The following is a 121,707-nucleotide window of genomic DNA, read 5'->3' as shown; positions in this document are numbered from 1 at the left end:
CCAATAGTACTGCTGGTCAGCTCATTAACATAAAATAAGAATGACTAGAGTTCCAGCACTGTCATCTGGTGCAAGTCAGAAGTTATTCTTACTTGGGTTGATGAGTCTCCATCCAAAATTTCATACTTCATTTATCTAGTGCATCACTTTATCAAATGATTGAATGTTCTTACAGTTTTTTTTCTTTTTTTAAACTCATGGGCCAGAGTTCAGCAGACATTATTGTGGAAGCGCCTCCCTGCCAACAGGCAGGTAATAAATTTCTTGATTCCCTTTTAGTGCTTGACCCATGTTTGCTTGAACTAACAGTGCTGACCTATGGAATGTGCTGACACACACTTCCTATTTCCACATCTGTCAAAGGGTCTTAACTAACTCTCCCAACCAGTGTGAGTGGTGTTGACAAAATGGAAATGGGGTGAGAGGATAGAGGCAAGTGAAAGAAGAAACTTTCTATACTGTCCAAACACTCTTTGGTTGCTCCAGCACTAGTAAAGGATGTAATATTTACACATATGCCTATTGTTTGACACTTTATCTCCATTGTAAAACTTCTTCTCCCATAACCTTAACAAATAGTATAGTGAGAGGAGCCCTCTTCTATTCTTATTACAGTGGTTTGCAGAGTATATATGTAGACATATTGCAGTCTTTGTGATAGTGATTTACACTCAAATTTTGTTGATTTACATTTATTTAAGTGCTGAACTTTCTTTTCTTTCAGAAAAGAAAATCTGACGATGGCGATGGTGACTCATCAGAGTCTCCTAGAAAACGAAGACGAAGTGATAACGCAGGTAAGCTGTTTACATGCTACTGCAATGTCCATGTTATGATAATTCTGTGAAATGTGATCTTCCATACTCAGCAAATGGGAAGTGATTCTCCATTACATAAGTGGCACTTCTCACCCACTTGGTAATTCATATTCCTGTCCCAGGAAAAAGCAAACAAAAGTGTTGTTCATGGTTCATGTTGGGAATTTCTTTTAGAGCTGTCTGCATTCCTGAAATCAGGTCATTAGAAGTGAAAATAAATTTCTGAATTTTCTAGAATGTAAGAATTCACTTTCATGTTTGGCATTTATTCATTACTTCATTTACCTCAAGCCACCTGTGTTAGACTATATATTTGCTGGTGGTTACTTGACACCATGCTGTTTGTGGATCTGCCCATCTAATAACATTATCTACTCTCTACATCTACACTCGGCAAACAACTATATAGTTCATAACAGGAGGTACACCTCACTGCCAGTTATTAGGACTTCTTCCCCTGTTCCATTCGTGTATGGGGTGCAAGAAGAATAATTGTTTTAATGTCTCCACACAAGCTGTAATTAATCTAACCACCTCCTCAGAATTCCTGTGGAAGTGGTATATATGGGGTTGTAATATGTTCTGAGTGGCATAATTTGTATCCAGTTCCTAATACTTTGTCAGCAGGCTTTCTTGGAATAATTCATGTCCATCTTAAAGAGTGTGCTAGCTCATTTTTTTAGCTGTTCTGTCATGCTCTCCCATGGATCAAACAAACCTGTGACCATTTGTGCAACCCTTCTCTGTATTTGTTCAGTATCACCTGTTGGGTCCTATTTGATATGGGTCCCATACACTTCAGCAGTATTTTAGGATGGGTGATTTACAAGCAATCTCCTTTGTAGACTGACTGGATTTCCCTAGTATACTACCAATAAATTGAAGTCGGCTGCGAGCTTTAACCTGACAGAACTTCAACATCTTTATATGATAATATTGTATTACTAAGTTTTTCATTTTGTGAAGTGCACAGTTTTTAATTTCTCAACATTTAAAACAAGGTGCCATTCTTTGCACCAGTTTTAAATCTTATCAGGCTGTAACTGAACATTGATGTCACTTGTCACACTGTACATCTTTACACTGAGGTGACGAGAGTTGTGGGGTAGCGATAAGCACATATAAAAATGGCAGTAGTTTTGCATATGCAAGGTATAAAAGGCCTGTACATTGGTGGAGCTGTCATTTGTACAAAAGTAATTCGTGTGAAGTGGTATCAAGCATGATTCTGGCAACGTGATGGGAATTAAGACTTTGAACACGGAAGGGTAGTTAGAATTTGATGTATGGAGCACCCATTTCTGAAATTAATAAGGAATTGAATGTTAAAATACCAACAGTGTCAAGAGCATGCCAAAATAGCAAATTTAAGGCATCCTCTCTCACCACAGACAATGCAGTGGCGAATGGGCTTCACTCAACAACACAGCAGCGGTGTTTGTGTAGAGTTGTCAGTACTAATAGACAAGCAATACTGCATGAAATAACCACATAAATCTATTTGGGATCTATGACAAATGCACCTGTTAAGACAGTGCCTTGAAATTGAAATTGGGCGTTATTGGACTATGCAAGCAGATGACTGACAAGAGTGACTTTGCTAACAGCACGGCAATGCCTGCAGCACCTCTCCTGCACTTGTGACTATGTCACTTGGACAGAATATGACCGGAAAACTGTCTAGAATTCTTTTGGTAAGATCACATGATAGGATTAGTGTGTGGCATGGACCCGACAAAGCCATGGACCCAAGTTCTCAACAAGGCACTGTGTAACCTGTTGGTGGCTCCATAATGGTGTGGACGCTGTCAACATATAGCGGACTGGGTTCTGTGGTCCAACTGAACTGATCATGAACTGGAAATGGTTTTGTTCGGCTAGTTTGAGATTACTGGCAGCCATTCATGGACTTCATGTTTCCAAACAACGTAAGAATTTTTATGGATGACACTGTGCCATGTCAGAACATTCTGGGCAATTTCAATGAAGGATTTTTCTACCCACATTGCCTGATGTGAACCCCACTGAACATTTATGGGACATAATTGAGAGGTCAGTTTGTTCACAAAATCCTGTGGTGGCAACACTTCTGCAGTTATGGATGGCTGTAGAAGCAGCATGGTGCAGTATTTCTGCAGGGGATTTCCGGTGACTTGTCAAATCCATACCATGCTGAGACGTTGTACTGTGCCACACAAAAGGTGGTCTGATGCAGCATTAGGAGGTATCCCGTGACTCTTGTCACCTCAGTGTATAGCTAAATCAATCACCTGAAAAAGATGTTATGACACTAGTAATAATGTTTGCAAGGTAATTCATATAAGATCTGAACAGCAACATCCGCAATTAACTTCTCTGTGGCACACCCAAATTTACCTCGACATCTGTTGACTCTTACCATGTCCTTCCATAAAATACGTAGTGAATCCAGTCAAATTTTTTGCTTGATGCTCCCTAACAATCATACTTTTGATAACAAGTGTAAATGTGGTATTAACAGAAATTCATTTTGGAAATTAAAAAATACTGCCGTTACTTCATTGGCTCCATCCAAAGCTTCCAGTATGTCATGCGAAAAATGAGTTGATTTTCAAATGAGCATTGCTATCAGAATACATGTGGCTGGCATGGATATTATTCTGCTAGGGCTATCTCATTATGTCTGAGCTGAGAATGTGTTTCAATGTTCTACAACAAATACTATGGTGTGGGGACTGGGATGGGTTGGCAGCAGGGCTGGGGCACCATCATGTGTCACTTACCACAATATCCCTCATGTTCTTCAATTTCCCTACCATCTCAGCATTTTTTCCATCTCTTTCTTTGCGTGTTTTCATTTAGCATTCCTGTGTCATTTGTGTTGTTTTCTGTAACCCAAACAGACCTTCCCTGAGGTTGGATTCTAACAGCTTTTCCATTCTTCTGCTAAGAATTAGTGTTAGTATTTTGCAGCCATGAGGTACTCTCACCTGTCAGTACCTGCTTTCTTTGAAAATGGAATCATTACACTCTTCTTGTAGTCTGAGGGTGTTTCTCCTGTCTCATACACTGTGCTCATCAGATGGAATAGTTTTATTTTGTCGAGGCTGCTCTCCCATGGCTATCAGTAGTTCTGATTGGATGTTGTGTACTCCAGGGACGTTGTTTTGACTTGGGTCCTTCATTGCTCTGTCAGATTCCTCCTGCTGTATCATATCTCCCATCCCAACTTCATCTATATAGTCTTCTGATTCCATAAAATTGCTTACAGCTTCACCTCCTATGTATAGACCCTCTATTATACTCCTTGCAGTATTACCTTCTTTACTTACTTGTTTCTGTCTATTTCAGTTCTTGATATTCATACAGCTGCTTCTGTTACTTCCAAAGACCTCTTAGATTTTCTTGTTGGCAGTGCCAATCTTTTGCCTTGTGACATATGCTTCTAAATCCTTAAATTTGAACTCTAGCCTTTCTCCTTAGCAATTTTGTACTGCCTGTCACATCATTTGTAGATGTGTGTGTTCACTTTTACATGCTTCATTTGCTGCCTTTTTATATTTCCTTTCTTTTATCAATTAAATTATGTTCTCTTCTGTTTTCCAAAGATTTCTACTAAGCCTTGTCGTGTTACATAACTGATCTTCTGCTGCCTTCACCATTTTATATCCCAAAGCTACCCATTCATCTGCTACTGCAGAGATGGGCAATATCTCTGGCTTGGAGGCCATTCTTATATAGGCAGAGGTTAGCAGAAGGCCACACCTTGTAAAATGATGGCATGCAGTAGTTCACCTTGCATTTCAGAAAACACACACACACACACACACACACACACACACACACACACACACACACAAAATTGTGCCTGTCTGCAGCTCAACATGTCATCTTTATGGTGGATAGCAATCTATCTTCTTCAGAATGTTGTTAATATTCCAACTTGTCTTTTCTACTGTTTAATTAGTGCCATTTTATTCCATGATGAGACATCCTTAGTTTGTCTTTTACTTGTCATATATTTGTGCCTAAATTTTGACAGTAACTCAAAAATATTTTTTTTCCATGGCGATCAGGAGCCCAACAACCAGCCAGAGAGGAGACTGGTGGTGACAGAGGAGAGGAAGAAGAAAGAGAAGAATTAGGAGAAAAAGAAGCAGTAATTGTGAGTTTTGTCAGTAGCATATGGTTAGCCCCACAATCATTCTTGTTTTCCTTTCAGGGCACTCACAGTTTTCATGTGCATGGAGCTCCAAGTGATTACAATAGGCCTTCCTTTTGTGTGCTGGTATACCTTTCTCTAACTATTTTTTTAATCGGAGACTAAATGTTCCCCTGCAGAAGTGTATTATTTCTGGTAACAGCCACAATATATGTCATCAATTAATTTCCTTTCTACATGCCCCACCCACCTACTGAACTAATAGTGGTGTTCAGTAAGTGTTTTTGTACATTGGTAACTACAAACTACAGTCCCTGCCAAATATATGCAGCACATTTACTTTGGAGCCAACAGAACCAATGACAATTAGAAGTTCCTGTCTTGGTGTGGCTCATTGTGCTACCTTCAAGTTATTAGCCAGCACTACCCCATTTTGACATTTGCCTGCTTTATGTCTTCTTTGATAGTTCTTGGAGTCAAAGTATTGCGTTGTTATACGCGCTGAAAAATTGGGGATGGAAGTTCAACACTGACTACTGTAAATGATGTAGCTGACAGTTGCACAGTTGCATTTCACAGTTCACTCACAACCCCCCAATATTACACAGTTAATATGGCCAGTTTGCTATTGGTTAACTTTTGATAATCCTCATTAGTAGTTTGCAGGCAGACATCAGCATACTGCTACAATAGTTTACCACTGAACGTCTATGAGCAGTTAAACCCCAACCACACAGTTCTTGCAGAATAATATGGTATGTGTGACACTATTGAACAGACACTATCATTATTTTAACACATGCTTATTTGTGTTGCACTAATTTCATGATCAAGTTGATGCATTGTTGTTGATCAAAGCAATATATGTGTCTCGTTTGAAAATTGGCAATGGTCTGATTGTCTCAGGACTAATAATCAGGTCTTTATATATCCTCACAATAATAGATACTGTAAGTATACTTTGTTTGATGTTTGTTATAGAAATGACATTTAAAACCTAACTCATTCAATTAACTGAATCTATTGAAAAATTCCATCTTTTTTAACAGTTTCTTCTATCAGAAAAGTCAGATCAAATTATTTTTTAAATAATGAAATTAACACAAATAATTATAGAAACAATACTTTTGACAAACCTGGCAATTGCTTGGGAAATAATTAAGGGCTGGCTTTGCTAATATGTTATCGAATGGTGACTGAGGCACATCAGTATACCAGGAATGAGTTCACTGACCAACTTACTGAGGAAATGGGTAAGAGTGAATTAATAGATGTCAGGATAGTTGGTACTGACTTAAGAAACAAGGAAAGCTTGTAATTCTGAAGGTTTGGGATAGGGATTGCTAAACTTCTACTGCCCTTGATAGTTTGAGAATGGATGCAAAAACCACTACCAACCATTGTGGAAAATATATTATCACTTTATGCAGATTGGAATGCCCATACTGGGTTCGCTCTTGATTTTATCTTACAGTGAGAGAACACTCCTCACACTGGCTCATACATTGACAAGTTAGTGTATTGTGGCAGACCCGAGGAGACACACCACAATATGTCCTTGTGGGTTCTCTGTCTGGAACTTCCCTACACAGCAGACACCCACAAACAGTATCCCAGTTTCATAAAAAATTAACTTTTGTTTAAGGAAACATAAATCAAGAGAGCATGTTAAATATCAGGATATTTGTACCTACTTGATATTAGTCAGTTAATGAATTACAGTAATTTTGTTGTGCATGTTGCTACCTGAATCAAATCTGAAAAAGTCTCATGTAGGGATTTTGTACTGTTTGATGTTCAATGGTTGATTTGACCACTGTTTTCTTCCAAGACCCCAATTCCAGCTGTCCTCAGGTACAGAGTCAGTCAACCTGTTGCCCACTCTCTATGGACTATGATTTCTCAGTCAGCATGTGAGCCCCATAGCCATTGATTTGGGCACCACTTGAAACAGTATCCTCAACAACAGAGTTCTTAAAATAATTATTATTTTCTTCTGTTGTAAGAGGAAAGTAACCCTGGCAAAGTTTTCCAGTTTTGTGATAATTCTTCCTCTCTATTCTTCATTAATATAGAATTCCAAAGGAAAATGTTGCACCTCAGAAGATATCAAATCCAGCAGTGGAAACCCATAAAAATGTTATTGCCAAGTTACTACTGTTTGTAATATTCCACAGATGCTGCCAATGCTCAGTTGTTTTAAATTGCTTTTTCACTGTATTTACTTTCACTTCCATCAATGAAATCTGTGTATACACACTCAGCAATACCTCCATGAAGGGCACTATCTACTAAAAGAAGCACTTTGTTCAATATTTATCACATTAGAAACTTTTATCTCAGATGGACATTATCTTTTACACTTGAAAATACTGGAAAAATTACTTTTTAACAAATTAACCATGTACTGGTAACTAAGTTGTCACTCACCTGCAGTTATCATTGTCCAGTCCCCAAAACTGTTTCACCTTAACTTCAGCTATTCTTTCATATCAAATGTTTTTTGAACACTTAAATTCTGATACTAATACTGCTGATTTTGAGGTGACAGGAAAATGTACAGTAAGAAAGAAAAATGCAACAGTAATGGCAGGTTGCCCAGTTATGTTCAGAGATTTCTTTTAAATCACTGATTTTGTTTGTTGTGACCTAACTGCCTCTCACATAACTGACAAAACTTTGAGGACTCTCACTACTCTCCCTGTCACTTCAGTGGACATTGGGCTGAGTCTTGCTGCACTGTGGTGGTTTTCTCATCCAAATTTGTAATATTTTAAGTTTAGGGTCAGTTGTAAAGTGAAAGTTCTAAAGGAGGTATGTGTCATAACACTGGTTTTTATTTATTTAGGGAGAACATAACAGGTTTTCCAGTGTTTTCCTAATGGTAGTATATTTCTTAAGTTTTGTGCATCTTCTTCTATTTAAGAGGTTTAAGCTCATGTTTTTAACTGTAAATAATAATTCAGACCGTCTTTAGTGCTGTTTTCATCTCTTCTCAACAGCCAGGTACACAGCTCAGTAAGCCATGTGTAGATTGGTGAAATGTTGGGGGGAGGTAGCAAGTTACATTTTAGATTTTTCAGTTGTTACCGTTAACATCTGCAGTTAGTCTTGCTAGTAGGATGGGTAGGATGGGTGCATACTGTGTGTGGATGCAGGTGGAGCTGGCCACAGCTAGCAAACAGCTGAATACATGTATGTCTATGGTCAGCCACTTTCAGACTGCTGCCTCAGGTTGTAGCAGTAGCAGGCAATCTGGTGTATCGCATGGGACACCTTGGGTGTCACCTGTTTCACTCTGCTTCTGATGCACCTCATTGCTTAACAAAATGGAATCTGCCCATGTAGCAGTGTGTAAAACAGTCAAGAAGGCCAGTGGAGAAATGGCAGTTAAGCAGCTGTTAGTATATCACTTGGCAGTGAATTGAAATCGCTTATTTCCATTATGATGGTTATAGAGGTATTACAAGTGAAGTTTAAGCAGATTGCTAGTTGTGCTCTGGAGAAATAGGTGCCTATTAAGTGAATTAAGTTTGGGAAAGACCTACTGGGTCAGGAAAATACTGAAGCAAAGGTAAGTGGAAAGATTCATGCATCTATGAAAAGATATGTGTGTGAAGTGTACAGTTACTACCAGTTACTGTCGCAAAAAAGATGTCAGGAGATCTAAGAAAATACTGGTTCTATGTAAAATCAGTGTCTACGGTTAAAGCTTCTTGGCAGTCATTTATTGACCAGTTCAGTGTGGCAGTTTAAAATAGAAAAATTAAAGCTGAAATTTTGAATTTTTTGTTGAAGAAAGCATTCATGCAGGAGAATTAATTGTACAAACCCACCATTGCTTGATCATCACACAATGTCCCATATGGATAACATAGTAGTAAGCATCCCAAGAGTAGAGAAACAACTGAAAGGGTTGGAAACAAAGAAGTCATCAGGTCGAGGTTGAATCCCAATTTGGTTTTACAAAGAGTATATTATGGAATTGGCACTTTGCTTAGCTTAGCTTTGATTTGTCGTGAATTTTTCACTTAGTGCAAAGTCCCAAGTGACGTAAACAGCACAGGTGACTCTTGTATATATACAGGGTGAAAGAATGGATCCAAAAATTACAGACCAATAACCTTATCAGTTTGATGCAGAATTCATGGACATATTCTAAACTCAAATATCATGAACTTTCTTGAGACTGAGAAGCTTATGTCCACAAATCAGCATGATATTTAGAAAGCATTGCTCATTTGAAATTTCACAGTATATTGTGTGAGAAAAGGAAACATGAAGTAGGGATGATAAAGGCCAGCAAACAGTTGACAAATTAATATTGTTCTCCTGAAAAATTAATGATTTTAATTTCAACTTTCATTATTTACATATGTAGCTCATGGCAGATACTTAATATAACAATGAACACAATTCATTTGCAAAGTTTGACACAAAAATGCTCGGTGTGTTAACAGTGGAAACATTTTGTCTCTGTTATTCAGTGTTGTAACATTATGACTGATCTTGATATCCACTCAAAATTCACATTGTGGCACTGCACTAATGACAGTGCCTGTATCATTGAACTCTTTTTATCTTCAAAGAATTAATATCATCTTCAATAATACTAAGCTCAAGTACCACTGATCCAGTCACAAGAGTGTTTCCTGCTTCACTGCACAAATTTATCTCTGATGCTAGAAAGTCAAAATGTGTAACATCACAACTGTTGGATGAGATGGTTGTTTGTTGTCGTGGTCTTCAGTCCTGAGGCTGGTTTGATGTAGCTTTCCATGCTACTCTGTCCTGTGCAAGCTGCTTCATCTCCCAGTACATACTCCAGCTTACGTCCTTCTGAATCTGCTTAGTGTATTCATCTCTTGGTCTCCCTCTACTATTTTTACCCTCCACGCTGCCCTCCAATGCTAAACTTGTGATCCCTTGATGCCTTGGAACATGTCCTACCAACTGATCCTTTCTTCTGGTCAAGTTGTGCCACAAACTCCTCTTCTCCCCTATTCTATTCAATACTTCATTATTAGTTACGTGATCTACCCATCTAATCTTCAGCATTCTTCTGTAGCACCACATTTCGAAAGCTTCTATTCTCTTCTTGTCCAAACTATTTATTGTCCATGTTTCATTTCCATACATGGCTACACTCCATACAAATACTTTCAGAAATGACTTCCTGACACTTAAATCTATACTCAATGTTAACAAATTTCTCTTCTTCAGAAACGCTTTCCTTGCCATTGCCAGTCTACATTTTATATCCTCTCTACTTTGACCATCATCAGTTATTTTGCTCCCCAAATAGCAAGACTCCTTCACTACTATACGTTTCTCATTTCCTAATCTAATTCCCTCAGCATCACCCAATTTAATTTGACTACATTCCATTGTCCTCGATTTGCTTTTGTTGATGTTCATCTTATACCCTCCTTTCATGACACTGTCCATTCCGTTCAACTGCTCTTCCAAGTTCTCTGCTGTCTCTGACAGAATTACAATGCCATCGTCGAACCTCAAAGTTTTTATTTCTTCTCCATGGATTTTAATACCTACTCCAAATTTTTCTTTTGTTTCCTTTACTGCTTGATTAATATATAGATTGAATAACATTGGGGAGAGCCTAAACCCTGTCTCACTCCCTTCCCAACCACTGCTTCCCTTTCATGTCCCTCGACTCTTATAACTGCCACGTGGTTTCTGCACAAATTGTAAATAGCCTTTCACTCCCTGTATTTTATCCCTACCACCTTTAGAATCTAATAACTGATATCTAATAACAATATTGTCACCAATTGAGAGGGGCTAAGTAATAAGTTTAATGATTACTTCATACACATTGCAGAATCTGACTTCTGTACTGCAGATAAAGTAAATGTTGGAAATCGCACCGAGGCGAGGCCCACGAGAAAGAGGCCATGGCACGTAGATCCCGACGGTAGGCCAAGCTCGCTCAACTCAGCACACAAACTGCATTCATACACCTATTAACTAGTAACTAGACGTGTATGTATAAACAAGAATTGTATCTTCTACTGGGAGTCACTACTATGAAGTCTCACTGTTACTAGTCCTACAGTGATAGTAAGTCCACAAGGTTACTGATAATTTGTTATGGCGGTACTGTGGTATAATAAAATTAAAATCATGCCTAAATTACTATCTGTTGCATAAGGCTCTACATCTTGCATGAAATGAGGACTCTTAATCAGAAGAGACTAAATGCTATAAACAAACCATTGTGCTGTTTGATGAGAACTGATCTTGTTTCATTGTATGACTAGTAATAAGTGAGACCTCATAATAGCAGATTCCAGTAGAAAATGCAATTCTTGTTAGTACACATACACCCAGTTGAGAGCTAACAGGTCTAAAAACACAGTTTGTATGCTGAGTTACGTGAGTGAGTGCACTCAAGCCTACATTAGTGACCTCTGCGCCGCGGCCTGTCTTTCTCATGGGCCTCAGCTGAGGTCAACTCAGTTATTCTCTTCGCTGATGATACAAGTATAGTAATCACACCTGACAAACAAGAATTAACTGATGAAATTGTCAATAATGTCTTTCAGAAAATTACTAAGTGGTTCCTTGTAAACGAACTCTCACTGAATTTTGATAAGACAGAGTACATACAGTTCTGTACAGTAAATGGTATGATGCCATTAATAAATATAGACCTTAATCAGAAGCATATAGCTAAGGTAGAATATTCCAAATTTTTAGGTGTGTCCATTGATGAGAGATTAAATTGGAAGAAACACATTGATGATCTGCTGCATGTTTGAGTTCAGCTACTTATGCAATAAGGGTCATTGCAAATTTTGGTGACAAACATCTTAGTAAATTATCTTACTACGCCTATTTTCACTTATTGCTTGCATATGGCATCATATTTTGGGGTAATTCATCACTGAGGAATAAAGTATTTATTGCACGAAAGCGTGTAATCAGAATAATACCATAAGTCCACCCAAGATCATCCTGCAGACATTTATTTAAGGATCTAGGGATATTCACAGTAGCTTCTCAGTATATATACTCTCTTATGAAATTTGTTATTAACAACAAAACCAAATTCAAAAGTATTAGCAGTGTGCATAACTGCAATACTAGGAGAAAGGATGATTTTCACTATTAAAGATTAAATCTAACTTTGGCACAGAAAGGGGTGAATTATACTGCCACTAAAGTCTTTGGTCACTTACCAAATAGTATCAAAAGTCTGACAGATAACCAACAAGTATTTAAGAAGAAATTAAAAGAATTTCTGAATGACAGCTCCTTCTACTCCATAGAGGAATTTTTAGATATAAATTAAGGAAAAAGAAAAAAAAACGAAAAAATTATAAAAATTAAAAAATATATAAAAAAGTTGTTATATCAACTTAATTATGTTGTTAAATTAACTTAATTGTGTCATGTATTGGAAAATTTGACTCGTTCCACATCATTACGAAATATCATATTAATGATCCATGGAACTAGTATTAATCTAATCTAATGTAATCTAATCTAAACCTGATCAACTCCATGAACTTGAACTCAAGGACACTTTGCAGCTCATCAGAGAATGTAAAAACATAAAATCTGCTGGCTGGGATGAAATTTCTCCATTTTTACTTACAAAGTGCCAATATAATCTAGCATATCATTTGATGGCTCTGTTAAATAGCATCTTAAAAGGAGGAGTGGTCTGTGATAGACTAAAATTACCCACCATTAAACCTCCCTAGAGAAAAGGTGATAAACAGTTAGTAGAAAATTACAGACCACTCACTTCAGCTTCTGTTTTTAGTAAGTCAATCAACAAAATCATTCTGAAATGTGTTAGAGTAGTATAATATGCACAAACTCCTGAGAGATTTTCAGCAGGGCTTTGCAAGTGGTTGAAGGGCCATGACAGCAGCACTACAATTTGTGCTGAAATTTCTTGAGAAAATCAATGAAGGCATGCAAGGAGCTTGAGTTTTCCTAGATCTATCACAGACTTTTGATAGGGTTGATAAAGAGGTACTCTGGTCAAAACTGGCCAGAGATGGCATCAGTGGAAAACTTTTGCACCTTCATATGTCATATTAGAAAACAGAAGACAGTTTACCAAAATCCCACACAATAATGGAGAAATATTAAAAAGCTACACATCAAGGGCCAGGAATATTAAATACTGTGATCATGAGGGATTGATAATTGATGCCCTCCTTTATGTACGCTATGCCAGTGAGTTCCCAAATAAATTCAAAACTGGTACCTTCATTAAAATGTATGCAGATGACGGTTCAGAATTTATTGGGGAAATTGTATGTTTAATCTTGTCATGAAGGTAAAAAATTTTATACATACGGCAAAGTCAGAGTTTGAAAATAACATTTTAAGTCAACTCACAAAAAAGAAGTATAATTTCGTTCAATGTTGGGGACTTGGAAAATTGTACTGGTTAGACACTGGACTCGCATTCGGGAGGACGATGGTTCAATCCCGCGTCCGGCCATCCTGATTTAGGTTTTCCGTGATTTCCCTAAATCGTTCCAGGCAAATTCCAGGATGGTTCCTTTGAAAGGGCACGGCCGACTTCCTTCCCCATCCTTCCCTAATCCAATGAGACCGACGACCTCGCTGTCTGGTCTCCTTCCCGAAACAACCCAAACCAAAATTGTACCAATAGTCAAGATATAATGTGTTAGGGAAAATCTGCAGTGAGTGTAAGTTTGTAGGTATATGTGTAGACAGAAAATGGTTATGGACACAAGAAGTTGGCAATGTGTGTTTGTTAGACTAATATCCAGCTTACATGTTTCAAGAAGAATAGCTCCATATGTCAACACCCAACAATGAGGGTAGGCCTAATGCATTTCAGTTTAATGCAGCCCTTTCTTCCATATGCTTCAGTATTGTTGTGTGGGGCTTCAATACCTCATTTGGACAGAGTTTTTAAGCTGCAGAAATGAGCTTTGAGAATATTAGGTAAGAAAGATGCAAGAACATCTTTCAGGGATTAATAGATTTTAAAATAATGACTATCTGTTCAATGTATGTATTTGAAGCAATAGTACTGGCTATAGAAGACAAGAAATATACATGTCATAAAACAGAAATTCATGAACATAACTCTGTACAAGTAGAAAATTACCATGTGGCAGACAGAGACTGAAAAAGAATTGCAAATTGTCCATACACTAAAGGAGCAAAATATTTCAATGCCCAGCTGTTAATTACTCAAAAATTCTAAATGCATTGAAAATCATAGCTCACTGAGCAATGCTACTAGAGCCTACCATAAACACTAAAATTTAACATATTATTATGCAAAACAATTTAGTGTATACTTCAGTACCTTTTATAACATAGATTGTATAATGCTGTGTTTGTTGTACTACGAAATGCAATGCATGTGATCAGATGTTTCACACAAATAAATTACAAATTTTCCAGCAATGGAACATCAGCTGTATTAAAATGTACTACGTTTTTTCCCAGGCATATCAGTTTTATCTTCAACATCCACTAGTGCATCATCAAAGTTTTCAAAACTGCATCTCTTATCTTGCTACTGTGTCATTACAGAAATTATTTTCTACTGAGACATGATGTTGAACTGATATACCTCATCTTACTTCATTTAAGAAAGTCTGAAGGATATTTGATGTCCCTCACCCAACACTACTCTAACTCAGCCATCCATAAATGATACTTTTATCTTTAGTTTCACTTACTGTGATACACAACAGTTCCCACATTATGTACATTATGAATCGCTTTGTCCCAAGAGGATTTAAACTTCTCCAAAGTTACAGTTTTCATTGTGTTGACATTGTCTGTGGTATGTAATTCTTCACTGTGTCCACATAATATTTGACTTTGTATGAAGATTGAACTTCAGATGTTTCAGTATGGTGGATGGTTGTGTGTTTTTGTTAGTAATTTCTCCAAATTGCACAAAGAAACTCAATACCCTCAGATTTTTCAGAATCACTACCTGGAGCCCCCACTGCACAGCTCTCCTACAATTTTGCAGAGCTTTGGTTTTATCCCACCTGATCAATGGATGTGTTGCTTGTGAGTCAATACCACATCAATACTGAGTTTGTTAGACCTTACCGGTATCCACTTCAATGGTGTGCAGTTGGCAGCTGGTGCTTTCTGTGAAGAGTCCCATACACAAAATACTGCTGGGAGTTGGTATCCCACTATTGAGGCTCAAGTGCCAGCAGCTCTTGGTGAAGAATTCAATCTAAATTTGCCACATGCCTAAACATCTATATTAGTCAACTCTGTTTCACAACTAACTGTTCATATTCATTCTGAATCCTCCAAAAATGGTTAAACTAGTTTAGATAACATTGGAAACTGTATGCGAGGACCGGGCCCCACTTGTCTGTTTACATAACTCCTTGTCAGCATCTCCTGTGATATGCCTCCAGCCTTATGATTAAAGTAGATCTCTTTTGTGGCCATAAGAAAAATGCAGATCAACCACCCTCAGGTAACTAGTGTTCAGTTCCCCACAACTACCCTAATTCGACGAGCATGTACATGGACAGACTGAAAGTTAATGGCAGGTTTGGTTGTGGTTTTTCACATGCAGAATGCATTTCCTACCTCACGCATACAGTGTACACACTGGAGAGTTGGTCATCATGGCCAGGCTCTGCAGTTTATTGAAAAAATCACCACAAAGGACAACTGGTTTCTAGGGACTACGTGAACTGCTTACAAAGGACATATCACCTCATGTACATTTCAGAAGTGAACATCCAAGTCTTAGTAGATGACCTTCACAAGTAAAGAGTACTAACATTCATCTGGACACAGAGCAATGTGGGTTTTCTGTGAAATGACCTGACAAATCGGCTAAAGAGGCAACCACAAGAGGCAAGCTTGAATATGTGTACTGGAGAGAGAGAGACCTAAGATCTCAGCTGCAACATAACATTTTGAAAGCCTAGGATATGAATGGCAGGCTACAACAACCCTCAGCGAGATGAGAGTAACTGATTGGACCACTGTGGTATATGTCACTCCCGGCCACTCAGAAAGAAGCAATTTTACTGTCCACTGCATAGTGACCACTACACAGTTTCCCACAGGTTCCTTTTTAATAGAGGACACCCCTCGATGCAACTGTGCTGATCATCTTATGCCAACTCATATTTCTGTAGAATGTGCCCTGCTACTTGATGTGAGATGAGCCATCAACTTGTCTACCACACTACCCCAAATACATGGGATTATGAGATAGTAGCTAAGAAAGCAATTCATTTCCTGAAGGAAGATGGATTTTACAGTACACACTTTACATATGATGTATATTCTAGATGCATTTTAATTTTTCATTATTTAATTATTTCCTTGTTGGGGGTGCCAGTGTACCCCCTAGTTCCCTGGTTGCCTCAGTCCCATTGTGCCCTGCACACCATAGTGATTTGCGTGGACAAAATGTGAAGAAGCCTTAAAATTGTACAGAGCAACTGATCTAGCAGTTTCCGTATTACATGCTTTAATGTGCCAACAATAGAGAATTCATCCATTGATGGTGGCTCTGTTGAGATGCACTCTTACACATTAACTTTGAGCCCTCAGTTTTGATGTCACGTTTCCCTTTCTATATTCTGCAAACCAATGTGAGGTGCACGGCAGAGGGTACACCCCATTTTACCCATTATTAAGGTATCTTCCTGTTCCATCCATGTATGGGATGTGAGAAGAAAGACTGTGTGAATGCCTCTGAGCATGTGATAATTATGGTCATCTTATCCTCACAATCCCTGTTCGAACAGTACATAGATGTTTGTAAGTATATTCCTAGAGTAACCATTTAAAGCTGGTTCTCAAAACTTTGTTAATAGTCTATCTCAGCGTAGTTTGTCTTCAAAAGTCTGCCATTTCAGTTCCTTCAGTATCTGACTGAATATTTATGCAGCTTCTCTCAGATAGTGTTTCATTATAGATAACTGCATCTTATGGGAAAAAGCCAGGTTTTACTATTAATATTGCCTGTGAGGTCATTAATATACAGCAAGAACAGCCAGGGTCCCAACACACTACCCTGGGGCACACCCCAAGTTACTTCTACATCTGATGAGTCTCCATCCAAGGTGACATCCTGTGCCATTCCTACCAAAAACTCCTCAATACAGTCACAAATTTAACTTTGTACCCCATATGATCATACTTTTGAAAATAAGCATAGGTGAGTCAAATTCTTCTTGAAAATCAAGAAACATGGCATCTAAATGATTGACTTGATCTCCCCCCCCCCCCCCCCCCCACACGCCCAGGGGGTCCACAAATCTTTTGTGGATACGTACCTAGCGAGCACGGGCCCCTGAGCTAATGTGGCCCTCCTTCCTTTCTGGGCTGCATACCTTCCTTTTCCGCATCCTTCCCTCTCCCCCATCTTCGCCCCTCCCCCCCTCACCTCTGGCTCTTTCCATCCCTTTCTCACCCTCTGGGAGTATGGTTTGTGCCTACGTTCGGAGGTGGATTCTCGTAAATGTACCGCATTCTTCGCCTTCTCTGCTTGTATGTCTTCATCCTTCCTTGGTCCTTCTCTTTTCCTTACCTCTTCTCTTTACCCTTTTCTCCGCTGTGGCGTTTGAGAACTCTCCTCTTTCCTTTCTCTTTCTTTGTTTTTCCCTTTCTCTTTCTTCCTCCCTGTGCGTGTCTGAAGGCCAACCTACACATTTTTGTGCGTAGCCGGTGACGGGGTAACGTGTAATTCCCTGCCCTGGGTGGACAGGTAGGACATGTACGTACCCCCTGGTAACAGCCAGGCCCAGGGAGGGGTGATTACCCGAGCTGATACCTTCTCAAAGTGCCGATTGGTCCCTCCATCCGTTTGTCGGGAGGTGTGACCTGAGGTGTGAACAATCACCTGAGGTGGGAGTGCCCTCAGAGAGGGCCCCCACAAGGGAGGAGCGTGCATTCGGAGACGCTGGTAATCATGGGGGATTCATCCGCAATGGTTTCCTCCCCTTCCACTATGTCTGCTCACAAGCGTAAGTTCAGTGAGTCTCAGCCACAGACAGTTCTCCCATCGTTGCCACAGTTCCTTGTTGTTTCTCGGTCTGACGAAGGTCATGACTTCTCCACGGTCAACCCTTTCATTATTCAGAAAGGTGTCGATGCAGTTGCAGGTCCTGTAAAGTCTTGTTCCAGATTACGGAATGGCACCTTGTTGTTAGAAACAGTCAGTGCCCTCCAGGCACAAAAATTGCTGCGTACTTCACTGCTCCACACCTTCTCTGTCCAGGTTGAAGCGCACCGCACTTTAAATTCCTCTTGTGGAGTCGTTTATACATGCTCCCTCAATGGGTTTGTCTGACGATGAAATTCAGCACTACCTGTCTGACCAGGGCGTAACGGCTGTTCAAAGAGTTATGAAAAGGGTTGACATCAACATCAGTCCAACCCATACTATCTTCTTGGCATTTGACAAAGTTCAACTCCCATCGAAAATAAAAGTAGGCTATGAGATAATTTCCGTTCGCCCTTACGCCCCAAACCCTACACGTTGCTATCGGTGTCAGCGGTTCAATCACACCAGCCAGTCCTGTTCCAATCCAGCCAAATGTGTTATGTGTGGCAAGGATGCCCTTGAGGATGCTTGTCCACCTCCATCCCCTCGCTCCATCAACTGTGTGGGTGACCACGCTGCTTCCTCTCGAGATTGCCCCACTTTTAAGGACGAAAAGCTCATCCAGGAAATCAGAGTGAAGGAAAAGGCGTCAACCTTTGCTGCTCGAAAATTATTCACCAGTCGACAGCCCACCATGCCTCAGACAGGAATATACAGCACTGTCCTTGCTTCTCCTCGGCCAACAAAGGAGGCGGCCATGCAGACTTGCGACCTCACCTTTAGTGCCATGGTTGTCAGATCGGCCAGCACAAAGATCGCCCGTTCAACGTCACCACTTTCGCCTGCCCACTCTCTGGCTCAACATTCGTCGGGTTCTGCTAAATCTCGAGCCCAAAAATCAGACACCAAGACTTCGAAGAAAGAACATACTCGTGAAGATTTTTTACGTACCCCAACTTCACAACCATCGGTTCTTCCTCCTTCTAAACATCATATTTCCAAGAAGGCTACAAAGAAACCCAGTTCCTCTCTTCTCCGCCAAGGCGTGTCCCATCTACAGCACCACCTGGCAGAAATCGCCCTCTGCCACCTTCTGTGTCGCTGAGGCGCACTCCTGGTGGCCGATCAACCGGCCGATTGCTGGTGGCAGGAGCTGTTCCTGAACAACCCATGGATCAGGATCTTCTGCCTTCGGCTGAATGCCATTCCATGCTGTCGGTCGCAAGCTCTGAGCAGTCATTGAGTTGACAGCAACCTTGGTCACATTCCTCCATTTTCTGTTCACCCTATGTCCATTATCCACTGGAATATCCGCGGCATTCGAGCCAATTGGGATGAGTTGTCGATCCTCTTAAGATCCTACTCGCTGGTCATCTTCTGTCTCCAGGAAACAAAGCTGCGTCCCCATGACCGCTTTGTTCTCCCTCATTTTCAGTCTGTCCGATATGATCCCCCTCTGTTGAAGGCACTCCAGCCCATGGAGGACTCATGATTCTTCTCCATGATACTCTCCATTATCACACAATCCAATTAAAAACTTCCTTCCAAGCTGTCACCGTCCGTCTTTCCCTTTCTGGATACACGTTCTCTCTTTTTACTTTATACATTCCATCGTCCACACCAATGGCACGAGCTGATCTCCTTCATCTTCTTGGTCAGCTTCCGCCCCCCCTATTTGTTGGTTGGGGACTTCATTGCCCACCACCTGCTTTGGGGATCTCCACATCCTTGTCCACGTGGCTCACTATTGCTAGATGTCTTCCACCAAACGGATCTAGTTTGCCTCAACACAGGGGTCCCTACATTCTTGTCTGCCTCTACGACAAATTTATCTCATTTGGACCTTGCGGTCGGTACTGTTCCGCTAGCTCGGCGCTTCGAATGGTTTGCCCTTGATGATACACACTCGAGTGACCACTTTCCATGTGTCCTTAGACTGCAGCCTCAACTGAACTATATGTGCCCGCGATGCTGGAAGTTTGCCCAAGCCGATTGGACACTTTTCTCGTCTCTAGCGACATTCGATGACCGTCACTTTCCCAGCGTCGACGATGAGGTCACACATATTACCGACGTTATTCTTACAGCTGCGGAACGTTCAATACCATGCACCTCCGAATTGTCCCGGCGCCCCCCAGTTCCTTGTTGGAACGAGGCATGCCGTGATGCAATACGTGAGCGGCGACATGCTCTTCGTGTTTTCCGCCACCATCCTACTTTGGCAAACTGTATCCGCTATAAGCAGTTCCATACGCGATGCCATCTTGTCATCCGTGATAGCAAGAAGGCAAGCTGGAAATTCTTTATTAGCTCATTTAAGACCTTCACTCCCTCCTCGGAAGTTTGGAGTCGGCTTCGACAGTTCTCAGGCGCGCCTAGTTTCTCCCCAGTCTCTGGGCTCACTGTCGTGCATGATACATTAGTGGACTCCGTCGCAATTTGTAACTCATTGGGTCAGCACTTTGCTGAGATTTCGAGCTCTTCAAATTACCCACCAGCGTTTCTCCCGAAGAAACGTGCAGCGGAAGCGTGACATCTTTCTTTCTCCTCTCAAAATCGCGAAAGCTATAATACTGTTTTCTCCATGCGGGAACTCCAACATGCACTCTCTTCTTCTCGCTCCTCCGCCCCAGGACCGGATGGTATCCACGTCCAAATGTTGCTGCATTTATCAACCCATAGTCTGCGTTACCTCCTTCGCCTTTATAACCGAATTTGGACCGACAGAACTTTTCCCAGACAATGGCGGGAAGCTATCGTTGTTCATGTTCCGAACCCTGGATAGGACAAACATCTCCCCTCTAGCTATCTCCCCATTTCTCTCACGAGTAGTGTCTGTAAGGTTTTGGAGCATATGGTGAATTACCATTTGGCTTGGTGGCTGGAATCCCGCAGTCTTTTAACACCTGCCCATTGCGGATTCCGAAAGCATCGTTCTGCCGTTGACCATCTTGTTGCTCTCTCCACTTATATCATGAACAATTTTCTCCGGAAACGCCAAACAGTAGCAATATTGTTTGATCTGGAGAGAGCATACGATACTTGTTGGAGGACAGGCATCCTCCGCACACTGTTCTCTTGGGACTTTTGTGGTCGGCTGCCCCTTTTTCTTCGCGAATTTATGGCAGAGCGCACATTTAGGGTGCGGGTGAACATTACTCTCTCCTGTACTTTCTCCCAAGAAAACGGGGTACCCCAGGGCTCCGTGCTTTGTACTGTTTGCCATTGCCATAAATCCAATTATGGATTGTCTCCTTCCTGATGTCTCGGGCTCCCTCTTTGTGGACGAATTTGCGATCTTCTACAGCTCTGAACAGACCAGCCTTCTTGAACGACGCCTTCAAGGATGTCTCAATCGCCTCCACTCTTGGAGCATCGAAGCCGGCTTCCGTTTTTCTCCCAGTAAGACTGTTTGTGTTAATTTTTGGCGACGTAAGGAGTTTCTTCCACCCTCCTTACATCTAGGACCTGTCAACCTTCCATTTTCAGACGTCGCTAAATTCTTAGGTCTTATGTTTGACAGAAAACTGTGCTGGTTCTCCCACATTTCCTATCTTTTGGCTCGCTGTCTGCGATTCCTCAACACCCTCCGTGTCCTGAATGGTACCTCCTGGGGAGCGGTCCGAGTGGTCCTTCTCCGCCTCTATCGCGCCTTAGTGCTCTTGAAATTGGACTATGGAAGCATAGTCTACTCCTCTGCTCGGCCGTCTATTCTTCGGCATATTCTTCGGCGTCTCAACTCTATCCACCACTGTGGATTACGTTTAGTGTCTGGAGCTTTTTACACCAGCCCTGTGGAAAGCCTTTATCTGAGACTGCTGAACCTCTGCTGTCCAGTCGGCGAGCAGTCCTTCTGAGTCGTTATGCTAGCCATCTGTCTTCCATGCCTGCTAATCCAGCCCATGAAATTTTTTTCAACGCCTCCTTTGATGTAGGGTATGCAGGCCGCCCTTCCTCCCTACTACCACTGAGAGTCCGCTTCCGTCAACTGCTCCATTCTCTTTCCTTCCGCTTTCCTAAAACCTTCTCGACAACTTGGGGTACAGCACCATCTTGGCTCCGTCCCCGGATCTGCCTGCTCAGTGACCTTTGTCGATTTCCCAAGGATGGTACCCCTTCACTTGTTTATTGTCTGGCATTTGCTGCTCTATGTGCACAAATGACAGAAGCCACATTTATTTACATCGATGACTCGAAAACATCGTTAAGTGTAGGGAGTGCCTATATCGCTGGCGACACCCCAAATCACTTTCGGCTTCCCGACCAGTGTTCGGTTTATACTGTGGAGCTTTACGCTGTTCTCCAGGCTGTCCATTACATCCGCCGCCATCAGCGGATACAGTACGTTATCTGCTCAGATTCTCTCAGCTCTCTCCTCAGTCTCCAACCTCTTTACGCTGTGCACCCTCTGGTCCACCGGATTCAGGACTGTCTGCGCTTGCTCCACCTGGGGGGTCTCGGTGGCGTTCCTCTGGCTCCCGGGACACGCTGGTATCTGTGGAAATGAGGCGGCCGATATAGCAGCCAAGGCTGCAGTCTCTCTTCTTCGGCCAGCTATTCAGTCGATTCCCTTCACCAATCTAAGGAGCTTTTTATGTTGTCGTGTTGTTTTTTATGGCACGCACATTGGTCGACACTACCCCATAATAAATTACGGGATGTGAAAACTTTTCCTTGTGCTTGGACCTCTTCCTCCTGAACGCATCGTTGGGAGGATGGAATTTTAACTAGACTCTGGATAGGGCACTGTCTTTTTAGCCATCGACATCTTTTAAGCGGCGATCCTCCCCCACTCTGTCCCCACTGCTCTCAGCTGTGGACGGTAAGACACCTTTTAATTGAGTGCCCCTATTTTAATCCATTATGCGCCTGTCTACAGCTGTCGCCTGATATATCGTCAATTTTAGCACATGACACGCGCTCGGCCGATCACGTTCTCGAGTTTATTAGTGCCAGTGAAATGACGTCGGTCATTTGAAGCTTCTTTTGGGGACAACCAACCCCTTTCTGTAGTGGATTTTTAAGCCTTCCTTCTGCTTTTAGTTTTTCCAATTTTATGACTTTCGTTCCCATTGCTGCTGGTTTCCATTTTCGGTTTTTTACTGTTTCCTAAGTCACGGACCGGGTGCTAATGACCATAGCAGCTTTGCGCCCTAAAACAAAAAAAAAAGTTGACTTGATCCAAAGCTTTCAGTATGTCATGTGAGCAAAGTGTGAGTTGGTTTACACATGATCAGTGTTTTCGAAAACAGAGCTGGTTGGCATTGAGGAGGTTTTTCTGTTCGAGGTACATTATCATGTTTGAGGTCAGAGTATGTTCTATGGGTCTACATCAAATTAACATCAAGGATGTTGGATGGTAGTTCAATGGGTCATGTCTACTACCCTTCTCATAGACAGGTGTGACCTGTGTCATTCTCCAATTAGTGGGCATGATTTTTTGCTCGGGGCAGATATGATAGTGTAGTGAGAATAGGGGCTAACTCAGCTGCAAATTCTATATAGAATATGGTGGGGATTCCATCAGGCTTGAAGTACTGTTCATTTAATTCATCTTTTCAATGGTACAAGGATTAGATTGGGGCAATTCTCCTGGGTTTTGGAAATAGAGTTAAGCATTTCAGCTTTTGCTTTGCTACCATGAGTTTCAGATCCCATCTCATTCTCTAGGGAATGGATCTGAACTTCAGTGCCACTTACAGCCTTTACATATGAGCAGAATTACTTTGGGTTTTTTAAATGTCATTTGACAATATTATGCTATAGTAGTCATTGAAGGTAATATGCATTGCTCTCTTGAGAGCCAAATGTGTTCATTCAGCATCTCTCTGTCTATACTCCAGTGTTTTGTTTTACACCTATTCTGCAGCAGTCTGTTTCTTTAGAAGTTTCTTTACAGTTGCTGCATACCATGGAGAGTCCTCCCACTATGAACTGAACTGTTCTACTAGGTAAATATCTATACAGTGCATGGTCAATTATTCTTTTGAACTTGTGCCATAGTTCCTCTAGATGCTCCTGACCCATGCTGAAAGCTAAAAGTTCCTCCTGAGATATGACACTACTGATGTTTATCTAATTTACTCAACATATCTTTCTGCTCATTGTAGTGGTCCTTTGTACTTTGGAAATCATTGTTGCTACAACCACATCAGTTCACTGACATAAGTTTCTTTGTCAACATCCTCAGAGAGATCAGGTCTGTTTGCTGTCAGCAGATCCAATGTATTTCCATCGTGGGTGGGTTCCTAACTATCTGTTCTAGGTAGTTTTCAGAGAAGGCATTTAGTGAAGTTTTGCAGTATGTCTTATCATGCCCACCATTTACAAAATTGTAATTTTTGCAGTTAATAATTGGACCATTAAAGTCTCCACCAATGATTACAGTGTGATTAAGGAACTTGCATACAAGTGAATTGAGGTATTCTGTGGAGTTTTCAGTTGCACCAGCAGATAAGTCTGGTGGGTGATAGAAGGATCCTATTATCATTTTATGCCCATCGCTGATACTGAGCATTGCCCAAACAATCCCACGTGCAGCTTCACAGTTTGTCTTGGTGGATTTGATTGTTTTTGTCTGTTGTGACATATACACCACCTCCTCCTCCTCCACCTCCTCCTCCTCCTCCTGGGGCTCAACATTTTGGTTGCTGGGAAAAAGCTTGACAGTCCTGAGTTCCTGAGCTGGGGACTGGTGAGTGCCATCAGTCCTCTGTTACTGTAAGTTTTGGGCATGCTTCAGTGACAACGCTGCATTTCAGCTCTGGAATGTTGTGTGTTTTGGAGAATGGGGGCCTTGGCTTCACCACCTGGACTGCCAGGAAGGTACACACCTCTATAAATGGTGTGCTATGTGCTGGTGAGGTGAATGACTGTTGAGGAACACAGTCTCCAATGGGCAACCTATTGGGTGCCTGCTGCCCAGCAGTTGTATAATGCTTTCTCAGGCATGCAGGGCTCTGCCTGGGTTGACGGTTGTTTCTCTAGCATCTGCTGGGATCCCTATGGAACAGGTGTACCATCAGATAGTACCTATGCCCACTCATCAGAGAGAGCTTAGTTGGCCAGTCCTCCCAAAAAGAAGTCTGAATCATAGTAACAGGGCATTAGTGTGCACTAACACTTTCATTGTAATCAGGAGAACAGGAGGAACCTTTGAGAAGGCCTTCCCTTTCAATATTCTCAAGGCAAGGAAAGGTATTGCTTGGTCCCAAAAAAAAGAGTCAAATAACTATGTAAAGAAACACTTCTAGTTGAAACTGCTAATTCAACCTAGGTATCTAAGCTTTCGGGATGTAAGGCCTTAGATGAATACCCACTAGAGGCCTTAACTTTAGTGAGGGTGTTGTTACTTGCTTCAATATAATGAAGGCAGAGCCCACCGAGCTACACAAAGAACAGAAAATTATGGGCATTATGGAAGTGCAGAACCATGTGAGCTGAGTCAATGGCAAGTTGGAAAAATCTGCAAAATTTATCCTAGCATTTAGTACTCCAGAATTACCTGAACATAGCCATGCAGGCTATATCTGTCTCGAGGTTTGTCCATTTGTTCCTAACCCAGAGCGATGCTAAAAATTGGAAGAATTTGGCTGTACCTCAATTGGATGTAATGGGAGTGCTACATGTGGCCATTGCTGAGGCTCAGCTCACAAAACAGGCAATTATTGTATACTTCTTGCAAAATATGTGAACTGCTCCAAGGATCACCCAGTGTGGAGCAAGAAGTGCAAGGTTTTACAACAGGGAATGGAAAATTCAGGAGTTGAAAGTCAATGGATGCATACCCTATGGTGAAGCTATAAAAGCTTTCAAAGCTACACAACCTCATGTTCTTGCTACTTCTTTCACATGAGCCCTTAAGACGCTAATCACTGAGTGTGATGCCTCTACACAATCTTGAACCACAGATTAAAGTATGAGCTCATGCACTTATTGGAGAACCTGTGGGGGAAACACTCCAGTTGAAACTAAAGTCTTCGAAAGCCATCAGCAGTGGGCGTCACCACCTAAGGCACATACCACTACCCACCATCAGAAGCGAACTAAGCCATACCTCAAACCCATCTGTAAAGAAAAAAGTCATTCAAAAAGTAATTCAAAGTCCAAGAAAGTGGTAGGTAAACCTTCAGATTGGTGATCTCTCTCCCTCTCTGGTGGGAACTAAGCTTTGGAAGATATGGCCTTCCAGTCACAGGAACCAGAGAGCTGAGAACTGGCTAACATTCCCCCTGATCTCTCCAGAAAACCACCTCTGAAGGAGAAAGAAAATACCAACCATCACTAAACAATGGCTGCCGGAGGGTCTTCTGCATTGCAGTTGTATTTAAATCGATACCGCTCACATTTGGAAGAATGACAGCTCCTGGTCCAGGAGAAACACTTCTGCATCTGCTTACAAGATACTCATTTTGAAGTCGCAGACACATCAGCATTATGAGGTTACCACCCCTACAGGAAAGATGATGATACTGGAGGCAGAGCTAAAGGTGGAGTGGTTGTTCTCGTTCATAACAGATACCCCTCCTCTCCTATCCCTCTTACCATGACCATGGCAGTAATTGCTGAGAAAGTTCTCACACCTTCTAATATCACAGCGTGTTCTTTGTGCCTTCCTCCTAATGATGATTTGGTTGCAAACATACTGACGGAAGTCTTCAGGCACTCCCACACCCATTCCTCATGGGGGACTTAAGTGCACACATAGTGTTGTAGGGCTCACCTATCAACTGCTCCAGGGGTCAGATGATCTAGCGATTCATCCGTTATGAGAATATCTGCTTTCTGAACTTGGGTCAGATGACGCACTTTTCCACAGCTCCAATGTCTTTTTCAGCCATTGACCTTTGTTATTGTTCCCCAGCTGTTGCAGACTGAGTTCAGTGGGAAGTGGCTACAGATTCACATTCCAGTGACCTCTTCCCAGTGTGGATCTGTCTGCTGACAGTGGCTGACAGGAGACCACGCAGATGGATGATAGAAAGGACAAATTGGTTGCAATATAGTTGATAGGCTATTTTTGAACAAAAGGATTGTGCACAGGACACAGTGGCCCATATCAGTTGTGAGATACAATCAGCTGCTGCAGAGTCCATCCCCCAGTCTAGTAGCCACCACAGATGATGGCCTGAGCCTTGGTGGAATTAAGACTAGACTGGCAATCAGGGCCAAATGAACAGCTCCGCAGAACTTCAAACACCATCCAAGTACAGGAAACCTTCATGCCTACAGATCTGTGAGAGCACATGCGGGGTGAGTGATAAAAGAACAGGTCTTCCTGGAAGGACTTCTCGACTTCCATTAATTGGTCCACTTCCACTCTGCAAGTTTGGGACTCAGTAAAGTGGATTTCGGGCAAGCGCAGTCCCCTTACGGGCTTGTCAAGGAATTTGGTGTTGATCGACATGACAAACCATGGCTCAGGTTTTAGCTGAAAACATTTTTAGTGTCACCAAGTCATCCAGACAAGCTCCTGTTTTTCAGGTGTTCCATAGGATTGCAGAGATGAGGAAATTCAATTTCTTGTCACGTAATGAGGAAGTCCATAACCTTCTGTTCTCCATGTGGCAACTGGAATTAGCTTTGTCTGTAGCCAGAGACACAGCTCCAGGACGTGATAAGATCCACTATGCCAGGCTTTGTCATCGGTGCTCTGAACTGAAAGGATGTCTCCTTTGTTGTTTTAGTCAGATCTGGTTTCGTGGACACTACTCCATGAATTTGAAGGAGGCAATATTAATTCCATTCTGGAAACCAGGCAAAGACCTTAGTGTCCCTAACAGTTACTGGCGTGTTGCCCTTACAAGTGGTATGGGTAAGACTCTTGAACGCATGGTCAACTGCCGCCTCCTCTGGTTGCTTGTGTCGTGAGGTCACCTGATCCCCTACTGCTGTGATTTCATGCACTACAATTCCACTCTTGACAATCCAAATTTACTGGAGACAGCAATACAGGAATCCTTCTTATGCTGAAACCATTTGGTTTGAGACTTTTTAAACCTCCAGAAAGTATGAAACTTTTTGCAGGCACAACATCCTTTGCCAACTTCATGAATGGGGACTACATGGACATCTGCCACTTCTTATCCAGTTCTTTCTTGAGGACTGGCATTTTTTATACCACATTGCAAATGCCTCAGCTGACTAATATGTTAAAGATAATTGTCATGCTAGGCAGTATACTCAGTGAAATTTCCTGGCAGATTAAAACTGTGTGTCGGACCGAGACTTGAACTCGAGACCTTTTCCTTTCGCGTGCAAGTGCTCTACCATCTGAGCTACGCAAGCATGACTTACGCACACTCTGCTGCAGAGTGAAAATCTCATCCAGTGTACTCATTGTCACACCGTTCACCATCACTGTCAGTGGCATTTCCTCCACAGTCAGGAGAACTGTCAAATAATCTTTGTTTGTGGATGACTTTGCAATCTTCTACTCTTCCTCTGGTCTTACAACAGTGATGATGCAGCTGAAAACCTGAACCAGGACTACTGGTTTTTGATTATCACCAGAGAAGACTAAACATGCCTATTTAACTGTCCTTAAAGTTTTAACCAACCTGTATTCACAATGAGGGACAATATTTTACGTTTTCAAGAAACTGAGCGCTTTTTGGGTTTATTATTTGACTCAAAATTAACTTGAAAGACATATGAACAAAGGGATTCCAGTCATTGAATACTTCAAAATGCCTTAGCATACAAATATGGGCGGCTTGACAGATCCTCCCTCTTGCAGTTTTATACGGCATTTGTTCAATCACTTTTAGTTTACGGCAGCATGGTCTATAGATCAGTCCTTATTTCCTATCTCAAGGTGTTAGATGCTGTCCACCACGAGGATAATCTGATATTGACTGGAGCCTTTTGGACCAGTCCATTTCAGTCTCTCTGGATTTGGCTTGACAGGTGCTGAAAATCTGTGTCCCAACTTTGGTTTCATCCATTTTAAGCACATACCACAGTTTTATCATTGTTTATACAGATGGATCACAGCAAAAGAATGTCTTCAGTTGTTTTGCTGTTTTCCCTCAATGGGTTTTCAAAGTGTGTCTTCCAGAATAATTCACAAATTATGATGCAGAGTTAAATGATATTCTGATGGCACTGAAGAGGATACAGACATCACCGTACAAGGTTTCTTGTCTGTTTCGACTTGCTTAGTTTACTACAAGCACTTCACCAAATGTATCTGGAAATCATGAAGACCAGTTGATTCAACACATCCATGACTCACTATAGTGATGCCAACACTGTGGCAAGGAAGTGATAATTTGCTGGGTACCTGGCCACATTATGATACAAGGAAACTACATGGTCAACAAAAGCCACTGAGGATTCATGTTAGAATGCTGCTGTTCATCAGTGTCCCATTTGTTGCATGCCATAATCTCATTTTCTGACAAATGCATCATGTGTTAGTAGGAGACTAAATGGTTGCATGTGACACAAAACAAACTTTTTTTTTTTTGGTCATCTGTCTTCTGACTGGTTTTATGAAGCCCATCGCAAATTCCTCCTGTGTGCCTATCCCTTCATCTCAAAGTAGCACTTGCAAGCTATGTCCTCAATTATTTGTTGGATGTATTCCAATCTCTGTCTTCCTCTACAGGTTTGTCCTCTACAGCTTTCTCTAGTACTATGGAAGTCATTCCCTGATGTCTTAACAGATGTCTTATTATCCTGTCCCTTCTCCTTTTAGTGTTTCCCGTGTATTCCTTTCCCCTCCATTTCTAAGCATAACCTCTTCATTCCTTACCTTATCACTCCACATAATTTTCAACATTCGTCTGCAGCACCATATCTCAAATGCTTGATTCCCTTCTGTTATGGTTTTCCCACAGTCCGTGTTTTCACTGACATACAACACTGTTTCAGATGTACATTCTGAAAAATTTCCTCCTCATATTAAGGCCTATGTTTGATACTAGTAGACTTCTGTTACCCACAAATGCCCTTTATGACAGGTCTAGTCTGCTTTTGATTTCCTCCTTGCTCCCCTGGTAATTGGTTATTTTGCCGTCTAGGTAGCAGAATTCCTTAACTTCATTTACTTCATGCCCATCAGTCTTGATGTTAAGTTTTTCACTCTTCTCATTTCTGCTACTTTTCATTACTTTCATCTTTCTTTGATTTACTCTCAATCCATATTATGTACTCATTACATTATTCATTCCATTCAGCTTATCATGCAATTCATCTTCAATTTCACTCAGAATAACAATGTCATCAGTGAATCTTATCATTGATATCCTTTTGCCTTGAATTTTGATTTCATTCCCGAAGCATTCTTTTATTTCTATCATTGCTTCTTTGATGTACAGATTGAACAGTAGGGAGGAAAGTCTACATCTTGTCTTTCGCTCTTTTTAATCTGAGAACTTCATTTTTGGTCGTCCTCTCTTATTATTCTTTCTTGGCTCTTGTATATATTGTATATTAACCTCTGTCCCTGTGGCTTACCCCTATTTTTCTCAGAATTTCGAACATCTTGACCAGTTTACATTGTCGAATGCTTTTTGCACGTCAACAAATTCTATGAGTGTGTCTTGATTTTTGCTTGGTCTTCCTTCCATTATCAACTGCAATGTCAAGATTGCCTCTCTCTGCTGCCTTTACCTTTTGTAAAGATAAACTGATCGTCATCTAGCACATCCCCAATTTTATTTTCAACTCTTCTGTGTATAATTGTTGTCAGAAACATGGGTGCCTGAGCTGCTAAGCTGATTGTGTGATAATTCTTGCACTTGTCAACTCTTGCAGTCTTCTGAATTGAGTGGATGATATTTTCCTGAAAGTCAGATGGTATGTCCCCAGACTCATACATTCTAGACACCAATGTGAACAGTCAATTTGTTGCCACTTCTCCCAATGATTTTAGAAATTCTGATGGAATGTTATCTGTCCCTTATGCCTTACTTAATCTCAAGTCTTCCGAAGCCATCTTAAATTCTGATTCTATTAGTAGATCCCCTATCTCTTCTAAATTGACTCGTGGTTCTTCTTCTATCACATCTGAAAAATCTTTCCCCTCATAGAGGCCTTCAATGTACCCTTTCCACCTATTTGCTCTCACCTCTGCATTTAACAGTGGAATTCCCATTGCATTCTTCATATTACCACCCTTGTTTTTTGTGTCACCAAAGGTTGTTGTGACTTTCCTGTATGCTGAACTAGCCCTTCCAACAATCATTTCTGCTGGCAGTTGTGGGCAAGCGGTTCTAGGCACTTCAGTTCAGAACCGTGCTGCTGCTATGGTTGCAGGTTCAAATCCTGCCTCTGGCATGGATGTGTGTGATGTCCTTAGGTTAGTTAGGTTTAAATAGCTCCAAGTCTAGGCAACTGATGACAATCATTTCTTTTTTGATTTATTCAGAATTTCCATGCAGCCTTTTTGTCTTGGCTCCCTGTGGTTCCTATTTATTTCCTTCCTCAATGACTTGTACCTCTATATTCCTGTTTCCCTGAACATTTTTGTACTTCTTCCATTCATCGATCAGCTAAAGTATTTCTTCCGTACTCATGGTTTCTTCGCAGTTACCTTCTTTGTACCTCTGTTTTTCTTTCCAACTTCTGTGATTGCCCTTTTAAGAGATGTTCAACCCTCTTCAGCTGTATTGCCTACTGAGCTACTGCTCGCTGTGCTATCTATAGCCTTATAGAACTTAAAATTACATCTCATCATCCCTTAGTATATCTGTATCCCACTTCTTTGAGTATTGATTCTTCCTGACTAATCTCTTGAACTTCAGACTACTCTTAGTCACTATTTCAATACACTGTGATCAGTCTGTATCTGTTCCTGGGTATGCCTTACAGTCCAGTATCCAATTTCCGAATCTCTGGATGGCCATGATGTAATCTACCTGAGATCTTTCCTTATCTGCATGCCTTTTCCAAGTAGACCTCCACTTCTTGTGATTCTTGAACAGAGTATTTGCTATTACTAGCTGAAATTTATTACAGAACTCAATTAGTCTTTCTCCTCTTACTTTCCTTGTCCCAGGCCCATATTCTCCTGTAACCTTTTCTTCTACTCCATCCCCTAAAACTTCATTCCAGTCCCCAATGACTATTTTATTTTCATCCCCCTTAATGTACTGTATTCCCCTTTCAACATTTTCACGCACTTTGTTTGTATTTTCATCTTCAGGTTGTGGCATCAGTACATATACCAGAACTATTGTTGCTAGTGTCAATTTGCTGTCGATTATGACAAGAACAAACCTATCACTGAACTGTTCACTATTACACACTCTCTGACATACCGTCCTATTCATAATGAATCCTACACCTGTTACACAATTCTCTGCCACTGTTTATATTACCTTATACTCATCTGACCAGAAATCCTTGTCTTTCCATTTAATTTCGCTGACCACTACTATATGTAGATTGAGCCTTTGCATTTTCCTTTTCAGATTTTCTAGCTTCCCTACCACATTCAAGCTTCTTACATTCCATGCCCTGGGATGCAGGATGTTATGTTTTCGTTGATCATTCAGTCTTTTTCTCATGGTCACCTCCCCCTTGACAGTCCCATTCTGGAGATCCGAATGGGGGACTAGTCCAGAATATTTTGGCATTGGAGAGATCATGACACTATGTCAATTACAGGCCACATGTTCTGTGAATACACACTTTGTGTATTTAATACAGAGGTTTACATTGTCTTCTGCATCCTCATGACATTGATCATTGCTGATTCTTTCACCTTTAGGAGCAGCTTTGTACCCAAGGACAAGAGTGTTCTGAAAATCTGATGACTCCTCCGCCCTCTTCAACAAGGCTGAGACAGCATCTATGACGACTGGTCATACAAGGAACGTCAAGAAAAGTAGGAAGATATTTTTCCTCAGCAAGGCAGACAGGATACAAATTCAAGATACTTGGCAGTCTGCAACAAATATTCGGCGATGAGGATGAAGAGATGGAGATCAAATAGAAAAAATTCAAAGGCATCATTCAATATGCCCTAGGCAAGTATGTTCTGAGCTAGGTTTTAAGGGATGGGAAAGATCTACCATGGTTTAATAGCCATGTTAGAAAAGTGCTATGTAAACAAACAGCACTTCATCTCAGATTCAAGAGAAGTAAAAACCTAGCTGACAAACAAACGCTGAACAAAGCAAAAATTAGCGTAAGGAGAGCAATGAGAGAAGTGTTCAATGATTTCAAAAGTAAGATGTTGTCAACCAACCTGAGTAAAAACCATAAGAGATTTTGGTCATGTGTAAAATCAGTAAGTGGGTCAAAATCATCTGCTATTCTCTGTGCTCACACTAGCACCAAAACGGAAGATAACAGAGAGAAGGCCAAAATACTGAATTTGGTCTTCCAAAGTTGTTTCACCATGGAAGATCATAACACTGTCCCTCCTTTCAATCATTGTGCGAACGTCGAAATGGCAGATATTGAGATAATCGATAGCGATATTGAAAAGTGGCTAAAATTGCTTAGTAGTGGAAAGGTTGTAGGACCAGATGAGATACCTATGAGATTCTATAAAGATTATGCGAAAGAACTTTCTCCCTTCCTAGCAGTAATTCATCATAGATCATTTGAACAATGAAAAGTACCAAACAAATGAAAAAAAGTGCATCTCATTCCCATTTTTAAGAAAGGCTGTAATACAGATCCACATACCTATAGACCTATATCATTGATGTCAATCTGTTGTAGAATTATGGAACATGTTTTATGCTAAAAAATTATGACTTCTTGGAAGAAAATCAACATGGATTCCACAAACACAGAACATGCAAAACTCGGCTGGCTCTGTTCCTCCACGAGATCCACAGCGCAGTGGACAATGGCGCTCAGGCTGATGCTATGTTCTTTGACTTCAGTAAGGCATTTGACAGCATGCCGCATTGCCATTTAATGAAGGGGGAGGGGAAAAAAATTAGAGCTTATGGAGTATCAGAACAGATATGGCCCCGCTGTGGGTCCGGGGGTTAGCATAGGCCCAATGTATTCCTGCCTGTCATACGAGGTGACTAAAAGGAGTTTCACTCATTTCAGCCTCTATGCGATGGTCCCTTGTAGGGTTTGACCTCCATTCTTCAAAATTTTTTCAAAGAGCGAGTCAACTGGGGAAGGGCGCCTTACAAGGAGTATCTTGTCCATCATGCATTGACATTTTCAGCACACTTTCTCGTCATCGCATTGTAGTCCTGCCCATTCTCCATCTCGTGGGTGAGGACACCTTCCTGGGTGCATTTTCCACAATTCACTATGCACCGTTGATTTCTGTGTCAATGATGAACATGGACTTCTTTGCACCTGATATCCAGCACGGTAGCCAGTCCGTAGTGGTGGGGCCGTCAGTATCCTGTTGGTTGTAACCCCTTGACCACTGAGGGATTGCTCTGCTGATGCCTACACTGTTAACTCCCCACGTATACCAAGGGGTAGATTCCCAGCCCCCTGGGGCACCAGGACTCCCAATAATGCCCACCCTGACAGGTGGCCTTTGCTGCAGCTACGTGGTGCCCATGGGGAGGGCCCCTGGTCAGAGTGGGTGGCATCAGGGCAGATGACATGCGATGAAGTGTAGTCCATCATCTCTGGCTGGTCTCTAAGCAATGACAAACTCGATTCAATGCACAGAAGTATGACCCCAAATCATTCTCCTCCCTGGCCACACCATGGGAGGAACATCAGGCTAAGGATGGCAGCAGATCTTATTCGCCCCGGTACCTTGTATGTTCAAGAGCTGATGAGGAATATTTCATGACGATGAAGCCTCAGTTTTTTGTTGAGCGTTTAGAGGACAAATTCAGGGAGGTGGAGGGCTTGTTGAAAATGAGATCTGTGTCAGTCTTGATCAAAACAGTCCTCTGCCCCGTCATGGGAGTTACTCGCTTCTGACATGCTGGTGTATGTTTCTGTAAATATGGTCCAGGGTATCAGAGAGACCTTTTACAGTCCGACGATGAGCTGCATGCCAATTTAGAGCAGTGAGGTGTATATTTCATCTGGCGTGCCCACTGGGGTTGGAAGGGTAATCAGGTTGCCACCAGTGCCTTTGAGGGTGATACGTTGCTCGAGAAGGTCAAGGTGATGGTGTACCGGTGTGATGTAAAGCCCTATATCCCTCACCCAATGTGGTGCTTTAAGTGCTGTAAGTTTGGCCATGTGTCTTCCTGCTGTACTTCCAGCATCACATGCCAAGATTGCGGACGCCCATCACATCCCAATACTCCATGTGCCCCGCCTCCCATCTGTGTCAGCTGCAGAGAATACCATTCGCCTTGCTCCCCTGACTGCAGGATTCTTCAGAAAGAAAGGAAAATCATGGAATACAATACCCTGGACTGACTGAACTACACTGAGGCTAATAGAAAATTTGAACATCTGCATCCTGTGCCTATGACATCTTAGGCAACTGCTACAACAGTTTTGGCACCATCAGCTTCGCCAACCCAGGTCACCTCTCAGAGCCAGAAGAGTACACTTGCCCCCTTGACGGTGGGGGGCATTTCCGTCCCTGTTGCTCCTGCACCACCTACTTTAGGAGCAACACCCTCTCAATCATCAGGGACCTCCATCCCCATTTCTAATCTGGAGAAGCGTTAAGTCTTCTTTGGGTTCTATCACTAGGAGGGGTCCCTTGGGACACTCCATTCCCAGGTTTCTTCTACTGGGAAAGATGACACCCGCCAGTGTCCGAAGAGCCCAAAAGCAGCTGGTTGTAGGGCTTCACGCTCACCCTCAGTCCCGGACACTGAGCCAGTGAAGTCCTCCCAGCCAGGGAAACCCAAGGACCAGCGAGAGAAATCCGAAAGGAAAACCCCCAAGTCCAAGGAAACTGTGGTGGCACCCAAACCACCACTACCTACAAGCTCTGTAGCTGAGGATGGGGTGTAGGTTCTGGTGTCTGCTGAGAACCTAGATCTCGCCAGAACCTCAGACACAATGGGTATAGACTGCTTAGGCAATAAATCGGTGGCAGCACGTGACTGAGGTGTAAACTGCCTCATTGAATGTTCCATGCCTTCCCAGTCTCAAGATATCATCCTCCAGTGGAGGCAGAGCTATGGCAACTGTTACATTTTACACCTGATAACTGCATTGCTCTCCAGGAAACCTGGTTCCCAGAAATGCAAATCCCTGTCTTCCACAGCTATAAGGGGTATTATACAAACCATAGTGACTACAATCGAGTATCAGGTGGAGTTGGCATTTATGTCCTAAACTCGGTCTGTAGCTGAAGCTGTGGTTGTCAGAATAAGGAAGACAGGAAATAACTGTCCGCAATGTATACCTCCCTCTAGATGGTACAGTACCCCTGAATGTATTAGTTGCACGGATTGATCAACTCCCTAAACTTCTCCTACTTCTGGGAGATTTTAATGCCCATAACCCCTTGTGGGGTGGTACCAAACATATTGGCCAAGGCATAGACGTCGAAACTTCACTGTCACAATTCGACCTCTGGAATGTGTGGCGGTCCCAGTACTCAAGAGGCAGTGTGGCTCATGGTAGTTACTCTGCCATTGATTTATCAATTTGCAGCCCAGGACTTCTCCCATCTATCCACTGGAAAGCACATGACGACCTGTTTGGTAGTGAACACTTCCCGATCTTCCTGTCACTGCTCCATCATCAGGCACATGGACGCCTGCCCAGATGGGCTTTGAACAAGGCGGACTGCGGAACTTCACCTCTGCTGTCACCGCTGAATCTTCCCCACATGGTAACATCGATGTAATGGTTGAGCAGGTGACTAGCACAATTGTTTCTGTGGCAGAAAACGTGATCCCTCACTCTTTAGGGTGCCTGAGGTGTGAGGTAGTCCCTTGTTGGTCACCGGAAGTCACTGAAGCAATTAAGGAGTGTTATCGAGCTCTGCAGCAGCATTAGTGACACCCTTCCCTGGAGCACCTCATAGCCTTTAACGGGTTCTGTGCCTGTGTTCGCTACCATAACAAACAATGGGAGAAGGAGTGTTGGGAGCGATTTGTCTCCATTGGGTGGCACATGTCACCTTCCAAAGTCTGGGGAAAGATCAAATGTCTTTTCAGGTAGCAGGCTGTCCCTGGGTTACCATAAATTGCAAGTTCTGTACAGACGCAAATGCGTTTGCCGAGGGCTTTACCTGAGCCTCTGCGTCAGAGAATTACCCCCCAGCCTTTCACATACTCAAGCGGCTGCAGGAAGAGAATGTTCTCTCATTCACTACACGCCACAATGAATCCTATACGCCCCAATGACAGAGTGGGAACTCCTCAGTGCCCTTTCAAATTGCCCTGACACAACTCCTATGCCTGATCGTATCCACAGCCAGATGTTCAAACATCTCTCATCTGACTACAAGCAACATCTTCTCGTCATCTTAAATATCTCTGGTGTGATGGTGTCTTTCCACAGCAATGGTGGGAGAGCGCCATCATTCTGGTGCTCAAATCGAGTAAAAACCCTCTTGATGTGGGTAACTATAAGACAATCACCCTCACCAACGTTCTTCCTAAGCTGCTGGAACGTATGGTATGTTAGCAGTTGGGCTGCATCCTGGAGTCACGTGGCTTGCTGGCTCCATGTCATGGTGGCTTCCGCCAGGGTCGCTCTACCACTGATAATCTTGTGTCCATTGAGTCTGCCATCCGAGCAGTCTTCTCCAGAAGACAACACCTGACTGCTGTCTTTTTTGACTTGCGTAAAGCATACGACACGACTCAGTGACATCACATCCTTGCCACATTGCATGAGTGGGGTCTCCGGGGACCACTCCAGACTTTTATCCCAAACTTCCTCTCACTCCATACTTTCCGTGTCCAAGTTGGTGACTCCCATAGTTCCATCCATATCCACGAGAATGGAATCGCACAGGGCTCTGTATTAAGTGTCTTTCTATTTTTAGTGGCCATTAACATTCTTGCAGCAGCTCTCAGACCCTCCATCTCACCTACTCTGTATGCATATGACTTCGGCATTTTGTACTGCTGCTCCAGCACTGTTGTTGCTGAGCAGCCCCTCCAGGGAGCGATCCACAAAGTGCAGTCATGGGCTCTATCCCACGGCTTCATTTCCTGCTGCAAAGTCGTGTGTCATGCACTTCTGTTGGCATTGTACCCCATCTGGAACACTCAATTTACCTTAATGACAATCCACTCACTGTAGCGGAGACATATCAATTTCTAGGACTGGTTGTCGATGATCGATTACTTGGCTGCCTCATCTTCATCAGCTTAAGCAGAACTGCTGGCAGCACCTCAATGCCCTCCATTGCCTGATCATCGCAATTTGGTTGCAGATCGCTGTACGCCGCTGCAGTTCTACAGAGCCCTTGTCCAATCCCAAATTGACTATGGGAGTGTGGTTTATGGTTTGGTAGCGCCTTCAGCATTGCATTTACTCGACCCTGTGCACCACTGTGGGGTTAATTTAGCGACAGCAGCTTTTAGGACCTTTTAGGACTAGTCCTGTGACCAGTGTACTGGTGGAGGCTGGTGTCCCTCCACTGCAGATCAGACGTGCGCAACTGCCCCTCAGTTACACAGCACACATTCATAGTTCACCTGAGCATCCAGATTAACATCTCCTTTTACCACCTGTGGCAGTCCAACTCCCACATCGGCGGCCCAGATTGGGCCTAAAGATTGTGGTTCACGTGTGGTCCCTTCTCTCTGAACTGGAGTCCTTCCCTTCACCACCTCTACTTGAGGTCTATTCACATGCACCTCCAGGGTGTATGCCTCGGACACAGCTTTGTCTGGACCTGTTGCATGGTGCTAAGTACTCCGTTAACCCTGCCACTCTCTGCTGTCACTTCCTCTCGATTCTTGATGTGTTCCAAGACTCTGAAGTGGTTTACATTGACAACTCAATGGCTGATGGTCACGTAGGCTTCGCATATTTTCATGGAGGGCAAGTTGAGCACCACTCCTTGCCAGTTGGTTGCAGTGTTTTCACTGCAGAGCTGGTGGCCATATCTCGTGCTCTTGAGTACATCCGCCCATGCCCTGGAGAGTAATTTCTCCTGTGTACTGACTCATTGAGCAGCCTACAAGCTATCCATCAGTGCTACCCACTCCACTCTCTGGTAGCGTCCATTCGGGCAATTATTAATAGGAATTTTAAGTACACCGGATATTTCATAATTTCAAATATTTCTAAAAAAAAAAAGGTAATTTTAACTGTACATTGTAACAACAAAAATAATTTCTTTTTATACATTTTAGCCTGAAATATAATGTATCATGTACAAAATCAGATATAACCCTTTTTCTTCTTTAAAAAAAAAGTGAGATAATATTAACCTTCTTACAAATTTGTAAATATCTTTTGGTATCACCTACTTCTCTTGAGGAAAAGTAATGCTAGAGGAGGGTGTCCCTTTATACTGTCCATGACGCATATCAGTAGAAAACTGAAAGAGTGGCAATTTGGAGCCCTCTAAGTCCAGCTAAATTTTTGAACAGCAGACACTGCAGCGAGCCAATAAGTCCTTTGAAATGGTATCAGTATGTGGATAACACTTTCGGGTGATGGTGGTGATGGTGATGGTGATGGTGATGGTGATGGTGATGGTGATGGTGATGGTGATGGTGATGGTGATGGTGATGGTGATGGTGATGGTGATGGTGATGGTGATGGTGATGGTGATGGTGATGGTGATGGTGATGGTGATGGTGATGGTGATGGTGATGGTGATGGTGATGGTGATGGTGATGGTGATGGTGATGGTGATGGTGATGGTGATGGTGATGGTGATGGTGATGGTGATAGTGATTGGTTTGTGTGGCACTCAGCTGCATGGTAATCAGTGCCCATAGAAAGTCCCAGTCTTTATGGAGCCCAATCTAGCCGCTGTCGATGATGATAGATGATACACACTCAGCCCCATTTTGTGTCATGTAATCAGGGTGAAGTGAATTGTTTCTTGGTGCATTTAAATAGTATTAATCCAAAGATGCAATTTACTGTGGAGACAGAAAGTAATGGACAGCTTAATTTTTGGGATGCTTTAATAACTAAATAGGCAAATAGGACTTCAGGTCATAAAGTATAAAGGAAATAAAGTATAAAGGAAAGATACATGTACCAATCGTTAGTTCCATAAGGATTCGGACCGTCATCCCAGGCCGAAGAGAGGTGTCATTAAAACATTGGGTGAACAGAGCTGACAAAATCTGAGAGCCAGTTTATTTGCGAGAGGAACTAAATCATTTGTCAACAGCTTTTAAGAAAAACAAATACACTGATAAGAGAGATCGAGCACTCCATCATAGAAGAAAGGTGTTCAAAAACATCCAACAACCACCACCATTGGGTGGGAAAGTTTTCTTCCATTTATTTACAACATTATGGAGCATATTGGGAAAGTTCTGGCCACTCTTCAGACCCACCAAGCAGATTAGTGAATGTTTAACATCTGCGAAAGATGCACAGCACCCTATTGCAACACCTGGGGTGTATAAAATTGTGTGTTGTTGTGAAAGGTTTATATTGGAACAACAAAAGGAAGTGTTAATTTGCTCTTAACAGAACACAAACTAACAAATCAGCTTTACCAGAACATGGTTCTTCAAGATGGCGATCACAAAATAAAATTTAGTGAAATGAGTGTGTTAACTAAGACATAACATTATTATGCATGTATGTACAGAAAAAGCCATAGAGATTTATAAACACCACAATAATTTTAGCGAAAATGAAGGCTTAAAGTTGGATAAGGTATGGTGTTGGCTTTGTACCGATGATGTGACAATAGATTATCTTTGATTGAGAGTAATGTTGTTAGAGTGAGTTTTACTGCAAAAGCATACACTGAGTAGAGGCATCCTCTATCTATAAACTGGACCTCCAAACCCATGTAGACAGACATGGCTCAGCTCAGATGATGTTGCGTGCAGTTGGCAATGAAACATCAGGAGGAAGAATTTCTACTGTTCAACCATGGCCTCTTAGCCTGGAAGTTTAATTAATGACCCATAATACTTTACCATTATATCATATAACATCCCACTCTCTACTCTGCTTACATCTTCACAATTGAATGTGTAAATCTGACTTAGGTTTTTGCACAGCATGTTAACAATATTCACAGGATTAACCCTCAACTCATTAGGTGTGGTCTCTCAGAGCGAAAGGAAATTTTGAACTCTCTCAAAGGCCAGTTGTGGTGGAATGCTTCTATACTCCACCTAACCTCCTTAAATTACCAAGCCTATGATGTTTTGTTGTCGATTGCATTATCGCCTTCTGTGTTTATTGTTGACATGTGTTACTGCTTGGCATTGGAGTCTCCTGGACCATGCCTCATGAACTACATGCCATATAGCCCAAAATGTGTTGGTGTGATTGTGTCATTTTTAACTTTCCCGAATTTGATGAAATTGTTAGTTGGTCTATGGAGGAACATGTCAGTGATACAGATCAAGAAATAAATGAAGACAGTGATTTTACATAAGCCAGTGACCACAGTTCTGCTATTAAACTAGAGTATCATTCGGAGGAAGAACTTCCGGAAAGCTGCGATGAGGATGTCTGTTTCTTCAAGGAAATACTTAATCTGTTAAAATAAAATGTGTTCGGAGTGGTGATAAGAAAAAATTGTTCCTAGCAATTAATCTCAATTTGAAAAAGTTTTTTTTGTCCCTATCAGGTGGACTTTTTATGTGCAATTTTAAACCCTGCACATTAGTTTTATTTGTAAATTTATTTGCTAGAGAGATTGTAGAATTTTACAGCATGTAAAATTCAGTACTCTAACAGTCTGTTTATGTGTACTATTTGAAAGAATCACACAAAATTATGTGCTTTTGTGTGATGAATAGTCAAATGCTGCAGGCTTTGTTTAGTGCAGTAAAATAAACTAGAAGCATTTAGACAACACTTAAATAATTGTAAAAATAAATGTTATATAGCATAAATTAAAAATTTCAAATCAATTTTGCCTTGATCCCAGTTTAAACATCGGGCTCCAAGAGACCCCTCCTTGTGGCATGAAATGGAAAAAAAATTCCCACGCTTCATGACAGAGCATAAGGGAACAATGCAGGAGACCATACTAGGCAGAGTCCTAATGGAGGTGGTTTGCTATTGCCTTCCTCCAACTGTAATGGGGATGGATGATGATGATGATGATGATGATGGGGACACAACAACAACCAGTCATCTCGGGGCAGGTGAAAAATCCCTGACCCCGACGGGAATCGAACCTGGGACCCAATGCTCGGGAAGCGAGAACGCTGCCGCGAGACCATGAGCTGTGGAGCTCGTGGCATATGTTACAGAAAAGTCACCTCTTGAGATATGGGTTAAATGACTTCCATCTGTTGATACACTACCAAATACAGCAGTGGCCTCGTTTGTACTGTGTGTACAGTTACAATGCAGTGAGGCCAGTACACTGATGCTAGCAGTCCCATATGTGTTGTTATGGGTGAATACTGTAGATAGCCACTTGGAGGGGTACATCACCATGTTTTAAGAATGTTTGTAGTTGGTTGTAGGTGTATGAACTTGCAATAGTTCCCATGTCAGTAGTGAGATGTTGGCTGTCATCAGTATGCACTGACGACTGTTTGTGCCCTCTGGGACGCTCTTCATAACTGTATTAAGCTATAAAAAATCATTTACACACATCTTTGTCAAATTACTTTTAAAAAATTACTTCACTACAGTCTTGACACTATCGTATAACATTTCATTGTAGTTTCTTTGGAAAGGATGTTGAGTAGTTAACTGTCTACTCAGCAGAAATTAATGTAATGCTGGTGGTGAGCATTGCTTGAAAACTGAGAAACCAAAATGAAAGAGAGTTCAGGCCTAGATAGCAACAAGCTCAGTGTACTGACCAGAATTTGCTTAGTGAGCTACAGTGCGAGAACAGAAAGATTAGGGAATGGTTCAAGAATGGACAAACCAACATTTCAATTTGTCTTTGTGACAGTAATGTCACATTTTCGTTGGTAAGTAGTGTGGGATAGGGTAAGGATGACCTGCAAACATGGAAAACACTAAGGAACGCTCAGCCACATAGTTTGTCGATTGCAAACATAACTTGATATCTAGTAGGGTTATACAATGTGATGTCCAGTCAGAGCTGTGTGCCTGCCGCACCTCCCCTCCCCCCCCACGTTTGAATCTCCCACTGAAACCTGGTCAAATGAGTTACTTATGGTAGGGATGCTCAAATGTGATACTGCCCGCTGCATCCTTCCACTGTATCAATTGCAATTTTGACCGTGCTGTCTCCTCCAGAGATTGTCCCATGTATCTTAATGAGTGGACCATCCATGAGATCAGGATCAAGGAAAAAGTGCCTTACCCTGTCACTCACATGTTCTTGGCTAGTCAACAGGCCTGCATTTTACCATCTGGAACTTACAGTACCATTCCTGGTATACCTTGCTCCACAAAGGACATGGGCATGCAGACTTGCAACATTAAGTTCATCACCATGGTTTATCCCCATCTCTTTCTCCTCCATCTGTGCAAAAAGCCATTAAATTTTCACCTCCAGCAATAACATCACCTGCTACATAACCAGCAAGCCAGAAAGGATAAAAGGAATACTCATACGAAGACTTCTATGTCCCTCCAGCCAACAAACATCGAACTCCTCATCTGTCAGCTGCAAAGGATCCAAGAAACCAAACAAAGGCAAATGGCCACCACCAACTGTGTTTATGCCCTGGAATCTGCAGGTAGAGCAAGGGAGAATGCTGACACCCCTGTGGAGCTCGTGAAGGAGAATCCTTCAGCCCCTGTGCCGTGTAGCAGTAATTCTTCAAAGTCTGGCACTTGGCAGCCGTCTGGGTGACCCCCCCTTCATTTTTTCCCTCCTGCTCTTACCCTGACATGACTTTCCTCCAATGAGGAGGAATTATGGCTGCTCTTTAATTGCAGTGCCAATTTGTTCTCTGCCTCTAGGAAACAAAATTGCATTCCTTTGGCCACTTCCAGTTTTTACAGTCCACTTTGATCTTCCTGGCCAAGGATGGCATTCTACCTCATGGGGAGTCATGCTGCTCATGCGGGGTGATGTTCATAGTCACACCATCTCTCTGAACACCCGGGTGCAAGCTGTTGCAGCCTGCATTTTCCTTCCTTGCTTCACCTTTTCTCTTTGTACCATCTACATCTCTCCATCACTTAGTGTCACCTGGGCAGCCTTCCTCCAGCTTATTTGGCAACTCCCCCATCCCTTTTTGTGCTCAGTGACATTGTCACCATCCCCTTTGGAGCTCTCACAGGACCTGTCAGATAGGTGCCCTTTGAGCTGATCACCTCAATCTACTCAACAGCATCTACTTTAACACTGGGGCACTCATGTTCCTTCCAGAATCCACACACACCTTCCCACTTGGACTTCACATTTGGCACTGTCCAGCTTGCCAGTCTTCTCGACTGGTGTGTTCTCTTTGACACATACTCAAGTTACCATTTCCATTTGTGGACTCCTACCCCATCTACATGTAAACACAAATGGCAGGTTTTTAAGGCTTTCAGGAGGCTTTACTCCTCCCCGGTGCCCTTAGATAAACATGATTTCCTCAGTTGTCATGACCAGGTAGAGTACCCTACCCACATTATTCTTACTGCTGCAGAACATTGCTGTCCTCACATCTCATCTCTTCCATGCTGTGTCCTGGTCCTTTGGTGGACTGAGGCATGCTGTGATGCAATTCGCCCCTGGAGACATGCTCTCCACATTTTTAACAATCATCCAGTGATGGGAAGCTACTCTCTTCATAAACAGTTGCATACACAGTGTCGTTGCATTTTTCGGGAAAGCAGAAGAGCTAGGTGCATTTGCCTTACTAGTCCTTTTAACAGTTTTATTTCATCTTCCACTGTGTGGGCCACTCTGCAGTGGCTCTGTGGGAGCAAGATCCATTCTTAAATTTCCTGCCTGACTACAGCAGATGATATCATAATGGACCTTATTGCTATCTCCAACATGTTGGGCGACTATTTTGTGAGGATTTCAAGCTCCACGCACTTTTCACCCCGCCTTCTCCATTGGAGTGGAGGCGGCTTGCGTAATACCATTCTTTTCTCAGAATTGTGAATGCTAAAATGACACTTTTACTATGGGGGAGCTAGATCATGCTCTTAATTCCTCCTGATACCTGCCTCAAGACCAGACAATGTTAATGTTCTGATGGTGCAGCACTCTTCTCTTGCGGGCAAGCACTTTCTCCGTCATGTATACAGACGCATCTGGACAGATGGCACGTTTCCCAGACATTGGTGTAAAGCCACTGTCATACCCACACCTAAGCCCTTGTAAGGACAAGCACCTTCCTTCTAGTTCTAGCCCCATTTCTCACCATCCGTGTTCGCAAGGTGTTGGTACATGTGATTCAGGTCTCGAAATCTACTAACCACTGCACAATGTGAATTTCCAACACACCATCCTGCAGTTGACCATCTCATAACCTTGTCAACCCGTGTCATTTCTGTGGAAATAACACTGTACCTGCATTTTTTGACCTGGAGAAAATGTAAAATTCATGCTGGAGGACTGGTATACTCCATACTCTCTACACATGGGGCTTCTAAGGCCGCCTGCACCATTCCTTTCAGGAATTTTTAAAAGACACCTTTCAAGGTACATAAGGGTTTTGGCTTGTCAAACCCATTTATCCAGGAAAATGCTGTACCTCAGGGATCCATCCTGAGTGTTGTCCTTGCTGTCACCTTCGATACTGTTATGGCCTGTATGTCGCAGGGCAAATCCGGCTCCCTTTTCATTGATGATTTTTCGATCTATTGCATTTTCCCACAGACTGGTCTCATTGAGCAGCGTCTTCAGTGATGTCTTGATTGTCTTTACTCATGGAGCATTGACAAAGGCTTTTGCTTTTCCACTGTCAAAACTGTTTCTATGAATTTCTGGCAGTGCAATGGGTTTCTTCCACTGTCTTTACATCTTGAGCCTGTTGTGCTTCTGTTTGCTGAAACTGTGAAATTCCTGGGGCTCATGCTTGATAGGAAATTTTCTTAGTCCTCCCACATCTTACTTGGCTGCCTGCTATACCCTGTCCCTCAATGTCCCATCAACAGCACTTCCTGGGGAGTGGATTGGACCTTCCTCCTCAAGTTCCACAGATCCCTTGTCCATTCAAAACTAGGCTATCAGTGTTCTTTTTATGCATCCATCTTACACCATCATCACATCTGTTTGGCTACTGAAGCATTTTATGCTAGCCCAATTGAGAGTATGAATGCAGAAGCTGCTGAATTACCACAGTCAGACTGGTGTGATGTTCTCCTCAACAGGTGCACATGGTGTTTGTTTGCCAGGCCTGGCTACCCATCCTCTGCCCTCTTTTTTGATGATTATTTTCACCATCAGTGTTAGGTGCATCCTTCTTCTGTTACTTCCCATTTTGGCTATTGCTCCAGCTGCTTAAATACATGCTACCTGACACTTTACCAACCTCGGCTTCTTGTGGCAGCCTGTGTTCACTCCAGACTTCATAAGAACACTAATCCAGATTTGATCTATTGCATAAGTTTCTCAACCTTTGCATGGAACATAGCAATAGTACATTTGTGTACACTGATGGCCGTCAGACTGATTGTGGTGTCACGGGTGCCTTTGTCATTTGTGTTGACAAATTTCGGTACCAGCTTCCAGAACACAGCTAAGTATTTACAGCAGAGCTTTTTGTTCTGTATCAAGCCACACATTACATTTGGCAATGCAGGCTTTTCAATTGTCATCTGCTCCAGTTCTCTCGTATCCCTTCAGATCCTCTGTGTGCTGCACAAGGTCCATCCCTTAGTGCAACTGGTTGAAGAAAGCTTCCACTTGCTCACTCTTTATGGAGCTACTGTGATGTTTATGTGGGTACCTGGTCATCTCGGTCTGATCAGAAATGCAGCTTCTCTTGTTGCTGCCAAGGCAACAGACTACCTCAGCCTGCTAGTTCTTCCATACCGTCTGATGATCTCTGTGTTGCCATCAGTCCACAGGTGGTACCCTTGGGCATCACCACTGGTCCCCCCTTCATGGGAACAAGCTCCTGGAAAGTCCAGCTGCTTGTCATCAGCCTTTGACAGTTTGGCATTTCCTGACAGAATCCCCTTTTTTCAACCACTTATCTTCTCATTTATGTTTGCTGCCTGAGTTATTACCCATTTTTGCGAAAGCTGCACAGGCAGTTGACCCTGTCTTACCTTTCATCTATCGTAGCAATACAGCAAATGACATTTAATATTTAGTTCTGGATCTCTGTTGTCTCTATGGGAAATTTTATGCAACTTTCTCCCCAAGGAATTTTTCAGTTTTAACTGTCTCTCGTCTGTAGATTCAACTTAACGAGCACTTACTTTTAACTCCTTTTTGTCTTAGTTTTCAGATGCTCTGACATGGGCACATATGACCTTAGTTGTTCTTGTGCCCTAGAATAAAACAAATAAAACAATCAAAGTGTTAAGAATATACTTGATGGGGTTTCTAAAAACAAATTCAAATTCAAATTGAATTTCATTAAGATTTCAGATGTGGAACCCTTTTGCAGCTTTGACTGGACTCCCTTTATGAGTGCTGACAGGAAATGCACAATTGGGTTCTTTAGAAGTGAAGCAGTGTTTCTTCATGTATAAGGAACTATTGAACTCAGTGTGTCCATGACTTAGTGTGAAAAACTGAAGTGATTTGTGTAATCTGATATAACAGAACCCTGGAAATGGGGCAAAAATAGTTAATGTAGCTGATGTAAATCAAATAAAGTAATTCCATTGGCACCTTTTGATCTGTATTTTGAGAACCTTCTTGCTCCTTTGTGGCCATAACTTATGGCTTACAATCCTTTTACTTTCACCATTTTTTAGGGGAAGAATAAAAGAAAAATATGTGAAAGATGTACTTGGCTAAATGACATACTTAGATAATTTAAAAGTAAAATAGTTGATAAACTGCAATAACATATTTGTTCTATTACATTGTAGTGGTAAAATTGAGCAAATTGGGTTATATTTTGCAATAAATATTTATCAGTCCTTTGCCTTTTTACAATGACAGTATTGCTGAACAGCCTTGAATTCTCTGCATAACAGTTCCTCTTGACACATGCACTGACGACTAAGATTATAAATCAGCATTGTACTGTAAGAGACAATTGAATGGCATTAGATTGTTAGCCATCTGCCTCTGGGCCACCCCTCTTACAGACTTTCAGGAAAACCAAGCAGATCTATGCTGATCTATCTTACTTCATCACAGTTGGACTTGTAGCAATATAACTGATTTTAATTCTGAATATTGTCTTTTTAATGAATAATAAAAGATGACCTGAATTACTAGCACATTAGTAAATCCACAAACCATTAATTCTTACTGCAAAAATGCGTTTAGTTTGTATAAGTTGTTAAACTTGGATATATTCATTCAATGGTGTCTTGTTTCTCTAACTATGACTCAAGAAATTGAAATTCCTTTTCAAACTTGGTGAAGAGGTGGGACATTGAAAGACAGTAAGTACCATCATATAAAATCAGTGTCGTTGACAGGGTTTAGATCTTGTTTTCCTGTCAGATCCCTCACACTACCAGTTTGTTGTTTTTACTCCTCCATTTGGCCTCCTGTCTCTCTTCTGCATTCTGATTCTCATCTGAGATCATGAAAACTTTGTACTGCCTGTCCCAATTTGTCATTGGCATTGACTGAATTTTTAAAGATGATTTCAATATTTCATTTATATTTACTGATTTAGCCTATATGACAACTGCAGGGTTGTCTTACTGACGTCCAAAGTGGGAGACAGTTCCACTTTCTTCCAAGGTTGTCTTCAGTGTGGCTATTGTGTGAGGATGAACACTGTCAGCAGCAACATACCTTCCAGCAGCAGGTCAAACATGTTCTTTTATGCAGTTCATATTGATGCTCAAGCTGACTATGTGCTAGATTGCCATGTGAAATGTAATTTAAGTGATGAGCCTCATATGGTTGAATTTTGTTGCAAGGAGAATGAAATAGTCACCTACTGCTCAAGTGTAAACTTGGAGGTGGACTGTGTTGTGTCTTCCAAAATGTGGAGTTTCAATGGAGTAATTAAAACACAGTAGGATAGAAAAGCTCGTGTCAAAGAATTTGATAAGTAGTTCAATGTGACTTTTCATATTAGAGCACAGCATTGCACATACACCTAAAATTAAGTAGATTGTCTCCAAGTTGCCCTGGAAAGGAAAGTTGCTACTCACCATATAACAGAGATGCTGAGTTGGAGATGGCACAACAAAAAGACTGTCACAAATATAACTGGTTATAGTAGTTACAGGTACTCCTTTTAGGGTATGCAGTACTGTAGTCCAGTGTAACACAAATGAATATTGACAAATACTTAACACAGGCTTGTGTTTGCTTTTACTTCCAGTTCCAAGAACATCTACCAGCCAGGGAAAGTAGCTGTTTTCTATGCCATGAACTGGTGGGAATTACAGGGACTCCCATGACTGCCCTCACCAGTACCAGCAGAATCAGCCTCAGCCAGAAGCTGGGTGAAATTATACACATGTGGAATATAGAAATTGACAGAAGAGGAATGCTCTGTGAAAGATGCTGTTCACAAATTAATGAGATAGATGAGAAGGAAACGCGAGTGAAGCAGCTGAAAAAAATAATTATACTCCGTGTGCTCCCCAGGGACCCTGATTATGGTAAGCACTGCAGATGTTCCACAAATGAGTCACATTATCTGATTTTTAGTGTTTATGTTAATTTTGTCTTGAAACAAATTATTGTGATTTCAGCACATGGAAAAGTGTGGGGAGGGGAATGGTGTGATCATTATAGTTGAGAGTGGTTTATGGCTGTTATGGAACACTGAGAACGCTGCTATTTTGGTGGAACACCTAGCTTATTTTGAAGGTTAATAAATGTAAAAGACTCATAATCCTGTTTTATTCAGTGATTACTTCAATTTTAAATTATAACAAACAACATAGAGATCAGAACAAAGCAAAAAATCCTTTTGTGTTTTTCCAAAAAGCTTTACTGTTCTGGTATCCTGGTTAGAGACAGTAAGAAAATTATGAAACATGTCCAGTGAAATGTTCTAAACAGCATTACTCTCCTTTGATTTTCATAACATTTACTCATGTGCTCCTAAATCCAGAAATTTAGGTGTAAAGAAAACCAAGTTCACAAGAGATGGCATGCAGTATGGCATCTGAACTACAGAATTCTTTATACTGTGCACCTAAATGTGTTAATCATTGGCCTAGTTCTTTGCAACCTTCATCAGAAACAGCTTTATGAGGTCTCGTGTCTTTGGCACACATTGCAACACACTTCTGTGTTATACTATTGTTTATTACTTCTACTATCCTTGAAGGAGCTGTGTCAGTGTGGGTTTTATCACAAATGTGTTACTTTAAATGAGTGATTCCTGACTGGGAACACAATAATGCAAAGCTGTATATGTGGAATACGTACCTACTAGACTTGATGTTTCCATGCCTAACCAATCAAAATGTACTCTATACTTCACTGATTAGATCCCCACTATTTACTTCCTCAATGTGTATGCATTGATTCCAGTCTTAGTCCTCACTGCATTGGCTGTCTCATGTTGCAAGATTATTTACACATAAAATGAGAAGACATTGCTGGATGTAGCCAAGCATTATAGACATATTGAATGTCTTTGGAGTGAAACATTATCGAGGCGTGATGAAATAAATTTGACTTCTACTGCAATATCACATTGGAACAACTGAATAGTGACAGATGAAAATTTCTTTTGCACTCTGGGTATCAGTCTGTTTCCTTCCTAACCCAAATCTCCACAGTAGTGTACCCTATATATTACTCTTCTTTGCTTGCAGGTCTACTGTACTCCTGTGGGATATCTGACATTGCAGTGCATTTGGACTGACAGGCCAATATTACATCAGGCATGAATATTTATAAAAGTGTGGTGTCTGTTCCTTTGGATGTCTGTTCCTTTGGATGTCTGTTCCTTTGGATGTCTGTTCCTTTGGATGTCTGTTCCTTTGGATGTCTGTTCCTTTGGATGTCTGTTCCTTTGGATGTCTGTTCCTTTGGATGTCTGTTCCTTTGGATGTCTGTTCCTTTGGATGTCTGTTCCTTTGGATGTCTGTTCCTTTGGATGTCTGTTCCTTTGGATGTCTGTTCCTTTGGATGTCTGTTCCTTTGGATGTCTGTTCCTTTGGATGTCTGTTCCTTTGGATGTCTGTTCCTTTGGATGTCTGTTCCTTTGGATGTCTGTTCCTTTGGATGTCTGTTCCTTTGGATGTCTGTTCCTTTGGATGTCTGTTCCTTTGGATGTCTGTTCCTTTGGATGTCTGTTCCTTTGGATGTCTGTTCCTTTGGATGTCTGTTCCTTTGGATGTCTGTTCCTTTGGATGTCTGTTCCTTTGGATGTCTGTTCCTTTGGATGTCTGTTCCTTTGGATGTCTGTTCCTTTGGATGTCTGTTCCTTTGGATGTCTGTTCCTTTGGATGTCTGTTCCTTTGGATGTCTGTTCCTTTGGATGTCTGTTCCTTTGGATGTCTGTTCCTTTGGATGTCTGTTCCTTTGGATGTCTGTTCCTTTGGATGTCTGTTCCTTTGGATGTCTGTTCCTTTGGATGTCTGTTCCTTTGGATGTCTGTTCCTTTGGATGTCTGTTCCTTTGGATGTCTGTTCCTTTGGATGTCTGTTCCTTTGGATGTCTGTTCCTTTGGATGTCTGTTCCTTTGGATGTCTGTTCCTTTGGATGTCTGTTCCTTTGGATGTCTGTTCCTTTGGATGTCTGTTCCTTTGGATGTCTGTTCCTTTGGATGTCTGTTCCTTTGGATGTCTGTTCCTTTGGATGTCTGTTCCTTTGGATGTCTGTTCCTTTGGATGTCTGTTCCTTTGGATGTCTGTTCCTTTGGATGTCTGTTCCTTTGGATGTCTGTTCCTTTGGATGTCTGTTCCTTTGGATGTCTGTTCCTTTGGATGTCTGTTCCTTTGGATGTCTGTTCCTTTGGATGTCTGTTCCTTTGGATGTCTGTTCCTTTGGATGTCTGTTCCTTTGGATGTCTGTTCCCTGTTCCTTTGGATGTCTGTTTATTTATTTATTTATTTATTTATTTATTTATGTAGCATCCAATATATCACACATGTGATATAGGATTTGTCATTTGAATACATGTAACACCTAACAACACATACACATAATAAATGGACAAACACATACAAACAGCAAAACAAATTACATACACACAGTACATAAATAGTGTACAAGAACTTATTACACAAAAACAAAAGTATGTGCTCATGATAAACAATTATAGATCATGAACTACGCCTTATACACAAAACATATTATGGATGTTTAACAGATTTTCTGTAAGTACCATAATTCTGAATTTGAAAACCTAATTAAATTAGTTTAAATTTTTTAAAAATAAGTACAGGTTTCAATCCACAGTCTGAGACAGATATTCATTTACTCGGTAGTAGCATTTTTCCATCAAGCATTTTTTTTTATTTCATGCGTGAAATTATTTTTGCCTTTCAATTCTTTAATTTGAGATGAAAGTGCATTTAAAAGCTTTATTCCTAAGTGGCTAACATGTTTCTGACTTCTAGTTTTTGCTACACAGGGAATGTGGAAGTCTTTACAATGCCTTGTATTGTGATCATAGTAGCTTGAGTTTGGTTTGGAGATTGCAGTTATTTTTACTGATCATTTCCAGGCATTTAAAAATATATATCAATGGTATTGTCAGTATCTTTAGTTGTCTGAATATGGGTCTACAGTGAGTTTGTGGTGGGCTGTGTGTCATGATAAGAATAGCTCTTTTTTGCATAATAAAAATTTCATTTAGTCTTGACCTGGTTTTTCCCCAAAAGCGTATGCCATAGCTTGCAACTGATTGGAAATAACTAAAGTACACCACTCTAATACATTCCTTGCTACATACCTTGGATATTATTCTTGAGGCAAAACATGCTTAGCTAAGTTTCTGAGTAAGACATACACTGTGTTCATTCCAGTTTAAATCTTGGTTAATTCACATTCCCAGAAACTATGTGGTGCACACTTTTTTATTTGTTTGCTATCCAGCATAAGGCACATATTGTCCCCTTGACACTTGCTTCCACACTGTATAAAGTTTGTTTTCTTTGTATTTAATTTCAGCTTATTTCAATAAAACCATTACTGTATGTATGAGAGCATTTTTTCTGCTGTAGTACACAGTGATTCTTTTTATCACTAATTATGATACTTGTCATCTGCAAATAGTAGAATTTTGGCTGAGCTGTCTGGAGCCTGTATGTCATTGATATAAATTAGAAATAACAATGGGTCCAGAATGCTGCCCTGTGGAACACCTATTTCAATTTGTTTTGGTTCAGATATGAGTTTAAAATTGTGAACATTGCTGGATGACCTCAGCTCAACAACTTGTGACCTGTTTTGCAGATAAGATTCAAACCATTTTTTAACAGTACCCCTGATGCCTATTGCTTAAAAGTTTCCCTAGTAATATTGCATGGTTCACAGTATCGAAGGCTTTGGATAAATCTAGATTAATTCCAACAACCTGTTTATTTGACTCCAAATTTCTTACTTTTTCTGTTGTGTAGTCCAATATGGCTGTTTCTGTACTGTGCCCTGCTCGAAAACCATGTTGACTCTTATTTATTAGTTTGTTTTTCTAGATATTTTGTAACCCTGATTTTCATTAATTCCTCAAGTACTTTGGAGAGGGCTGGGAGGACAGATATGGGTTGGTAATTTTCTATTTTATGTCTGTCACCATTTTTGTATAGAGGTATCACTTTAGAGATTTTAAGTCTATCCAGAAATATCCCTTCAGTAAGGGACAAGTTTGCTATGTGCACTATAGGTTTGACAACACATGGAGCAATTTCCTTAATTATTGATACAGGTATATCATCCAACCCAGAGGACATTTTGGATTTCAAGCACTTAATGACTTTTAGAACTTCATGCTCATCTGTTGTGATTGCCATCATGCTGGTATTTACCATTGGAGTCATCACTATTGGTTGTTGCTCAAATTTACTACTTAAAGTAAGGGGAATATTTACAAAATAATTGTTTGCTTTGTTTGCCATGGCATCTTTTTCTATGGAGATATTTTCATTATTTTTAAGATTGATTTCCTGTTCTTTAGTTTGACCCCCATTTTTTTTTTACCATTTTCCATATCATTGTGGACTTGTTCCTAGCCTGCCTTATTAATCAATCATTACTTAATAATTTAGCTTTCACTATTACTTTGCAGTAAGGGCTTTTGTATGTCCTCACATACTCAACAAACTGCTGAACATGACATGTTTTTAATTTTAAACGCCAGCCGGAGTGGCCGTGCAGTTCTACGTGCTACATTCTGGAACTGAGCGACCGCTACAGTCACAGGTTCGAATCCTGCCTCGGGCATGGATGTGTGTGATGTCCTTAGGTTAGTTAGGTTTAATTGGTTCTAAGTTCTAGGTGACTGATGACCTCAGAAGTTAAGTCGCATAGTGCTCAGAGCAATTTAATCCATTTTAACTTTAAACTTAGTAATTTCATGGTTTCACTTGACTTTTTAATTCCGGGTGTAATCCAGGTCCCTTTGGATCCAGATCCCCCCTACGGGTCCGGGGATTAGAATAGGCCCGAGGTATTCCTGCCTGTCGTAAGAGGCGACTAAAAGGAGTCCATCCCCCTCACGGGGGTAGTTAGCGCCTGCGTCCGGAGACGGACGGTTCCACGACCTATAATCGTGGTCTTTTTGGTTTTTCACTTCTCGTTTCTTCCTTCCTTTTGTTGGTTCCTTTCTTTGCTCTTCTCCACCTCACTGTTTTCCTTACTCTTTCCCTTGACTTCTCCTTGCCTTCTCATTGCCTTTTTCTCCTTGCCTTCTCATTGCCTTTTTCTCCTTGCCTTCTCATTGCCTTTTTCTCCTTGCCTTCTCATTGCCTTTTTCTCCTTGCCTTCTCATTGCCTTTTTCTCCTTGCCTTCTCATTGCCTTTTTCTCCTTGCCTTCTCATTGCCTTTTTCTCCTTGCCTTCTCATTGCCTTTTTCTCCTTGCCTTCTCATTGCCTTTTTCTCCTTGCCTTCTCATTGCCTTTTTCTCCTTGCCTTCTCATTGCCTTTTTCTCCTTGCCTTCTCATTGCCTTTTTCTCCTTGCCTTCTCATTGCCTTTTTCTCCTTGCCTTCTCATTGCCTTTTTCTCCTTGCCTTCTCATTGCCTTCTTCTCCTTGCTTTCTCATTGCCTTCTTCTCCTTGCCTTCTCTGGTCTCCGGCTCGGCGTTTGAGGCAGTTGTCCTCTTTCTCCCTCTCTCTCTTCTTTTTCCTCTTCTTCCTTCCTCCCTGTGCGTGCCTGAAGGCCGACCCACGCGTTCACACGCGTAGCCGGTGACGGGGTAACGCGTAAGTCCCCGCCCTGGGTAGACATGTAAGGCACGCGCGTACCCCCTGGTAAAGGCCAGGCGCGGGGAGGGGTGATTTCCTGAGCTGATACCTTCTGACCATGCCGATTGGTCCCTCCGTCTGTTTCTCGGGAGGTGTGACCTGAGGTGTAAACATTCACCTAAGGCGGCAGTGCCCTCTGAGAGGGTCCCCACAAGGAAAAGCGCGCCATCGGAGACGCTGGCAATCATGGGGGATTCCTCCGCAATGGATTCTACTCCATCTCTTTCGACTTCGACCCAAAAACGAAAACGTGACCAGTCAACAGTGACAAAAGTACTACCGCCTGCCCCACAGTTCCTCGTAGTTTCTCTATCTGAGGACTGAAAGGATTTTTCCTCTGTCAACCCTTTCGTTATTCAGAAGGGCGTAGATGCCATAGCGGAATCTGTCAAATCTTGTACCAGGTTGCGTAACGGCACCTTATTACTAGAAACTGAAAGTGCCTTTCAGGCACAAAAACTGCTTCGGGCCACCCTCCTGTACACGTTCCCTGTCTGGGTGGAGGCCCACTGAACTTTGAATTCGTCTCGTGGTGTAGTCTATACTAGCTCCCTCGACGGATTGACTGACGAGGAGCTTCAATCTTTCCTCGCTGAGCAGGGCGTGACGGCTGTCCATAGGGTAATGAAAAAGGTCAACAATGACCTTGTACCGACCCGGACACTTTTCTTGACCTTCGATAGTGTTAAGCTGCCATCGCGCATCAAGGCGGGCTACGAGGTTATTTCTGTTCGCCCCTATGTCCCGACACCTACTCGCTGCTACCAGTGTCAGCATTTCAATCACACTCGACAGTCTTGTTCCAATGCGGCTAAATGTGTCACTTGTGGCAGGGACGCCCATGAGGGTGACTGTCCACCTCCGTCTCCTCGTTGTGTGAACTGTCAGGGTGACCATGCCGCATCCTCCCGCGACTCCCCTGTCTATAAGGAAGAACGCTGTATCCAAGAAATTCGGGTCAAAGAGAAAGTGTCCACCTCGGCTGCTCGCAAGCTATTGGCTAGTAGGAAGCCCACGCTGCTCCCAGCGGGGAAATACAGTACTGTCCTCGCCTCTCCTCGGACTACCCGGGAGGTAGCAACCCAGACATGCGATCTGACCTTCAGCACCACGGTCGTCCGTTCGGCCAGTGCTAAGATCGCGCGGTCGACGTCTCCTCTTCCTCCCATCACCCCACAGACACCAGCCCCTTCCTCAGCTTCTGCTAAGACGAAGACCCCGAAGTCAGATGCACGGGCCTTCAAGAAGGAACCATCCCGTGCAGACTTCCTCCGTACCTCGACCTCCCAGCCTTCGACCGGTACTTCCACCAAACGTCCTTCCAAAAAGGCGCATAGGAAGCACAGTTCTCCTTCTCTGCCACGGCGCATTTCTTCTCCTGCGCCACCCAGCGGTTGCCGCCCCAGGCCATCATCCGTTTCACCTGGCCGCACCGCTGGTAGCCGTACATCTGGCCGTTCACCGGCGGAGGAAGCTCCCCCTCCCGGCCATCCTCCCGAGATGGCCGATGACCCTATAGACCCCATGGATGATGACTGTCTGCCTACTGATAGCGGCGGCAGTGCTCGCTCGAAGCCAGGCCCTAAGCGGCCTTAGAGGTGACCCCTTCTCTCATCTTCCTTTTGTTACGATGGCACTTATTCACTGGAATATTCGCAGCATTCGCTCCAACCGAGAGGACTTGAAGTTGCTGCTCCGCTTGCACCGTCCGCTCGTCGTAGCCCTCCAGGAAACGAAGCTATGCCCATGCGATCAAATTGCCTTGGCACACTACACCTCTGTGCGTTTTGACCTACGCCCTGTGGCAGGTATCCCAGCTCATGGAGGGGTTATGTTGCTGGTCCGGGATGATATTTACTACGATCCCATCACGTTGCACATCGGCCTGCAGGCAGTTGCCATCCGCATTACTCTCCCCACTTTTACGTTTTCCTTTTGTACCGTTTACACTCCATCGTCATCTGCCGTTACCAGGGCAGACATGATGCAACTTATTGCTCAGCTACCTGCACCATTTTTGTTAACTGGAGACTTCAATGCCCACCATCCCCTTTGGGGCTCTCCAGAATCCTGCCCGAGGGGCTCCTTGTTAGCAGACCTTTTCAACCAGCTCAATCTTGTCTGCCTCAATACTGGCGCCCCTACTTTTCTTTCGGACACATCTCACACCTATTCCCATTTAGACCTCTCTATATGTACTCCCCAACTTGCACGCCGGTTTGAGTGGTATGCACATGCTGATAAATATTCGAGCGACCACTTCCTGTGTGTTATCCATCTCCTGCAGCATACTCCCTCTCCGTGCTCCTCTAGTTGGACCATCTCCAAGGCAGACTGGGGGCTCTTCTCTTCCAGGGCGACCTTTCAGGATCAAACCTTCCCAAGCTGCGATCATCAGGTCGCACACCTCATGGAAGTCATTCTCGCTGCTGCTGAATATTCCATCCCTCACTCTACTTCTTCTCCACGTCGTGTACCGGTCCCCTGGTGGACCGCAGCATGTAGAGACGCTTTACGTGCTCGTCGACGTGCTTTACGCACCTACAAACGCCACCCTACAGTGGCGAATTGTATTAATTATAAACGATTATGTGCTCAGTGTCATCGTATTATTAAAGAAAGCAAGAAAGCCAGCTGGGCTGCTTTCACAAGCACCTTCAACAGTTTTACTCCTTCGTCTGTTGTCTGGGGTAGCCTGCGCCGGCTATCTGGCACTAAGGTCCACTCACCAGTTTCTGGCTTGAAGGTCGCGAATGAAGTCCTTGTGGCCCCTGAGGCTGTCTCCAATGCCTTCGGCCGCTTTTTCGCAGAGGTTTCGAGCTCCGCTCATTACCACCCTGCCTTCCTCCCCCGCAAACAGGCAGAGGAGGCTAGGCCACCTGACTTCCGCTCCTCGAATTGTGAAAGTTATAATGCCCCATTCACCATGCGGGAACTCGAAACCGCACTTGGCCGATCACGGTCCTCCGCTCCAGGGCCTGATTCTATTCATATTCAGATGCTGAAGAACCTTTCTCCTGCGGGTAAAGGTTTTCTTCTTCGTACATACAATCGCATCTGGATTGAGGGACATGTTCCCGCATGCTGGCGCGAGTCTATTGTTGTCCCGATTCCTAAGCCGGGGAAGGACAAGCACTTGCCTTCCAGTTATCGACCTATCTCACTTACCAGCTGTGTCTGTAAAGTGATGGAGCGAATGGTTAACTCTCGATTGGTTTGGCTGCTCGAGTCTCGACGCCTACTTACCAATGTACAATGTGGATTTCGTAGGCGCCGCTCTGCTGTTGACCATCTGGTTACATTGTCGACCTTCATTATGAATAACTTCTTGCGGAAGTGCCCGACCGCGGCTGTATTCTTTGATTTGGAGAAGGCTTACAACACCTGTTGGAGGGCGGGCATTCTCTGCACCATGCATACATGGGGCCTTCGCGGTCGCCTCCCTCTTTTTATTCGCTCCTTTTTAATGGATCGACAGTTCAGGGTACGTGTGGGTTCTGTCCTGTCCGACACCTTTCGCCAGGAGAATGGGGTGCCACAGGGCTGAGTTTTGAGCGTCGCTCTCTTCGCCATCACGATCAATCCAATAATGGATTGCCTCCCAGCTGATGTATCAGGCTCCCTTTTTGTGGATGATTTTACCATCTATTGCAGTGCGCAGTGTACACGTGTCCTGGAGCACTGTCTTCAGCGTTCACTTGACCGTCTTTACTCCTGGAGTGTCGCCAATGGCTTCCGTTTTTCTGCCGAGAAGACGGTCTGTATTAACTTCTGGCGCTACAAAGAGTTTCTCCCACCGTCCTTACGACTCGGTCCCGTTGCTCTCCCAATCGTGGAGACAACCAAATTTTTAGGCCTTACCTTTGACAGGAAACTTAGCAGGTCTCCACATGTGTCATATTTGGCCGCCCGTTGTACCCGTTCTTTAAATGTCCTCCGTGTTCTCAGTGGTATGTCGTGGGGAGCGGATCGAACTGTCCTACTTCGTCTATATCGGTCGTTCGTCCGCTCCAAGCTGGATTATGGGAGCTTCGTATACTCCTCTGCACGGCCATCCATCTTACGCCGCCTCAACTCCATACAACATCGGGGTTTACGACTTGCGATCGGAGCATTTTATACTAGTCCCGTAGAGAGTCTTCATGCTGACGCTGGCGAATTGCCACTCACCTACCGGCGCGATATACTGCTTTGTCGGTATGCCTGTCGGCTACTGTCAATGCCCGACCATCCGTCTTATCGTTCCTTTTTCGACGACTCTCTCGACTGTCAATACGGGTTGTATGTCTCTGCCCTGCTACCCCCTGGAGTTCGCTTTCGTCGCCTCCTTCAACACCTTAATTTTTCACTCCCTGCAACCTTTCGAGTGGGCGAGAGCCACACGCCACCTTGGCTCCAGGCTCAGGTCCGCGTTCGCCTTGACCTCAGCTTGCTCCCAAAAGAGGTTACCCCCGGTTCGGTCTACCACTCCCGTTTTTTGGAACTTCGTTCGAAGTTCATCAACATGACTTTCATTTATACAGATGGCTCTAAGACCAATGACGGGGTCGGGTGTTCCTTTATTGTCGGGGCACAAAGATTCAAATACCGGCTCCATGGCCTTTGTTCGGTCTTCACAGCTGAGCTCTTTGCCCTCTACCAGGCTGTTCTTTACATCTGCCGCCACCGACATTCTGCTTATGTCATCTGCTCCGACTCCCTGAGCGCCATCCAGAGCCTCAGTGATCCGTACCCGGTTCACCCTTTCGTACACCGGATCCAATGCTCTCTTCAGCAGCTGGTGGACGTCGGTTCTCTGGTTAGCTTTATGTGGGTTCCTGGCCATGTCGGTATCCCTGGGAACGAAGCTGCAGATGCCGCGGCCAAGGCTGCGGTCCTCCAGCCTCGGACAGCTTCTTGTTGTGTCCCTTCGTTCGATTTTAGCAGGGTCATTTGTCGGCGCATCTTATCGCTGTGGCATGCCGATTGGGCTGCACTTACAGACAACAAGCTTTGGGCCTTAAAACCTCTTCCCGTGGCTTGGACGTCCTCCTCATGCCCTTCTCGGTGAGAGGAGGTCGTTTTAGCCCGGTTAAGAATTGGGCACTGCCGGTTCAGCCATCGCCATTTGCTGACGGCTGCGCCGGCGCCGTTCTGCCCATGTGGGCACTTGCTGACGGTTAGACACATTTTAATGTCCTGTCCAGATCTTAACACACTGCACCTCGATCTTAACCTGCCTAATACTTTCGATGCCATTTTAGGGGTGACCCACGAGCAGCTGCTCGTGTTCTTCATTTTATCAATTTGACAAACCTCGCTAAGGACATTTGATGATGCTGTTTTTTAATCCTATGCCTGTCAGTCTGTCTTTTATCGTGTTTTCCCTTTTAGTTGTTGTTGTCAACTTGTGCCTCGCGGTGCATTCTTACAGTAGTCAGGGCGCTAATGACCATTGAAGTTGTGCGCCCTAAAACCCCAAAAAAAAAAAAAAGGATCCAGATGATCTATAACTTAAAAGCCTTTTTGGGAAACACATTTCAAAGTATGTCATAGAAGTGGAAGCAAATGTATTGTAAGCATCATTTGTGTTTGTTTGTGCCAAGACCTCTGACCAAACTGCATTTTTTAAATTATTTTTGAACTGATTACAATTTTCAGTAGAGATAAATCGTTTGTACTCCTTTTTATTTTCCTCCTCCTTGGGCATTGCAGTGAGATTAAAGGTTAGTGCATTATGATCTGATAATCCTATATTCACATTTGTAACTGCAACTTCATGTGTGACCATATTTGAGAAGATGTTATGTATTAGGCTTTCACTGAAATCTGATGTTCTAGTGGGAACTGATATGTGGGGGAACATGTTGAAGCTTTTTAGCATGTCTAAAAACTTGTTTTTTACTGAACTATGGACCGATAGATTAATATTAGTCACCACAAAGAATTTTGGTTGAGTTCTCATTTGAGAAAGTGTTCAGCATTTCTTCCAAATTCTTAAGAAAGACTTCAGTATCTCCAGATGGTGATCTGTAAATTATTTTCTTCTTTAAACTATATAACTGAATGGTGACTGCTTCAAAATCCTTTTCTATTATTAATGGGTCAGCCTCGTATCTTAACTTATATTTAAGCTTGGGATTTAGATAAATGCATACACCACCACCTTTGGCATTTTGCCTACTGTACTGACTGGTAAGTTTATATTATTTGTGACCAAAAGGATTTAAACTATATCTGTAAATTATATAAGGCTCAGTCACAACTTCTGTGCATGGCTATGACAGGTGGCGTGGGCAGCCTATCACGTTAGGCTGCGGTCTCCTGATCTCACATTTTGTGCCCCCTTACTCAGTTGTGCAGGGCTCTGACACTTGTCTCACTCCTCTGTCAACACAGCTTCCCTTTCATGTCATTTGTCACCTAACACTGCAGTCAGGTGTCATGAGGTGTAACTATTTAATACAATGATATATTATATTCTGTACCTTATCTTCTATACTTCTTCTCAAACTCTGTTATAATTACTTTAAAAATAAAAATTGATGTCTTTGATGCATTACATTTTTATAAATAACTTACTATGCCACTTTTGACTCAACAAATTATTTATTCCCTTCATCATCACACTCGTGAACTACACTAAAATATCACCTTCATTCAGTAAAAAAACTCACAATAACTTTGAAGGTACCTCTTCTGTGTCTCACAACATACATCAGTTGTTGAACTAACTCTCCTTTGGCAGCCTATGCCATTACAGGACAGTGTGGTGACACCACAGAATACTTATTTCCACAGCATATAGTTTCTCACCCAAAGCTGCTGCGATATCTGTACAGTGCTGAATGTGCATATTGTCCCCCGATGTAAGTCACCACACACAAAATAGAAATAACACTAATGAACAATATCTGTACATTTATGTTCGACATGTTGTTTTCTGTTACTCTTTTCATAATATGTACATAACACATCTTTAAAAATGGCATTCATTGATCAGAGGTCATTGATATGTGCATCTCTCCTCTGGAGTAGTACGTACAAGGACAGTCTGTGAACATGGTGTCCCAGTGAACGCAGTCAAGTTATTTTAAATTTTTTTTCCATCTGCCATGAATGTGGATTTCTTTTCATAACTACGGCTTATGAGATTGGTTATATCCTCAGTACAGCATTTTCCATGAAAAAATACGCAAATTTACCTTTAATTGCAGCCATATTTTAAGAGCATGTCACTAAAGCAGTACATAAAGTACTTAAGATGTTTTCCTCTCTGCATGTTCAATAGTAGGCAGTGCAGAGCCACAACGGGTAAGGACACCAGAGGCTGGACCCAGTACTGGGCCTGGGGACATACCTGCAGCAAAGTCACCTGGTGAGTAAGAGTAAATTTGCCCATAATTGCAGCCATAATTTAAGAGCATGTCACTAAAGCAGTACATAAAGTACTTAAGATGTTTTCCTCCCTGCATGTTCAATAGTAGGCAGTGCAGAGCAACAACGGGTAAGGACACCAGAGGCTGGACCCAGTACTGGGCCTGGGGACATACCTGCAGCAAAGTCACCTGGTGAGTAAGAGTAAATTTGCCCATAATTGCAGCCATATTTTAAGAGCATGTCACTAAAGCAGTACATAAAGTACTTAAGATGTTTTCCTCCCTGCATGTTCAATAGTAGGCAGTGCAGAGCCACAACGGGTGACACCAGAGGCTGGACCCAGTACTGGGCCTGGGGACATACCTGCAGCAAAGTCACCTGGTGCGTAATAGTAAGAGCCCACTGTGCGAGGCTTACATTCCTTCTCTGTATACTAGTGAATCAAATGTACCTGGACACCTATTATTGGACATTAAGATTGTGTGTTCTCCTTTATGAGGATTTTAAACTCTTCTGGGGATACTCTGACATTTTGAAATCTCTGTGGGTGGATGCCAGCCCATTCTTTCTTGATAGCTGATACCAGAGAAGGTAGAAATATTGGAAACAGGGTATGGAGTGAAGATGCCATTATAACTAATTCCTAATTTGATCCATTGCTTTCAGGTTGGAACATTGGTAGGCAAGCATTCTTCAGGAATGCCACTGGTTATAAGCCTTTGCCTAGCAATGCTGATTCATGAGAGGCACCATTGTTGAGCTTATCAAATCAGTCATTATCTGTGAACTGTTCCTCTGCTGTGTATAGTACACAATACTGTCAAATATGTACTTACCCTTCTGCATTTATCATATCCTGAAGTGCAATAAGGGGAGAACAAGTTAAGGAGGAGAAATTGCATATTGTTACAATGCCTGCTCTGCACTGCATTGTTGGCAGTAGAGAAAATGGCAGATAATGTTCACTTAGTAGTCACCACATCCAAATTCTTCCATCAGATAGCCACGGAGTATAGCACTGTTTGTCACCCCAAATCTTGTTGCCACTCATCCACTCCCCAGTAGTCATAGATTTGTATGCTATACTCAGTGTGGTTTTATGTTGAACAGAAATATGTTGTTTCCAGAAGCTGCTCAGCCAATGTAACCAGTTTTTCTAACTCCCTGTACACAGCCATTTCCTTAGGGGGCTCCTAGCTGCACTTCAAAACTGAAGAGTGACTGCAGCAGCTAATATCAAGCTGGTTTTTACTATTTCTTACCGCAATGCAAGAAGCACTTGTCCATCAGCATACTGTATGTGCCAGGACTTCATTTGGCATTGGCTGTTCCTTCACATTTCCACTAAACTGTCACATCACTGACAGCTGACTTTTGCAAGTTTGGAAGGGCTGAAATGCATCCCTGTATTAATTATTCAGGTGGAATGCAAAGACAAGTCCATGTTCAGTGTACTCAGATCCCTGACTGATGAATTCTGCTTACAGTATTACCTGCCACTTCCTATAATGGTAGTTCCACCTCTCATTGAAGTAAAGTGCTCAGTTCCTTGTTACATAAGGGTGCCCAGGTATTTTGAGTGGATAGTGTGTTGATAGATAAGAACTGTGTTATTTCTGCAACCCCTTAGTCAGTCCACCATACACAATTGAATTAGAATCCAGAAATCACAATATATTTTACTATAATTAAGTCTTTGAATATAGAGAACTTTGATTTGGGGCAGGTAGTTACTGACTTACAGAAATACAAAGTTTGCTTATATAGCAGTGGAAATACATGTGCTGAAAATTACTGGGAGGGAAAAGGAAACAGACAAATGGACAGGGAACAGGCAGGAGTTGGAGACATAGTGGGAAGGTAGTGGAGATGAGTGATACATGTAGTGAGTGAGGGAGTGAGTGACAGATAGGATGAGACAATTACATGCTCCTATCCTAGAGAGGTGAGTGGGAGGAACATCGAGGTGACAGTCTGGTGTGAGGCATTGAGTGGATATCAGGCTACATGGACTACAAGCAACAATGCCTGTAGCTTGAGACCAGAATACCGGGAGAAGCCAGGGAAGAGGCTTAATCAAACAGTGGGACTCCAAGGAATGATGATGTGAGGAGAAGCGGCTGAGGATGATTTGTATTTCAAAACTGAACATTTATGTACACCCTATTAGGGTAGTAACTTAAATGATATATTGGGGTGTGAATCTAGTTTATAAATGGCCATAGCTGATGCGTTCAGCACTACCATATGAGTTACTTGATACTAACATTTTCAGCGGCTTCCTTAATCTTTCTGTGATCAATCAGACATAAAGGTCCTGCCAAAATGTTTGTTTCAGAGTCTGCACAAACATAGGAATTTCCCATTTCATTGCATACTGTGATCTGTTGTTCAGTTTATGTAAAATTTGAACACAGAAGCTGACAGGTGATGCTAGAATGTGCTTTTTCTTTGTTGGTACAGAAGTGAGTATAGTATGTTTTGTAGAAGGAGCTTCCTATCTTTTGCTTAACTGTGGGTGGAAAAGACAGTGTAGATACTATTTATTTTTGTTACATTATTTGCTAGGTACATACTATTTGACATATATTTTCACTGATAACTTATTCTTGAAGAAAACTGATGTCTGTGTCTTGTAACTAAAATTAATGCATGTCTTTATTAATGAAAACCATATCAAAATCGTGACTGTAGTTGGATATCTGCCACCACAAATGTACAGATACTGTTCTTTTGATGTATTGTTTTTCTTCTTTTTCATGAGATAGTGTACTGGAGACATTTGTTTTCTTTTCCTTATTTTGTCTTGGATGTTTCAGTAGTTTTTTTGGAATAAATTGTTTACAATTATTTATGGAGCTGTCTTTTGAATTAAGGGTAGGGTGGTTATGAAGAATCCAGTCAGCAGAAATAAGGTTTCTGTGATCTACTTTATAAAAAATAAAAGCTGATCACCTCTGAAATGAAGATGATGGGAGTACATTGTAGAGTGGAAACAACTGAAGCACGTGCGACAAATGTGTCAATACATGTGGAGAGAATGGCTGACAATACAGTATCATTTTCTGTTCACTAGATTTGTCTCTGGTGCCAGTACCTTTGTTCATAAAATATTTCCCATCAAGAGTTTCACTACAGTTTGATCCCAGACCAATCTGTTTGTCTTTCTGCCTCACCTCTCTACAGGGAGTCCAGCAGGGAGCTGCCTTGCCCCATCTGCCACCCACACTCGTGGTCATATGTCCCACCTAATGTGGATGATCCATGCACAAGGAGAGAAATGTGCTCGGGTAGCCATGAACGTTAAAACTTCATTGCAACACAGAAGGCACAGGATTATGTTGGGCAAGTGAAACAGCTTCATAGTGCAAGCAACATAAAAATAGTCCTGATGTGCTGTAAGGTTGTCACTAATATGAGCTAAGCTGAGCACTGCAAGCTGCTCTGGCAACGTCCTAGATTCCCATGTTCTTGTGCTCAGTTCTGACTGTAACAGCAGCCAAAAGTATGAACTGTCATCCCCATGGATGAGATGGCAGTGCCATCCGTGAGGCGCACACCTGGAAGCAAAATACAGAAATGAGGCCATGACATCAGTAACGAGGGACGATGTTGGGGAATGGTGCAGGCAGAAAGACACCAGGATAAAGGAATGAAGTGGCATAAGACATTTTAACATGGAGCAAAACCATTCAAACACTATGCAGAAGCACTTGAACACAGAGATGAAGGCTACCTAATAGATCGCAAGAAACTGGTAAAAAGTTTCCAGATACAAAAAGTAATGAGAAAAGCACAAGAAGAGAGATGTTCCTGAGTAGAGAAGAGGAATAGAGTTTCATTGCAGCACAGATTGTACATGCCAACATGCAGCAAATGAAACAATGTTTTGGTGAAGGCAAGGTAGAGAATGCCCTGATGCACGAAAAGATTGCCACTAATATGAAAAATATTCTTGAAGCTTCCAGTTGAGCACTCTGTCTGTAACAACTGACAAACACTGCTGTAGGCACCTTCAGTGTAGGTTGTACCTGCAATGCCAATATTGTCGGCTGTATTCTTATTAATATAGTCATGGCACTCTGAAGTAGATAGTTGATGTCAAGTCTAGAACTTTGGTTGGCTGGTGAGCCACTGAAATTCTCCTACAAAGGCTGTGCAGTGGAAAAATACTGTTAAGTTGTCAAGTGTCACATGTCTCCAGTGTGGAAACCATGCAGTGGCTGTCACTAGTGAGATCAGCTCCACTGAGGACGAGTTTGTTTCAGGCCTGTTAACACACCAGCAACTGACATACCTCTGTTGTGTGGCATAAGGCAGGATTGTAAAGCACCAGCCAAGCCAGATGCTACACCACCCACTTCCACCTCATTCCTATTATGTCTCCTAATCCATCCTGTTCCTATACCCATCAGATTTTCTTTCTATCTCACCTGATTCTCCTCAGTACTTGTACCCATCCATAAGTAAAGAAAGGAGTGTTACATTGAATGTGTTCGAGGTGGCATTTTTACTACACAAACAGCAAAAATGTGGTAAGTGATAAACATTTTTGCTATTACTTTCTGTGGGGTATCCGTGAGAAAAATTCATGATAATTTGAAATTATTGGTGAAATTTTCTGCAAAACACTAAGTGCTCTCATTGTCATACTGGATGAATATAATGTCGGTATATGCCTGCAATGAGTGAAGCTGCATACACAGGCATACACACAGTTCCTAACTGTTAAACTTGCCACAGAGTGTTAACTGTGTAACATAAGACTGTATGGTTTACTAAGTAGATTACTACAGGATTTTAAATTTTAAAATATGATCAATAATTATCTGAAATGATGGCAATAAACATTTATTTCTCCCTGATAGTCTTCAGATAGTCAGCCTTCAACTGGAATAAAGTTCTGGCTTTCTGGGAGCCAGTAATATTAATTGTCATAGATAATTGAGTAGATTAGATGCTCAATTATTCACTAATCCATAGGCTCTCTAAAAGAGAGAAACAATTGATTCTGTTCTTTGTCATTTCATGTTGAACCACTCGTAGTTTATCACTAGTTTGCTTTACTTGTGCAGATAAAGTAGTTTTTATATTAACACGCAAATTCTTTTTTGTCAATCAGGCCCTGTTGAGGAGGAAGGCACACGTCCTATCGCTCAGGTGAGTGAAAGTAGCAGCAGCATGTATGAGACTGGCAGAGCAAGTGTGATTTTCACCAGTAGCAAATAGTTTGGTTATGGCCTCCTTCCAGGGTGAGGACATATTTAATCAGCTCAGGGCTTTGAGCCATTACAATACTTCCTCCTCTTCTGTGCTACTCTGCACACTACCCACTTACTTAATCAAATAAACTCCTTTATTCATATCCTATTCATCTCCATTCCAGTCACATTGTATTTCCCATGGCAGTCATTTTCCTGACTTCACAAACTTTGCAAATTCTTTTGCACTAGTAACTGAAATGGTATCTGAAGTCTAAATTACCTGCTAAATGATCCAAAACATTTCTCAAAGACCAATCATATACTGGTGCTTAATTTAAAACAAGAAACTCTCTTCCCCCAGGGGGTCCACAACTCTTTTTGTGGATACGTGCGTAGCAAGCACAGGACCCCGAGCTAATGTGGCCTTTCTTCCTTTCCGGGCTGCATACCTTCCCTTTCCACATCCTTCCCCATCCCCCATCTTCACCCTCTTTCCTCACCTCTGCCTCTTTCCTTCCCTTTCTCCCCCTCTGGGAGTATGTTTTTTGCCTACGTCCGGAGACGGACGCTCAAAACTTTACCACAGTCTCTCTTCTTCACTTTCTCTGCTGGCAAGTCTTTGCCCCTCCTTTGCCCCTCCTTTGCCCCTCCTTTGCCCCTCCTTTGCCCCTCCTTTGCCCCTCCTTTGCCCCTCCTTTGCCCCTCCTTTGCCCCTCCTTTGCCCCTCCTTTGCCCCTCCTTTGCCCCTCCTTTGCCCCTCCTTTGCCCCTCCTTTGCCCCTCCTTTGCCCCTCCTTTGCCCCTCCTTTGCCCCTCCTTTGCCCCTCCTTTGCCCCTCCTTTGCCCCTCCTTTGCCCCTCCTTTGCCCCTCCTTTGCCCCTCCTTTGCCCCTCCTTTGCCCCTCCTTTGCCCCTCCTTTGCCCCTCCTTTGCCCCTCCTTTGCCCCTCCTTTGCCCCTCCTTTGCCCCTCCTTTGCCCCTCCTTTGCCCCTCCTTTGCCCCTCCTTTGCCCCTCCTTTGCCCCTCCTTTGCCCCTCCTTTGCCCCTCCTTTGCCCCTCCTTTGCCCCTCCTTTGCCCCTCCTTTGCCCCTCCTTTGCCCCTCCTTTGCCCCTCCTTTGCCCCTCCTTTGCCCCTCCTTTGCCCCTCCTTTGCCCCTCCTTTGCCCCTCCTTTGCCCCTCCTTTGCCCCTCCTTTGCCCCTCCTTTGCCCCTCCTTTGCCCCTCCTTTGCCCCTCCTTTGCCCCTCCTTTGCCCCTCCTTTGCCCCTCCTTTGCCCCTCCTTTGCCCCTCCTTTGCCCCTCCTTTGCCCCTCCTTTGCCCCTCCTTTGCCCCTCCTTTGCCCCTCCTTTGCCCCTCCTTTGCCCCTCCTTTGCCCCTCCTTTGCCCCTCCTTTGCCCCTCCTTTGCCCCTCCTTTGCCCCTCCTTTGCCCCTCCTTTGCCCCTCCTTTGCCCCTCCTTTGCCCCTCCTTTGCCCCTCCTTTGCCCCTCCTTTGCCCCTCCTTTGCCCCTCCTTTGCCCCTCCTTTGCCCCTCCTTTGCCCCTCCTTTGCCCCTCCTTTGCCCCTCCTTTGCCCCTCCTTTGCCCCTCCTTTGCCCCTCCTTTGCCCCTCCTTTGCCCCTCCTTTGCCCCTCCTTTGCCCCTCCTTTGCCCCTCCTTTGCCCCTCCTTTGCCCCTCCTTTGCCCCTCCTTTGCCCCTCCTTTGCCCCTCCTTTGCCCCTCCTTTGCCCCTCCTTTGCCCCTCCTTTGCCCCTCCTTTGCCCCTCCTTTGCCCCTCCTTTGCCCCTCCTTTGCCCCTCCTTTGCCCCTCCTTTGCCCCTCCTTTGCCCCTCCTTTGCCCCTCCTTTGCCCCTCCTTTGCCCCTCCTTTGCCCCTCCTTTGCCCCTCCTTTGCCCCTCCTTTGCCCCTCCTTGCCCCTCCTTTGCCCCTCCTTTGCCCCTCCTTTGCCCCTCCTTTGCCCCTCCTTTGCCCCTCCTTTGCCCCTCCGTTGCCCCTCCTTTGCCCCTCCGTTGCCCCTCCTTTGCCCCTCCTTTGCCCCTCCTTTGCCCCTCCTTTGCCCCTCCTTTGCCCCTCCTTTGCCCCTCCTTTGCCCCTCCTTTGCCCCTCCGTTGCCCCTCCTTTGCCCCTCCTTTGCCCTCCTTTGCCCCTCCTTTGCCCCTCCTTTGCCCCTCCTTTGCCCCTCCTTTGCCCCTCCTTTGCCCCTCCTTTGCCCCTCCTTTGCCCCTCCTTTGCCCCTCCTTTGCCCCTCCTTTGCCCCTCCTTTGCCCCTCCTTTGCCCCTCCTTTGCCCCTCCTTTGCCCCTCCTTTGCCCCTCCTTTGCCCCTCCTTTGCCCCTCCTTTGCCCCTCCTTTGCCCCTCCTTTGCCCCTCCTTTGCCCCTCCTTTGCCCCTCCTTTGCCCCTCCTTTGCCCCTCCTTTGCCCCTCCTTTGCCCCTCCTTTGCCCCTCCTTTGCCCCTCCTTTGCCCCTCCTTTGCCCCTCCTTTGCCCCTCCTTTGCCCCTCCTTTGCCCTTCTCTCTTCTCTCTTCTCTCTTCTCTCTTCTCTCTTCTCTCTTCTCTCTTCTCTCTTCTCTCTTCTCTCTTCTCTCTTCTCTCTTCTCTCTTCTCTCTTCTCTCTTCTCTCTTCTCTCTTCTCTCTTCTCTCTTCTCTCTTCTCTCTTCTCTCTTCTCTCTTCTCTCTTCTCTCTTCTCTCTTCTCTCTTCTCTCTTCTCTCTTCTCTCTTCTCTCTTCTCTCTTCTCTCTTCTCTCTTCTCTCTTCTCTCTTCTCTCTTCTCTCTTCTCTCTTCTCTCTTATCTCTTATCTCTTATCTCTTATCTCTTATCTCTTATCTCTTATCTCTTATCTCTTATCTCTTATCTCTTATCTCTTATCTCTTCTCTCTTCTCTCTTCTCTCTTCTCTCTTCTCTCTTATCTCTTATCTCTTATCTCTTATCTCTTATCTCTTATCTCTTATCTCTTATCTCTTATCTCTTATCTCTTATCTCTTATCTCTTATCTCTTATCTCTTATCTCTTATCTCTTATCTCTTATCTCTTATCTCTTATCTCTTATCTCTTATCTCTTATCTCTTATCTCTTATCTCTTATCTCTTATCTCTTATCTCTTATCTCTTATCTCTACCCTTATCTCTTATCTCTTATCTCTTATCTCTACCCTTATCTCTTATCTCTTATCTCTTATCTCTACCCTTATCTCTTATCTCTTATCTCTTATCTCTACCCTTATCTCTTATCTCTTATCTCTTATCTCTACCCTTATCTCTTATCTCTTATCTCTTATCTCTACCCTTATCTCTTCTCTTCTTCGCTCTTCTCTTCTTCTCTACCCTTATCTCTTCTCTTCTCTCTACCCTTATCTCCGCTGTGGCGTTTGAGACCTCTCTTCTTTCCTTTCCCTTTCTTTATTTTTCCCTTTCTTTATTTTTCCCTTTCTTTATTTTTCCCTTTCTTTATTTTTCCCTTTCTTTATTTTTCCCTTTCTTTATTTTTCCTCCCTGTGTGTGTCTGAAGGATGACCCATGCATTTCCATGCTTAACCAGTGACGGGGTAACGCGTAATGCCCTGCCCTGGGTAGACAGGTAGGACACGTACGTACCCCCTGGTAACTGCCAGGCCCAGGTAGGGGTGATTACCTGAGCTGATACCTTCCGAAAGTGCCGATTGGTCCCTCTGTCCATTTCTCAGGCGGTCTGACCTGAGGTGTGAACTATCACCTAAGGCGGGAGTGCCCTCAGAGAGGGCCCCCACAAGGAAGGAGCGCGCCATCGGAGACGCCGGTAATCATGGGGGATACTTTCACAATGGTTTTCTCATCTTCTACTATGTCTGCTCACAATCATAAGGTCAATGAGTCTCGGCCACAGACAGTCCTTCCATTGTTGCCACAGTTCCTTGTTGTTTCTCGGTCTGACGAAGGTCACGACTTCTCCACGGTCAACCCTTTCATTATTCAGAAAGGTGTCGACGCAGTAGCAGGTCCTGTAAAGTCTTCTTCCAGATTAAGAAATGGCACCTTGTTGTTAGAAACAGTCAGTGCCCTCCAGGCACAAAAATTGCTGCGTACTTCACTGCTACACACCTTCCCTGTCAGAGTGGAAGCGGACCGCACTTTAAATTCATCATGTGGGGTTGTTTATACATGCTCCCTTGACGGATTGTCCGATGAGGAAATTCAACACTACCTGTCCAACCAGGGTGTAACGGCTGTTCATAGTCTTGAAAAGGGTTGACACGAACATCATTCCAACACGTACTGTCTTCTTGACATTTGACAAAGATCAACTCCCATCGACCATAAAAGCAAGCTATGAGATAATTTCCGTTCGCCCGTACATCCCAAACCCTACGCGTTGCTATCGGTGTCAGTGGTTCAATCACACCAGCCAGTCCTGTTCCAATCCGGCCAAATGTGTTACATGTGGCAAGGGTGCCCATGAGGGTGCTTGTCCACCTCCTTCCCCTCATTGCATAAACTGGGTGACCACACTGCTTCTCTCGTGATTGCCCCATTTTTAAAGGCGAAAAGCTCATTCAGGAAATCAGAGTGAAGGAAAAGGTGTCAACCTTTGCTGCTCGAAAATTATTCGCCAGTCAAAATCCCACTGTGCCTCTGACAGGAAAATACAGCACTGTCCTTGCCTCTCCTCGGCCAACAACAGAGGCGGCCATGCAGACTTGTGATATCACCTTTAGTGCCACAGTTGTCAGATCAGCAAGTGTAAAGATCACCCGTTCAACCTCCCCACTTTCGCCTGCCCACTACATGGCTGACCCTTCATCGGGTTCTGCTAAATCTCGATCCCAAAAGTCAGACACTAAGACTTTGTAAAAAGAGCATACTCGTGAAGATATTTTACGTACCCCAACTTCACAACCATCAGTTCCTCCTTCATCTAAACATCATGTTTCCAAGAAGGCTAATGAGAAACCCAGTTCCTCTCCTTCTCTGCCAGGGTGTGTCTCATCTACAGCACCACCTGGCGGTAACCGCCCTCGGCCGTCTTCTGTGTCACCGAGGCACACTGCTGGCAGTCGATCAACCGGCTGATCGCTGGTGGCAGGAGCAGCTCCTGAACAACCTATGGTTCAGGATCTTCTGCCTTGGGCTGAATGCCGTTCCGTGCTGTCAGTCGCAAACTCTGAGCAGTCGTTGAGTTGACGGCAACCTTGGTCACATTCCTCCATTTTCTGTTCACCCTATGTCCATTATCCACTGGAATAGCTGCGGCATTTGAGCCACTCGGGTTAAATTGTTGATCCTCTTATGATCCTACTCGCCGGTCATCTTCTGTCTTAAGGAAACAAATCTGCGTCCCCACGACCGCTTTGTTCTCCCTCATTTTCAGTCCTTCCGATTTGATCTCCCCTCTGTTGAAGGCACTCCAGCACATGGAGGACTTACAATTCTTCTCCATGATACTCTCCATTATCACCCAATCCCCTTAAACACTTCCTTCCAAGCTGTCTTAATGACAGCTCAACTTCATCTTCATTCTCCTGATGTAATGGCAGTCGTCATGGTGCTGACAGTTCCAGGGGGAAGGCACATTGCTGAACAAGAATGACGCAGCAAGGAATAAACCTGTGGACTGGGTGTTTGTGTTGCCATCATCATTTGTGAAAGTGGCATGACTGGGCCATGTAAAATTTGGGAATTTGTGTGGATGGTGATAACCATGCCATAGAGTTCCCCCTACCCAGGTATGATCATCATCATCATCATCATCATCATCATCATCATGGAATAAAACACTGAAATCATCATGAACTGTGAAGAACGATAAAGTAATTATCGTTATCCCACCCTGCAGAAATGCTGCATCAATCTGCACTAGATTTTATGCACAAGAGAAAGTGTATAAAAGTTTAAAGCCACCATTTGAACTAAAAAAGACTTTGTGATGGTGACCATTATTCATTGGTACTATAGACATTGTGACACTTACACCTTTACCAAAGCGATGGGTTACACCATAGTTGTTACTCACTATACATGACAATAAATATTCCTTAAAACTGACAATTACCACTTACTGTTGTCCATATTACTTACTGATTGCAGTTGGGAACTGAGATGTCCACATTTTTGAGCAAATATCACAAACACAAATGACAGGTACTCAAAATAGCAAACACGCATCAAAGTACCTTTCTAGAATGACTCATTCTCCTTCATACATTCATGGCCTGACAAACTTCCCAAAGTCTTCTGAAAATACTTTCCTGGTTGTGAAATAAGTACCAAGTGAACTACTTCGAGAGGTCTACTTGTCATAGTGGTTGTTATGTTTGACATGTGTTGACCAGTAATTCGATAAGACTACCTTAGTGTACTTCAGAACATGCATCAAAAATTGTGCAGTGTGATGTAAACATAACTTTTGTCTTTTGGGATTTGCTTTCAGTAATATTAATATAGGTCTCTGGTACATGAAACAGAATCAAATGATCATTCTTGTGGTGTACTTTCAGATCTTGCATTGACTTATTTGCCAGCTGCCATGACCATGGCAAACAGTCCTTTATCCAGTAAGAGGTTTCCTTTTCATACATCTTGTTCTGTAGGACCAAAATGTGGCATGAATCTTAAAGGTCATGGAATGTGTCAGATAAAATAAAATGTTTGAGAAACCAAAAAAGAGGAGCCATAAGTTAATGTAAATGCAATCAAAAATGTAACTCAGATATCAGCTTAATTTTTCAAGTAAATCCTCAACAGAATAGGTAACTCTTCAATTTTGATTTGAAACCACATGGATTACTGCTAAGATGTTAGAATTCCTGTGGTAGCTTAATGGAAATGGATGCCACAGTATACTGCATGAATTTCTGCACAAGATTCAAGAAAGTGTGCCCCCAAAGGCAGAATGGATTTCTGCCTAGTGTTAACTGAGTGAAAGCTGCTAATTCTTTGGAATAAGCTGATACTGTTAACAAGAAGTGACAGCAAATAATGTATATTTCTTGAGAGGCCTATGTCAGATTACCCAGACTAATTAACAGGGGTCGACAGGAATTACATGAGCTTCTACAAGTTACTGCCTGAACCTCCCCTTTCTGAGCTGAAACATCCTTTGGGAAATGGAAATGGAAGAATTACTCCAAAATATACCACCATATATCACAAGTGAATGAAAATAAGCAAAGTAGACTAATTTTTGGGTCAAACTATGATATACTTCATATACCATTCAAATAGTAATAATGACAGCATTAAGTCTATGAACAAGATTCTGAATGAGTTTTCCACAACAGTTCTCTATCTAGCTGAACATGTAGAAATCTGAACTGTTACATTTCACTAATCTTATGGCCATTCTGTAAAATTAAAATAGCAGGTTTTGTTGAATTGTTTGTTAGAAATTGTAAAAACTGATTCTTGCTTTGATTTAGCATTAGTTTATTATCTACAAGCGATGAACCAGTGTTCGAACTGCAATACTTGAAACAATGCCAACGTTTCCAAGGGCAGCTATATTACAGAAAAACCACACCATTCTGTCATGGTATATAGGCCTCGATGAATGTGTTTTGTGACAGCTGAATACGCTGCCAAAGATACCATGTATATTAACACACAGCCGTAAACTCTGTTCATTAAATGTTACACTAGTTCAGACAGTAGTTTGGCATTGGTGATTCATCAGCAGGAGGATGATCTGTGAGAATTTGAAAAGTACCTTGTCTGATATGGTTACATATTCCTTCCAGTGAGTGGAAGCTCAGTGGTGCACTACATTTTCTCACATGTTGAGAGTATCTGAAAAATCCCAACAATTACAGTAAAATATGCATTTATAAAGTTTTTAACCTTGTATGTTGAGAAGGGGATGCCCTCTCCCAGGAGTTGAATAAGGTTAGGCTTCAAACATATCAAGGGTCCTCATCCTCAGGACAATGGAATGTGTAAACTATTCAAAGGGAAAGGGACTTCTTAAATTCTATGGATATTTATACCAGTACCAGTTCGGCTTTAGGCTGTATATGGATGCAGACAAAGTAAGCTCTTGGTAACTAATGAAATGCCTCAAGGTTGGCAGCAGAAAAAGCGGATCCAGTTTGTCTTCATAAAAGTGTGTTCCATGACCTTCTGTGGATTCTAAAATAGGCATCATTACTTATTTAAGACATAGATTTCCAAGTTCCTATTTTTATTACAGGGGAAGTTAGGTAAATTCTAAGAACGTTGATAAAGTATCATCCCTTTGTTCAGTTAGGTGATGATAGTGAGAGCTGTGTAGGTCAAATAGAGGTAAGGCCAAAAATGTCTTAAATTCCATAGTCATTGTGATGTTTTAAATCACTTTATCAAATCAGCAGTTTCCCTGGACTTTAAGTTTGACACAGTGATAAATTTCTTCTCAGCTATAATCTTCTTACTTTTATCACTTTTTGACTTTCTGAAATACACACAGGACATATTGCGCCTGAAATAGGTTATTTGAAATAAAAAGAAAACAGTGACTGACAAACAGAAAAAGCCTTTTTTTTATTTTTATTTTCACCTGTGAATAGGCTATCTGAGGACCACATCCCAATTTCCGGTCCTCACTGTTTGTTGTTTCCTTTTTTTCCATTATGGTTTCATCTGTTCACTACATTTCTTCTGTCATTCTTCAGACCATTTTGAACCAGTCTTTCTAGTTACCCTGCTGTGGAATCTTCATGTTTAATACTTCTTTCTGAAATATCACTCTGTTGTTAAGATCTTCTGTTTTTATTTTGTTTCTTTCTAAATGCTTTTTTTTACTTCGTTGACCAAGCATGTTTCGTATTGCTTACCCCACAACTATTAGAAAATGTTACTTCTTAGCCTACTGCCTTGTGTTCAAAATAAATTTTCTGTATTTTGTAAATTTCAGCATAACTTTGTAAATTATAACCTTCTGCTTTATGTTTCCATTTTAATTTGTTTTATTTCCTTTGTTTTGAGTGCCATTGGGACCCTAGTTGTTGGGCTGCCCCAGTCCTATTATGTTCCTGCTCAAGTCACTACTCGACAAAAATTCTTATTTGCAGTTTCCTGTTTATTGGGTGTGTTGACATTAGTCACATTGTGTTGCTGCTGTCATAATATCAGCTTCCATCACTGTTAGCCACGACCACAGAGATACATATGGCCAAAATACAAAGACACTTCAAAATTGTCCACATCAAGTGCTCTTAGCAGCTTCCCAATTAAATGCTTGATTGTACCAAAATGGAATAAAGAGGCACTGCCTGTAGTTTTATCAAAATGAGCTGTTACAGATTACTTTCAAGACTTCAGTTTTGACATTTCCTTTCCCCTTCAAGTGATGTAGGACTTGTCTTTTGCATGCCTGATGTTAAGTCATCTGTACTGAGTAACACACTTGTTGATGATAGTTTTGTTGGTTAAGCAGTGTATACACATTGACATATAGTTCGTTTAGTTGCTGGATATAAAATTTTGGAAGTGTTGGAACTCCCATACCTTTATGCTGATTCTTCACACAGTCACTGTTGCTCTCTGCAGTGTTACTATGAATATGTGCTAAGCTGTTACAGTATTTGTGATTTATGATGACATGTATCATTGCTACCAATGTCACATAGTACACTTCAAGACACCTACACTATCTTCTTTGTAAATTAGATATACTTTTCTGCATATCACCTTAACACTGTCCACAGCATAAAGTGGCTTCTGCCTATTCATTCACTATGAAACACAACAGTCTCACTTGTTCTGAGTGTACAGCTACAATGCAGTGAGGCTGATACACAGATGCCAGTAGCCACTGATGCATTTTTACAGGAGAATGCCATCAATAGCTATTTGGATGCCTAGAGTGCTATATTTCAATCACATTGTAGTCTGCTGTGAACAATAATAGCTACTGACTGTAGTTTGGGGGCTAACTGAGCATGTGCTAATAAAAAAAAAATACATAATTCACATAGAAAATAACTATCCTAACCCTAACCAACAATGTACCTTGAAAAAAAAACTGCTTGCATCAGTAAGAAGCTGCCTAACAGGGTTGTTTGACTCGATTGAAATGAAAACTTACGTGCTGCCCCTGCATGTTAAGTATTTGTGGGCAAATCCTCAACACATTAAACTTCCTTACCTCAGGGGCAGCTATTAGCATGTTGGAATCCAAAATATGAACTCTGATGAAGAATTATTCTAACACAGCAACCCTCTAGAACAGGTTAATACACCCCTAAATAGACAAAGCTCATAAAATTATAATGTATTGTTGAGGCCAGTGTCCTCCAGCTTTGTAGGTATGCAGTCATTACAGTACTTGCAGATAGTTTAAATTGTTTCGATAAGGATTCCTGGTAATCATGTGACCTTTATGGCTTCCTATCAACATGACACTACTAATACAGAAGAAAGTGAGTCACATATGAATTTAAAGTTCTGCCACAACTCTTCTACACTACATGGCATGTCATTTGCAACATCTGCCACATGATTTGCTGTTGCTCAATGCTTTGTGATCTGCTGGTTCTCAGTAACTTGAAATCCGTTGGAGACACTATCAGAATTACACGTGACATAATTTCTGTATCTCCTAACTGTGACAGTCTGTAATTTTATAATGGTCTGTTAGTCCTTTCACCTTTCATGAGGGGTATTCATTCCAGCAAACTAAGCTGTACTTTTATTTCAGTCACTGGCAGTATCCTTACAGCAGCCTTCAAACACCTAGCAGCTGTGGTCTCACTTCCACAATGCTGACTTGAATTTTGTGGGCACCTTTTTCCTTCTTTATGACAGTAGCTGTATATGGCAGCTGTAGTGATGGAGATTAGTAATTGGGTGGAGTGACAAGTAGATACATGTGAAATTTTATTAAAGTGAGATTGATGAAAACTGCATAATGATCCAAGTGAAAATCCAGGTAGTGAAGGGAGATGAAAATTTAATAGTCATGGGTGACTGGAATTCAAGGGCAGGAAAAGGGAGAGAAAGAAACATAGTAGGTGAATATGGATTAGGGCTAAGAAATGTAAGAGGAAGCTGCCTGGTAGAATTTTGCGTAGAGCATAACTTAATCATAGCTAACACTTGGTTTAAGAATCATGAAAGGAGGTTGTATACACGGAAGAATCCTAGAGATACCAAAAGGTATCAGATGTGGAACTTGACCACATGCTATTGGTTATGAACTGTAGATTAAAACTGAAAAAACTGCAAAATGGTGGTAATTTAAGGAGATGGGACCTGGATAAACTGAAAGAACCAGAGGTTGTACAGAGTTTCAGGGAGAGCATAAGGGAACAATTGACAGGAATGGGGGAACGAAATACAGTAAAAGAAGAATGCGTAGCTTTGAGTGTTGAAACAGTGAAGGCAGCAGAGGATCAAGTAGGTAAAAAGACGAGGGTTACTAGAAATCCTTGGGTAACAGAAGAAACACTGAATTTAATGGATGAAAGGAGAAAATATAAAAATGCAGTAAATAAAGCAGGCAAAAAGGAATACAAACCTCTCAAAAATGATATCGACAGGAAGTGCAAAATGGCTAAGCAGGGATGGCTAGAGGACAAATGTAAGGATGTAGAGGCTTATCTCACTAGGGGTAAGATAGATACTGCCTACAGGAAAATTAAAGAGACCTTTGGAGAAAGGAGAACCACTTGCATGAATATCAAGAGCTTTGATGGAAACCCAGTTTTAAGCAAAGAAGGGAAAGCAGAAAGGTGGAAGGAGTATATAGAGGGCCTATACAAGGGCGATGTACTTGAAGACAATATTATGGAAATGGAAGAGGATGAAGATGAAGATGAAATGGGAGATATGATACTGCATGAAGAGTTTGACAGAGCACTGAAAGACCTGAGGTGAAACGAGGCCCCCGAAGTAGACAACATTCCATTAGAACTACTGACGGCCTTGGGAGAGCCAGTCTTGACGAAACTCTACCATCTGGTGAACAAGATGTATGATACAGGTGAAATACACTCAGACTTCAAGAAGAATATAATAATTCCAGTCTCAAAGAAAGCAGGTGTTGACAGATGTGAAAATTGCCGAACTATCAGTTTAATAAGTCACGGTTGCAAAATACTAACGCGAGTTCTTTACAGACGAATGGAAAAACTGGTAGAAGCCGACCTCGGTGAAGATCAGTTCGGATTCTGTGGAAATGTTGGAACACGTGAGACAGTACTGACCCTACGACTTATCTTAGAAGAAAGATTAAGGAAAGGCAAACCTATGTTTCTAGCATTTGTAGACTTAGAGAAAGCTTTTGACAATGTTGACTGGAATACTCTCTTTCAAATTCTGAAGGTGGCAGGGGTAAAATAAAGGGAGCGAAAGGCTATTTACAATTTGTACAGTAACCAGATGGCAGTTATAAAGATTCGAGGAACATTAAAGGGAAGCAGCGGTTGGGAAGAGAGTGAGACAGGGTTGTAGTCTCTCCCCAATGTTGTTCAATCTGTATATTGAGCAAGCAGTGAAGGAAACAAAAGAAAAATTTGGAGTAGGTATTAAAATCCATGGAGAAGAAATAAAAACTTTGAGGTTCGCCGATGACACTGTAATTCTGTCAGAGACATTAAAGGACCTGGAAGAGCAGCTGAACGGAATGGACAATGTCTTGAAAGGGGGGTATAAGATGAACATCAACAAAAGCAAAACAAGGATAATGGAATGTAGTCGAATTAAGTCGGGTGATGCTGAGGGAATTAGATTAGGAAATGAGACACTTAAAGTAGTAAAGGAGTTTTGCTATTTGGGGAGCAAAATAACTGATGATGGTCAAAGTAGAGAAGATATAAAATATAGACTGGCAATGGCAAGGAAAGCGTTTCTGAAGAAGAGAAATTTGTTAATATTGACTATAGATTTAAGTATGACAAAGTCGTTCCTGAAAGTATTTGTATGGCGTGTAGCCATGTATGGAAGTGAAATTTGGATGATAAATAGTTTAGACAAGAAGAGAATAGAAGCTTTCAAAATGTGGTGCTACAGAAGAATGCTGAAGATTAGATGGGTAGATCACATAACTACTGAGGAGGTATTGAATAGAATTGGGGAGAAAAGGAACTTGTGGCACAACTTGACTAGAAGAAGGGATCAGTTGGTAGGACATGTTCTGAGGCATCAAGGGATCACAAATTTAGTATTGGAGGGCAGTGTGGAGGGTAAAAATCATAGAGGGAGACCAAGAGATGAATACACTAAGCAGATTAAGAAGGATGTAGGCTGCAGTAGGATATGAAGAAGCTTGCACAGGATAGAGTAGCATGGAGAGCTGCATCAAACCAGCCTCAGGACTGAAGATGACAATGACAACAACAACAACAACAATATTGAATTCAGACTATTAATCTCAATTAAAATTCAAATGTTTTGTGGTTTTTCACGTGGATCATTATGCAGTTTTCATCAATCTCACTTTAATAAAATTTCACATGTATCTACTTGTCACTCCACCAGATTACTAATCTCCATCACTATTTTTGTTTAGCAACTTCTTGACACTAAGATGAGCATGTGCAGTGAGATGACAACCACTGCCACATTTCAAGGTGTCTGATTTACACTCAAATTCTATTGATGTAAAGTTATTCAGCTTTTTAATTTTTTTGCAGATGCCGCAGAAGTTGAGGATGGATGAACTATTGGCAGGTGAGATTTTTGCTTTCTTCAGTAGCTTAATTACACATTAAAGTTACCACTTTAATATTTTGTTACATGGTACTTTATTTTTCATCTTTGTCTTTGGCATTAATACTTCATTGGTGGTGCGCTAAATTATTTTTTGTGACACAATTTTTTCAAAATTGTATACTGTAACTTAACACTGTATTTTAATTATGTAGTACACAATTCATACTGAAAATTGGCAGTGTTATTGTAACTACAAAAGATTGGTCACAAATGTGCAGTTGCATTGAAATTGTGTACTGTGGTAGATTGTGAGGGAAATGTGGTCAAAGAGAAAGAAGACAAATTTTTAAGTACCAAATTGACATTTAAAAATATGCCATTGTAATGTTAAGCAAACATTACAAATAGTCACACTACGATAAGTAGTAATGAATTTTGCCACCTGATTGACGTGTGAAATAGTCTGGCCCATCTGGGTGCCACAATTACTCTCAATCTTTTGCTTGCCAAGAGTGTAATTGACTACCCAGTGACAACATACTACTGAGTACAAGGTGTCTGACTTGTTGGTAGCTTCACAGCCTGTGTACTGGATTCTCGAGACCCATCTCATACTCCTGTCACCGCCTCCACTCCCATACCAGCTTCCCTAATTTGAACATGTGGGAGTTCCCCTTAACTTATCCTTAAGTTCCACAATCCTCCTTCCCTCAGTACTTGATACACCTACACAGCCCTTTTCCATGCATAGCTCTGTACCTGTACGTGTGTACCTGTATACCTGTACCCCCTATATTACACCCTCTGCCACCCATCCCCTTTCTGACATCCTCAACTCCTCAAGCAGTTGGCCTGCAGGTTTAAGACAATTTATCTGATTGGCAGAGGGACAGAGCATGGCAAATCTTATTCCAGATTAAGCCTTTTACTGCTTACTTCCAGATTAAGCCTTTTACTGCTTACTTCCAGATTAAGCCTTTTACTGCTTACTTCCAGATTAAGCCTTTTACTGCTTACTTCCAGATTAAGCCTTTTACTGCTTACTTCCAGATTAAGCCTTTTACTGCTTACTTCCAGATTAAGCCTTTTACTGCTTACTTCCAGATTAAGCCTTTTACTGCTTACTTCCAGATTAAGCCTTTTACTGCTTACTTCCAGATTAAGCCTTTTACTGCTTACTTCCAGATTAAGCCTTTTACTGCTTACTTCCAGATTAAGCCTTTTACTGCTTACTTCCAGATTAAGCCTTTTACTGCTTACTTCCAGATTAAGCCTTTTACTGCTTACTTCCAGATTAAGCCTTTTACTGCTTACTTCCAGATTAAGCCTTTTACTGCTTACTTCCAGATTAAGCCTTTTACTGCTTACTTCCAGAATAAGCCTTTTACTGCTTACTTCCAGAATAAGCCTTTTACTGCTTACTTCCAGATTAAGCCTTTTACTGCTTACTTCCAGATTAAGCCTTTTACTGCTTACTTCCAGATTAAGCCTTTTATGGCCAAATGAACATCTTAGGCTGATGCATAAGACTGTAGCATTTCCTATAAGTTAAAAAAACTCAGGCTATACATAATGGACACTTAAATCATCATAAATAATATAATTTAATTCACTGTTCACTACAGTCTGTTGGGATAACTTTCTGAATCCTCAACTGTAGAAATCATGTGGTTTTGTAGCAAAGAGCCATGTTCGAAGTGTATTTTCACCCCAAAGGAAGTATGCCAAGATCATTGAACAGAGAGCAGAAAAGATGAAATCTGAGGGTGCAAGATCAGGTGAAAAAGATTGGTGCAGAATGACTTCTCAACCCAATTGTTGTATAGTATTGTATAGTATTTGTTGCCAGTCTAGCAGAATGCTGGTGGCTGTTATTGTGGAATAGCATCACGTCACACAGTATTCCTGGTTGTTTTTCTGGGACTGCATATGCAAGACGTCTGTTGTTGATAATAAATGCCAAGAGGAAAATTACACCTCATGCAAGCAACTCTTAGTACACCACATGGTCACTGTTCCACCATATGCATAACATCTTGTGCGGATGCACACAAGTCTTTCTATGTGGCATTGCTGCTTTGTTTGGACTAAAGCTTTCCTTTCTGTTTTTTCTCTTACATTAGCATAAAGACAAAATTTCTGGCCATCAGTAATGATACAGAATAGAAATGGTCAGTGGAGTTCACCCACTAATCCACGACAAGCAAGAGGGTAATGTACATATGGCCAACCAGTCATTTTTATGGTTTGGTGTGTGGTACACATATGCTTTATTGTTAAACCTTCTCCTTTGTATTCAAATGCTGCACAATGATGGAATGATCATACTTCATCACATTTTCTCGTTCTTGAGTGCAATGATGTGGATCATTGTGGATTAATGAATTTCGATGATCTTCATCAAATGCTGAAGGGCTTTCTGAAGATGGATGGTTACTAACGTCAGAACAATCACCCTTTAAATGAGAAAAAACTCTTTGTGCCTAGCTCTGTCCCATGGCATTATCCCCATACATGGTGAGAATGTTACCATTGAAACCACTTATTCGTAAACACCACTGTTCTCATTTTGCCCATTTAGCCATTTAAAATTAAAATCTAGCAGTGCTTTGTGTCAATATAATATTTATAGATTGACTATTTACCTAAAAGAATGTGTCCACATTAAGTGAGAACAAGTTAATGTACTTTGTAAAAATGGTGAAAAAGCACACTGTATCCTTTGAGCCCTAGGCATATGAACTTGTCTTAGATCACATGTAATGCCCCCAACAACACAAAGCACAAAGATGGGAAAGGCCGACTTAAAGCATACAATGTGTGCTCACTGTTACAATTATTGGTATCGGCTGTGTAAGTAACAATAACAGGGTTCACAGTTTTCACTCAAGAAGTATCTCTTTTATGCTCCCAAAATTTAATGTTCTAATGATGTACAGACATCATAATTGTTTTGATGGGTTGTTTCAAAACAATATGAACAAAACAATTGAAATTTGTGACAAGGCTGAAGATACATTGGTACATAGGACACCGCATAGAACTATATAGGACATTGTAGAAGTAACTGTAGATGTGCTCCAAGGAAGTGAGTTTGGGGCCCTTGATATTGCTGTTTTATATTAATGACATCACAGACCTTCTTCTTCTTCTTCTTCTTCTTCTTATTATTATTATTATTATTATTATTATTATTATTATTATTATTATTATTCAATTTGGGGTATCTAATGACCACATACTAATTTCAATGCTTCCTCCTTTGTTCTTCTTCTTCGTTTTCATCCAGGTTTCCTTCGTCTTCACTATCTATCCTTTTTTTTCTCATCAGACCATTCTGACCCTGACTTCTTCTTCTTGGCTTGGAATCCTTCCATTTGCAACACTTTCTTCTTGAACATCTTTCTTTCTGCTGGGTCTTTTTCTTGTATTTCTTTCCAGATCTTTCCTAACTACTTGAATCCATGCTATTGTTGACATCTTGTCCCAAAGGTGCTTAATAATCTGTTTGGTTGACCTGCTGTTCGCTCTGTATAAATGTCAAAAAAATAGTCAGCTCTTCTGCAGCATTTCATTTGTTTTTCCTATGCTGCAATACACTTCATTACTTCTTAATATTCATACTTCTGGATTTCCTAGCAGCCTGAGTATTTTTCAAATGATTCTTCATTCTAGGACTTAGTTTGTATAATTCATAATTCAACATTAAACATCCACTTGCATAGAGACATTCTGGTTTTACTACTGTACTGCAGTGCTGTATTTTCAAATGTTTAGACAGACACATCTTGTGGTAAATGTTCAAGGTTATATCATATGCTTTCTCCATTTTACATACTCTTTTTCACTACAGCAAATATTTTTTAAGCCATTGCTTTGAATCTTTCCTCCCAAATATTTAAATTTAGAAAATCTCTTTATCTGTCCGTTATCTGTTACTAGGATTTCTCGGACATTTTTTTTATGTTTGTCATAATTTTTTTTCTACAGAAACTTTTAAAGCTGCTTTGTTGGCTATTCCTTCGAAGAGGTTGATTTGTATTTCTGCATTTGTTATATTTTCATAGAGATTGGCATAATCATTTGCAACTACTAGACACTGAATTTCAATATCTTATTTTCCTGAAGTCTCCAGTCTCATTGGTGACAGCTTATGTTCATTTGGCCTTTGTTTCCATTTTCTTACTATTTCCTCTAAGATGCAGTTTAGGAGATGTGGAAACAGGTTGTGACACTGCATTTCACTGGTTATTTTGAGCGCCTTAGGTATTTCACACCAAAACTTTACTTATGCTTGAGTGTCTGGGTGTTTCATGAGTAAGGTTCGCTAGTTTCATGTAATGCCAAATTCTTGAGTACTTTATCCGCTGTTTACCTATCAATCAAATCAAATACCTTTCTAAAATCTGTAAATGTTAAAACTATTTCTTTAGAATTCATAAGTCTGTGACAGATTGTGGACATAAAGTTGAAATTCTGTTCTGAGCCAGATTTGCTCTTTCTAAATCCACTCTGATATTCTCCCAAATGGCTGTCAAGTGTTGCTTCTACCTTGTTTAGTAATATTGTTGAAAATATTTTACAGCCCTCTGCCAACAGGTAATATACCTCTGCAATTATTTAGTCAATGCTTATCACCTTTATTGTGCACAGGGTGGATAGGAGCCATTTTCCAGTTGTCGGGAATCTTTTCAGTTTCCCATATTTCTTCAGACATAATCTTAAGGTTAGTTGTCATTTTTGCTTGTGACCAATTATGGTTGAGATAATTTTATAATTTCTTCAGTGGCTTTGTTGCTTTTCAGGGTTTTTGTTGCTTTTTTGGTTCTTTTAGCTGTAGGTGGTAGATCTGCTTCTATGTTTTCATCAAATATCTGGAAATTCTAGCGAACAATTCAGTTCTCTACAGTTCAAGAGTTGATCAAAGTACTTTCTTAGTAATTTACAGGTGTGGTTATTGCTTAGACCTGTTTTACCATTTTAATCTCTGATGTAAATACTTGGAGCATGGCAGCCCTTTAGATGATTTTTAAATGTCTGACACAGTTTGGAAGGATAACAAAGATTCTCCAACTCATCTTGCTGCAGACGTTGTTGTTGTTGTTGTTGTTGTTGTTAACAGTCATGGAACACACACACACACACACACACACACACACACACAAAAAACACCACTCTAAAAGACCCCTTTCATTCATTCAGTATTAAATAGACAATTATTAAAATCCCAACGATCCTCTTCTGTGTCTCGCTGCATGTATAGTTTATTGAAATAACTGCCCTTTAGAAGCCTATGCATCAGCAGGACAGTGTGGTGACCCATGGAATACCTATTTCCACAGCCGAGCACATAGTTCTCACTGAATGCTGCTGGTACAACTGTCCAGTGCTGAAGGTGCATATTGTCCCATGACGTACAAGTCACCACACACAAAATGGAAATAAATCTAATGAACAATATCTGTATGTATGACAAGTATGTTACTATTTTCATACAGTATTAATGACATTCTTTCTTAAAATGTCATTCATTGTAAGAAGGCATGGGTATGTGCATCACTCCTTTGAAGCAGTATGTATAGGCATATTCCATGAAAATTGTGTGCTAATGGACACTGTCTAAAGTTTTATTTTTACACGGACCATGAATGTGGCTTTGTGTTTCTTAGTAATGCCTTCTGAGATAAGTTACAGGTGAAGTATGGCAACGGTGTGTGTTAAAATTAGCATATGTGCCAGTCATTACCACCATAATTTGGGAATAGTAGAAGGAGCACATCACTAAAGCAGTAAATAAAGTTATTAAAAGATGCTTTTCCTCTGTGTGTGTACAGTTGCAGCTGCTGGAAGACGGCGGCAACTTGAGGAAGATACCGATCCCAGGACAGAAGCACGGGGTGGGAAAGCCAGCCCGTACTCAGTGGGTGAGTAGTAATTAGAGCCCACAGTGGGTGACTTGTGCATCAAATGTATCAGGACACCTAGTAGTGGACATCAAAATGCAGCGTATCCACCCTTCTCCTTTATGGTGGCTTGAACTGTTCTGTTAGCACTTTCATTGAGACGTCTGAACCTCTGTGAAGGAATGATAGCCCATTCTTCCTCAAGAGCTGAACCCAAAGAAGGTAGAGATGATGGACATTAGGTTTGGAGTGAAGTCACCATTATAACTCATCCCTAAGATGATCCATTGCTTCCAGGTTGGAACATTGGCAGGCAGGCTCATTTCAGGAATGTCATTGTCCATAAACCTTGGCCTCACAATGCTGCTCAATGACATGCGGTATTATTCAGCTGATTGTCACTCTTTGTGTCTGAACTCTTCCTCTTCTGTAGACAGTACACTACTTTGAAATACATAATTATCCTTCTGCAATTAGCATTTTCTAAAGTGCAATAAGAGGACAAGAAGTTAACAATGTGGAATTGCATACTGTGACACTGCCTCCTCTGGTACTGAAGATGATGGCAGGTAAAGTTCAGCCAGCATTCAGCAAACCCAAATCCTTCAATCACATTACCATGGAGTATGGAATGATTTGTCACTTCGCTCCCAGTCTGTTGCTTCCAGTTGTCCACTGTCCAGTGGACATTGCTCATTACGTGATGTTCAGTATTGTTTAATGTTGAGAACAGGAGTGTGCAGTTTTGAGAAACTGTTCAACCATTGCAACCAGGACTGTGGAGAGTAAGGTGTGGCACTTTTTCCCTTTCATGTTGTATGTCTGTCATCTTGCTGCACTTTTTTCCTCTCACTTGGGGAACATGTCTGGGGTATTCTTGGGAATGTCCAGCATTCTGTCGCGAACAGTCTCGCCTTTGTTTTCTGCTCCATTTTCCTTTCTTTGTTTCCCTTCTCCTCTTGTTCCTCCACTTTGGCATTTGAGGGTCCTCTTGTTCCCTGTGTGCTCCTAAAGGCTGGCCCATGCATCTGACGCGTAAGAGGTGACTAGGTGACTCATAATTCCCAGCCCTGGGTTGGCAGGTAGGGTTTGCACTTTCCCCCTGCTATAGGCCAGTCTCAGGGTGGGGTGTTTGTTTGAGCTGTAACCTTTCCAAATTGCCGATTGTTCCCTATGTCAGGTCTTCGGGAGGTGTGACGTGAGGTGTGAACAATGACCTAAGGCAGGTTCACTTCCTTCTGAAGGCACAGAGTTGGAAGGAGCACGCGATCTGAGACACTGGCAAATGTGGGAGACTTCCTCGCGATGAGTCAGCCATCTTCCCTCTCAAAACCTACAAAATGTAAATGCAATGATGCTAATGATTCGAAGACCATTTCCACTGCACCATGGTTACTTGTGGTCTCAGGTACTGATAACAGTCATCATTCACCACAGTAAATCCGTTCATCATTCAGAAAGGTGCAGTTGCTGGCCCTGTGAAATCCTGCTTTCATTTACAGAATGACACTTTGGTTTTGGAGACCACTTCTGATTCTCAAGCACAAAAACTGCTTGCTGCCTCACTTCTCCACAGTTACCCTTTTCCTCTGGAAGTTCACAGGACTTTGAATTCCTTCCAGTTTGTAATTTATACTAGGCTGCTCGATGGTCTAACCGAGACTCAAATACAATCTTACCTCTCTGATCTGGGTGTCATTGCCATTCATCATGTAATGAAAAAGGTAGATTCCTCCTTAGTGCCTACCCACACTGTCTTTCTGTCCTTTAATAGAGTGGTGCTTCCATCCTAACTCAAAGCAGGCTATGAAATTTTCACCGTCTAGCCATACATTCCAAACCCGATGTGCTGCTACCAGTGTCATCATTTTAACCACTCTAGAACATCCTGTCAACACCCAGCCAAATGTGTTGCCTGTGGTAGGGATGTGCATGAGGGCTATTGTCCACCTACATCTCCATACTGTTTCAACTGCAATTGCGGCCATGCCGACTCTTCTCAGGAATGTCCAGTGTATTTTGATGAGCAGGCTGTTAAAGTGATGCAGTTAAAGGAAAAAGTGCCTTATCCAGCTGCTCACAAGTTACTGGGTAGTCGCAAACCCTGTGTTCTCCTGTCAGGCATTTATAGTTCTGTTTTTGTTACCCCTAGCTCCATGAAAGACGTGTCCATGCAGACATGCGACCTCCAACTCAACTCTGAGGTTGTAAAATCGGCCAGTGTCAAGGTACCATCGTCTTTCCTCCATCGTGCAGTGCAACAAACAGTCAAACTCTTGCCTCAAGGGGCGAAGCCACCAGCTACACAACCGGTAGGCTGGAAAGGACAGGAGGAGTACTCCCATGAAGACTTACTCCGTCCCTTGTCCCAAACAACACTTGAGTCTTGATGTAACTGGGAGGGCTCAAAGAAGTCCTCCAAAGGCGAACGGTCCTCTCCTTTGTCACCTTGAATGTCCTCTTCGATGGTGTCGGCACGTGATACCGTAGCCCGGCCAGCCTCCATGTTGCCGGTGTGCACCAACAACTGTTTTTCAGCACTGGACTCCACAGACTGACCGCACAAGCGAGCTGATGCTTCTCTGGACTCCACGGAGCAGGATCCTCCTGTGTCTGCGCTCTGTAGTAGCGCCTCTTCCTCGGCTGTCACTCAGCATCTGTCGAGGTGACACCCGCACATTTCTTCATCGTGACTGTTCTACAATGAAACGTTCACCACCTTCGGTCCCACAATTAGGATTTACGGCTGCTTTAAGTATTGCAGCTGCCTTCAGAAAATGAAATTGCACTCTTATGAACACTTTGAGCTTTCATATTTCTTACTGATTTGGTGTGACCTTCCCCCTGAGGTCGAACAAGAGAGTCGAATAGGAAAGGAAAAACGAAACGGACACGACAGACTGAGCAAGACATCAAGGACAACCACAACAAGCAATAAGCAATGGGGTCACAAGTGAAAACCTCACAAAATGGACAACAGCCACTCCTACATGGAAGAAAGCCAAGTAAACACGATGGCTGTAAGAGAGATATCGAGAGACTCGCGCGAATGTCAGACTGCTTCGCTGAGTGAGATGCAGGCGCTTAAATACACAATGGGGTGTGTTGCTATTGGCTGCTGGGACCACATACTCGACAGTGGATCCCTCACATTACATGCAGGCGAGTAGTGCACGCAGCCATGCCTGACGACGCAACGGCTACAGAGACCTCTAGTGGTAATCGAGATCCGTGCCGTCTGGCACAGATTCGAAACGCGTGGCACTCGGTACCAGATCCATCCCCTCTGAATCTAACACGTAGGGGTGGAAAGGCCCCAAACAGTGATGCAGTGGTCAGCAGATGGGAAGAGACCTGGGCTGGTCATCTGCTGTTGGCGGGGTGGAAGAGACATCTGAGGTGTTCACGACGGCCGACCCAAAGGCTAGGGCAGCTGAGGGAGCTGCTGATCCACCTGGGGGTGGGAGGGCCGGCGGCAGGCTGGCAGGGAGGCAACAATTGGGGGGCAGTGGCAGTGACAGTGACTCAAGGACCATGTCTGTACCTGAAGGAGGTAGCGGTTGATGAGGTGGTGGCGGGAGTCCCGCAGGGAAATGAGGGTGGAACTGTTTATGATGGTGGCACTCCAACCCTTTCCACATGTGCACTGATGTCTCACGCCACTCACGGGCTGCGATGACTGTGGCAAGTGTCCAAACCCACCTTGCTCCTGTAAACGTGGGCCCACACTATTGTGCTGGGGGCATAATGTTGAGAGGGCCAAGAGAAGGAGCAGTAAGAGGATGGCATCAGCCAATGCAGCAGGGTCCATGGCTGTCACCCATAGAGGAGCTCCACCAAACTACGTCTGTCAATTGGCGTGGTGTGATAGGTGCTCAAGAACAGGGTGAGGGCCGATGTGGTTGGAGACGTTTCGACCACCTTCATCAGGTGGTTAAATGTGTGGACAAGCCTCTCCGCTGCACCATTGGAGGAAGGGTGGAAAGGCGGGCTACGGATATGTTTGATGCCATTGGCCAGACAGAATTCGTGGAAGGAGGACACCATGAATTGGGGGCCATTATCGTAGACCAATGTGTGAGGCAGGCCCTCAATGGTGAGAACCTGGGCCAGGGCCATGAGTGTGGCCTCCTCGTTGGTGGATGCCATGCGGATGACATGTGGGTATTTGGAGTAGGCATCAATGGTAAGTAGCCTCATAGACCCCAAAAACAGGCCCTAAAAATGAAGATGGATATGATCCTATGGCTGGAGAGGCACAGGCCAGGGTGAAAATGACTGAGGAGGGGCTTGCCTGGTGACGTGCACACAAAGTGCACCCGCAGACCAGGTGGTCAATATCACCATTGATGTCAGGCCAATACATGTGCCAACGAGCCAAAAAATTCGTGTCAGACATACCCCAGTGCCTGTGGTGTAACAAACTGAGCACTACACGCCACAAATTCAGAGGGATGACCACCCGAAGGGCATATGACTCCGTGGCTAACAGAAAGACATTGACCATGGGGAGCCTGTGGTGTAGGTGGTGCCAGGGGCTGACGTCGGTCTGCATCCGATGAGTAATATAGAAGGGCCACCAGTGGACCACATAGCGTAGAACCTGCCACAAGATAGGTCTCGACATGTAGCTGTGGCAATGTGAGCAGCCATAAGAGGCAGACCATACAGCATGTCCTGGTGGGTGAAATCAAAGTGAAAACAGAGGACCTTCCATTTTTAAAACACAGGATTGGGGTCTGCTGGGAGACATGACAAAGTGTCTGTATTAGCATCGTAGGCGGTGGGCTTATATCGGATGGTGTAAGTGTAATCACATAAAAATAACGCCCAGTGGTGGAGACATTGAGCCGTCCACTCTAGAAGGTGAGAGTAGTGCCCAAAAAGCATAACTAAGGGTTTATGGTCTGTCAGGAAGGTGGACTTCGTTCGCTCCAAAGAGATAGTTGTGAAATTTTTGGACGAGGAACACTATCGCCAGGGCCTCATATTCAATGTGGGAGTAGTTCTGTTGTGCTGGGGTCAACGTCTTAGATGCATAAGTGATGGGCTGTTCAGAGCCATTGGCATTCTGATGCATGAGGAAGGCCCCAATGCCATATGCTGATGCATCAGCTGCCACAGCCAAGGGGCGGTCTGGAAAGAAGGGAGTAAGGCAAGGGGCGGACTTCAGCATCACCTTTAAACAGAGAAAAGCCTGGTAACAGGCAGGAGTCCAATCAAAAGGTACCCCTTTGCGACACATGATTGAGGGGTTGAGCTACAGAGGCAGCCTGGGGTAAGAACTTGAAGTAATGAGTAACCTTGCCGAAAAACACCTGGAGTTCAGATAAGTCCTTGGGAAGAGGGTGGCCTCAATGACCACAACATTACAACACAAAGGGCGAATGTCATCTTTGCTAAGCCAGTGGCCTAAGTATTCCACTTCTGGTTGAAGAAAACAACACTTGTCCAGCTGACAGCATGAACCTGCAGACTGGAGTGTGTGAAATAAGGTGCTGAGATTTTGCAAATGTTCCTGGCGGGAATGACCAGTGACCAAGACATCATTCAGATAATTCACACAGGGGGGATAGGATGCCTAAGGCGCTCCAGGACCCACTGGAAAATGGCCAGCACAGAGAGACACCAAATGGAAAGTGATTTTACTTGTATAATCCGAAAGGCGTGTTGATAATCATGATGTTCTGGGAATTGGCATCCAAGGATAAATGTTGGTATGCCACAGCCAGGTTGATCTTTAAACAGTTCTCTCCCTCGGCAAGCTTGGTGAGAAGGTCTACCTGTTGGGGAATGGGGTAAGTGTCTATGAGGGACTGAGCATGGACAGTAGTGCCAAAGTCCCCACACAGCTGAAGGGTCCCATTGGGTTTCCGAATGACCACCAAAGCTGTCGCTCAGGCACTATATGTCACTGGTTCCAAAACGTCAGCAACCTGGAGCTGATAAAGTTCCTGCTTGAGCCGAAGGGGTCGGGCCTGGAAAAAGTGAGGCTGCACATCCGGCTGAAGTGTGATGTTCACCTGAAAATCTGAAGCACATCAGAGATCAGTTGCAAACAAAGTTCTGAAAAGAAACAGCTGTGGAAATGACCTTAAATTCATCAGAAATTGGAAAGCCAAACAGTTGAAATGCATCCAGGCCAAAAATATTCAAAGCCGACAGATAGTCGACGATAAATAGGGTAAGGAGCTGGATAACGTGTATGTACGTTGCCTGCACAATGAACTGCCCACGAAGGGGAATGGAACAGTCTCTGGAGGTGACCAAATGCTGAGACGGAAGTGACAACTCAAGAGCCCAGTCACGTATATGTTGCCATATTAATCAGGGAGACGGTGGCCCCAGTGTCAACCTGAAAACTGACATCCTCCATGAAAAGGCGGAGCATGAGTGAAAGCTACCATGCAGATGGGTCATCCAGCGGGGCAACAGATTGCAGAGCATGTATGGTATGTCAAGGCCCAGGAGGGGCAGGACTGGGGCGAATAAAGTGACTGCGACACTCCAATTGGATGTGGTCCCCCTCGTCATACAGCATGTACGTTTTCGAATGGTGGGGGCAATCAGCTCGAGAATGTGTGGTAAAGAACAGTGAGCAAGATGAAAGTGGACCACCCAACCAGCGACTGGAGGCACAGATGCCATAGAGACATCAGACAAAGAGGAGTCCCAATGGAGCTGGCCTCTGTTGGCCGGTCCACCTCAACTGACGAGGGTGGTTGTGAGGTTTGCCATGAACGAAAGCGCAGCGGAACTGTACAGGAGCAGCCCACGAACATTCAAAATGGATAACGGGAAAAGGAGGACAAGCATGACGACAGATGACCAAGCAAGACAACAAGAACGACAACAAGCATTAAGCAACAGGGTCACAAGTGAAAACCTCATGAAAACAAAAATTTCCACTGGTACACAGAAGTAAGCCAAGTAAACGTGATGTCTGTAAGCCGAATATTGAGACTTAGGCGAATTTTGGACTGCTTTGCTGAGTGAGAGGCAGGCACTTAAATGCATTATAGGGTACATCACTATTGGCCACTACTTCCCCCATTTTAGCTACTTGGTGACTTTAATGCATATCATCCCCTTTGGGGTTCCCCCAGGACCTGTCAGAGAGGTGCCATCTTGGCTGACCTGCTTAACCAATTTAACCTCTCCTGTGCCTTATTACTGGAGCACCCACTTTCCTGTCCAACTCTTCGCACACATATTCCCATTTGGACCTATCCTTCTGCACTGCCTTGCTTGCCCATCAATGCTTTCTAGGTTTAACTGGCAGCCTTACTCCTCCCTGACGACCTTGGAAGAATGAGATTCCCCAGGTGTGATGACTAGGTTGAATATCTCACAAATGTTATCCTTACTGCTGCAGAATGTTCCATATCCCACACTTCCTCTCTACCATGTCATTTCCCAGTCCTTTGGTGGACTGACTCATGCTGTGACGCAATTTATGCATGTAGATGTGCTCTCCACATTTTTAACCACTACCCTATTCTGGAAAACTTCATTCATTATAAACAAATGCGTGCAAAGAGTCATTGCGTTCTTCGGGATAGCAAAAGAGCTAGCTGGATTTTGTTCACTAGTTCTTTCAACAGTTCCACACCTTGCTCTGTCATGTGGGCCAACATCAGACAGCTATCTGAAACCAAGATCCATTCCCCAATTTCTAGCCTGACAGTCGCTGATGTCATTGGGGATGTTATTGCCATCTTCAACACCTTGGGTCGCCATTTTGCAGAAGTTTCAAGCTCTTCTCACTATCACCCTACCTTTCTCCATTCTCTGAACCATGAGTACTACAATACTGTCTTTACTATGACAGAACTAGATCATGCTCTCAGTTCATCCTGATCCTCCGCCTTAGGGCCAGATGCCATCCACATTCAGATGTTGCAGCACCTTTCTCCTGTGGGCAAGAGCTTTCTTCTAAAAACCTTCCTTCTGGCGACCCCCTCCCCCCATATCTCTTACCAGCTGCATTTGCAAGGTGATGGAATTTGTATGATTCATGACTGGTTGGTGTGGTGGCTCGAATCTCACAATTTACCGTCGGATACTCAGTGTGGATTTCGAGTGCGGTGGTCTGCAGTTGACCATCTCATTACTTTTTCCACCCATGTCATGAACGGTTTCCTGTGAAAATCCCAGACTGGGCTGTGTTTTTTGATTTGAAGAAGGCCTAAAACACCTGCCGGAGAAATGGTATCCTCTGTACTCATTAAATGTGGGGCTTCCGTGGGCACCTATCCTGTTTTCTTCGGGCATTTTTACAAGACCGAGTTTTCAAGTTGTGTGTGGGTTCTGCCTTGTTGGACACCTTTATTCAGGAAAATGGTGTGCCTCAGGTTTCCATCCTGAGCTTCGTCCTCTTTGTTATCACCATTAACCCTCTAATGGCCCGTATCCCACCAGTCATCTCTGGCTGTCTTTTTGTAGACAATTTTGCCATATATTGCAGTTCTCCATAGACTTGTCTCACTGAGCGGTGCCTTCAGCACTGTTTTGATAGTCTTTACTCCTGAAGCATTGACAAAGGCTTTCGCTTTTCCCTTGACAAAACCATCTGTATGAATTTCTGGCGGCGCAAATGGTTTCTCCCACCATGTCTACACCTTGGTCCTCTTGCTCTTCCGTTAGTTGAAACTACGAAATTTTTGGGGTACATGGCAGATAGGAAACTCTATTGGTCCTCCCATGTGTTTTACCTGGCAGTCCACAGCTGTATGAGGTCCTCAATCTCCTACATGTCCTGAACGGTACTTCGTGGGGTGCCGATCGAACCACCCTCCTCGGTTTGTAGCAGTCCCTTGTCCATTCAAAACTCGACTATGGGTGCTTTGTTTATGAGTCTGCACACCCATGCATCTGTTTGGTGAGTAGGTTTTATCTATCCAATTACATTATTTTGTAAAAATGGATTATTTTTGTTGTTAAACTAATCCAATTTAATTTTTATCTTAGAGAAAGTTTGACGTGAAATATAACATAGTCGGGGATTATTGGTGATACAGAAAAAATACTCATTGAGATAGAATCTAGAGTAAATGTAATTTTTTATTAAACACTAAACTTATCTTAACATTTGCAGTTGATGATATACATCCAGTGTCACTTCTTGTTCTCTTGATTTATCTCTGGTGCCAGTGCCTAGATCATTAAATATTCCCCATTAAGACTTTCACTACAGTCTGTTCCCAGAACAATCTGTTTGTCTTCCTGCCCCACCTCTCTACAGGGAGTCCAGCAGGGAACTTCCTTGCCCCTTCTGCCACCCACACTTGTGGTCGTACATCTTACCTATTGTGGATGATCTATGCACAAGGAGAGAAATGTGCTGAGGTTGTCACGAACATTAGAACTTCATTGCAACAAAGAAGGTGCATGATAATGTTGGGCAAGTGAATTGGATTTCCAGTGAAAGCAACCTAAAAATAGTCATCATATACTTTCAGGTTCTCACTAATATGAGAACCATTCTGTAAGGTGTAAGTTTAGCACTGCAAGCTACGCAGGCGATGTCCTAGATTCCAATATTGTTGTTGCACTCAAAGCAAAAATTTTGACTGTAACAGCAGCCAAAACTTTGAGAACTGTCATCCCCAAGGAGGAGATGGCAGTGCCATCCAGGAGGCACAGACCTGGGAGAAAAATACAGGAATCAGGCCAGGGCGTCTTTGAGGAGGAACAGTGTGGTGTAATGTGCAGGCAGAAAGACATTAGAATAAAGGAATGAAGTGGCACAAGACAGAGACAAGAAAGAAAAAGTAATTATAAGTCTAAGAATCACTGAACATGAGAGAACAAAAGTGTATAGTCAACTGCAATCCAAAGGAAATGGGAAGAATGTTTTTTGAACATAGAGCAAAACCATTCAACCACTGTGCAGAAGTACTTGAACACAGAAATGAAGGCTACGTAATGGATCACGAGACTAAAAAGTAATGAGAAAAGCACAAGAAGAGAGATGTTCCCGAGTAGACAAGAGGAATTGAGTTTCATTGCAACACAGACTGCACGTGCAGCAAATGAAACAGCTCTCTGGTGAAGGCAAGGCAGAGAATGCCCCGATCCACTAAAAAATGCCACTAATAAGAATAATTTTCTTCAAGCTTACCGTCTAGCACTCTGTCTGTAGTAAGTGACAAACACTCCTGTAGGCATCTTCAGTGTAGGTTGGACTGGCAATGCCAATATTGTGGGCTGAATTTTCATTAATATAGTCATGGCACTTGGAAGTAGATAGTTGATGTCAAGTCTGGAAATTCGATTGACTGGTGAGCCACTGTGCATTGAACTACGAAGTCTGTGCAATAGAGAAATACTGTAAAGCCCAGTGTCACATGGCTCCAGGGTGGAAACTATGCAGTGGCAGTCATGGGCAAGATGAACTGCACTGAATGTGAGTTTCAGTTTCAGGCATGTTTACATGCCAGAAACTGACAGCCCTCCATTGTGGGACATGAGATGGGATTGTGAAACACCAGCCAGATGCAACAACACACACTTCCACCTCAGTCCTATTATGTCTTCCTCTCCATTCCGTTACCATACTCACCAGCTTTTCTTTCTGCCTCACCTCTACAAGAATCCTCCTGAGAAGTACCCCACTTCATCTGCCACTCATTCTCCTGACTACTTGTACTCATCTGTAAGTAAAGAAAGGAGTGTTACATTGTATGCATTTGATATGGCAATTTTAATGTAGAACAATGAAAATATAGTAATTGGGAAGCATTCTCGCTATTGCTTTCTGTGGGCTCTCTCTGAAAAAAATTCCTTGTAATTTGAAATTATAGTGAAGTTCTTTGCAAGTCACTAAGTGCTCTCATTGTCAAAAACTGGATGAATATAATGTCGGTATCTGCCTGCTATTGGTGAAACTGCATCCTCAGGCATGGACACAGTTCCTAACTGTTAAACTTGCCACAGTGTGTTAACCATGTAACATAAGATTGTATGTTTTGATTAGCAGATTACTACGGCATTTTAAATTTTGATCAGCAGTTATGTGAAATGTTGACAATGAAAGTTTATTTTCCCCTCACTGTCTTAAGATAGGCAGCCTGCAACTTTACTGAGTTGCAGAAAGGCAGTATTTTATTAGTGTTCTACTTAATTGAGTAGATTAAATGCTAAGTTATTCACTGATTAGTAGGCACTCTAAAAGACTGATATAATTGATTCTGTTCTTATCATGTCATGTTGAAACACTATTAGTTTATCACATGTTTGTTTTACTTTTGCAGGTAAAGAATTTTTTATATTAACTCAAATCTTTTTTTCTGTCAATCAGGTACAATTCAAAGTGATCTGTCTCCTATTGCTGAGGAGCATGAACATGGAGAGAGCACCACTAACACTGGTGGAGAATTGGTATGTTTAACCAGTAGCACAAAGTTTGATTTTGTAGCCTGTAATTAACACAACACTGTTTCCTGGCCTTCTTTCAGGTACTCACAAAGTTCATTAGCTCAGGGCTTTGAGCCATAACAGTACTTCCCCCTCTTCTGTGCTGCCATGCCCACTACCCACATACTTAAATAAAAAAAAAACTTCTTCCTTCATATTGTATTCATCTTCATTTCATTCTCATTCCATCTCCCATGCCAGTCTGTTTCCTGACCCCCACAAACATCACAACTTCTTTTCGAATGGTAACTGAAATGCTATGTCAAGTCTAAATTATCTGCTAAATGATCCAAAACATTGCTCAAAGACCAGTCATATACTGGATCTTAATTTAAAACAAGAAATTCTCTTTAATTATTAATGGCAAGTCATGTGTCATTGGTTAGTATACAGAATCCTAATGACAGCTCAGCTTCATCTTTGTTCTCCTGGTGTAATGGTAGTTGTCATGGTGTTCACAGATTTGGGGGGAATTTTAACTAAAAAAATGACTTTGTGGTGACCATTATTCGTCGGTACTATGGACATAGTGAGATAAACAAATTTACCAAAGTGATAGGTTACGTGATAGTTGTTAGTCATTAAACATGAGGATTAATATTCTTCCAAAATGACAATTATCGCTTTTTGTGTTGTTTAAAATATTGCTGTTGTGAGGTGAGGTTTCCTCATTTTTGAGCAAATATCATAAACTCAAATGATAGCACTCATTCTCTGCCATGCAATCATAGCCTAACAAACTTACTAAAGTCTTCTGAAAATACTTTCCTGATAGCAAAAGAAGTATGAAGTGCACAACTTCGAGAGATCTACTAGTCTTTGTGGTTGTTGTGCTTGACACGTGTTGAATAGTAATTCAATAGAACTACCTTAGCGTACTTCTGCACATGTATCACAAATTGTGCAGTGTGATGTAAAAGTAACCGTTTAGTTATTTTTATCCTTCGGGATTTGCTGTCAAGTATCTGGTACCTGATATAGAATGAAATTATAACGCTTGTGATGGTCTTTCAGATCTTGCATTGACTTACTTGCCAGCTGCCATGACCATGGCAAACAGTCCTATATCCAGTTACTGGTTTCTTTTTCATGCATCTTGTTCTGTAGGACCAATATGTGGCACAAATCTTAAAGGTCATGGAATGTGTCAGATAAAATAAAATGTTTGAGAAACCAAAAAAGAGGAGCCATAAGTTTATGTAAACACAATCAAGAATGTAACACAGGAATCAGCTTAATTTTTCAAGGAAATCCTCAACAGAATAGGAAACTCTTCAATTTTGATTTGAATCCACATGGATTACTGCTAAGATGTTTGAATTCCTGTGGTAACTTATTAGAAATGAATGCCGCAGTATACTGCATGCCTTTCTGCACAAGATTCAAGAAAGTGTGCCCCCAAAGGCAGAATGGATTTCTGCCTAGTGTTAACTGACTGAAAGCTGCTAATTCTTGGGAATAAGCTGATATTGTTAACAAGAAATGACAGCAAAGAATGTATATTTATTGAGAGGCCTATGTCAGATTACCCAGACAAATTAACAGGGGTCAACAGGAGTTACATGAGCTTATACAACTTACTACCTGAACTGCCCATTTCTGAGCCAAAACATCGTTTGGGAAATGGAAGAATTATCCCAAAATATACCACCATATGTCATAAGTGAATGAATTTAAGCAAAGTAGACTAATCTTTGTGTCGAACTATCATTTACTTCATACACCATGCAAATAGTAATAATGAAAGCATTAAGTCTTTGAACAAGATCCTGAATATGAGTTTTCCACAACAGTTCACTATTTATCTGAACATGTAGAAATCTGAACTGTAATGTTTCACTGATCATATGGCCACTCTGTAAAATTAAAATGGCAGGTTTTGTTGAATTGTTTGTTAGAAATTGTAAAAACTGATTCTTGTTGTGATTTAGTATTAGTTTATTATCTACAAGCCATGAAACTGTCTTGAACTGCACTACTTGAAACAATGCCAACATTCTCTACTACCAAGCTAGTGTGTTCACCAAACAGAAGGCATACCATATATGTAAATAAGGAACAAGTGTGGACACAACAATTTCAAGAACAGATATATTACAGAAAACCCACACCAATCTGACAAGGTATGTAGGCCTCAATGAATGTGTTTTGTGACAGCTGAATTTTCTGCCGAAGATAACATGTAAATATATAAACACACACCCATAACCACTGTTCATTAAAAATTATACTAGTACAGACAACAGTTTGGCATTGGTGGTTGATCAGCAAGAGGATGATCTGTGAGAATTTGAGAGCACCTTGAGTCTCACGTAGTTATATACTCCTTCCAGCAAGTGGAAGCCCAATGTTGTGCTACATTTTCTCACAACACGTTGAGAGCACCTGAAATATCCCAGCAATTACAGTAAATTATTCATTTTTAAAGTTTTTAGCCATGTATGTTGAGAAGGAGATGCTCTCTCCTAGGAATTGAATAAGTTTAGGCTCAAACCTATCAGGGATCCTCATCCTCAGGACAATGGAATGTGCAAACTATTCAAAGGGAAAGGTAGGGTGAACTGATACTTCTTAAATTCTATGGATATTTATACCAGTACCAATGTGGCTTTAGGCTGTATATGATGCAGACAATGTAAGCTCTTGGAAACTAATGAAATGCCTCAAGGTTGGCAGCAGAAAAAGCGGATCCAGTTTGTCTTCATAAAAGTGTGTTCCATGACCTTCTGTGGATTTTAGAATAGGCATCATTACTTATTTAAGACACAGATTTCCAAGTTCCTATTTTTATTACAGGGGAAGTTAGGTAAATTCTAAGAACCTTGACTGAGTATCTTCCCTTTGTTCAGTTAGATGAGATAGTGCGAGCTGTGTAGGTTAAATAGAGGTAAGGCCGAAAATGTCTTAAATTCCGTAGTCATTGTGATGTGTTAAATCACTTTATCAAATCAGCAGTTTCCCTGGACTTTTTATTTGATGAACCTAAATATCAAGTCCCTCCAGCACACAGAAATAAACTTCACAGAGCCCTATTAAGTATGGTATATCCATTTGTTCCCTTCTTGTGCTAAGTTCATACTTGCCACTTTTGTCATATGCTGCAGATGCTATCCACAATGATCCTACTGCTTAATTCCAAAATTTTGCCCCCCACCCACTCCTCTGTCTTAAAAAGTATTTTTTCCTTCTTGCTGTGCCGGTTTTGGCTGAATCTGCATGCTGTTTCATTCCAATATGGCACAGAACTTTTCTGGATTAAGTTCAACACAGTGATAAATTTTTTCTCAGCTATAATTTTCTTACTTTTATCACTTTTTGACCTTCTGAAATACACACAGGACGTCTTGCACCTGAAATAGGTTATTTGAACTGAGAAGAAAACAGTGACTGACAAACAGAAAAAGCCTGTTTGTATAAAGATCATGGATAACCAGTTCTTAATTTTTTTTTCCTCCTGTGAATAGGCCATCTGAGGTCCACATCCCAATTTCAGATCCTCACTGTTTGTTGTTTCTTTTTCTTCCATTATGACTTCATCTGTTCGCTACATTTCTTCTGTCATTCTTCAGACCATTTTGAACCAGTCTTTCTTGTTACCCTGCTGTGGAATCTTCATTTTTAATACTTCTTTCTGAAAGATTACTCTGTTGTTAACATCTTCTGTTTTTATATTGTTTTTTTTTTTTATAAATGCTGTTCTTTTTCTTTGTTGACCCAGCTTGTTTTGTTTTGCTTATCCCACAGCTATTTGAAAATCTTATTTGTTAATCTACTGTCTTGAGTTTTGTGATGAAACAAGCTGGGATAATTTTACTCCCACTCTTGTTTTGCCACCTGCCTGCTTAAAATTCATTTTGTCAATTTTGCATTAAGTACAACTCACATGCATTAATATAATCTGCATTTTCATAAAAGAGAGAGGTTGGCCCTCAGTTTTAAAGAACTTCATGCCAGATCAAATTTTGTGTTTAATTTTATGTATGTAATTGATTTTCCAATTTATTCTGAATATTCACTGCTGGTATCTTTCATTATAAGGTGAAATCAGTAATAGTTTCATAACTTAAATTTTATTGTTGATGTATAAACATATCTAAATTCTCTACTAATTATAAACATTTGAGAGACAAAATACTAGTAATCTTAAAGTATCTATTTGGCTCTATTCAGAAACATGTTTTGCAAAATAATCTGTTCATTAATCCCAATGTAATTAACAGTTTTGTCCAAACTATTGTTAGCATACTTACATTTGTCAGTTTGATTATTTCAACAAATATTTCTGCCTAACTTTTGTAGTAGAAGAAACTGTTAAAAAGACAGAATTTTTCGATGTATTCAGTTAATTTAATGAGTTAAGATTTAATTGTAATTTCTGGAAATTCAACTTCAAACAATGTGTAGTTTTAGTACCTATCAAGGGCCTAATGTCTCGTCGTGACACAGTCAGTCCAGGGCCAAGTTTCAGATGTGGAACCTGTGTTGGTTAGAATGACAACAATGTATCAGCTTAACAGTGAACCTATCTATTTGGCCCATGTTGGTTTTAAAGGATTTTCTAGCGTTCTTAACATGCCCACCCCTACCATAGAAATCCTTAAGCCAGTTCTACTGGCTATTTCCTGCAGGAAACTCATTTGTGTTACAGCAGATGCCACATCTTCAGCACGTATAACAAAATCACCTTTACATGTTCAGTATATTCTTCGTAAAAAATTCTTACTATTTTCTCTAACACAGTATTAAAAAGAATTGGGGACAGGCCATCACCTTTTTGTACATATGTTTTTGTTTTGAAGGCTGTGAAATTTATCTCATAAGATTTACATCACAGAGTGGTATCTGTAAGTGTTTCATGGATTAGGTTTGTCAGTTTAGATTTTATACCAAATTCTCGAATTATTTTCTCTTTAATTTTTCTGTTAACATAATCAAAAGCCTTCTTGTTATCCACAAACATAACTACAATGTCCTTTGAATTGAGTAATCGGTGATGAATTACTGACTTGAGATAAAATATTTGTAGTGATCCTGGCCTTCCCTTCCTCTAAAGCAATCTTGATATTCACATAAATGGCTATCTAGTGTTGTTTTATATTCTGCTTGATAAAATTTTGGAAAATACTTAGATGCTACTGACAGTAGAGAGATTACTATGTAGTTGTTTACATCCTATTTATTGTCTTTCTTATGCAGTGGATGTATCAAGGTAACTTCCCATTCCTCTGGGATATTTTCTTCTGTTATCCAGATATCACCAAAGAGTAAATGTAGCTAATTTGCTTTATTTGGCAAGGACAACTTCAAAAGTTCAGCTGTAATAAAATCTTCTCCACAAGCTTTGTTATTTTTGATGGTGTTAATTCCTTCTTCAGTTTCTTATATAGCAGAGGTAAATTGTCTTCACAATATTCATTGCTATCTGAGAATTCAAATTCATGAAAAATCTTGAAATTATTATTTAACCCAATTTGTCTGTTTTCGTTTTAGAAATGTATTTGCATTTTTAAACCCCTTCAATTTCTTCTTCGCAGTTTGATATAAAACATGGGAATTATTTTTGTGTATTTTCAAAAGTTTCTTCTTCTCAAAGGCTTAATTGCTTTTTCTGATTAATCTGGTTGTATTCTTTCTTTGATGTTTAGATTGATCATGATCTAGAATTTTCTTTGAGCATTTTTGTCTTACTCAGCCTGCTGCCATGTTTAGTTACTTTTGATAGCTTTTAACTGATTCTTTTGTTAGTGAGCCTGTGTGCATTATGTTTTAGTAACCTTTATGACTTTTTTTGTTCTTTATTAGACAGGAGTTTTACTTCAAATTCACCATTCCTTACTACTTCCAAATTCATAACTTCCATTGTACTTCTTTGTGGAATAGGCACATGACCTAACTGAAAAATTTCTGACATTGGATTGTCAGATATCCATGTTTTAGCTTCCCTTGGGAGCTTCCTAAGGTGGGTTGACATCAATTTCAAGAGAGCTTTGACACAAAATGATTGGCCTCAATTGTGTTGGTTCTTCTGTGAAGTGGGTGATGTCCTACTTGATTTATGAATTTCGTTACTTTCTGTTTATTTCACTGCCATAATGATTTTGGCCTCAAGCCCTTAATGAGCACAAAAAAATATGTGGCAGGCGTGTGAGAAACATATTTTCATTGAGCCACAGAATTCACAATACATTCATTACACATGCCGTTTCTCTGAACATGTTAAGAAATCACTGTGCAGTTTGAGGCCAGTTTGGTTTCAAAATTGTAATAATTACAAGAAAAATATCTTCCTCCATTTGGAAAATGCTCATTTGACAGGAGGTCCATTAGCAGTTAGTCTTCTTTTTAAATTACTTTCAGTTCCATTTACTGGAAATTCTAAAAGGCCTTGAATTTTTTTGTGGTGGTTCATCATTTACAGACCTGCATCAGCTGGCAGCTGTGGCAGAATTTGCAACGCCTAACCCCCTCCTCCTGTCCAGGCCAAGTACTTGAAGCGATGCTGCAGTCAATAGTAGTGTCATAAATATTGTATGGAAATTTTGATATTTAGATAAATATCTCCTAGACTGTACTTGAAAATGTCTAATGGAGAAGCCTTGTCAGTGTTCAGTTCTGTGCTTCCAGGAGTCCTGCTGAGTTTTCAACATTTTATGCACAATATTTGAATGACATATTGATCAGGCTCTTCCAGGTACTGCAAGTCCGAAGTTGCATGAAATCGGTGCTAGATATTCAATCTGCCAAGCAACCAATCGTTGTTGTTCATGCACAACTGTGTATAAGAGTTTGATTGCTGGTACCCACTGCACAATTTCATGCGTTTTGCTGTTTGGAGCCCTTACTCATATTATGTGAAATGGAAATATTGTGTTTTTTCTCAGCACATGCCCCCAAGCCATGTTCAAATTGAAATACCTGATACAAAACAATGTTGTTGGCAGTTGGCGCACTTTATACATAGGTGCACCAACTTGAGCTTTAATTATTTCATCCAAGCTATCTGAAGTTTCCAACCTGAAACAGGTCTCATCACATTTCATTTCATGATTATGCCTGTGGCAGACCTAAGTTACACCTGATTTGCTACTTTGTTTCACCTGGATGTGTTGCTGGTGCTCTATATAGTTAATCCTTGAAATTACAAAATGAGACTTCTTATCCTAACTGAAAAGAGCAATATACACAGGATGCTCTTGTATCCATAGGAGCCTCCTGATATGCTCATATATTGGGCAAACATAAGGTAAGAAAGCAATTCTCAGTTTCTCTTACACTCTTTTTCATTCTCTGTCTCTTAATCAGCTGTTCTTGAAATTGTCTGCTGCTCCCATCGAATTTGATAATTTCGCTATTCATTCTTTTGAATCGCTTTTCTTAGGTGATGTAATTCATTGGCGAGGCTCTCTTTGTCTGGAAGTGTTAGGGGTCTGTGGATCAGAGACGGTAACACTAAATTTGTTCATAACAATATTGTGAATAGTTGCTACTCACCATATAGCAGAGATGTGAGTGACAGACAGACACACAAAACAAAGAGATGCTTGGAAGTAGAGCTTTCTCCTAACATGTCCTTTGTTGAAAATAGCTGTGGGCACTCTATGGCACCATGTTATGCCAACCTATTCATGTGGCATCTAAAAGAATCCTTCCTGAACACCCAGAATCCCAACCTCTCACCTGGTACATATTTGTCTTTGCCCTCTGGATTGAGGGTGAGGAGACCTTATCTACATTCTTTCAGAACCCTAACACCTTCAACCCCATTTACGTCATGTGGTCCCATTCTACCCAACAAGCCGCCTTCCTCAATGTGACCTCCACCTAAAATATGGATACATCAGTATGTCTGTCGATGTTGGACCTACCAACCATCAGGAATACATCCACTTCAGCAGCTGCCACTCATTCCTTACCATGAAGCCCCTTTGAGACTGCCTTTAAGTATATGGAAGGTGTCATTGAGGCTTTACAGGCAGTAATTACCCTCCCTACCTTGTATAAAAACTGATCTCTTGTGCCCTGTCTTTCCGGTCACGACCCACCTCACAAAGTCCCACTGTCCAGCCACAAAGGTGCATTTGCCTTGTGACTCTGTACCACCCAGGACTGGAGCAACTGAATTAAATTCTCCACCAGCGATTTGACTACCTCTCTTTCTATCCCGAAATAAGAAATTTCCTACCCACTACGTCCCCACCAAACTCCCACACCAGTACTCCAGTGGCCAATGATGCTACACAGCCTCTGCTTCCTACCTCATGGACTCTTGTCTGATACCCTTGTAATAGATGTAGATCCAAGACATGTCCCCCACATCCTCCCACCACCACCTTCACGTACTGAAGTCCAGTCAGAAACATCACCTATCCCTCCTTTGGTGGGCAACCTGTGAAATGAGTCATGCGATCTACAACCTAGGCTGCAACCAACCACTGTACTGCATTCTACGATGGTGGGACAAATAAGAAGTTTCTGTCTGCATAAATGGCTGCTCATACACTGTGGCCAAGTAACAATTGAACCACACTGTTGCTGAGCATGCCACCAGACCCAGTGCACTGCTGCCAGTATCATCTTTATGGCTACACTCAAATATCATGGCTACACCCAGCCAACTGTGTAACCTGGCTACCTTGTCGTCCCTGCTGCACAATTTGCAATGGTCATCATGCCATCTCCTCCCAAGATTATCCCATGTATCTCAATGATTGAGTGTCCTGGAGACCTGGGTCAAGGAAAACATGCCTCACCAGGTCACTCGCAAATTGTTGACTAGTCAGTGACCCTGTGTTCTACCATCAGGCAGTTACAGTACCATTCCTGTTACATCTTGCTTCGTGAAGGATGTGGAGATCAAGATGTGTGATGTGTAATACAGCACTGTGGTTGTTAAATCACCCAGTGTCACAGCAGCAGCCCCGTAATCCTCCTCCTCCTCTTTTTCTTCAGCTGTGCAACAAGCCTCAAACTTTTGTCCCATGGGTCAAAGTCACCTGCTATGCAACTGTAAGCCCAGAAGGGACAGAAGGTATACTCCCATGAAGAATTTCTATGTCCCTTCAGCCAACAAACATTTGAGTCTTCTAATGCAAACCAGAAAGGATCCAAGAAATCAAAGAAAGGCAAACCATGTGCTTCACTATCGGCTCACAGTTCCTCCTTGATGGTGTGGCCACATGACACCCTTCTCTGGCTGTTCACCTTGTTGCCGGTATGCACCTCCTGCTCTGGACCACAAGGACAGACAGAACGATAATGCCGACCCTCTGTAGATCTTCCAGAGGCTGATTCTCCAGCCTGTGTCCCCTGTAACAGTGATCGTTCAAAAGCTGCCACTCAATAACCGCTGAGTTGACACCCCTCTTGGCCGACCTTCTCAGTCAGCTTAACCTCATTTGCCTTATCGTGGGGGTACCCACATTCCTTTCACACTCCATGCACTCCTACCCTCATCTGGACCTCTCCTGCACAGCCCAATTTGCCCATCATTTCATCACTGTCTCTGGTATGTACTCGAGCAACCATTACCCATTTGCTATCCATTTTCTGACTCCTACCCCACCTACGTGCACACCCAAATGGCAACTTCCTAATGAAGACAAGAGATTTAATGCTTCCTGGCACCCTTCGAGAAACAACATATACCCAGTTATGATGCCCAGGTTGAATATCTTAAAAATGCTGTCATTACCACCACACTATATCTTTACCGTGCTGTGTCCCAGTCCTTTGTTTGACTGAGCCATATTGTGACTCTACTTGCATGTAGAGATGTGCTCTACATGTTTTAAAAATTCAATGATAGCAAACTGCATTCATTCTAAACCCTTGCTTGAATAGTATCGTCACACCCTTCAGGATAGCAAAAAACTTGCTGGATTTATTTAACTAGTACTTTTAATTGTTTCACTCTCTCTTGTGTTGTGTGGGCCAACCTCAGATGGCTCTCTGGGACCAAGAATCATTCTCAAATTTGTGCCCTGCTGGCAGCAGATCTAGTCATAATGGACCCTATCACTGTCTCTATAATCCGTAATTTTATAATGATCTGTTATTCATTTCCCCTACCATGGTCCTTTAGACTACCCCACCAGGTCATAGTTGTAGGTTGTTCATTCCAGCAAACTATGCTGTACTTCTATTTGTCACTGGCATTATCCTTACACCAGCCTTCATAGATCTAGCAGCTTTAGTCTACATTCCCACCATGTTGACTTGTGTTTTGTGGGCACCTTTGTCCTGCGTTATGACAGTAGCTGTGTGTTGTGGCTGGCAGCTCTAGTGAATTCAGGTAGTTAAGCTCAATTAAAATTCAAATATTTTGTGATTCTTCATTTGGATTATTATGCAGTTTTCATCAATAAAATTTCACATGTATCTACTTGTCACTGCACGTGATTCATAATCTCTGTCATTATATAATTTACCAACTTACTAACATTGAGATGAGCATGTGCAGTGAGATGACATACCACTGACACATTTCAAGCTGTTTGATTTATGCTTAAATTCAGTTGATGTAAAGCTGTTCACCTGTTCAATTTTTTTGCAGGAGCCACAAGAGGTGCACCAAGAGGAGGTACCGGCAGGTGAGATTTTTGCTTTCTTCAGTAGCTTAATTACACGTTAAAGTTATCTCTTTAATATTTTCTTATGTGGTATTTTTGTTCTATCTGTTTCTTGCTAAAGTATTTTAGTCAAACAGTTGTTCAAAATTTTATACTTGAACTTGACACTGGATATTAATTACATGGTACATAATTCATACTGGAAATTGGCAGTGTCTTTGAAACTACAAAAGATTGGTCTCAAATGTTCAAAATGGGTATTGTGGTAGATGGTGAGGCAAATATGATCAAAGAGAAAGAACACAACTTGTTATGTACTGAAGTGACATTCAGAAATAAGTCATTGTAAAAGTAAGCTAACATTACAAAATGGCACACTGTGATAAGTAGTAATATTTAGATCACAATTCCCTTATTCTGTAGTCATCACTCTTATTAAAATCATCATCTGGAGATAAATATATTTAAGTATACAACTATCACTCGGCATAGTTGAGCTTCTTAAAGAGGAAAATTGCCAATGTTATTGGGGACTAGAACAAGTTACACACATTCATAGACAGTGATTTGAAACATCCTCATCATGTCTTGAAATGAAGAATATTGTCCCTGTAATCTGCCTCCTCTCCCAAAGCAAATGGAGACTTATGTAGTCATAAATAATATAATCTGCTTCACTGATTGCTGCAGTCTGCCAATGTTGGGAAAATGTTCTGAATGCACAACTGTAGAAATCACATGGTTTTGTAGCAAAGTATTTGTAGATCCATGTTCAAAGTGTATTTTCACCCTAAAAGGAAGTTTGTGAAGATCATCGAACAAAGCACAGAAAGGATGAAATCTGAGGGTGCAATATCAGGTGGAAAACGTAGGTGCAGCATGACTTCCCAACCCAGTAGTTGTGTAGTGTTTCTTGCCAGTCTAGCAGAATGCCGGTGGCTATTATTGTAGAATAGCATCACTTCTGACAGTCTTCCTTGTTGTTATTCTGGGATTTCATTTGTAAGAAGTCTGTTGTTGGCAATAAATGCCAACAGGAAACTTCTACCTCATGCAAGCAACTCTTTGTAACCCACATGGCCACTGTTCCACCAGATGCACAACATTATCTTACGTGGATGCACACAAGTCTTTCTATGCAGCATTGCTGCTTTGTTTGGACTAAAGCATTCCTTTCTATTCTTTCCCTTACAGTAGCACAAAGACAAATTTTCTAGTCATCAGTAATGATGCAGGATAGGAATGATCCGTGGTGTTCACACACTAACCGATAACAAGCAAGTGCATAATGCACATAAGGCCAACCAATAATGTTTCTGATTTGACTTGTGGTTCTCATACTCTCCTTTTCTGAACCTTCTCTATTGACTTCATAGTCATTCTTGAGTGTCTGTTGAAATGTTAATATGTCTGTCCTGCTGTGTTGTTCAGTTATTGATAAAAAAACATATTTCTAACTTTATAGGCCCATTTGTGGTTTTCAACTGTGCACAATGTCAGCCATATTATATATATTTCACACATACTCAAATCGTGCAATAGAACACACCTTGTAAGACCAAAAATACATTTTTTTGGCAAATCACAGGCAGGTCAAACAATCTTAAAATTTCAACATGATCTTGAGAATGGGTATAAAGCTGAAATCATGACTGTGTAAAACAAATGAACAATTAATAGTCAATTGATGGCAATATCTTTAAAAAGGAAGGTAAAGGAAATATTTGTGGTCAGTGAGACATTGGTAGTAAAAGAGGAGGAGAGATTTGTGAAGACAGAATCAGTTGGGAGGAAAAGAGATAGGAGCCAGTGTAGACAAAAGGAAAGACTTAGGGACACCGTACACCAATTTTGTGCTGTACTTTAACACATAGGTGTGGGAGAGAGAAAATTTTGGTCTGAGGTCTTACACTCTTGTGTATAAGAAAAAAAATTAACTTGGATGGCCCAGATTTATTTTTGATACATTAAGGAGTTGTGGAGTCAGTGGGCTTATCAAAGAAAGACAACAGCAAACAGTGTAATTGAGAGAGTTGACATTGACAGTGGGATAGACTGTAAATCAGTGGAAGAAAAATGAGACAATGGGAGAGAGCCATATACACAGACAGTGACAGTGAGGTGGAGGTGCTAAGTACGAATGCTTCACTACAGGGAGAGACCAGGTAAATTAATATAGATTATTGTGTGTTAAACTGGTGGGAGTATGTTCACATGCAAAAATTTCTGGTGAGGAAGGCAAAATGTGTACTGGGGCAGCTGGTTCCCAAGAGAGGAACATATTCACCTTTCATGTGCTCCAACAGGAGCATTTTACCAGTGGTTTGCTCTATGGTACTATGTGTTGCATGAGATACTGCTGGTAGAACTAGAGCAAATTAACAGTTGATTGTGATGCAGTAGGTTGAATCAGAATGTGGTAGTTTAACAAAGTGTATTGTCAAGCCACTATTGACTACACTGCCTTTGGTTGCATGTTGTATGCAGTGTAGTCCTGTATTGCAAACATATGGACACTGAAGTTTATAATCTTCTGATTGAGTAGAGGCCAGGGATATAATAAACATAATCAATAATACAGTTCCTGTTAATGCTTCATTTTCTGTACAAAAGGCAATGTTCATCACTCTGCTTTTAGATGCTTTTGCTTCAGCTGTACTTCTTCCCACAGAAGCAAAGAATTACTGAAATTAGTATCTTGTGTAAAATTTGCTTATTTCATTTCAGGCATAAAAATAGTTAACAATGTTTTTCTATGAAAGTGTGGAAAGACAAAAATCCAGGATGGAATGTAACAGTATTATGAAAAGGGAAGTTGCTACTCACCATATAGCAGAGATGCTGAGTTGCAGATAGGCACAACAAAAAGATCCCCACATTAAAGCTTTCGGCCATTAAAGCTTTCGGCCATTGAGGCCTTAATCAACAATAGAGTCTCTCTGTTGTGCTTACCAGTGACTCGGTATCTCCACTATATGGTGAGTAGCAACTTTCCTTTGCTGAATAACGCAATCTGTTATTTCACAAAACTAGTAATAGATATTAAGATAAATCTTGTGTTATATTTTATTACAATTAAAATTATCTGGAACATAGAAAAACAAAAAAACTAGTCATAAACCATATCTCCAGTTTCCCCCTCTGTGGCTTGGAATGAACACAGATTGGATAGATCATGGAGTGTGGAAAGGTTAAATATATTGAGAAAGTGTAGTAGCACCATGATGTCTTTGTGAAGTAGGAGGCAAAAATAATAGTAACAAACGGGTTTGAAAAGTAGGGATGGAAGACAGTTTTTCAGGAGCCCAAGACCACCACAGCTAAGGCACCGGATGACAGCTCAACCACGAGCTAAATGAGAAGGAAGTCAACAGATATTACTCATGAACTTACAAGCTCAGCTTGAGATGCTATTCAGTAATGAATTATTGTAAAATGTGTGTGTGCTCCATTTCATTTAATTTTTTAAATTAGTTTAATTTACTTTCACTCATCTATAAAAAAATACTAAATGTTATAATTATGTGTAAAATGATGAAATGCCTGCTGCGATATTGAGTATTTAGTCCCCCTTTGTTCCCCGACATGCCCACACATTTCAGTAAACAGAGATCAGTGCACTCTCATGTAAAACACCATTATTTGTGCAATTGGTAGCATTTTATAACCTTTTGCCTGTTACACTGACAATGACATGTGGTGGGCCTTTCTTTCAGGAAATGTTTCATATGATGTTTTGATTGTTTATAATTGGGTTCAAGTTATTGTCAATGACATAAAATATATTTAACTTGAATAAATCTATTCCTGGTTTCGTCAAGATACACCTAGTGAAATTAATAATTGATGCCAACTGCACTGACAACAATCTTAGATCAGGGGGAGTGTGGCACCAATTTTCATTAATATATTTTAAGTCACTTAATAATCTCTGAGTGTCTTATTGCATCAGTGGTAATATTTTGAGCTTGTAGTAATTCGCTTCTCTAGTCAGTTGATGCCAACAACTTTAGCTAAACAGACAGCATGATTAAACACCTGAAGAATCCCACATAATCCTAAACACCCTATACCACAGTATATGCTTCAGCTGACAAATTTAACTAGCTGAGAGTTTAAACAGCAATGGCAATCTTGTCCAAGTGAGCTGCAATTTGAATTTCAGTGTCAACTTGAGCATTCCAATGGGTAGCAGACATATAATATAGAGATCTCCCAAACAACTTTTTCAGGCCTTGTTAGCATTGTGGACTGCTACTGAATAGGTTTTAAAAAAGCCAAATCTCTTCAAACAAAGTATCTGCTTCATGGCAACACTCGGCCACAAAAGGCTAAGATGAGCACATGGAGAAAATTTTACAAAACAATTTGACTGAAGAAAGTGTTAGATTTCCTATATATGACCCTATAATATTCTGTCCCCTATCATAACCATGTCTGTGGCATTCATTAAGAGGAACGGGGTGTTTTACAAGTGTTGATTGTATTGAGTGTGGAATAGCATTTATTGTTTCCTGATTTCAATCTATGAATTCCAAAGGCAAGTCATGTTTCATATTTATCAGTCCCCTTAGCATAGCAAATACGACGTAGGGTGAATGTTGTTTGTTTGGTATGATTTGAACTGGGAGTTGCAGCAATAATAATAAAGTAATGCTTCTCATTTTCTCTCTGTTCCAATATAGCACCACTGACATGACAACAAGAAAAAAGTTCATTCTTAGTATCACATGACAGATCATGCATGAGTAAACACTTTCCAGATTCTTGTTGGTCTCTAACCTTGCTTATGTATTCAGTTGTTATACACAGAAGAGCTCTAATATTCACAGGAAATTTTCATTAGGTGGACCTTCAATATTTTGAGCTGAACCTCTGAATGTCAAGCCTCTTTACCAAGAAATAATATCATATCAAGTAACTTGAGAGCTCCAATGCAAGTTGGCTATTCTATGGATGAACAGAAAATGTTACCTTGTTTACTTCCAAGCATCAGCATTCATCTTTCATGTCATTTTATTTCTTTGCTTTTATGATTCTCCTGTGAAATATTTCTACAAATACAAACATTTCATTTGGTGTGTGTTGTTGGATGAAAACTATATTCCATATACTTGTTTTTAATGTAAATCACCTTGAGATGTAATCAGAAATGTGTTACTTCTGAACGATGTTGGCAAGCCTACCAAATTGTAATGTTGTATTACAGCTGCCAATGTGTGCATTTGTTGGGGAAAAAATTTTGATAGAATTTACAAGAATATTTGAAGAAAGCATTTTTTTCGCTCCATCACAATGTGGATTTAGTGCACAATATCTAAAAAAGAAATAAAATAATATAACAGTGAATACAATCAACTTTGCCAAAATAACACTGTTCTACAAACAAAACTACTTTTCAATTTCTGAAAAAATACATTGTGATCCTATGTGTACTTAAAGTGTTGAATTCAAAACTGTTTTTAGTTTTTTTTTTCTGTCAGGGATTGCTTATGAATAATCAAAATTTTATTTGTCTTTCCTGTTTCTGATATTGCGGCAAACATGAGGTGAAATTCGATTGACAAATTCATATTTTTATGATGTTGTAATTTCATCACATTAATGGAGGGTGAGATTTATCATATAAAACAGAAAGCAGAAGTGGAAAAATAGAAAAGTGGAGACTGGATGCAATGGTGGTATGAGGGCTGAGCAGTGCTGGAATGGGAAGAGCTGGGTGGGTGAGAAAAGTGACTAACCAAGGTTGAAGCCAGGAGGGTCACAGGAACGTAGAATACGTTGCAGGGAGAGTTCCCACCTGTGCAATTCAGAAAAGCTGGTGTTGGTGGGTATGATCTATATGGCTCAGGCTGTGAAGGAGTCATTAAAATGAAGGATGTCGTTTTGGGCATCGTGCTTAGCAGCAGGGTATCAACTTGTTTCTTGCCACAGTTTGTAGGTGGCCATTTATGTAGACAGACAGCTGCTTTCTCATGCCCACATACAATGCAGCACTATGGTTTCATCTTAGCTTATACATCACATGACTGGCTTTACAGGTAGCCCTGCCTTTGATGGGATGGGTGATGTTGGTGACCGGACTGGAGTATGTGGTGGTGGTGGTGGTGGTGGTGGTGGTGGTGGTGGTAGAATGTATGGGACAGGTCTTGCATCTAGGTCTATTACAGGAATATGAGTGATGAGGTAATGTGTTAAAAATCCTTCCTAAACACCCAGAATCCTAAACCACCTCCCCTCGTTCAGATACATTGAAGAGATCTTTGTGATTTGGATTGAGAGTGAGGACGCCCTATCCACATTCCTCCAGAACCTCAACAGATTCTCCTCCATTGCTTCACCTGGACCTTCTCAAGCCAACAAGCTGCCTTGCTAGATGCTGAACTCCACTTCAAAGATGGCTAAATCACTGCGTCTGTCCATATCAAACCTACTAACCACAAGTAATACCTCCATTTTGATAAATGCCACCCATCACATACCAAGAAGTCCCTTCCATATAGACATTCCACCCACAGCTGTAACATCTACAGTGATGAGCGGTCCTCCTCAAAATATACCGGGGGTCTCAATTACATGTTCAGAAAATAATTATCCTCTAAACCTTGTACAGAAACAAATCTGATGTGCCTTATCTTTGCGGTTTACCACAATCCCCAAAGTTTCATCTTTTGGCTACAGAGAACTATTCCCCTCGTAACTCAGTACCACCCAGGACTGGAACAACTCAATTACATCCTCTGCCAGGGTATTGGCCACCTGTCATTGTGCTCTGAAATCAGAAATATCCTGCCTACTATCCTTTCCACTCCTCCCACTGTGGTATTCCTCTGTCTACCAAACCCACACAATATACTAGTCCATCCCCGCACAATCCCTGCTCCCAACCCCTACTTCATGGCTCATATCACTGTAATAGAACTAAATGCAAGACCTGTCCATACATGCTTCCATCACCATCTACTCCAGTCTGGTCACAAACATCATATATCCCACCAAAGGCAGGGCTACGTGTGAAACCAGTCGGGTGGTATACAAGCTGAGCTGCAACCACTGCACAGCTTTCTGCATGGGAATAACAAGCAACAAGCTGTCTGTCTGTGTGAATGACCACTGATAGACTGTGGCCAGCAAACAAATGGACCACCCTGTTGCTGAGGAAGCTGCCCAACATGATATCCTTAATTTCAATGACTGCTTGACAGCCTGTGCCATATGGTTCCTTCTAACCAACCCCAGCTTTACTGAATTGCACAAGTGGGAACTCTCCTTGTGGTATATCCTTAGTTCCTGATCCTTCCTGGCCTCATCTTGATTTGTCAGTTTTCTCACCCATTCAGACCCTTCCCTGTCTCCATTCCAGCACTACATAGCACTCATATGACCAACACAAGAAGTCTTTTTAACTCCTTTTGTAGAAAGAACTTCCAGGATTTTGCTTTTTTGTGGGTGGCAAAATCAGTGAAGATATTATTTGCCTTTATTACATTATGTGATAGGTATATACTATTTGACATATATTTTCACTGATAACTTATTTGTAATAGCTACCCCAGCTAAGGCTAAGTATCTATGGCTGGATGACATGTCTGGCATTGCAATAATGGAGTATACAAACCACCAAGGAACAGACCTGGAAGAAAAATACAGGAATCAGGCCACATCATCATCGAGGAACAATGGTGAGGTGGAATGGTGCAGGCATAAATACACTAAAATGAGGGAATGAAGTGGCTCAAGTAATATTAAGACAATCAATCACAGAACATCAGAGAACAAAAGTGTTGAGTCAACTGCAAATTAAAGGAAATGAGTGTTTTCTGAACATGGAGCAAAACCATTCAAACAGTGTGCAGAAGCACTTGAACACAGAGGTGTCTCTGTGTAGCCAAGAGGAATAGAGCTTCATAGAAACACAGGTTGTGGTATCAACAGGCAGCAAATGAAATGGATTTCTAGTAAAGGCAAGGTAGAGAATGCCCTGATCCACATAAAGATATCTGCTAATATGAGAACTATTCTTGAAGCTCCAGTTCAGCACTGTGTGTGTAACAACTTAGAGGCACTGCTGTAGGTACCTAAAGTGTAGGTAGCACTGGTGATGCCACTATTGTGGGCTGAATTCTTATTAATATAGTCATGGCACTCCGAAGTAGATAGTTGATGTTGAGTCTGGGTCTTGGGTTGGCTGTGCAGTACACAGGAATACTGGAAAATTGTCCAGTGTCATGTGGTCCCTGTACAGAAACTATGCAATGGCTGTCATGGGCAAGATGAGCTGCACTGAGTTTGTTTCAGGCCTATTAACATGCCAGCAACAGACAGCACTCTGTTGAATTTCACAAGACAGCACTGTAAGGTACCAGCCATCTAGTTCCCCTGGTACACCACCCATTTCCACCTCATTCCTATTATGTCATCTAATCCATCCTGTTGCTATACTCATCAAATTTCTTCCTGCCTCACCTCCATGAAGAATGCACCTGAGAAATACCCCACATCATCTGCCACACAGTCTCCTGGCTATATGTATCCATCTGTAAGCAAAGAAAGGAGTGTTACATTGTATGTGTTTGATGTGCATTTTACTGCACTAACAGCAAAAATGTGGTAAGTTATAAACATTTTTGCTATTATTTTCTGTGGGGTATCCATGAGAGAAATTCACGATAATTTGAAATTACTGCTGAAGTTTTCTGCAAGTCACTAAGTGCTCTCATTGTCAAATACTGGATGAATGGAATGTTGGAACATGCCTGCAGTGAGGGAGGCTGCATATACAGTCACACACAGTTCCTAACTGATAAACTTGCCACACTGAGTTAACCCTGTAACATAAAATTTTAAGTTCTGATAAGCAGATTACTATAGGATTATAAATTTTAAAATTTGGTCAATAATTATGTGAAATGTTGGCAATAAAAGTTTATTTGCTACTGGCATTCTTCAGATAGCCAGCCTGTAACAGTAATAAAATTCTTGCTTTCTGGAACTTGGTTAGTAATATTGACTGTTGTACATAATGGAGTAGATTAGATGCTCAGTTATTCACTGATCACTAGGCACTGTAAAAGATTGAAATAATTGATTATGTTCTTTATCATGTCATGTTGAAACAGTTTTCATTTATCATCTGTTTCTTTTACTTTTGCAGATAAGATATTTTTTTATTAACACACAATTTCCTTTTTTGTCAATCAGGTTCTGTTGAGGAAGAAGGCACACGTCCTATTGCTCAGGTGAGTGAAAGTAGTGGCAGCACGTACGAGACTGGCAGAGCAAGTGTGATTTTCACCAGTAGCAAATAAATTTTGGTTCTGTGGCATGTAAAGAACCCCACACTGCTTCCTGGCCTCCTTCCAGGGTGAGGACATATTTCATCAGCTCAGGGCTTTGAGCCATTACAATACTTCCTCCTCTTCTGTGCTGCTCTGCACACTACCCACTTATTTAATCAAATAAACTCCTTTATTCATATCCTGTTCATCTGCATTTCAGTCTCGTTACATCTTTCATGGCAGTCTGTTTCCTGACGTCACAAACTTTGCAACTTCTTTTGCACTGGTAACTGAAATGCTATCTCAAGTCTAAAGTACCTGCTAAATGATCCAAAACACAAGACCAATTATATACTGGCTCTTAATTTAAAACAAGAAACTCTCTTTAATTATTAAAGTGAAGTCATGTGTCATTGGTTAGTATACAGAATCTTAATGACAGCTCAACTTCATCTTCATTCTCATGATGTAATGGTAGTTGTCATGGTGCTGACAGTTCTAGGTGGAAGGCACAGTGCTGAACAAGAATGAGAGAGCAAGGAATAAACCTGTGGACTGGGTGTTCATGTTGCCATCGTCATTTGTGAAAGTGGCACTACTGGCCCATGTAAAATTTGGGAATTCTTGTGGATACTGATAACCATGCCAGCCATTGAGTGCCCCCCTAACCAGGTATCATCATCATAATGGAATAAATCACTGAAATCATCGTGAACTGTGAAGAACGATAATTACTTAATCGTTATCCCACCCTGCAGAAATGCTGCATCAATCTGCACTAGATTTTATGCCCAACAGAGAAGTGTGTAAAAGTTTAAAGCCACCATTTGAACTATAAAAGAAGACTTGGTGGTGGTATCCATTGTTCATCGTTACTATAGACATTGTGAGACGTACACCTTTACCAAAGCGATAGGTTACACCATAGTTGATACTCACTAAACATGACAATAAATATCCCTTAAAATCGACAATTACCACTTACTGTAGTCCAAAATACTTACTGATTGCAGTTGGATACTAAGATTTCCTTGTTTTTGAGCAAATATCACAAACACAAATGACAGGTACTCGAAACTGCATACTGGATTTCTGCCTAGTGTTAACTGAGTGAAAGCTGCTAATTCTTGGGAATAAGCTGATATTGTTAACGAGATATGACAGGAAAGAATGTATATTTATTGAGAGGCCTATGTCAGATTACCCAGACCAATTATCAGTGGTCAACAGGAGTTACACGACCTTATACAACCTACTGCCTGAACTGCCCATTTCTGAACTGAAACATGCTTTGGGAAATGGAAGAATTACCCCAAAATATACCACCATTTGTCATAAGCGAATGGAAATAAGCAAAGTAGACTAATTTTTATGTTGACCTATCATTTACTTCATATACCATTCAAATAGTAAAAATGCCAGAATTAAGTCTTTGAACAAGATCCTGAATAAGAGTTTTCCACAGCAGTTCACTACCTATCTGAAAATGTAGAAATCTGAACTATTACGTTTCACTAGTCGTATGGCTGTTCTGTGAAATAAAAAAGGCAGGTTTTGATAAATTGTTGGTTAGAAATTGTAAAAACTGATTGTTTTTGTGATTTAGCATTAGTTTATTATCTACAAGCCGTGAACTTACGTCTCAAACTGCACTACTTGAAACAATGCCAACATCCCACACAACATTCTTTACTAGCAAGCTGTGTCATTGGCAAACAGAGGGCATACCTTTTATATACATGAGGAACATGAATGAACCCAACAATTTCAAGAACTGTTGTATTACAAAAAACCCACACCACTCTGTCAAGGTATGTAGGCATCGATGAATGTGTTTTGTGACAGCTCAATTCGCTGCCAAAGATAACACGTAAATATATAAACACACAGCCATAACCTCTGTTCATGAAACATTATACTAGTACAGACAACAGTTTTGCATTGGTGATTGATCAGCACGATGATGATCTGTGAGAATTTGAGAAGCACCTCTAGTCTCGTGTAGTTACATACTCCTTCCAGTGAGTGGAAGCCCAATGGTGCACTATATTTTCTCGCGACGCGTTGAGAGCATCTGAAATATCCCAGCAATTACAGGAAATTATTCATTTTTTTAAAGTTTTTAGCCATGTATGTTCAGAAGGAGATGCTCTCTCCCAGGAGATGAATCCAGTTTATCTTCATAAAAATGTGTTCTGTGGACTCTAGAATAGGCATCATTATTCATTTAAGAGACAGATTTCCAAGTTCCTATTTTTATTACAGGGGAAAGTTAGGTAAATTCTAAGAACCTTGTAAAAGTATCATCCCTTTGTTCCATTACATGATAGTGAAAGCTGTGTAGGTCAACTAGAAGTAAGGCCAAAAATGTCTTAAATTCTGTAGTCATTGTGATGTGTTAAATCACTTTCTCAAGTCGGCAGTTTCCCTGGACTTTTTATCTGATGAACCTAAATATCAAGTCCTTCCAGCACATGGAAATAAACTTTACAGAGCTGTGTTAAGTCTGGTATATTCCAAAATAGCACCGCCATGCCCTCCCTGGCTTAAAGAATGTTTCTTCATATTTGGTATGCAGGTTTTGATTGAATCTCCATGCTGTTTCACTCCAGTATAGCACAGAACTTTCCTGGAACAAATTTGGCGCAGTGACAAATTTCTTCTCACCTATAATCTTCTTATTTTTAGCACTGTTTTCCTTTCTGAAAAACACACAGGAAATCTTGTGCCTGAAGAAAACAGTGACTGAAAAACAGGAAAAGCCTGTTTGTATAAAGATCATGGATAACCTTTTTTATTTTTTATTTTTTTTCTGGTCCATCTGAGGACCACAATCCAAATTAAGATTCTCACTGTTTGTTGTTTTCTTTTTTCCAAGACAGCTTCATCTGTTTACTACATTTTGTCTGTCATTCTTCACACCATTTTGAACCAGACTTTCTAGTTACCCTGCTGTGGA

The 121,707-nt window shown here is 41.7% G+C and overlaps 1 protein-coding gene across 1 annotated transcript; it reads right to left on the bottom strand.

The window, feature by feature from the left end:
• Positions 1-50,903: 50,903 nt before the first annotated feature.
• LOC126106158 (uncharacterized) lies at positions 50,904-97,717 on the bottom strand. Its single transcript, XM_049912398.1, has 2 exons — positions 97,608-97,717; positions 50,904-52,047 (listed from the first exon to the last, which is right to left on the bottom strand). The coding sequence occupies exons 1-2, from the start codon at positions 97,715-97,717 to the stop codon at positions 50,904-50,906; spliced, it is 1,254 nt and encodes a 417-aa protein (XP_049768355.1).
• Between the last annotated feature and the right edge of the window lie 23,990 nt (positions 97,718-121,707).

Source organism: Schistocerca cancellata, chromosome 10 (genome assembly GCF_023864275.1).
Source record: "Schistocerca cancellata isolate TAMUIC-IGC-003103 chromosome 10, iqSchCanc2.1, whole genome shotgun sequence".
Lineage (NCBI taxonomy): Eukaryota > Metazoa > Arthropoda > Insecta > Orthoptera > Acrididae > Schistocerca > Schistocerca cancellata.
Note: the sequence above shows the minus strand (reverse complement) of the source record. Positions and strands in the feature narration are given on the sequence as shown.

What these genes read in the sequence shown, in the direction of transcription:
- LOC126106158 (XM_049912398.1), bottom strand. Translation starts at nt 97,717, where the DNA reads ATGACTATATTAATGAAAATTCAGCCCACAATATTGGCATTGCCAGTC. An exon ending in TACAGACAGAGTGCTAGACG is followed by an intron (nt 52,048 to 97,607) that starts GTAAGCTTGAAG and finishes ATAAATAAACAG; the next exon opens with ACATCCAAAGGAACAGGGAA.